The sequence below is a fragment of the Pseudophryne corroboree genome, chromosome 6 (assembly GCF_028390025.1).
Source record: "Pseudophryne corroboree isolate aPseCor3 chromosome 6, aPseCor3.hap2, whole genome shotgun sequence".
Taxonomy (NCBI): Eukaryota; Metazoa; Chordata; class Amphibia; order Anura; family Myobatrachidae; genus Pseudophryne; species Pseudophryne corroboree.
The window spans coordinates 70891587-71035765 of NC_086449.1; the positions used below are offsets into that span (position 1 = coordinate 70891587).

At 50.7% G+C, this 144179-nt stretch overlaps 1 protein-coding gene across 7 annotated transcripts; it reads right to left on the reverse strand.

The window, feature by feature from the left end:
• Nucleotides 1-2557: 2557 nt before the first annotated feature.
• Nucleotides 2558-108948, reverse strand: RFX1 (regulatory factor X1). 7 transcript variants are annotated; one of them, XM_063931120.1, is made up of 22 exons: nucleotides 108840-108948; nucleotides 72070-72267; nucleotides 70346-70452; nucleotides 63839-63922; nucleotides 63477-63572; nucleotides 63327-63392; nucleotides 60629-60724; nucleotides 46227-46475; nucleotides 46005-46099; nucleotides 45604-45916; nucleotides 44639-44820; nucleotides 44151-44270; nucleotides 43759-43874; nucleotides 43188-43306; nucleotides 42882-42982; nucleotides 14861-15012; nucleotides 14477-14574; nucleotides 5800-5949; nucleotides 4845-5053; nucleotides 4560-4713; nucleotides 3750-3795; nucleotides 2558-2863 (listed from the first exon to the last, which is right to left on the reverse strand). In XM_063931120.1, exons 2-22 carry the CDS (start codon nucleotides 72239-72241, stop codon nucleotides 2694-2696), a joined length of 2895 nt encoding a protein of 964 aa, XP_063787190.1. In that variant the 5' UTR covers nucleotides 72242-72267; nucleotides 108840-108948; the 3' UTR covers nucleotides 2558-2693. The 7 variants fall into 7 exon arrangements, with proteins under 7 accessions (XP_063787190.1, XP_063787188.1, XP_063787189.1 ...); XM_063931118.1 differs by lacking the exon at nucleotides 108840-108948 and adding an exon at nucleotides 108457-108794; XM_063931119.1 differs by lacking the exon at nucleotides 108840-108948 and adding an exon at nucleotides 108457-108794 and having other exon boundaries at nucleotides 72070-72277.
• Nucleotides 108949-144179: the final 35231 nt, after the last annotated feature.

A 144179-nucleotide genomic window follows, 5' to 3' on the forward strand; every position in this document is an offset into this window, starting at 1 on the left:
AGACAGAGCAGACACAGGTGAACCGCTGCTCACGTGGAGTCTGTTATTTATTGCTTGGGTGACAGGTGTGTAATTATAAGTATATGTATGTGTGCTTTCCTTTTTTTTTTTTTAAGAGAGGATGTGTAAAGGGCGGCTCTTTATTTTCCTCCCCTGGAGAAAAGGGGCAGGGGATGGTACAGTGGGTGCTGCTGCACGAATACCAATATTAATGTAATTAGTGAGCCGTGAGCCTTGAGCCGTTCAAAAGAACCGTCTCTTTTCCGTGAGCTGAACCGTTCAGAGCCGCTCATGGAAAAGAGCCGAGTTGCCCATCTCTACTTCAATCCATCCACATTGCTGCTGTGTGCCTCATTTCCCCACTCGCAGCTCCTCCTCTGCTACCCCCCCCCCCCCCCCCCCCTGTCAAGACCCCCCTCTGGCTGCCAATACTACACCTAATGAAATTCGAACTCCTCTCACTTACAAAGCCCTTCCCCCCATCTCCACTCACAGTCCCTATCGCTCCACCAATGACAGTCTTCTCTTCTCCTCACTGATCACTTCCTGTCACTCCTCCAGGACTTCTCCCATGCTGCTGCCATCCTCTGGAACGCCCTCCCGATCAGACCTTACGCCTAGCCTGCCTGTCTGCCTTTAAGCATACCCAAACCACCTACACCCCATTGACTCAACCTGTAGACTCTAAGGAGTAACATACCTTTTCTCTGAAGCCTATCACCAGTCTGTCCTCCCTCCCCCATCCATTGCTTGGTCTTGCTCCACTCCTCCTTCTATCCTGCTCTGCCCAGCAGCTGCATACTTAACCATTTCCAGCAGGTCCTCATTCTCTCTGGCTAGGCCAGGCTAGGCTCTGTCCCGTTGCTTGTTGCAGTGGGCGCCGTTCGAGAGAAGCATGTCCCGACGTCCACTGTGCATGCATGTTGGAAATGGGATAGACCTTAATTATATAGAGGTCAATTATGATCCTGTATATTGTTGCCGTTGTATGTCGCTTCAGAACCCTTGTGGCACCTTAGAAAAAACCCAATAATAATCTCTGAGATATTTCTTAGTGGTGCTGGCTTTTAGACACAAGGGACAATGGGAAATCTGGTAACGGTGTCTCCATGTATCCTCAATGTCCACATCTTTACTGTACCCTCGTGATAAACTTTTTACAATACTCTTAAGTGTGTGTATTATTATGTGTAATTTATTTTAGTAGGAACTTCCTGTCCCAATTCAGGTGTCCGGGCATATACAGTACATTGGTCACACAACCATTGGAAATTCCATGGAAAAACAGATATGAGTAAACTGCATTTTTCTAAATTAACGAGTTGACTCCAAACACCATTACAATAAACTCTTGGTTTACAACCAGCAGCTATGTCTATATTCCACTAGAGTGCGCTATAAAGCCAATAAGCAGGTCATCAGATCACGGACTCGGTAAATCATGTGAAATAAACACGTTTTCAGCATACTGTACAGTGATATATATATATATATATATATATATATATAAAAAATATCGCACATGTTCGAATTACCCTATAATGAAAGGCTTTGTAAGTGACTTGCGGAACACAGCAAAAATTTATTGTGTATTTATGAAATACTACAAAAAGATAGAAAATGTTTTTCCCCTTGCCGTTTCCCTCCCCCTCCTCCGTAATTCGCCCCTCAGCTTTCTCATAATATGGACACAAAACTAAGATTTAAAGATATATCATTTGTACAAAATACAACGTCTCCCCTCTCGTACAGACGGTCATATCACAGGTGTTACGAACAGCGACAGGTAAGGCCATAGAAAGGGTGGAGCACGTAGAAGTCCCATTGTGACATTACAATATTCATTATAGTAACGATGAGTCAGTTTATCCAAAGAAAAACAAGCAAGGACGGGAGAGGGGACTCCCAGAGCTGAGAGTACCTCCGGTAGTGATTTGGGTCAGTTTAAGGCAGTAGATTTAAGACATTGAGATTTGGGTGAGAGGTAGGCCACTTACGGCTCTCGGGACATGCTGAGGCTTGTAGTTCCACAGCGGCTTGAGAGCTGCAACGCCCCGATTTAAACCATAGCTATTAAATTTGAAGCCGAACAGCAATGTCTGTGACAGTTTTGGCAGCATAAGTAATATAGATTATATATAGTCATGGCACTGAGAATTAGCTGGCGGGGACTCTTGTTTTCATTCATTAATCTCGTAGATTAATATAAAACGTAGATTTTTTAAAATATTTTGTAGTTTTTTTAAATTCCAAAGTAATAAGGGCAAGATTTTCTGTTTAAAATACACTTATCTATATATAGAACATGTATATATACATATAGACACACACAAAATACAATTTGTATTAGCCTTTTCCAACATGTACACAATTTTCTGTTACCTGCGCCATCTGGGCGCATGCGGCGGTAAAACAATCTATAGAATATGTATATATATATATATATTTATATGTAGGTGTGTAAATATGTAAATGTATACATACACACACATATAAAGTGGTCGCTCATTCGTCATCTGCATATGAGACAGACACAAACTGACATTTACAAAAGCCCTTTTCCTTGTAGACGTTTGTATTTCACTCATAACTAGTGCATTACTGGGGCCGGTAATACAGAGAAGCCCCCGGCAATGTCCCATATGTGCTGCTGCCAGAAAGCTTTGGTGCTTAGCTGGCCAGTCTGGAGCGGATTAGGTGGTTGAGGGCACTTGCACAAAGATACTCTGCGGGTCGGTTCGTGCCAGCTTGCTGGGTGGTTCCAGGGAGTCGGACCCTAGCACATTAGAAGAATCATTGGAGTTCAGGGGCAGCTCATGAGTCAGGTCCTCATCACTCTCATCGTCTTCTTCCTCTTCCTCATCTGGCGGGAAAGAACCATGATACCATGTAAATAATAGGCAGAGAAAACAAAGCTCTCTCTATTTTCCATTCTCCGAGACTCCAGCCATTTGGGTTCTTATAATTAAGGGGACCTCTGTCGATCTTCTGAGAGCTGGAAGATACTCCCAGCTGGATGACATAGTGAAGAGAGGAGTGTCCCTGGTCCCGCTGCAATGGAGCCGAGGCACCGGGTCCCTTCACATGCCTACAAGTGGTGGCTACTATGGACTGCATCGGTTGCAGCCCATAGAAGCCGGACTGGAGTGGCGATCTGGCACAGAGTGGCTTCCTACAGGAAGCCAGCTCTCTGCTAATCACAGCCCGGTCTGGGAGTCCCGGAGGGAGGAAACACCTCCCGGTGGGACTGCCTGTCCTGCAGGTGACTGGCAGGTAGTACTTCCAATAGGAAGTCACTGCCAGTCACAGTGAAGCCACTGAGCCATGCCCATAGATAAAATCTGCCACTGAATCATACACTTCATGATTAAATAAAAAGTAATGTGGATAATGTTCAAGGCAATTTTAATGTCAGTTATTTAATTTTAGACTGCCAGAGTCATCACTGGAAAACTACAAAGAATTTCCGTTACTTAGGGGAATGCAAGCCAATTGCGGAGTCCTCTGAAGCTTATGGCTTCTATGCACTTTCTCTCCTCTGCTTTTAAGCTGCATGATAAAGACTGTCCACCTCCCTTTACACCTTTAGACATGTCTGCTACCATCAAGAGAGAATAATAGTTTGGCTCTTGAATACAGAGGTTTTCATATCTACTAATGTCCAAGAGTGGGTGTAATTATTTTCTAAATAGTTAATGATGTATTTTTGCATGCAGCATGGCATGACCTAACACCCTACTAGCACCTACCCTTGTCTTGGTCCATGGCGTGTAACGAGCTCCCTGCATTGGCAAACTGCAAAATAAGAGGTTGTGTTGATGCCTGTGACTGGAAAATACATCCTTACATCAGTGCTGCCATGTCTTTACATGTAGACACCACATGTGGCATGCTTGCAGGATAAATACTAACACACAAATCACACACCAGCCTGTGCCACATCAGCAGTTATGACCTGAAAATAGATGCCCACCGGAGCAAATGCAACTCATCCGCAATTTGTGTACACATACGCAGCCTATACTCAAAAACATTCGAGTAGGTCTATGGCTACGCAGACCAGATGCGGCAGTAGTCATGTAGGCGTCATATTTTTCTACGCAGGAACTCACAGCTGACATCACATACACGCCATTGAAACTGCCATGGCACACCCGCGTTGTTGTTTTTTTAACCATGTTATCACCCCCAAATAGTAACTTCTTGCCAATCACTTTGCGACTGAATCCTCATTGCGAACTCATTCGCAAAGATACCTTTGTGCATGTGCAGTGCTACTGCAGCAAAACTCTAAATTAGGCCCGAAGTCATGTGATACAGCATGAGAAAGGGGGGACATTACTTTGATTATGACACTGCTGTGTGTTGGGTTGACAGTCACCACGGTGTTGGGATGATGACACTGCTGTGTGTTGTGGTGACATTTCGGGCTGATGATACTCTTGTGTGTTGGAGATGGTAGGTACAAGAATGTCGGATATGAATTCACCCAGTAAACCACCCACTTTACGGTCACAAATACATTATTATTCTCTACCTGTTGTTAACCTGGCACTCACCTCTCCCATGACAGCAATAGGCGTTTCTCCACGGGCCTGAGCCACGCGATGTTCTACTAAGTAGTACATATACTCATCATACAAGAGGCGAATCAGGTGGAAGGAACCAAAGCTGGCCGCACTACGCAGAGTGAGGTCCCGTATTACCATGGAGCTGAGGGAGAAGGAAGAGCCTGTGTCACATGACTGAAAATTTTGGTCACTGTCACATCACTGACCTCTCCTGCATTCTCTGAACTGACGACCATAGGACTTGCTTAATGTCAGTCCTCTCGCATATCCCACCTGTAGAAGGACCACTTTAGTAGGAACAATTTGGCAGCTTTGGAAAAGCCAGGATTCCCCTGATACGGCTTCAGCACCTGGGAGACAACCCCATCCAGCCACACCGCCCACTGTTCCAGGGAGCTCTGCTGCTGTAGTGTCAACTTAAAGTCCTGCTCCAGTCGCTGGACCACGCGGTCAGCACAGCGGCACACCCAGGAGGCCTGCTCCTGAGAAACAAGCAGTGGACACAGTGTGTTGCAGTGCAGGAAACCAGCTAAAGAGAAAGGAACTGATACAAGGAGAAATGTTCCTACCAAAGGCAGAATAGAAGAAGCAGAAGCTAAAAGTTATTAGCATTAGAGGAAACAGAGGAAGCCAGCCCGTGAGAGGGAGATAGGGGGAGGAATAACAGAGGAAGCAAGACCCTGAGAGAGGGAGGAGAAACAAAGTAAGCCAACCCCTGAGAGAGGGAGATAGAGAGAGGAGAAACAGAGGAGGCAAGCCCTTTAGAGAGAGAGATAGGGGGAAGAGAAACAAGGGAGTCCAGCCCCTGAGAGACAGGGGAAATATGGGAGGCCAGTCTGAGAGAGGGATATAGGGGGAGGAGAAAGAGACAGAATGAGGAGAAATAGAAGAGGCAAACCCCAAAGAGAGGGAGATAGAGGCAGGAGAAACACGGGAGGTCAGCCCCAGAGAGGGAGATAGAAGGAGCAGAAACAGAGGAGACAAGCCTTTGAGAGAGAAAGAGAGAGGGAGGAGAAACAGAGGAGACCAGCTCCTGAGAGAGAGAGACAGAGGGAGAAGAAACAGAAGATGCAGCCCCATGAGGGAAGGACAGTAGGAGGGTAAATAAAGAGAGAATAGCTCCTAAGGAAAACATTTGGGATTTTTCCCTGGCAGCAGTGAAGAACTACATCTAATATGTTATGAAGAAAGAGAACATGTACTGCAGAGAGACCATGTGTTTGGCTACCTGTACATTGGTGAAATCTACACGGTTGAGGTCGCTGAGCATCTGGTTGATCTGCGCAGTGTTTTGCAGCACAGCTCGAGCTGCCTGGGCCAGGTGATTCAGTGATGTATAGCGGCGCAAAGTCTGAGCGAAGGCACTTGCAGCACCAACCTGCAGCCACAGGTGAACAGAGATAGATGATGGATTAGAATGTCAGTCCTAGTCACACAACTTAATTTGTAGCCATATATACACATATATGTGTAGATAGATAGATAGATAGACCTATCTGAAGATTTACACTGGGAATTGGCTGTAATGCTCCCTCTTCATCTTACCACTCAAAACTGTACTACACTTAAGCCTGCTGCATTCTTAACTATTGTACATGTACATGCCCAAAGAGCAAAAGATAAGAAGAATAGTGAAATGAATTTGCCTGTTGACTTAATGCCAAATCATGATTATTTATTATTTCTTTAAATGAGAAATTTTCATAAAGACCTGACATTAAGGGTATACCTTTATCAGAAGTAGATCTTACTCTGTACACAGATGGTAGTTGTTCTAGGCAAACAGAGGCTGTAACATTGTGTACAGTACATGCAATTGTAGCAGGTGATGGTATTGTTGAAACACAGCATTTAGGTCCTACTCATTCTGCCCAAATATCTGAGCTGGTGGGTCAGCACAGGGTAAAATAGTAAATAGCTATATAGATCGTTGATATGCATATGGCGTTGTTCGTGGTTTTGCCCTCTATAGTATCATTGAGACTTTTTGCTGGTATCAGGGGGCCGAATTCAGACCTGATGCCAGCAGCAAATTTGTTAGCTAATGGACAAAACCATATGCACTGCAGGAGGAGGGGGGGCAGATATAACATGTGCAGAGAGAATTAGATTTGGGTGGGGTGTGTTCAAACTGAAATCTAAATTGCAGTGTAAAAATAAAGCAGCCAGTATTTACCCTGCACAGAAAATAAGATTTTACTCACCGGTAAATCTATTTCTCGTAGTCCGTAGTGGATGCTGGGAACTCCGTAAGGACCATGGGGAATAGACGGGCTCCGCAGGAGACTGGGCACTCTAAAAGAAAGATTAGGTACTATCTAGTGTGCACTGGCTCCTCCCACTATGACCCTCCTCCAGACCTCCGTTAGGATACTGTGCCCGGAAGAGCTGACACAATAAGGAAGGATTTTGAATCACGGGTAAGACTCATACCAGCCACACCAATCACACCGTATAACTCGTGATACTACACCCAGTTAACAGTATGAAATATAACTGAGCCTCTCAACAGATGGCTCAACAATAACCCTTAGTTAGGCAATAACTACATACAAGTATTGCAGACAATCCGCACTTGGGATGGGCGCCCAGCATCCACTACGGACTACGAGAAATAGATTTACCGGTGAGTAAAATCTTATTTTCTCTGATGTCCTAGTGGATGCTGGGAACTCCGTAAGGACCATGGGGATTATACCAAAGCTCCCAAACGGGCGGGAGAGTGCGGATGACTCTGCAGCACCGAATGAGAGAACTCAAGGTCCTCCTCAGCCAGGGTATCAATTTTGTAGAATTTAGCAAACGTGTTTGCCCCTGACCAAGTTGCAGCTCGGCAAAATTGTAAAGCCGAGACCCCTCGGGCAGCCGCCCAAGATGAGCCCACTTTCCTCGTGGAATGGGCTTTTACTGATTTAGGATGCGGCAATCCAGCCGCAGAATGCTCCAGCTGAATTGTGCTACAAATTCAGCGAGCAATATTCTGCTTAGAAGCAGGAGCACCTATTTTGTTGGGTGCCTACAGGATAAACAGCGAGTCAGTTTTCCTGACTCCAGCCGTCCTGGAAATATAAATTTTTAAGGCCCTGACTACGTCCAGTAACTTGGAATCTTCCAAGTCCCTAGTAGCCGCAGGCACTACAATAGGTTGGTTCAAGTGAAAAGCTGATACCACCTTAGGGAGAAACTGGGGACGAGTCCTCAATTCTGCCCTATCCATATGGAAAATCAGATAAGGGCTTTTACATGACAAAGCCGCCAATTCTGACACACGCCTGGCCGAAGCCAAGGCCAATAACATGACCACTTTCCACGTGAGATATTTCAAATCCACAGTTTTAAGTGGCTCAAACCAATGTGATTTTAAGAAACTCAACACCACGTTGAGATCCCAAGGTGCCACAGGAGGCACAAAAGGGGGCTGAATATGTAGCACTCCCTTTACAAATGTCTGAACTCCAGGCAGTGAAGCCAGTTCTTTCTGGAAGAAAATCGACAGAGCCGAAATCTGGACCTTAATGGAACCCAATTTTAGGCCCATAGTCACCCCTGACTGTAGGAAGTGCAGAAAACGACCCAGCTGAAATTCCTCTGTTGGGGCCTTCCTGGCCTCACACCACGCAACATATTTTCGCCAAATACGGTGATAATGGTTTGCGGTTACTTCTTTCCTGGCTTTTATCAGCGTAGGAATGACTTCTTCCGGAATGCCCTTTTCCTTTAGGATCCGGAATTCAACTGCCATGCCGTCAAACGCAGCCACGGTAAGTCTTGGAACAGACAGGGCCCCTGCTGTAGCAGATCCTGTCTGAGCGGTAGAGGCCATGGGTCCTCTGATATCATTTCTTGAAGTTCTGGGTACCAAGCTCTTCTTGGCCCATCCGGAACCACGAGTATCGTTCTTACTCCTCGTTTTCTTATTATTCTCAGTACCTTTGGTATGAGAGGCAGAGGAGGGAATACATAAACCGACTGGTACACCCACGGTGTCACTAGAGCGTCCACAGCTATTGCCTGAGGGTCCCTTGAGCTGGCACAATATCTAGTTTTTTGTTTAGGCGGGACGCCATCATGTCCACCTGTGGCCTTTCCCAACGGTTTACCAACAGTTGGAAGACTTCTGGATGAAGTCCCCACTCTCCCGGGTGTAGGTCGTGTCTGCTGAGGAAGTCTGCTTCCCAGTTGTCCACTCCCGGAATTAACACTGCTGACAGTGCTAAGACGTGATTTTCCGCCCATCGGAGAATCCTTGTGGCTTCTGCCATCGCCATCCTGCTTCTTGTGCCGCCCTGTCGGTTTACATGGGCGACTGCCGTGATGTTGTCTGATTGGATCAGTACCGGCTGGTTTTGAAGCAGAGGCCTTGCCAGACTTAGGGCATTGTAAATGGCCCTCAGTTCCAGAATATTTATGTGTAGGGACGACTCCTGACTTGACCAAAGTCCTTGGAAATTTCTTCCCTGTGTGACTGCCCCCCAGCCTCGAAGGCTGGCATCCGTGGTTACCAGGACCCAGTCCTGTATGCCGAATCTGCGCCCTCTTGAAGATGAGCACTCTGCAGCCACCACAGTAGAGATACCCTGGTCCTTGGAGACAGGGTTATCAGCCGATGCATCTGAAGATGCGATCCCGACCTCCAAGAGGTCCCACTGAAAGGTTCTTGCATGGAACCGGAATTTTGCTTCGTAAGAAGCTACCATTTTTCCCAGGACTCGTGTGCAGTGATGCACCGATACCTGTTTTGGTTTCAGGAGGTCTCTGACTAGAGATGACAGCTCCTTGGCTTTCTCCTGCGGGAGAAACACTTTTTTCTGTTCTGTGTCCAGAACCATCCCCAGGAACAGTAGGCGTGTGGTAGGAACCAGCTGTGACTTTGGAATGTATAGAATCCATCCGTGCTGTTGTAGCACTTCCCGAGATAGTGCTACTCCGACCAACAACTGCTCCTTGGACCTCGCCTTTATAAGGAGATCGTCCAAGTACGGGATAATTAAAACTCCCTTTTTTCGAAGGAGTATCATCATTTCTGCCATTACCTTGGTAAAGACCCTCGGTGCCGTGGACAGTCCAAACGGCAGTGTTTGGAATTGGTAATGGCAATCCTGTACCACAAATCTGAGGTACTCCTGGTGAGGATGGTAAATGGGGACATGTAGGTAAGCCTCCTTGATGTCCAGGGATATCATGTAATCCCCCTCCTCCAGGCTTGCAATAACCGCCCTGAGCGATTCCATCTTGAACTTGAATTTTTTTATGTATGTGTTCAAGGATTTCAAATTTAAAATGGGTCTCACCGAACCGTCCGGTTTCGGTACCACAAACAGTGTGGAATAGTAACCCATTCCTTGTTGAAGTAGGGGCACCTTGACTATCACCTGCTGGGAATACAGCTTGTGAATTGCCTCTAGCACAGCCTCCCTGCCTGAGGGAGTTGTCGGCAAGGCAGATTTGAGGAAACGGCGGGGGGGAGACGCCTCGAATTCCAGCTTGTACCCCTGAGATACTACTTGAAGGATCCAGGGATCCACCTGTGAGCGAGCCCACTGATCGCTGAAATTTTTGAGGCGGCCCCCCACCGTACCTGGCTACGCCTGTGGAGCCCCCGCGTCATGCGGTGGACTCAGAGGAAGCGGGGGAAGAATTTTGATTCTGGGAACTGGCTGACTGGTGCAGCTTTTTCCCTCTTCCCTCGTCTCTGTGCAGAAAGGAAGCGCCTTTGACCCGCTTGCTTTTCTGAAGCCGAAAGGACTGTACCTGATAATACAGTGCTTTCTTAGGCTGTGAGGAAACCTGAGGTAAAAAATTTTTTTTTTCTCCAGCTGTTGCTGTGGATACGAGGTCCCAGAGACCATCCCCAAACAATTCCTCACCCTTATAAGGCTCTATGTGCCTTTTAAAGTCAGCATCACCTGTCCAGTGTCGGGTCTCTAATACCCTCCTGACAGAATGGACATTGCATTAATTCTGGATGCCAGCCGGCAAAATATCCCTCTGTGCATCCCTCATATATAAGACGACGTCTTATGTTCGCAAAATAGTATCCCTGTTTGACAGGGTTACAGACCACGCTGCAGCAGCACTATCTGCAGGTCTCAGTCTAGTACCTGAGTGTGTAAATACAGACTTCAGAATAGCCTCCTGCTTTTAATCAGCAGGTACCTTCAAAGTGGCCGTATCCTAAGACGGCAGTGCCACCTTTTTTGACAAACGTGTGAGCGCCTTATCCACCCTAGGGGATATCTCCCAGCGTAACTTATCCTCTGGCGGGAAAGGGTACGCCATCAGTAACTTTTTAGAAATTACCAGTTTCTTATCGGGGGAACCCACGCTTTTTCACACTTCATTCACTCATTTGATGGGGGAACAAAACACTGCCTGCTTTTTCTCCCCAAACATAAAACCCTTTTTTAATGGTACTTGGGTTAATGTCAGAAATGTGTAACACATTTTTTATTGCCGGGATCATGTAACGGATGTTCCTAGTGGATTGTGTATATGTCTCAACCTCGTCGACACTGGAGTCAGACTCCGTGTCGACATCTGTGTCTGCCATCTGAGGTAACGGGCGTTTTTTGAGCCCCTGATGGCCTTTGAGACGCCTGGGCAGGCGCGGGCTGAGAAGCCGGCTGTCCCACAGCTGTTACGTCATCCAGCCTTTTATATAAGGAGTTGACACTGTCGGTTTATACCTTCCACCTATCCATCCACTCTGGTGTCGGCCCCACAGGGGGCGACATCACATTTATCGGCATCTGCTCTGCAATAACATAAGCCTCCTCATCAAACGTGTCGACACAGCCGTACCGACACACCGCACACACACACAGGGAATGCTCTGACTGAGGACAGGACCCCACACAGCCCTTTGGGGAGACAGAGAGAGAGTATGCCAGCACACACCAGAGCGCTATATAATTTTGGGAATAACACTATATTGAGTGAATTTTTCCCAATAGCTGCTTGTATATACAATATTGCGCCTAAATTTTGTGCCCTCCCCTCTCTTTTTAACCCTTTGAGCCTGAAAACTACAGGGGAGAGCCTGGGGAGCTGTCTTTCAGCTGCACTGTGAAGAGAAAATGGCTCCAGTGTGCTGAGGGAGAAGCCCCGCCCCTTTTTCAACTGACTTTCTCCCGCTTTTTCTGGAATACTGGCAGGGGTAATTTTACATCTATGTAGCCTCTAGGACTATATATGATGTAGATTTGCCAGCCAAGGTGTCATATATTGCCCTCAGGGCGCCCCCCCCAGCGCCCTGCACCCTCAGTGACCGGAGTGTGAGGTGTACATGAGGAGCAATGGCGCACAGCTGCAGTGCTGTGCGCTACCTTGGTGAAGACCGAAGTCTTCTGCCGCCGATTTTCCGGACCTCTTCTTGCTTCTGGCTCTGTAAGGGGGACGGCGGCGCGGCTCCGGGAACGAACACCAAGGCCAGTTCTATGCGGTCGATCCCTCTGGAGCTAATGGTGTCCAGTAGCCTAAGAAGCCCAAGCTAGCTGCAAGCAGGTAGGTTCGCTTCTTCTCCCCTTAGTCCCTCGATGCAGTGAGCCTGTTGCCAGCAGGTCTCACTGTAAAATAAAAAACCTAAAATAAACTTTCTTTCTAGGAGCTCAGGAGAGCCCCTAGTGTGCATCCAGCTCAGCCGGGCACAGAAATCTAACTGAGGTCTGGAGGAGGGTCATAGTGGGAGGAGCCAGTGCACACCAGATAGTACCTAATCTTTCTTTTAGAGTGCCCAGTCTCCTGCGGAGCCCGTTTATTCCCCATGGTCCTTACGGAGTTCCCAGCATCCACTAGGACGTCAGAGAAACAATATAACCCACCCAGATCTAAGGGCGTGTACACACGGTGAGATCCTTGCTATGCCCGATTTTTACTTGCGATTTCCCTTGAACTCCCTGGAGCCCAGATAGCACAGATTTTGACTAACTTTTCTTGAGATATGGACTATTTGTGCTTACGATTTTGGCTTATGTGAGATTTTGGCTTATGCGAGATATCATTGACATGTGAGATGAACTAGATAGTACACCGATCTAGCAAGGATTGACTTGCCTGCACAGTCTATCTTTTCTTGCGATGCCGACCTGGCAGGACCGCACATCGGGATCGCAAGGTGACTTTCACCTTGCGATCTGCACTAACTTTTCTTGCGATTTTGACTATATAGTCAAAATCGAAAGAAAATATCTCACCGTGTGTACACACCCTAACTCTCTCTGCAAATGTTATATCTGCCACACCTGCAGTGCACATGGTTTTGGCTCTCATTCTGAGTTGATCGCTCGCTAGCTGCTTTTAGCAGCAGTGCAAAGGCTAAGCCGCCGCCCTCTGGGAGTGTATCTTAGCTTAGCAGAAGTGCGAATGAAAGGTTAGCAGAATAGTGCTGAAATTTTTCCAAGCAGTTTCTGAGTAGCTGCAGACCTACTCCTACCTTGCGATCAATTCAGTCTATTAAGTTCCTGTTTTGACGTCACAAACACGCCCTGCGTCCGGCCAGCCACTCCCCCGTTTCCCCAGGCATGCCTGCGTTTTTATCTGGCACGCCTGCGTTTTTTAGCACACTCCCGGAAAACGGTCAGTTACCACCCAGAATCGCCCACTTCCTGTCAATCACTCACCGATCAGCAGAGCGACTGAAAAGCGTCGCTCGATCTTGTGTGAAACTGCATAGTTTTGTGTGAAAGTACGTTGCGCGTGCGCACTGAGGCTCATACGCATGCGCAGAAGTGCCGATTTTTAGCCTGATCGCTGCGCTGCGAACAACGACAGCTAGCGATCAACTCGGAATGACCCTCATTGCCCATTAGCGAACAAGGTTGCTGCTGCGATCAGGTGTGAATTAGGCCCAAAGTACTCTGATGGCGCACTCTCAGAAAGTAAGGAAATTGTTACAGGCTATTCAACTGCCATTGCAAGTAGCAGTGATTAAATGTTAAGTTTATATGAGCAGTAAATACCCAATTGCTATGGCGAATAGAAGAGCAGATGTGGTAGTGAAAGATGTAGCAAGCAGACCATTACTTGCTAACATTTTAATACAGCATGTAAATTTAATGTTGTTTCAGTTAAATACGGACAAGGCATTAATCAATATGCAAAAGGTTTGTACTCCTCAGGAAATGCAAAGGGAATGTGAACAAGATAACACCAATATGAATGGTAGGCCAGTGGCCCCTAAATCTTATTTACCAGCACTGGCAGAAGTAGCACATGAATTGACCCATTTGGACAAGAATGGTATGTATAGCCTCATATGGGCCTACTGGTGTGTGCCTGGCTTCTCTTCTCATCCAGGCAAAAAGGCAGCATCTTGCTTAACATGTTTTAGGAAGAAGGTACATTTCAGGTAGGTCCATACAGGTTGACTTCATTCAATTACCAAAACACTGTAATCTTCAATAAGCCCACACAGTCTGTGACATGTTTTCAAGCTGGGATAAAATACTTTTCTGACCCCTGTTTGGAATCTCTGCTTCGGAATGCCGGTTTCAGTCATAATACTGTTGGCATTTCATCCACCGGGATTCACTATGTATTCTATATACACATATTGTTCTTAGATAGGAAAAAATTATTTTATAGTATAAATTGTTCAACATATAGTCCGCTACATGCAATCTTTAAATAACCACTTAGGATGTCTAGTTAAAAGGACATTTGGAATGAATTTCAGGAGAACAAAAGACATTCCATTCTGGGGAAGAACTTGGGAATTCCATGATGTTTTGAGACTGAAATCAAGCCCATGGATACACCTCAGAAACTGACCTCAGAGACACAGAGCCAATCAACACATCAAGAGTAATATAAATTATAATTTGTCATGTTTGATAAAAAAGAAAAGAAAAGAGAGATCCTACTCTGGGAGCTGCAGTAGAAATTACCCTGAACTTCGATTCGCCCACCTTAATTCTGACCATCTCTTCTGGGATATTCATCATCGCACTTGTTAACCAGCTCTCCAGACTCTTGGCAAAGTTACGGATGGCTTGTGTCAGGGCACCTGAGGAAAAAGTCAGAAGTGCATGGGAGACAACTATCCTGCACACAGGGACACATCCAGAGTATGGGACAGGCTACAGCAAAGATCAGGAACCTGCACCTCTTCAGTTGCTGCAGTGTTAGCACTTTGGTCCCACAGCCATTGGCGAGACACAAGTTGGCTAAGCCTGGCCCTGCAATGCCAGTGTCCCCTGTAATGCACCTATAGCCATGGTGCAGAAGGTGGTCGGCTACTATGACATGGTGTGTAGAGGAGCCCGCATCTAGCAGGTGTACTGGACACTCACTGGGGATAGGGCGCAGCACATCTGGGATAAGCATTTCCACCAGCCCCTGGTACAGCAGGTGATCACAGTCCCGGCTCCATTTCAACAAAGGCTCGTACTTGGATAAGACAACTAGACAGTCCTTAGGCAAGCGTTTCTCTGCTTCATCATCTCTGGATGGAGAGATTGGAAATCAGACAGTGGGTGAGAGAACAACAGGGGGAAAGATAGAGAAGTGCAAAGAAAGTGGTGAGGTTCTGAGAATAGAACAGATAGAAAAAGAGTATAGGTGATATAGGTGAGACTGGGATCAGGATGCACAGGAAGAAGAGGAAACAGACGATATGTGATGAATGAAGAAGACAGATTGGGATGGAGGAGAGGAAACAGAGAAGATGAGCACAGGATATAGAGATAGAAGGAGAGGAGAACAGACAGAAGCGAGACATAGGAGATGGGCACAGGACATAGAGGTAGCAGTGATATGACCAATTCATATAAAGATAGGAGAGGTAATGTGATAGCGGTGAGATGAGTAAGAGGAGCACAGGATATAGAGATAGAAGGAGATGTGATGAGACAACAGTGAGATGAGCACAGGATATAGAGATAGAAGGAGAGGTGATGAGACATCAGTGAGGTGAGCACAGGATATAGAGATACAAGGAGAGGTGATGAGACATCAGTGAGGTGAGCACAGGATATAGAGGTACAAGGAGAGGTGATGAGACAGCAGTGAGATGAGCACAGGATATAGAGATAGAAGGAGAGGTGATGAGACATCAGTGAAGTGAGCACAGGATATAGAGATACAAGGAGAGGTGATGAGACATCAGTGAGGTGAGCACAGGATATAGAGATAGAAGGAGAGGTGATGAGACATCAGTGAGATGAGCACAGGATATAGAGATAGAAGGAGAGGTGATGAGACATCAGTGAGATGAGCACAGGATATAGAGATAGAAGGAGAGGTGATGAGACAGCAGTGAGATGAGCACAGGATATAGAGATAGAAGGAGAGGTGATGAGACATCAGTGAGATGAGCACAGGATATAGAGATAGAAGGAGAGGTGATGAGACATCAGTGAGATGAGCACAGGATATAGAGATAGAAGGAGAGGTGATGAGACATCAGTGAGATGAGCACAGGATATAGAGATAGAAGGAGAGGTGATGTGACAGCAGTGAGGTGAGCACAGGATATAGAGATAGAAGGAGAGGTGATGAGACATCAGTGAGATGAGCACAGGATATAGAGATAGAAGGAGAGGTGATGAGACATCAGTGAGATGAGCACAGGATATAGAGATAGAAGGAGAGGTGATGAGACAGCAGTGAGATGAGCACAGGATATAGAGGTACAAGGAGAGGTGATGAGACAGCAGTGAGATGAGCACAGGATATAGAGATACAAGGAGAGGTGATGAGACAGCAGTGAGGTGAGCACAGAATAGAGAGATACAAGGAGAGGTGATGAGACAGCAGTGAGGTGAGCACAGGATATAGAGATACAAGGAGAGGTGATGAGACATCAGTGAGGTGAGCACAGGATATAGAGATACAAGGAGAGGTGATGAGACAGCAGTGAGGTGAGCACAGGATATAGAGATAGAAGGAGAGGTGATGAGACAGCAGTGAGGTGAGCACAGGATATAGAGATACAAGGAGAGGTGATGAGACAGCAGTGAGGTGAGCACAGGATATAGAGATACAAGGAGAGGTGATGAGACAGCAGTGAGATGAGCACAGGATATAGAGGTACAAGGAGAGGTGATGAGACAGCAGTGAGATGAGCACAGGATATAGAGATACAAGGAGAGGTGATGAGACAGCAGTGAAGTGCGCACAGGATATAGAGATAGAAGGAGAGGTGATGAGACAGCAGTGAGATGAGCACAGGATATAGAGGTACAAGGAGAGGTGATGAGACAGCAGTGAGGTGAGCACAGGATATAGAGATACAAGGAGAGGGGATGAGACAGCAGTGAGGTGAGCACAGGATATAGAGGTACAAGGAGAGGTGATGAGACAGCAGTGAGATGAGCACAGGATATAGAGGTACAAGGAGAGGTGATGAGACAGCAGTGAGATGAGCACAGGATATAGAGATAGAAGGAGAGGTGATGAGACATCAGTGAGGTGAGCACAGGATATAGAGATACAAGGAGAGGTGATGAGACAGCAGTGAGATGAGCACAGGATATAGAGGTACAAGGAGAGGTGATGTGACAGCAGTGAGATGAGCACAGGATATAGAGATACAAGGAGAGGTGATGAGACAGCAGTGAGATGAGCACAGGATATAGAGATAGAAGGAGAGGTGATGAGACAGCAGTGAGATGAGCACAGGATATAGAGATACAAGGAGAGGTGATGAGACAGCAGTGAGATGAGCACAGGATATAGAGATACAAGGAGAGGTGATGAGACAGCAGTGAGATGAGCACAGGATATAGAGGTACAAGGAGAGGTGATGAGACAGCAGTGAGGTGAGCACAGGATATAGAGATACAAGGAGAGGTGATGAGACATCAGTGAAGTGAGCACAGGATATAGAGGTACAAGGAGAGGTGATGAGACAGCAGTGAGATGAGCACAGGATATAGAGATAGAAGGAGAGGTGATGAGACAGCAGTGAGATGAGCACAGGATATAGAGATACAAGGAGAGGTGATGAAACAGCAGTGAGGTGAGCACAGGATATAGAGATACAAGGAGAGGTGATGAGACATCAGTGAAGTGAGCACAGGATATAGAGGTACAAGGAGAGGTGATGAGACAGCAGTGAGATGAGCACAGGATATAGAGATAGAAGGAGAGGTGATGAGACATCAGTGAGGTGAGCACAGGATATAGAGATAGAAGGAGAGGTGATGAGACATCAGTGAGATGAGCACAGGATATAGAGATAGAAGGAGAGGTGATGAGACATCAGTGAGAAGAGCACAGGATATAGAGATACAAGGAGAGGTGATGAGACAGCAGTGAGATGAGCACAGGATATAGAGATAGAAGGAGAGGTGATGAGACAGCAGTGAGATGAGCACAGGATATAGAGATACAAGGAGAGGTGATGAAACAGCAGTGAGGTGAGCACAGGATATAGAGATACAAGGAGAGGTGATGAGACATCAGTGAGGTGAGCACAGGATATAGAGATACAAGGAGAGGTGATGAGACATCAGTGAGAGGAGCACAGGATATAGAGATAGAAGGAGAGGTGATGAGACAGCAGTGAGGTGAGCACAGGATATAGAGATACAAGGAGAGGTGAGGAGACAGCAGTGAGATGAGCACAGGATATAGAGGTACAAGGAGAGGTGATGAAACAGCAGTGAGGTGAGCACAGGATATAGAGATACAAGGAGAGGTGATGAGACATCAGTGAGGTGAGCACAGGATATAGAGATACAAGGAGAGGTGATGAGACAGCAGTGAGATGAGCACAGGATATAGAGGTACAAGGAGAGGTGATGAGACATCAGTGAGATGAGCACAGGATATAGAGATAGAAGGAGAGGTGATGAGACATCAGTGAGATGAGCACAGGATATAGAGGTACAAGGAGAGGTGATGAGACAGCAGTGAGATGAGCACAGGATATAGAGGTACAAGGAGAGGTGATGAGACATCAGTGAGGTGAGCACAGGATATAGAGGTACAAGGAGAGGTGATGAGACAGCAGTGAGATGAGCACAGGATATAGAGATAGAAGGAGAGGTGATGAGACATCAGTGAAGTGAGCACAGGATATAGAGATACAAGGAGAGGTGATGAGACATCAGTGAGGTGAGCACAGGATATAGAGGTACAAGGAGAGGTGATGAGACAGCAGTGAGATGAGCACAGGATATAGAGATACAAGGAGAGGTGATGAGACATCAGTGAGAGGAGCACAGGATATAGAGATAGAAGGAGAGGTGATGAGACATCAGTGAAGTGAGCACAGGATATAGAGATAGAAGGAGAGGTGATGAGACATCAGTGAGGTGAGCACAGGATATAGAGATAGAAGGAGAGGTGATGAGACATCAGTGAGATGAGCACAGGATATAAAGATACAAGGAGAGGTGATGAGACATCAGTGAGATGAGCACAGGATATAGAGATAGAAGGAGAGGTGATGAGACAGCAGTGAGATGAGCACAGGATATAGAGATAGAAGGAGAGGTGATGAGACATCAGTGAAGTGAGCACAGGATATAGAGATACAAGGAGAGGTGATGAGACAGCAGTGAGATGAGTACAGGATATAGAGATACAAGGAGAGGTGATGAAACAGCAGTGAGGTGAGCACAGGATATAGAGATACAAGGAGAGGTGATGAGACAGCAGTGAGATGAGCACAGGATATAGAGGTACAAGGAGAGGTGATGAGACATCAGTGAGGTGAGCACAGGATATAGAGATACAAGGAGAGGTGATGAGACAGCAGTGAGATGAGCACAGGATATAGAGGTACAAGGAGAGGTGATGAGACATCAGTGAGATGAGCACAGGATATAGAGATAGAAGGAGAGGTGATGAGACATCAGTGAGATGAGCACAGGATATAGAGGTACAAGGAGAGGTGATGAGACAGCAGTGAGATGAGCACAGGATATAGAGGTACAAGGAGAGGTGATGAGACATCAGTGAGATGAGCACAGGATATAGAGATAGAAGGAGAGGTGATGAGACATCAGTGAGATGAGCACAGGATATAGAGGTACAAGGAGAGGTGATGAGACAGCAGTGAGATGAGCACAGGATATAGAGGTACAAGGAGAGGTGATGAGACATCAGTGAGGTGAGCACAGGATATAGAGGTACAAGGAGAGGTGATGAGACATCAGTGAGAGGAGCACAGGATATAGAGATAGAAGGAGAGGTGATGAGACATCAGTGAAGTGAGCACAGGATATAGAGATAGAAGGAGAGGTGATGAGACATCAGTGAGGTGAGCACAGGATATAGAGATAGAAGGAGAGGTGATGAGACATCAGTGAGATGAGCACAGGATATAAAGATACAAGGAGAGGTGATGAGACATCAGTGAGGTGAGCACAGGATATAGAGATACAAGGAGAGGTGATGAGACAGCAGTGAGATGAGCACAGGATATAGAGGTAGAAGGAGAGGTGATGAGACATCAGTGAGATGAGCACAGGATATAGAGATAGAAGGAGAGGTGATGAGACATCAGTGAGGTGAGCACAGGATATAGAGATACAAGGAGAGGTGATGAGACAGCAGTGAGATGAGCACAGGATATAGAGATAGAAGGAGAGGTGATGAGACAGCAGTGAGATGAGCAAAGGATATAGAGGTACAAGGAGAGGTGATGAGACAGCAGTGAGATGAGCACAGGATATAGAGATACTAGGAGAGGTGATGAGACAGCAGTGAGATGAGCACAGGATATAGAGGTACAAGGAGAGGTGATGAGACAGCAGTGAGATGAGCAAAGGATATAAAGGTACAAGGAGAGATAACAAGACAGCAGTGAGGTGAGTGAGATGAGCACAGGATACAGAAATACAAGGAGAGGTCACGGGACAGATGTTAGATGAGCGAGATGAGCACAGGATACAGATAGACCAGGAGAGGTGATGAGACAGCAGTGAGATGAGCACAGGATATAGAGGTACAAGGAGAGGTGATGAGACAGCAGTGAGGTGAGTGAGATGAGCACAGGATATAGAGATACAAGGAGAGGTGATGAGAGAGCAGTGAGATGAGCACAGGATATAGAGGTACAAGGAGAGGTGATGAGACATCAGTGAGAGGAGCACAGGATATAGAGATAGAAGGAGAGGTGATGAGACATCAGTGAAGTGAGCACAGGATATAGAGATAGAAGGAGAGGTGATGAGACATCAGTGAGGTGAGCACAGGATATAGAGATAGAAGGAGAGGTGATGAGACATCAGTGAGATGAGCACAGGATATAAAGATACAAGGAGAGGTGATGAGACATCAGTGAGGTGAGCACAGGATATAGAGATACAAGGAGAGGTGATGAGACAGCAGTGAGATGAGCACAGGATATAGAGGTAGAAGGAGAGGTGATGAGACATCAGTGAGGTGAGCACAGGATATAGAGGTACAAGGAGAGGTGATGAGACAGCAGTGAGATGAGCACAGGATATAGAGATAGAAGGAGAGGTGATGAGACATCAGTGAAGTGAGCACAGGATATAGAGATACAAGGAGAGGTGATGAGACAGCAGTGAGATGAGTACAGGATATAGAGATACAAGGAGAGGTGATGAAACAGCAGTGAGGTGAGCACAGGATATAGAGATACAAGGAGAGGTGATGAGACAGCAGTGAGATGAGCACAGGATATAGAGGTACAAGGAGAGGTGATGAGACATCAGTGAGGTGAGCACAGGATATAGAGATACAAGGAGAGGTGATGAGACAGCAGTGAGATGAGCACAGGATATAGAGGTACAAGGAGAGGTGATGAGACATCAGTGAGATGAGCACAGGATATAGAGATAGAAGGAGAGGTGATGAGACATCAGTGAGATGAGCACAGGATATAGAGGTACAAGGAGAGGTGATGAGACAGCAGTGAGATGAGCACAGGATATAGAGGTACAAGGAGAGGTGATGAGACATCAGTGAGATGAGCACAGGATATAGAGATAGAAGGAGAGGTGATGAGACATCAGTGAGATGAGCACAGGATATAGAGGTACAAGGAGAGGTGATGAGACAGCAGTGAGATGAGCACAGGATATAGAGGTACAAGGAGAGGTGATGAGACATCAGTGAGGTGAGCACAGGATATAGAGGTACAAGGAGAGGTGATGAGACATCAGTGAGAGGAGCACAGGATATAGAGATAGAAGGAGAGGTGATGAGACATCAGTGAAGTGAGCACAGGATATAGAGATAGAAGGAGAGGTGATGAGACATCAGTGAGGTGAGCACAGGATATAGAGATAGAAGGAGAGGTGATGAGACATCAGTGAGATGAGCACAGGATATAAAGATACAAGGAGAGGTGATGAGACATCAGTGAGGTGAGCACAGGATATAGAGATACAAGGAGAGGTGATGAGACAGCAGTGAGATGAGCACAGGATATAGAGGTAGAAGGAGAGGTGATGAGACATCAGTGAGATGAGCACAGGATATAGAGATAGAAGGAGAGGTGATGAGACATCAGTGAGGTGAGCACAGGATATAGAGATACAAGGAGAGGTGATGAGACAGCAGTGAGATGAGCACAGGATATAGAGATAGAAGGAGAGGTGATGAGACAGCAGTGAGATGAGCAAAGGATATAGAGGTACAAGGAGAGGTGATGAGACAGCAGTGAGATGAGCACAGGATATAGAGATACTAGGAGAGGTGATGAGACAGCAGTGAGATGAGCACAGGATATAGAGATACTAGGAGAGGTGATGAGACATCAGTGAGGTGAGCACAGGATATAGAGATACAAGGAGAGGTGATGAGACAGCAGTGAGATGAGCACAGGATATAGAGATAGAAGGAGAGGTGATGAGACAGCAGTGAGATGAGCAAAGGATATAGAGGTACAAGGAGAGGTGATGAGACAGCAGTGAGATGAGCACAGGATATAGAGATACTAGGAGAGGTGATGAGACAGCAGTGAGATGAGCACAGGATATAGAGGTACAAGGAGAGGTGATGAGACAGCAGTGAGATGAGCAAAGGATATAAAGGTACAAGGAGAGATAACAAGACAGCAGTGAGGTGAGTGAGATGAGCACAGGATACAGAAATACAAGGAGAGGTCACGGGACAGATGTTAGATGAGCGAGATGAGCACAGGATACAGATAGACCAGGAGAGGTGATGAGACAGCAGTGAGATGAGCACAGGATATAGAGGTACAAGGAGAGGTGATGAGACAGCAGTGAGGTGAGTGAGATGAGCACAGGATATAGAGATACAAGGAGAGGTGATGAGAGAGCAGTGAGATGAGCACAGGATATAGAGGTACAAGGAGAGGTGATGAGACAGCAGTGAGATGAGTGAGATGAGCACAGGATACAGAGATACAAGGAGAGGTGACAAAACAGCAATGAGATGAGCACAGGATATGGAGATAGAAGGAGAGGTGATGAGACAGCAGTGAGATGAGCACAGGATACAGAGATACAAGGAGAGGTAACGAGACAGTAGTGAGGTGAGTGAGATGAGCACAGTATAGGGAGATAAAAAGGAGAAGTAACGAGACAAAAATAATCTGAGCACAGGATATAGAGATACAAGGAGAGGTGACAAGACAGCACTGAGATGAGCACAGGATGATACAAAGACAGGTAATGAGACAGCAGTGAGATGTGCACAGGATACAGTGATGCAAGGAGAGGTGATGAGACAGCAGTGAGATGAGCACAGGATATAGAGATAGAAGGAGAGGTGATGAGACATCAGTGAGGTGAGCACAAGATATAGAGATAGAAGGAGAGGTGATGAGACAGCAGTGAGATGAGCAAAGGATATAGAGATAGAAGGAGAGGTGATGAGACAGCAGTGAGGTGAGCACAGGATATAGAGATACAAGGAGAGGTGATGAGACATCAGTGAGATGAGCACAGGATATAGAGATAGAAGGAGAGGTGATGAGACAGCAGTGAGGTGAGCACAGGATATAGAGATAGAAGGAGAGGTGATGAGACAGCAGTGAGATGAGCAAAGGATATAGAGATAGAAGGAGAGGTGATGAGACATCAGTGAGATGAGCACAGGATATAGAGATAGAAGGAGAGGTGATGAGACAGCAGTGAGATGAGCAAAGGATATAGAGGTACAAGGAGAGGTGATGAGACAGCAGTGAGGTGAGCACAGGATATAGAGATAGAAGGAGAGGTGATGAGACATCAGTGAGGTGAGCACAGGATATAGAGGTACAAGGAGAGGTGATGAGACAGCAGTGAGATGAGCACAGGATATAGAGATAGAAGGAGAGGTGATGAGACAGCAGTGAGATGAGCACAGGATATAGAGGTACAAGGAGAGGTGATGAGACAGCAGTGAGGTGAGCACAGGATATAGAGATACAAGGAGAGGTGATGAGACAGCAGTGAGATGAGCAAAGGATATAGAGGTACAAGGAGAGGTGATGAGACAGCAGTGAGGTGAGCACAGGATATAGAGATAGAAGGAGAGGTGATGAGACAGCAGTGAGGTGAGCACAGGATATAGAGATACAAGGAGAGGTGAGGAGACAGCAGTGAGATGAGCACAGGATATAGAGGTACAAGGAGAGGTGATGAAACAGCAGTGAGGTGAGCACAGGATATAGAGATACAAGGAGAGGTGATGAGACATCAGTGAGGTGAGCACAGGATATAGAGATACAAGGAGAGGTGATGAGACAGCAGTGAGATGAGCACAGGATATAGAGGTACAAGGAGAGGTGATGAGACATCAGTGAGATGAGCACAGGATATAGAGATAGAATGAGAGGTGATGAGACATCAGTGAGATGAGCACAGGATATAGAGGTACAAGGAGAGGTGATGAGACAGCAGTGAGATGAGCACAGGATATAGAGATAGGAGAGGTGATGAGACAGCAGTGAGATGAGCACAGGATATAGAGATACAAGGAGAGGTGAGGAGACAGCAGTGAGGTGAGCACAGGATATAGAGGTACAAGGAGAGGTGATGAGACATCAGTGAGGTGAGCACAGGATATAGAGGTACAAGGAGAGGTGATGAGACATCAGTGAGGTGAGCACAGGATATAGAGATACAAGGAGAGGTGATGAGACAGCAGTGAGATGAGCACAGGATATAGAGATAGAAGGAGAGGTGATGAGACATCAGTGAGATGAGAACAGGATATAGAGGTACAAGGAGAGGTGATGAGACAGCAGTGAGATGAGCACAGGATATAGAGATAGAAGGAGAGGTGATGAGACAGCAGTGAGATGAGCACAGGATATAGAGGTACAAGGAGAGGTGATGAGACATCAGTGAGGTGAGCACAGGATATAGAGGTACAAGGAGAGGTGATGAGACATCAGTGAGGTGAGCACAGGATATAGAGATACAAGGAGAGGTGATGAGACAGCAGTGAGATGAGCACAGGATATAGAGATAGAAGGAGAGGTGATGAGACATCAGTGAAGTGAGCACAGGATATAGAGATACAAGGAGAGGTGATGAGACATCAGTGAGGTGAGCACAGGATATAGAGGTACAAGGAGAGGTGATGAGACAGCAGTGAGATGAGCACAGGATATAGAGATACAAGGAGAGGTGATGAGACATCAGTGAGAGGAGCACAGGATATAGAGATAGAAGGAGAGGTGATGAGACATCAGTGAAGTGAGCACAGGATATAGAGATACAAGGAGAGGTGATGAGACATCAGTGAGGTGAGCACAGGATATAGAGATAGAAGGAGAGGTGATGAGACATCAGTGAGATGAGCACAGGATATAGAGATAGAAGGAGAGGTGATGAGACATCAGTGAGATGAGCACAGGATATAGAGATAGAAGGAGAGGTGATGAGACATCAGTGAAGTGAGCACAGGATATAGAGATACAAGGAGAGGTGATGAGACATCAGTGAGATGAGCACAGGATATAGAGATAAAAGGAGAGGTGATGAGACATCAGTGAGGTGAGCACAAGATATAGAGATAGAAGGAGAGGTGATGAGACATCAGTGAGATGAGCACAGGATATAGAGATACAAGGAGAGGTGATGAGACATCAGTGAGGTGAGCACAGGATATAGAGATACAAGGAGAGGTGATGAGACAGCAGTGAGATGAGCACAGGATATAGAGATAGAAGGAGAGGTGATGAGACATCAGTGAGGTGAGCACAGGATATAGAGATAGAAGGAGAGGTGATGAGACATCAGTGAGGTGAGCACAGGATATAGAGATACAAGGAGAGGTGATGAGACAGCAGTGAGATGAGCACAGGATATAGAGATAGAAGGAGAGGTGATGAGACAGCAGTGAGATGAGCAAAGGATATAGAGGTACAAGGAGAGGTGATGAGACAGCAGTGAGATGAGCACAGGATATAGAGATACTAGGAGAGGTGATGAGACAGCAGTGAGATGAGCACAGGATATAGAGGTACAAGGAGAGGTGATGAGACAGCAGTGAGATGAGCAAAGGATATAAAGGTACAAGGAGAGATAACAAGACAGCAGTGAGGTGAGTGAGATGAGCACAGGATACAGAAATACAAGGAGAGGTCACGGGACAGATGTTAGATGAGCGAGATGAGCACAGGATACAGATAGACCAGGAGAGGTGATGAGACAGCAGTGAGATGAGCACAGGATATAGAGGTACAAGGAGAGGTGATGAGACAGCAGTGAGATGAGCACAGAATATAGAGGTACAAGGAGAGGTGATGAGACATCAGTGAAGTGAGCACAGGATATAGAGATAGAAGGAGAGGTGATGAGACAGCAGTGAGATGAGCACAGGATATAGAGGTACAAGGAGAGGTGATGAGACAGCAGTGAGATGAGCACAGGATATAGAGGTACAAGGAGAGGTGATGAGACATCAGTGAGGTGAGCACAGGATATAGAGGTACAAGGAGAGGTGATGAGACAGCAGTGAGATGAGCACAGGATATAGAGATAGAAGGAGAGGTGATGAGACATCAGTGAAGTGAGCACAGGATATAGAGATACAAGGAGAGGTGATGAGACATCAGTGAGGTGAGCACAGGATATAGAGGTACAAGGAGAGGTGATGAGACAGCAGTGAGATGAGCACAGGATATAGAGATACAAGGAGAGGTGATGAGACATCAGTGAGAGGAGCACAGGATATAGAGATAGAAGGAGAGGTGATGAGACATCAGTGAAGTGAGCACAGGATATAGAGATACAAGGAGAGGTGATGAGACATCAGTGAGGTGAGCACAGGATATAGAGATAGAAGGAGAGGTGATGAGACATCAGTGAGATGAGCACAGGATATAGAGATAGAAGGAGAGGTGATGAGACATCAGTGAGATGAGCACAGGATATAGAGATAGAAGGAGAGGTGATGAGACATCAGTGAGATGAGCACAGGATATAGAGATAGAAGGAGAGGTGATGAGACATCAGTGAAGTGAGCACAGGATATAGAGATACAAGGAGAGGTGATGAGACATCAGTGAGGTGAGCACAGGATATAGAGATAGAAGGAGAGGTGATGAGACATCAGTGAGATGAGCACAGGATATAAAGATACAAGGAGAGGTGATGAGACATCAGTGAGGTGAGCACAGGATATAGAGATACAAGGAGAGGTGATGAGACAGCAGTGAGATGAGCACAGGATATAGAGGTAGAAGGAGAGGTGATGAGACATCAGTGAGATGAGCACAGGATATAGAGATAGAAGGAGAGGTGATGAGACATCAGTGAGGTGAGCACAGGATATAGAGATAGAAGGAGAGGTGATGAGACATCAGTGAGGTGAGCACAGGATATAGAGATACAAGGAGAGGTGATGAGACAGCAGTGAGATGAGCACAGGATATAGATATAGAAGGAGAGGTGATGAGACAGCAGTGAGATGAGCAAAGGATATAGAGGTACAAGGAGAGGTGATGAGACAGCAGTGAGATGAGCACAGGATATAGAGATACTAGGAGAGGTGATGAGACAGCAGTGAGATGAGCACAGGATATAGAGGTACAAGGAGAGGTGATGAGACAGCAGTGAGATGAGCAAAGGATATAAAGGTACAAGGAGAGATAACAAGACAGCAGTGAGGTGAGTGAGATGAGCACAGGATACAGAAATACAAGGAGAGGTCACGGGACAGATGTTAGATGAGCGAGATGAGCACAGGATACAGATAGACCAGGAGAGGTGATGAGACAGCAGTGAGATGAGCACAGGATATAGAGGTACAAGGAGAGGTGATGAGACAGCAGTGAGGTGAGTGAGATGAGCACAGGATATAGAGATACAAGGAGAGGTGATGAGACAGCAGTGAGATGAGCACAGGATATAGAGGTACAAGGAGAGGTGATGAGACAGCAGTGAGATGAGTGAGATGAGCACAGGATACAGAGATACAAGGAGAGGTGACAAAACAGCAATGAGATGAGCACAGGATATGGAGATAGAAGGAGAGGTGATGAGACAGCAGTGAGATGAGCACAGGATACAGAGATACAAGGAGAGGTAACGAGACAGTAGTGAGGTGAGTGAGATGAGCACAGTATAGGGAGATAAAAAGGAGAAGTAACGAGACAAAAATAATCTGAGCACAGGATATAGAGATACAAGGAGAGGTGACAAGACAGCACTGAGATGAGCACAGGATGATACAAAGACAGGTAATGAGACAGCAGTGAGATGTGCACAGGATACAGTGATGCAAGGAGAGGTGATGAGACAGCAGTGAGATGAGCACAGGATATAGAGATAGAAGGAGAGGTGATGAGACATCAGTGAGGTGAGCACAAGATATAGAGATAGAAGGAGAGGTGATGAGACAGCAGTGAGATGAGCAAAGGATATAGAGATAGAAGGAGAGGTGATGAGACAGCAGTGAGGTGAGCACAGGATATAGAGATACAAGGAGAGGTGATGAGACATCAGTGAGATGAGCACAGGATATAGAGATAGAAGGAGAGGTGATGAGACATCAGTGAGATGAGCACAGGATATAGAGATAGAAGGAGAGGTGATGAGACAGCAGTGAGGTGAGCACAGGATATAGAGATAGAAGGAGAGGTGATGAGACAGCAGTGAGATGAGCAAAGGATATAGAGATAGAAGGAGAGGTGATGAGACATCAGTGAGATGAGCACAGGATATAGAGATAGAAGGAGAGGTGATGAGACAGCAGTGAGATGAGCAAAGGATATAGAGGTACAAGGAGAGGTGATGAGACAGCAGTGAGGTGAGCACAGGATATAGAGATAGAAGGAGAGGTGATGAGACATCAGTGAGGTGAGCACAGGATATAGAGGTACAAGGAGAGGTGATGAGACAGCAGTGAGATGAGCACAGGATATAGAGATAGAAGGAGAGGTGATGAGACAGCAGTGAGATGAGCACAGGATATAGAGGTACAAGGAGAGGTGATGAGACAGCAGTGAGGTGAGCACAGGATATAGAGATACAAGGAGAGGTGATGAGACAGCAGTGAGATGAGCAAAGGATATAGAGGTACAAGGAGAGGTGATGAGACAGCAGTGAGGTGAGCACAGGATATAGAGATAGAAGGAGAGGTGATGAGACATCAGTGAGGTGAGCACAGGATATAGAGATAGAAGGAGAGGTGATGAGACAGCAGTGAGGTGAGCACAGGATATAGAGATAGAAGGAGAGGTGATGAGACATCAGTGAAGTGAGCACAGGATATAGAGGTACAAGGAGAGGTGATGAGACAGCAATGAGATGAGCACAGGATATAGAGATAGAAGGAGAGGTGATGAGACATCAGTGAGGTCAGCACAGGATATAGAGGTACAAGGAGAGGTGATGAGACATCAGTGAGGTGAGCACAGGATATAGAGATAGAAGGAGAGGTGATGAGACATCAGTGAGATGAGCACAGGATATAGAGATAGAAGGAGAGGTGATGAGACATCAGTGAGATGAGCACAGGATATAGAGATAGAAGGAGAAGTGATGAGACAGCAGTGAGATGAGCACAGGATATAGAGATAGAAGGAGAGGTGATGAGACATCAGTGAGATGAGCACAGGATATAGAGATAGAAGGAGAGGTGATGAGACATCAGTGAGATGAGCACAGGATATAGAGATAGAAGGAGAGGTGATGTGACAGCAGTGAGGTGAGCACAGGATATAGAGATAGAAGGAGAGGTGATGAGACATCAGTGAGATGAGCACAGGATATAGAGATAGGAGAGGTGATGAGACATCAGTGAGATGAGTACAGGATATAGAGATAGAAGGAGAGGTGATGAGACAGCAGTGAGATGAGCACAGGATATAGAGGTACAAGGAGAGGTGATGAGACAGCAGTGAGATGAGCACAGGATATAGAGATACAAGGAGAGGTGATGAGACAGCAGTGAGGTGAGCACAGAATAGAGAGATTCAAGGAGAGGTGATGAGACAGCAGTGAGGTGAGCACAGGATATAGAGATACAAGGAGAGGTGATGAGACATCAGTGAGGTGAGCACAGGATATAGAGATACAAGGAGAGGTGATGAGACAGCAGTGAGGTGAGCACAGGATATAGAGATAGAAGGAGAGGTGATGAGACAGCAGTGAGGTGAGCACAGGATATAGAGATACAAGGAGAGGTGATGAGACAGCAGTGAGGTGAGCACAGGATATAGAGATACAAGGAGAGGTGATGAGACAGCAGTGAGATGAGCACAGGATATAGAGGTACAAGGAGAGGTGATGAGACAGCAGTGAGATGAGCACAGGATATAGAGATACAAGGAGAGGTGATGAGACAGCAGTGAAGTGCGCACAGGATATAGAGATAGAAGGAGAGGTGATGAGACAGCAGTGAGATGAGCACAGGATATAGAGGTACAAGGAGAGGTGATGAGACAGCAGTGAGGTGATCACAGGATATAGAGATACAAGGAGAGGTGATGAGACAGCAGTGAGGTGAGCACAGGATATAGAGATACAAGGAGAGGTGATGAGACAGCAGTGAGGTGAGCACAGGATATAGAGGTACAAGGAGAGGTGATGAGACAGCAGTGAGATGAGCACAGGATATAGAGGTACAAGGAGAGGTGATGAGACAGCAGTGAGATGAGCACAGGATATAGAGATAGAAGGAGAGGTGATGAGACATCAGTGAGGTGAGCACAGGATATAGAGATACAAGGAGAGGTGATGAGACAGCAGTGAGATGAGCACAGGATATAGAGGTACAAGGAGAGGTGATGTGACAGCAGTGAGATGAGCACAGGATATAGAGATACAAGGAGAGGTGATGAGACAGCAGTGAGATGAGCACAGGATATAGAGATAGAAGGAGAGGTGATGAGACAGCAGTGAGATGAGCACAGGATATAGAGATACAAGGAGAGGTGATGAGACAGCAGTGAGATGAGCACAGGATATAGAGATACAAGGAGAGGTGATGAGACAGCAGTGAGATGAGCACAGGATATAGAGGTACAAGGAGAGGTGATGAGACAGCAGTGAGGTGAGCACAGGATATAGAGATACAAGGAGAGGTGATGAGACATCAGTGAAGTGAGCACAGGATATAGAGGTACAAGGAGAGGTGATGAGACAGCAGTGAGATGAGCACAGGATATAGAGATAGAAGGAGAGGTGATGAGACAGCAGTGAGATGAGCACAGGATATAGAGATACAAGGAGAGGTGATGAAACAGCAGTGAGGTGAGCACAGGATATAGAGATACAAGGAGAGGTGATGAGACATCAGTGAGGTGAGCACAGGATATAGAGATACAAGGAGAGGTGATGAGACATCAGTGAGAGGAGCACAGGATATAGAGATAGAAGGAGAGGTGATGAGACAGCAGTGAGATGAGCACAGGATATAGAGATACAAGGAGAGGTGATGAGACATCAGTGAGAGGAGCACAGGATATAGAGATAGAAGGAGAGGTGATGAGACATCAGTGAAGTGAGCACAGGATATAGAGATACAAGGAGAGGTGATGAGACATCAGTGAGGTGAGCACAGGATATAGAGATAGAAGGAGAGGTGATGAGACATCAGTGAGATGAGCACAGGATATAGAGATAGAAGGAGAGGTGATGAGACATCAGTGAGATGAGCACAGGATATAGAGATACAAGGAGAGGTGATGAGACAGCAGTGAGATGAGCACAGGATATAGAGATAGAAGGAGAGGTGATGAGACAGCAGTGAGATGAGCACAGGATATAGAGATACAAGGAGAGGTGATGAAACAGCAGTGAGGTGAGCACAGGATATAGAGATACAAGGAGAGGTGATGAGACATCAGTGAGGTGAGCACAGGATATAGAGATACAAGGAGAGGTGATGAGACATCAGTGAGAGGAGCACAGGATATAGAGATAGAAGGAGAGGTGATGAGACAGCAGTGAGGTGAGCACAGGATATAGAGATACAAGGAGAGGTGAGGAGACAGCAGTGAGATGAGCACAGGATATAGAGGTACAAGGAGAGGTGATGAAACAGCAGTGAGGTGAGCACAGGATATAGAGATACAAGGAGAGGTGATGAGACATCAGTGAGGTGAGCACAGGATATAGAGATACAAGTAGAGGTGATGAGACAGCAGTGAGATGAGCACAGGATATAGAGGTACAAGGAGAGGTGATGAGACATCAGTGAGATGAGCACAGGATATAGAGATAGAAGGAGAGGTGATGAGACATCAGTGAGATGAGCACAGGATATAGAGGTACAAGGAGAGGTGATGAGACATCAGTGAGGTGAGCACAGGATATAGAGGTACAAGGAGAGGTGATGAGACATCAGTGAGGTGAGCACAGGATATAGAGATACAAGGAGAGGTGATGAGACAGCAGTGAGATGAGCACAGGATATAGAGATAGAAGGAGAGGTGATGAGACATCAGTGAGATGAGCACAGGATATAGAGGTACAAGGAGAGGTGATGAGACAGCAGTGAGATGAGCACAGGATATAGAGATAGAAGGAGAGGTGATGAGACAGCAGTGAGATGAGCACAGGATATAGAGGTACAAGGAGAGGTGATGAGACATCAGTGAGGTGAGCACAGGATATAGAGGTACAAGGAGAGGTGATGAGACATCAGTGAGGTGAGCACAGGATATAGAGATACAAGGAGAGGTGATGAGACAGCAGTGAGATGAGCACAGGATATAGAGATAGAAGGAGAGGTGATGAGACATCAGTGAAGTGAGCACAGGATATAGAGATACAAGGAGAGGTGATGAGACATCAGTGAGGTGAGCACAGGATATAGAGGTTCAAGGAGAGGTGATGAGACAGCAGTGAGATGAGCACAGGATATAGAGATAGAAGGAGAGGTGATGAGACATCAGTGAGATGAGCACAGGATATAGAGATAGAAGGAGAGGTGATGAGACATCAGTGAAGTGAGCACAGGATATAGAGATACAAGGAGAGGTGATGAGACATCAGTGAGGTGAGCACAAGATATAGAGATAGAAGGAGAGGTGATGAGACATCAGTGAGATGAGCACAGGATATAGAGATACAAGGAGAGGTGATGAGACATCAGTGAGGTGAGCACAGGATATAGAGATACAAGGAGAGGTGATGAGACAGCAGTGAGATGAGCACAGGATATAGAGATAGAAGGAGAGGTGATGAGACATCAGTGAGGTGAGCACAGGATATAGAGATAGAAGGAGAGGTGATGAGACATCAGTGAGGTGAGCACAGGATATAGAGATACAAGGAGAGTTGATGAGACAGCAGTGAGATGAGCACAGGATATAGAGATACTAGGAGAGGTGATGAGACAGCAGTGAGAGGAGCACAGGATATAGAGGTACAAGGAGAGGTGATGAGACAGCAGTGAGATGAGCAAAGGATATAAAGGTACAAGGAGAGATAACAAGACAGCAGTGAGGTGAGTGAGATGAGCACAGGATACAGAAATACAAGGAGAGGTCACGGGACAGATGTTAGATGAGCGAGATGAGCACAGGATACAGATAGACCAGGAGAGGTGATGAGATAGCAGTGAGATGAGCACAGGATATAGAGGTACAAGGAGAGGTGATGAGACAGCAGTGAGATGAGCACAGAATATAGAGGTACAAGGAGAGGTGATGAGACAGCAGTGAGGTGAGTGAGATGAGCACAGGATACAGAGATACAAGGAGAGGTGACAAAACAGCAATGAGCTGAGCACAGGATATGGAGGTACAAGGAGAGGTGATGAGACAGCAGTGAGGTGAGCACAGGATATAGAGATACAAGGAGAGGTGATGAGACATCAGTGAGATGAGCACAGGATATAGAGATAGAAGGAGAGGTGATGAGACAGCAGTGAGATGAGCACAGGATATAGAGATACAAGGAGAGGTGATGAGACAGCAGTAAGATGAGCATAGGATATAGAGGTACAAGGAGAGGTGATGAGACAGCAGTGAGATGAGCACAGGATATAGAGATAGAAGGAGAGGTGATGAGACAGCAGTGAGATGAGCACAGGATATAGAGATACAAGGAGAGGTGATGAGACAGCAGTAAGATGAGCACAGGATATAGAGGTACAAGGAGAGGTGATGAGACAGCAGTGAGATGAGCACAGGATATAGAGATAGAAGGAGAGGTGATGAGACAGCAGTGAGATGAGCACAGGATATAGAGATAGAAGGAGAGGTGATGAGACAGCAATGAGATGAGCACAGGATATAGAGATAGAAGGAGAGGTGATGAGACAGCAGTGAGATGAGCACAGGATATAGAGATAGAAGGAGAGGTGATGAGACAGCAGTGAGATGAGCACAGGATATAGAGATACAAGGAGAGGTGATGAGACAGCAGTGAGATGAGCACAGGATATAGAGATAGAAGGAGAGGTGATGAGACAGCAGTGAGATGAGCACAGGATATAGAGATACAAGGAGAGGTGATGAGACAGCAGTGAGATGAGCACAGGATATAGAGATAGAAGGAGAGGTGACAAGACAGCAGTGAGATGAGCACAGGATATAGAGATACAAGGAGAGGTGATGAGACAGCAGTGAGATGAGCACAGGATATAGAGATACAAGGAGAGGTGATGAGACAGCAGTGAGGTGAGCACAGGATATAGAGATACAAGGAGAGGTGATGAGACAGCAGTGAGATGAGCACAGGATATAGAGATACAAGGAGAGGTGATGAGACAGCAGTGAGGTGAGCACAGGATATAGAGATACAAGGAGAGGTGATGAGACAGCAGTGAGATGAGCACAGGATATAGAGATACAAGGAGAGGTGATGAGACAGCAGTGAGGTGAGCACAGGATATAGAGATAGAAGGAGAGGTGATGAGACATCAGTGAGATGAGCACAGGATATAGAGATACAAGGAGAGGTGATGAGACAGCAGTGAGGTGAGCACAGGATATAGAGATAGGAGAGGTGATGAGACAGCAGTGAGGTGAGCACAGGATATAGAGATACAAGGAGAGGTGATGAGACAGCAGTGAGGTGAGCACAGGATATAGAGATACAAGGAGAGGTGACAAGACAGCAGTGAGGTGAGCACAGGATATAGAGGTACAAGGAGAGGTGATGAGACATCAGTGAGATGAGCACAGGATATAGAGATAGAAGGAGAGGTGATGAGACATCAGTGAGATGAGCACAGGATATAGAGATACAAGGGGGTAAATTTACTAAGATTCGTGTTTTCCCGTTTCAGGTCAAAGTTCAATCACGAATGACATCAAAAGTGTAAAACTGCAACTTTTTGAATTTGTTACGATGGATTTACTAAGCTGTCGTATTCGGGTTTTTCTTTTGTTCCGATGTCGATGTCATTCGTGTTTATTTTTTTATTTTTACGGCAGTGATTAGCAAAACACTGCCGACTTTTTTACAATGAATCTCGGCCGGATCTGTGTGATCCGTGCTGGGGTTCATTTTTTTTTTTTTTTTTTAAATTAAACACTGTAAAATCCAAAAAAAATATTGCATGGGGTCCCCCCTCCTAAGCATAACCAGCCTCGGGCTCTTTGAGCCGATCCTGGTTGCAGAAATATGGGGGGAAAAATGACAGGGATTCCCCCATATTTAAGCAACCAGCATCGGGCTCTGCGCCTGGTCCTGGTTCCAAAAATACGGGGGACAAAAAGAGTAGGGGTCCCCCGTATTTTTAAAACCAGCACCGGGCTCCACTAGCTGGACAGATAATGCCACAGCCGGGGGTCACTTTTATATAGTGCCCTGCGGCCGTGGCATCAAATATCCAACTAGTCACCCCTGGCCGGGGTACCCTGGGGGAGTGGGGACCCCTTCAATCAAGGGGTCCCCCCCCCCCAGCCACCCAAGGGCCAGGGGTGAAGCCCGAGGCTGTCCCCCCCCATCCAATGGGCTGCGGATGGGGAGGCTGATAGCCTTTTGTGATAATGAAAATATATTGTTTTTAGTAGCAGTACTACAAGGCCCAGCAAGCCTCCCCCGCATGCTGGTACTTGGAGAACCACAAGTACCAGCATGCGACGGAAAAACGGGCCCGCTGGTACCTGTAGTACTACTTCTAAAAAAATACCCAAAAAAAGACAAGACACACACACCGTGAAAGTAAAGATTTATTACATACATGCACACAAACATACATACATACTTACCTTATGTTCACACGCAGGTCGGTCCTCTTCTCCAGTAGAATCCAAGGGGTACCTGTTGAATAAATTCTACTCACCAGATCGCGGGTCCCAGGGTCCTCGGGGCATCCATTTGTAATCCACGTACTTGCATAAAATAAGAAAACGGAAAGCCGAGCCACGAAATGAAAGGGGCCCCATGTTTTCACATGGGACTCCTTACCCCGAATGCCAGAAACCCACTCTGACTTCTGTCTAAGTGGGTTTCTTCAGCCAATCAGGGAGCGCCACGTTGTAGCACTCTCCTGATCGGCTGTGTGCTCCTGTACTGAGTGACAGGCGGCACACGGCAGTGTTACAATGTAGCGCCTATGCGCTCCATTGTAACCAATGGTGGGAACTTTCTGCTCAGCGGTGACGTCACTTTAGGTCAACCGCAGGGCAGAAAGTTCCCACTATTGGTTACAATGGAGCGCATAGGCGCTACATTGTAACACTGCCGTGTGCCGCCTGTCATACAGTACAGGAGCACACAGCCGATCAGGAGAGTGCTACAACGTGGCGCTCCATGATTGGCTGAAGAAACCCACTTAGACATCAGTCAGAGTGGGTTTCTGGCATTCGGGGAAAGGAGTCCCATGTGAAAACATGGGGCCCCTTTCAGTTCGTGGCTCGGCTTTCCGTTTTCTTATTTTATGCAAGTACGTGGATTACAAATGGATGCCCCGAGGAGCCTGGGACCCGCGATCTGGTGAGTAGAATTTATTCAACAGGTACCCCTTGGATTCTACTGGAGAAGAGGACCGACCTGCGTGTGAACATAAGGTAAGTATGTATGTATGTTTGTGTGCATGTATGTAATAAATCTTTACTTTCACGGTGTGTGTGTCTTGTCTTTTTTTGGGTATTTTTTTAGTAGTAGTACTACAGGTACCAGCGGGCCCGTTTTTCCGTCGCATGCTGGTACTTGTGGTTCTCCAAGTACCAGCATGCGGGGGAGGCTTGCTGGGCCTTGTAGTACTGCTACTAAAAACAATATCTTTTCATTATCACAAAAGGCTATCAGCCTCCCCATCCGCAGCCCATTGGATGGGGGGGGACAGCCTCGGGCTTCACCCCTGGCCCTTGGGTGGCTGGGGGGGGGGGACCCCTTGATTGAAGGGGTCCCCACTCCCCCAGGGTACCCCGGCCAGGGGTGACTAGTTGGATTTTTGATGCCACGGCCGCAGGGCACTATATCAAAGTGACCCCCGGCTGTGGCATTATCTGTCCAGCTAGTGGAGCCCGGTGCTGGTTTTAAAAATACGGGGGACCCCTACTCTTTTTGTCCCCCGTATTTTTGGAACCAGGACCAGGCGCAGAGCCCGATGCTGGTTGCTTAAATATGGGGGAACCCCTGTCAATTTTTTCCCCATATTTCTGCAACCAGGATCGGCTCAAAGAGCCCGAGGCTGGTTATGCTTAGGAGGGGGGACCCCACGCAATTTTTTTTTATAAAATAACAACTTTCCCACCCCTTCCCACTGATATACATGCACGGATCTCATGGATCCCTGCATGCCTATCCAATCACGGAAAAAAAAGCAGGTCTGTTTTTTTTTTGCACTTTTTTACGAGTTGTAATTTTTCACGGCAGTGGTTTTTTTTTTTTTTGCTTTGCACTTCTTAGTAAATTACCGAGATTCATACTTAAACAGCCGCGTTTTGACCGATGGTGTATTCATTCGTAATTTTTTTCTTGGACTTGCAAAAAATTACGAATGCCCTCATCACTGCCGTGATTATTGCTTAGTAAATTACCGAGATGACACTTTGATGAAAAAACGGCATCTCGGTCAAAATCGGGAGCTTAGTAAATTTACCCCAAGGAGAGGTGATGAGACAGCAGTGAGGTGAGCACAGGATATAAAGATAGGAGAGGTGATGAGACAGCAGTGAGGTGAGCACAGGATATAGAGATACAAGGAGAGGTGATGAGACATCAGTGAGGTGAGCACAGGATATAGAGATAGAAGGAGAGGTGATGAGACATCAGTGAGATGAGCACAGGATATAGAGATACAAGGAGAGGTGATGAGACATCAGTGAGGTGAGCACAGGATATAGAGATAGAAGGAGAGGTGATAAGACAGCAGTGAGATGAGCACAGGATATAGAGATAGAAGGAGAGGTGATGAGACAGCAGTGAGATGAGCAAAGGATATAGAGGTACAAGGAGAGGTGATGAGACAGCAGTGAGATGAGCACAGGATATAGAGATACTAGGAGAGGTGATGAGACAGCAGTGAGATGAGCACAGGATATAGAGATACAAGGAGAGGTGATGAGACAGCAGTGAGATGAGCAAAGGATATAAAGGTACAAGGAGAGATAACAAGACAGCAGTGAGGTGAGTGAGATGAGCACAGGATACAGAAATACAAGGAGAGGTGACGGGACAGATGTTAGATGAGCACAGGATACAGATAGACCAGGAGAGGTGATGAGACAGCAGTGAGATGAGCACAGGATATAGAGGTACAAGGAGAGGTGATGAGACAGCAGTGAGGTGAGCACAGGATATAGAGATAGGAGAGGTGATGAGACATCAGTGAGATGAGCACAGGATATAGAGGTACAAGGAGAGGTGATGAGACAGCAGTGAGATGAGCACAGGATATAGAGATACAAGGAGAGGTGATGAGACAGCAGTGAGGTGAGCACAGGATATAGAGATAGGAGAGGTGATGAGACATCAGTGAGATGAGCACAGGATATAGAGGTACAAGGAGAGGTGATGAGACAGCAGTGAGATGAGCACAGGATATAGAGATAGAAGGAGAGGTGATGAGACAGCAGTGAGATGAGCACAGGATATAGAGGTACAAGGAGAGGTGATGAGACAGCAGTGAGATGAGCACAGAATATAGAGGTACAAGGAGAGGTGATGAGACAGCAGTGAGGTGAGCACAGGATATAGAGATAGGAGAGGTGATGAGACATCAGTGAGATGAGTGAGATGAGCACAGGATACAGAGATACAAGGAGAGCTAGTGAGATAGCAGTGAGGTGAGTGAGATGAGCACAGGATACAGAGATACAAGGAGAGGTAACGAGACAAAAATAATCTGAGCACAGGATATAGAGATACAAGGAGAGGTGACAAGACAGCAGTGAGATGAGCACAGGATGATACAAAGACAGGTAATGAGACAGCAGTGAGATAAGCATAGGATACAGAGATACAAGGAGAGGTGATGAGACAGCAGTGAGATGAGCACAGGATATAGAGATAGAAGGAGAGGTGATGAGACAGCAGTGAGATGAGCACAGGATATAGAGATAGAAGGAGAGGTGATGAGACAGCAGTGAGATGAGCACAGGATATAGAGATAGAAGGAGAGGTGATGAGACAGCAGTGAGATGAGCAAAGGATATAGAGGTACAAGGAGAGGTGATGAGACAGCAGTGAGGTGAGCACAGGATATAGAGATAGAAGGAGAGGTGATGAGACATCAGTGAGGTGAGCACAGGATATAGAGATACAAGGAGAGGTGATGAGACAGCAGTGAGGTGAGCATAGGATATAGAGATACAAGGAGAGGTGATGAGACAGCAGTGAGGTGAGCATAGGATATAGAGATAGAAGGAGAGGTGATGAGACATCAGTGAGGTGAGCACAGGATATAGAGGTACAAGGAGAGGTGATGAGACAGCAGTGAGATGAGCACAGGATATAGAGGTACAAGGAGAGGTGATGAGACAGCAGTGAGATGAGCACAGGATATAGAGGTACAAGGAGAGGTGATGAGACAGCAGTGAGATGAGCACAGGATATAGAGGTACAAGGAGAGGTGATGAGACAGCAGTGAGGTGAGCATAGGATATAGAGATACAAGGAGAGGTGATGAGACAGCAGTGAGGTGAGCACAGGATATAGAGATACAAGGAGAGGTGATGAGACAGCAGTGAGGTGAGCATAGGATATAGAGATACAAGGAGAGGTGATGAGACAGCAGTGAGGTGAGCACAGGATATAGAGGTACAAGGAGAGGTGATGAGACAGCAGTGAGATGAGCACAGGATATAGAGGTACAAGGAGAGGTGATGAGACAGCAGTGAGATGAGCACAGGATATAGAGGTACAAGGAGAGGTGATGAGACAGCAGTGAGATGAGCACAGGATATAGAGGTACAAGGAGAGGTGATGAGACAGCAGTGAGGTGAGCATAGGATATAGAGATACAAGGAGAGGTGATGAGACAGCAGTGAGGTGAGCACAGGATATAGAGATACAAGGAGAGGTGATGAGACAGCAGTGAGATGAGCACAGGATACAGAGATACAAGGAGAGGTGATGAGACAGCAGTGAGGTGAGCACAGGATATAGAAATAGAAGGAGAAGTAATGAGACAGCAGTGAGATGAGCACAGGACATAGAGGTACAAGGAGAGGTGATGAGACAGCAGTAAGATGAGCAAAGGATATAGAGGTACAAGGAGAGGTGATGAGACAGCAGTGAGGTGAGCACAGGATATAGAGATACAAGGAGAGGTGATGAGACAGCAGTAAGATGAGCAAAGGATATAGAGATAGAAGGAGAGGTGATGAGACAGCAGTGAGATGAGCACAGGATATAGAGATACAAGGAGAGGTGATGAGACAGCAGTAAGATGAGCACAGGATATAGAGATAGAAGGAGAGGTGACAAGACATCAGTGAGGTGAGCACAGGATATAGAGGTACAAGGAGAGGTGATGAGACAGCAGTGAGAGGAGCACAGGATATAGAGGTACAAGGAGAGGTGATGAGACAGCAGTGAGATGAGCACAGGATATAGAGATAGAAGGAGAGGTGATGAGACATCAGTGAGGTGAGCACAGGATATAGAGATACAAGGAGAGGTAATGAGACAGCAGTGAGGTGAGCACAGGATATAGAGATAGGAGAGGTGATGAGACAGCAGTGAGGTGAGCACAGGATATAGAGATACAAGGAGAGGTGATGAGACAGCAGTGAGATGAGCACAGGATACAGAGATACAAGGAGAGGTGACAAGACAGCAGTGAGGTGAGCACAGGATGATACAAAGACAGGTAATGAGACAGCAGTGAGATGTGCACAGGATATAGAGATACAAGGAGAGGTGATGAGACAGCAGTGAGATGAGCACAGGATACAGAGATACAAGGAGAGGTGACAAGACAGCAGTGAGGTGAGCACAGGATGATACAAAGACAGGTAATGAGACAGCAGTGAGATGAGCACAGGATATAGAGATACAAGGAGAGGTGATGAGACAGCAGTGAGATGAGCACAGGATACAGAGATACAAGGAGAGGTGACGAGACAGCAGTGAGATGTGCACAGGATACAGAGATACAAGGAGAGGTGACGAGACAGCAGTGAGATGTGCACAGGATACAGAGATACAAGGAGGTGACGAGACAGCAGTGAGATGTGCACAGGATACAGAGATACAAGGAGGTGACGAGACAGCAATGAGATGAGTAAGATGACCACAGCATACAGAGGTACAAGGAGAGGTGACGAGACAGCAGTGAGATGAGCACAGCATACAGAGGGGCTAATTCAGACCTGATCGGTGCTGTGAGTTTTCACACAGTAGCGATCAGGCCTGAACTGCGCATGCATCGGCGCCGCAGTGCACCGGCGCATGGCAGACAGCCGTCTGCTGTCTTAGGCCTGCGATCGTCTCTGCCTGATTGACAGGCAGAGGCGGTTGCTGAGCCGGAGGGGGTGGGCCGGCGGCGTTTAGCCGCCGTTTAGGGGGTGCGTCCGGGCAACGCAGGCGTCTCTGGACCGTTGGGGAAGGTGGGGGGGGAGCGCGGCGGCTGCGTGATACCAAAAGCAGCTGCTGCAAGCCGGACTGCAACGAGTAGCTCCCTGCCAGTGCAGCGCTGTGCGATGCTTTTGTACTTGTGCGTCGGGGGTGAAGGGGGGGGGGGGGGGGAGTCGGCCCTGACATGTGGGGCGGACTAGCACTGTGATGGGCGTCCCCCCGCATGTCAGGGAAGCTGATCGTAGATGTGTTAAATTTAGCACATCTACGATCAAGTCTGAATCACCCCCAGAGATACAAGGAGAGGTGACAAGACAGCAGTGAGATGAGCACAGGATATGGAGATGGAAGGAGAGGTGATGAGACAGCAGTGAGGTGAGCACAGGATATAGAGATAGAAGGAGAGGTGACGAGACAGCAGTGAGATGGGCACAGTATATGGAGATAGTAGAGGTGATGAGACAGCAGTGAGATGGGCACAGTATATGGAGATAGTAGAGGTGATGAGACAGCAGTGAGATGAGCACAGGATATGGAGATAGTAGAGGTGATGAGACAGCAGTAAGATGAGCACAGTATATGGAGATGGAAGGAGAGGTGACGAGACAGCAGTGAGATGAGCACAGTATATGGAGATAGTAGAGGTGATGAGACATCAGTGAGATGGGCACAGTATATGGAGATAGTAGAGGTGATGAGACATCAGTGAGATGAGCACAGTATATGGAGATAGTAGAGGTGATGAGACAGCAGTGAGATGAGCACAGTATATGGAGATAGTAAAGGTGATCAGACAGCAGTAAGATGAGCACAGTATATGGAGATGGAAGGAGAGGTGACGAGATAGCAGTGAGATGGGCACAGTATATGGAGATAGTAGAGGTGATGAGACAACAGTGAGATGAGCACAGTATATGGAGATAGAAGAGGTGATCAGACAGCAGTAAGATGAGCACAGTATATGGAGATGGAAGGAGAGGTGACGAGACAGCAGTGGGATGAGCACAGGAGAACAGCAGTAAAGTGGTGTTAGCGAGAGGTACTTGGTACTACTCACACAGTGTTATCACTGTGCTGTGTCTGGCTGAACCTCCAGAAGGTTTTCCACAGAGTCTCTACCAGGGTAAACTGTAGATTCACCACCACATCCACTATAGCCTGTGATAAATAATAAACAATAGTAGGATTGGCCACTAACGCTTAATGATGTGGGTGACAGAACTGTGGATAAAGGGTCAGGTCTAGGAATAAGAATTTGGAGAATAATGAGAACTGGATAACTTAAGGTCTGGCTTCCAGAGCTTGGGGTAAGGTACTGGCCATATAGCGGATAAAGGTTTCTCAGATAAGGATTTGCGATTACCTCACAATGCTCCCGGTACAGCAGCTGGAAGGCCTTAATATTGGTCAAGGTAATACCATCCGGAAGTGGTTTTCCTTGTATGTCTATGTCGGCAAACTCTGGTAATGTCCTTGAGGCATCTGTACAGCAAACAACAGCGAAATAGACAGTAAAGGTGATGATGCACTAAATACAAAACCAATGCGCAAATTAGATTTTGGAACGTAATGTGATTAGCGCAACTGTGCCTAGTTCTGCGGAGAGGAACCAGCTTCTTCTGACCAAAAAACAATGATAGTTAGGATGCAGAACTTCCTATGAGCAGATGGAGGAGATGGGAGCATCTGGGGTGATCTATACGAAAGGCAGATTAGTCCCAGGAGTGCACATAGTTTTACGAAACAAGATTGCGGGATGGAGAGAATTTGTAGGGATTGTGCTGGGATGAACACACTATTATCCCAACCTGGAATGAGCGACACTGACCGTAGGCCCACCGGAGCACATAAAGTAACACTGTGGGTACATGTTGCAGTTTACTCTATATGTATGGACAGGACACGTAATCAGGGGGTAGGGGGCTGCGACTGACCTAAGAACTGCTGGTACTGCTGGACTTGCGAGCTGATATCTGATAGGCCAGAGGAAGGCTGAAGGGCACCTCCCACCCCGTTACTCATCCCCTCCATCTTCTGTATGGGCTTCATCCTGGGAGAAGAAATATTATTAGGTGGGGGAGCACAAGTCACAAACCGGGAATCCTCAGACACACACTCAGGCTGCACTTCCATGCATTACAGTGTTCCGTCAGACGGTCAGAGAACAGGGTATGGGGTAAGGTGACAGTGTGGAGGCACAGAGGATTTAAGCACACCATAGAGTAATGGATGGTGCAATGAGGTGACCGGAACGTGATGCAGGAATTAGGCGACAATGGATCACTGGAGACTACAGGAGAGGGGACGGGGCTCACGGTTCGGGTACCTCTGTTTCTGGGAGAATGGCTGCTGACGCATGGCGAGGTGCTGCTGATCTTCCATCAGGCGCAAAAGGGGAGAGCTGGCTTTTATTCGGAGACCGTAATAGTGATACTTGGAGTTGCCTCTGTAGGAAAGACATAGTTATTGTATAACAGTGCAGGACATCATTCATCCCTATACACATCCCAGTACAGGTCACCGTCCCCTCTGGATGACCATTAGTATGTCTGCATACATCATATGCAGCTTATCAGTGAAAATACAGACCTCCACTCCCCATATACTCTAGGGTTTCTCATACTTGGCCCTCCGGACCCCAAACAGTTCATGTGGCAGTCAGTAATGAATCTAGCTGTGCACCGCTGGTGGTCTGGAAACGTGAACTGTTAGGGGTCCCGAGGGCCATGGTGGAGAAACACTGACCTAGTGAATATTAAGCTCCGCAGAACAATATGCGAACATGCAGAATGGGTTGTGGGTACGAGTCTGTACCTGGTTCCCAACCTACGGGTGCGCAATCCCATGAAGACTGAGCGTATGAGCTTCCCAAAGGAAGCAGCATTCACCGGCTCCAGCTTCTGCTCCTGGCAGTGCAGCAGGTAATGGCAGTAGAGGGTGCTGCGGGGGAGGCTCACTCCTTCTGCTGTCTCGTAATTATCCAGCAGCCACTGCACCTGCAGGAGAGAGTAAGACAGTCACATAGGGCAAAGTTGAGAACATCAGGGTAGAGTAAGACAGTCACATGGAGCAAAGACGCTGATAGGTGCAAAGTCCCATGGTCTGGTAAAAGAACGTCAGGGTAAAGTAAAGACAATCACATGGGGAGAAGACGTGGATAGGTTCAAAATCCCAAGATCTAGTTGAGAACGTCAGGGGAGAGTAAGACAGTCACACAGGGCAAATATGCTGATAGGTGCAGAGTCCCAGGGTCTGGTAGGAGAACGTCAGGGTAACGTAAAGACAATTACATAGGGCAAAGACGCCGATAGATGCAGAATCTCAGGGTCTAGTTGAGAACATCAGGAGAGAGTAAGACAGTCACATAGGGCAAAGGTGCTGATAGGTACAGAGTCCCAGGGTCTGGTAGGAGAACGTCAGGTTAGAGTAAAGACAATCACATGGGGCAAAGACGCTGATAGGTGCAGAATCTCAGGGTCTAGTTGAGAACATCAGGAGAGAGTAAGACAGTCACATAGGGCAAAGGTGCTGATAGGTACAGAGTCCCAGGGTCTGGTAGGAGAACGTCAGGTTAGAGTAAAGACAATCACATGGGGCAAAGACGCTGATAGGTGCAGAATCTCAGGGTCTAGTTGAGAACGTCAGGAGAGAGTAAGACAGTCACATAGGGCAAAGACACTGATAGGTGCAGATTCCCAGGGTCTGGTAGGAGAACGTCACGGGAGAGTGAGAAAAGAATGAATTAGGGAGTTTGCATGGTTGAGTAGAAGAGTGCTTACTGTGGCAGGAGAGGCACGTGTGGTGTGAGAGAAGGACTGAGTAGCGTTGCCCATGATGAATCCACTCTGAATGACGTAGGTCCCAGATCCCGTTCCTCCACCAGCTCCTGCTCCTCCAGCTGGACCTGGTGGGGTGGCGTTGGTGAGGATCTGCCCTCCTGATACATACATAGGAACTGAGGGGCTGCTGGCCAAAGCTGGGGATGAGGTGGGAGAATTGACCTGGCCCGTGGAACTCTGAGACTCGTAGTATGTGGAGCTTGTGGCTTGGCTGTAAAGGGGGCTCTCCGTATAGGGGAAGGACCCAGAGCGGCTGCAGGGACAGAGAGAAATGTAAGAACCGAGGCGTAAGGTCATCGCTCTGGGGATGGTTTTATGGTAAGAGAACACACGGAACTCACATGGTGCTTGCAGTGTAGCTGGTGTCTCCTCCCTCCACATACTGAACCTGTCCAGGATACACATGTTGTACAGGAACCTGCTGCAACTGCTGGACCTGAGATTGGAGAATACATGTCAGGCATACAGCACGTATACAATGTATTCCAGCCTCTGTTCCTCCTCCATGATCTACAGTCACCATCTCCTGACCCTGGTCATGGCCTTGTTTCCCTGGCACCTACTTTCAGAGCGGTGGCGGCTGTGCCAAACATCAGCACTTGTGGCACCCTCTGCACTTTGACTCTCTGCTCTGGGTAGTCTGTGAGTGGGCTGGAGAACAGCAGATGCTGGGGAATGAAGCGGAAGAGCTCCAACCACTCAGGCTGCGTGCAGTGGAAGGCCGGGGCAGGGTGATGGTAGAATACGCTCTCTAACTCTTGCTGCTCTGTCTGATCCTCAGCTGAACTACTTAGGAACTGCCTGTCTCCACTCTGGAGGATAAACAGATGGTTACACAATGATGGCGGTGAGTCAGTTAGTACACTATCACAGACACAATGATACAAAGCGACAGGTCAAAGGCCCATTGGGGATACAGAGTTAATTGGCACCTCTTACACAGTAGTTATTATGTCCGTAGACTGGCAACACTTTGGGCAGGTCCGGCGTTTTGACCAGGCAAACTAATGGCAAAGGCCACAAGTGTTCTAATAACGGGAGCTCACCCAGTGCCAAACACATAGGCAGATGCTGCCATTGGACGATCAGATGTTACATACTGTGTTGAGACCCTACAGCGAGCCGTACCAGTGCGAGCTGATTGTAAATGACAAAACTGAGGACCCAGATCTGCCACACAATCACTCAGCTCACAGTGTGTCCTCAGAGGGGCGTTACGGAGCTCAGCGCAAGACGGCCGCAATTCCATCTGTATTGTATGCACGGAACACACACGGAAAGGACAATTGGTTATTACAGTTTCTACACACACACAGACATACATGACACTCGGGGGGTCATTCCGAGTTGATCGCTCGCTAGCAACTTTTTGCAGCGCTGCAATCAGATGGTCGCCGCCTATGGGGGAGTGTATTTTCGCTTTGCAAGTGTGCGAATGCTTTTGCAGCCGACGGCACAAAAAAAGTTTTTTGCAGTTTCTGAGTAGCTCTGGACTTATTCAGCCGCTGCGATCACTTCAGCCTTTTTGGTCCCAGAATTGACGTCAGACACCCGCCCTGCAAACGCTTGGACACGCCTGCGTTTTTCCAAACACTCCCAGAAAACGTTGAATTGACACCCATAAACGCCCTCTTTCTGTCAATCTCCTTGCGATCGGCTGTGCGAATGGATTCTTCATTAAGTCCATCGCCCAGCACCGATCCTCTTTGTACCCGTATGACGCACCTGCGCATTGCGGTGCATATGCATGCGCAGTTTTGCCAAGATTTAACCTGATCGCAGCGCTGCAAAAAGTTGCTAGCGAGCGATCAATGCAGAATGACCCCCTCAGTCAGTGCAGTCTCTTCTTATACACACACAGAGGGGACACTCAGTCAGTACAGTCTCTCCTCAGACACACAGAGAGGACACTCAGTCAGTACAGCCTCTCCTTATACACACACAGAGGGGACACTCAGACACTACAGTCTCTCCTCAGACACAGAGAGGACACTCAGACACTACAGTCTCTCATCAGACACACAGAGAGGACACTCAGTCAGTACAGTGTCTCCTTATACACACACACACACACACACACAGAGAGAGTACACTCAGTCAGTACAGTCTCTCCTCAGACACTACAGTCTCTCATCAGACACACAGAGAGGACACTCAGACACTACAGTCTCTCATCAGACACACAGAGAGGACACTCAGTCAGTACAGCCTCTCCTTATACACACACAGAGGGGACACTCAGACACTACAGTCTCTCCTCAGACACAGAGAGGACACTCAGACACTACAGTCTCTCATCAGACACACAGAGAGGACACTCAGTCAGTACAGTGTCTCCTTATACACACACACACAGAGAGAGTACACTCAGTCAGTACAGTCTCTCCTCAGACACTACAGTCTCTCATCAGACACACAGAGAGGACACTCAGACACTACAGTCTCTCATCAGACACACAGAGAGGACACTCAGTCAGTACAGTCTCTCCTTATACACACACAGAGAGAGTACACTCAGTCAGTACAGTCTCTCCTCAGACACAGAGAGGACACTCAGACACTACAGTCTCTCATCAGACACACAGAGAGGACACTCAGTCAGTACAGTGTCTCCTTATACACACACAGAGAGAGTACACTCAGTCAGTACAGTCTCTCCTCAGACACAGAGAGGACACTCAGACACTAGTCTCTCATCAGACACACACAGAGAGAACACTCAGTCAGTACAGTCTCTCCTTATACACACACACAGAGAGGACACTCAGTCAGTACAGTCTCTCCTCAGACACACACACACACACACACACACACACACACACACACACACACACACACACACACACACATACACACACACACAGGACACTCAGTCAGTACAGTCTCTCCTCAGACACACACTCAGACACACACACACACACACACACACACACAGAGGACACTCAGTCAGTACAGTCTCTCCTCAGACACACACACACACACACACACACACACACACACACACACACACACAGGACACTCAGTCAGTACAGTCTCTCCTCAGACACACACACACACACACACACACACACACACACACACACACAGAGGACACTCAGTCAGTACAGTCTCTCCTCAGACACACACACAGAGGGACAGTCAGTACAGTGTCTCCTCAGACATACACACAGAGGGACACTCAGACACTACAGTCTCTCGTAAGATGTCTCTGTGATTCATTTTGTGAAGTCCTGTGAGTGGTGCCTGCAATGCTTTACATTATATTGGGCAAAAATAAGAATTTACTTACCGATAATTCTATTTCTCGTAGTCCGTAGTGGATGCTGGGGACTCCGTAAGGACCATGGGGAATAGCGGCTCCGCAGGAGACTAGGCACAAAAGTAAAGCTTTAGGACTACCTGGTGTGCACTGGCTCCTCCCCCCATGACCCTCCTCCAAGCCTCAGTTAGGATACTGTGCCCGGACGAGCGTACACAATAAGGAAGGATTTTGAAACCCGGGTAAGACTCATACCAGCCACACCAATCACACCGTATAACTTGTGATCTAAACCCAGTTAACAGCATGATAACAGAGGAGCCTCTAGAAAAGATGGCTCACTACAGCAATAACCCGATTTTTGGTAACAATAACTATGTACCAGTATTGCAGACAATCCGCACTTGGGATGGGCGCCCAGCATCCACTACGGACTACGAGAAAATAAGATTTTACTTACCGATAAATCTATTTCTCGTAGTCCGTAGTGGATGCTGGGACTCCGTAAGGACCATGGGGAATAGCGGCTCCGCAGGAGACAGGGCACAAAATAAAAGCTTAAGGATCAGGTGGTGTGCACTGGCTCCTCCCCCTATGACCCTCCTCCAAGCCTCAGTTAGGATACTGTGCCCGGACGAGCGTACATAATAAGGAAGGATATTGAATCCCGGGTAAGACTCATACCAGCCACACCAATCACACCGTACAACTTGTGATCTGAACCCAGTTAACAGTATGATAAACGCAAGGGAGCCTCTGAAAAGATGGCTCACAACAATAATAACCCGAATTTTTGTAACAATAACTATATACAAGTATTGCAGACAATCCGCACTAGGGATGGGCGCCCAGCATCCACTACGGACTACGAGAAATAGATTTATCGGTAAGTAAAATCTTATTTTCTCTGACGTCCTAGTGGATGCTGGGACTCCGTAAGGACCATGGGGATTATACCAAAGCTCCCAAACGGGCGGGAGAGTGCGGATGACTCTGCAGCACCGAATGAGAGAACTCCAGGTCCTCCTCAGCCAGGGTATCAAATTTGTAGAATTTAGCAAACGTGTTTGCCCCTGACCAAGTAGCTGCTCGGCAAAGTTGTAAAGCCGAGACCCCTCGGGCAGCCGCCCAAGATGAGCCCACTTTCCTTGTGGAATGGGCTTTTATTGATTTTGGCTGTGGCAGGCCTGCCACAGAATGTGCAAGCTGAATTGTACTACAAATCCAACGAGCAATCGTCTGCTTAGAAGCAGGGGCACCCAGCTTGTTGGGTGCATACAGGATAAACAGCGAGTCAGATTTTCTGACTCCAGCCGTCCTGGAAACATATATTTTTAAGGCCCTGACAACGTCAAGCAACTTAGAGTCCTCTAAGTCCCTGGTAGCCGCAGGTACCACAATAGGTTGGTTCATGTGAAATGCAGAAACCACCTTAGGTAGAAATTGAGGACGAGTCCTCAATTCCGCCCTGTCAGAATGAAAAATTAAGTAAGGGCTTTTATATGATAAAGCCGCCAATTCTGACACACGCCTGGCTGAAGCCAAGGCTAACAGCATCGACACCTTCCATGTGAGATATTTCAAGTCCACAGTGGAAAGTGGTTCAAACCAATGTGACTTTAGAAAACTCAACACCACGTTGAGATCCCAAGGTGCCACTGGAGGCACAAAAGGAGGCTGTATGTGCAGCACCCCTTTTACAAATGTCTGAACTTCAGGTACTGAAGCCAGTTCTTTCTGGAAGAAAATCGACAGGGCCGAAATTTGAACCTTAATGGACCCTAATTTTAGGCCCATAGACAGTCCTGTTTGCAGGAAATGAAGGAAACGACCCAGTTGAAATTCCTCTGTAGGGGCCCTCTTGGCCTCACACCACGCAACATATTTACGCCAAATGCGGTGATAATGTTTTGCGGTTACATCCTTCCTGGCTTTGACCAGAGTAGGAATGACTTCTTCTGGAATGCCTTTTTCCCTCAGGATCCGGCGTTCAACCGCCATGCCGTCAAACGCAGCCGCGGTAAGTCTTGGAACAGACAAGGCCCCTGCAGTAGCAGGTCCTTTCTTAGAGGTAGAGGCCACGGTTCGTCCGTGAGCATCTCTTGAAGTTCCGGGTACCAAGTCCTTCTTGGCCAATCCGGGACCACGAGTATAGTTCTTACTCCTCTCCTTCTTATGATTCTCAGTACTTTTGGTATGAGAGGCAGAGGAGGGAACACATACACTGACTGGTACACCCACGGCGTTACCAGAGCGTCCACTGCTATTGCCTGAGGGTCCCTTGACCTGGCGCAATATCTGTCCAGTTTTTTGTTTAGACGTGACGCCATCATGTCCACCTTTGGTTTTTCCCAACGGTTTACAATCAGGTGGAAGACTTCTGGGTGAAGTCCCCACTCTCCCGGGTGAAGGTCGTGTCTGCTGAGGAAGTCTGCTTCCCAGTTGTCCACTCCCGGAATGAAAACTGCTGACAGTGCTATCACATGATTTTCCGCCCAGCGAAGAATCCTTGCAGCTTCTGCCATTGCCCTCCTGCTTCTCGTGCCGCCCTGTCTGTTTACGTGGGCGACTGACGTGATGTTGTCCGATTGGATCAACACCGCCTGACCCTGAAGCAGAGGTTTTGCTTGACTTAGGGCATTGTAAATGGCCCTTAGTTCCAGAATGTTTATATGAAGAGATGTTTCCATGCTTGACCACAGGCCCTGGAAATTCCTTCCCTGTGTGACTGCTCCCCAGCCTCTCAGGCTGGCATCCGTGGTTACCAGGATCCAATCCTGAATGCCAAATCTGCGGCCCTCTAGTAAATGAGCACTCTGCAGCCACCACAGGAGAGACACCCTTGTCCTTGGCGACAGGGTTATCCGCTGATGCATCTGCAGATGCGATCCGGACCATTTGTCCAGTAGATCCCACTGAAATGTTCTTGCATGGAATCTTCCGAATGGAATCGCTTCGTAAGAAGCCACCATTTTTCCCAGGACCCTCGTGCACTGATGCACTGAGACCTGGCCTGGTTTTAGGAGGTTCCTGACTAGCTCGGATAACTCCCTGGCCTTCTCCTCCGGGAGAAACACCTTCTTCTGGACTGTGTCCAGAATCATTCCTAGGAACAGTAGACGTGTCGTTGGAATCAGCTGCGATTTTGGAATATTTAGAATCCACCCGTGCTGACGTAACACTACCTGAGATAGTGCTACTCCGACTTCTAACTGTTCCCTGGATCTTGCCCTTATCAGGAGATCGTCCAAGTAAGGGATAATTAAAATGCCTTTTCTTCGTAGAAGAATCATCATTTCGGCCATTACCTTGGTAAAGACCCGAGGTGCCGTGGACAATCCAAACGGCAGCGTCTGAAACTGATAATGACAGTTTTGTACTACAAACCTGAGGTACCCTTGGTGAGAAGGGTATATTGGGACGTGGAGATAAGCATCTTTGATGTCCAGAGACACCATATAGTCCCCTTCTTCCAGGTTCGCTATCACTGCTCTGAGTGACTCCATCTTGAATTTGAACCTTTTTATGTAAGTGTTCAAGGATTTCAGATTTAAAATTGGTCTCACCGAGCCGTCCGGCTTCGGTACCACAAACAGCGTGGAATAATACCCCTTTCCTTGTTGCAGGAGGGGTACCTTGATTATCACCTGCTGGGAATACAGCTTGTGAATGGCTTCCAAAACTGCCTCCCTGTCGGAGGGAGACTTTGGTAAAGCAGACTTCAGGAACCGACGAGGGGGAAACGCCTCGAATTCCAGTTTGTACCCCTGCGATACTACCTGTAGAATCCAGGGATCCACTTGCGAGTGAGCCCACTGCGCGTTGAAATTCTTGAGACGGGCCCCCACCATATCTGAGTCTGCTTGTAAAGCCCCAGCGTCATGCTGAAGACTTGGCAGAAGCAGGGGAGGGCTTCTGCTCCTGGGAAGCGGCTGCATGGTGCAGTCTTTTTCCTCTTCCTCTGCCCCGGGGCAGAAAAGAGTGGCCTTTTGCTCGCTTGTACTTATGGGAACGAAAGGACTGAGTTTGAAAAGACGGTGTCTTTTTCTGCTGATGTGGAGTGACCTGGGGTAAAAAGGTGGATTTTCCAGCCGTTGCCGTGGCCACCAGGTCCGATAGACCAGCCCCAAATAACTCCTCCCCTTTATACGGCAATACTTCCATGTGCCGTTTGGAATCCGCATCCCCTGACCACTGTCGCGTCCATAACGCTCTTCTGGCAGAGATGGACATAGCACTTACTCTTGATGCCAGGGTGCAAATATCCCTCTGTGCATCACGCATATATAGTAATGCATCCTTTAAATGTTCTATAGTTAACAAAATATTGTCCCTATCCAGGGTATCAATATTCTCAGTCAGGGAATCCGACCATGCGACTCCAGCACTGCACATCCAGGCTGAGGCGATTGCTGGTCGCAGTATAACACCAGTATGTGTGTATATACTTTTTAGGATATTTTCCAGCCTTCTATCAGCTGGTTCTTTGAGGGTGGCCGTATCAGGAGACGGTAACGCTACTTGTTTAGATAAACGTGTGAGCGCCTTATCTACCCTAGGGGGTGTTTCCCAACGCGCCCTAACCTCTGGCGGGAAAGGATATAATGCTAATAATTTTTTAGAAATTAGCTGTTTTTTATCGGGGGAAACCCACGCTTTTTCACACACCTCATTTATTTCCTCTGACTCAGGAAAAACTATTGGTAGTTTTTTCTCACCCCACATAATACCCTTCTTTGTGGTACTTGTAGTGTCAGAAAGGTTCAATGCCTCTTTCATTGCCGTGATCATGTAACGTGTGGCCCTACTGGACATTACGTTTGTCTCGTCACCGTCGACACTAGACTCAGTATCTGTGTCAGGGTCTGTGTCGACCCACTGAGGGAACGGGCGTTTTAGCGCCCCTGACGGTGTCTGAGACGCCTGGACAGGCACTAATTGATTTGCCGGCTGTCTCATGTCGTCAACAGTTTTTTGCAAATTGCTGACATTATCACTAAATTGTTTAAATACAATCATCCAGTCAGGTGTCGACTCCCTAGGGGGTGACATCACCAACACAGGCAACTGCTCCGCCTCCACATCATTTTCCTCCTCATACATGTCGACACACGCGTACCGACACACAGCACACACACCGGGAATGCTCTGATAGAGGACAGGACCCCACTTAGCCCTTTGGAGAGACAGAGGGAGAGTCTGCCAGCACACACCCAGCGCTATATATATATACAGGGATAACCTTATATAAAAGTGTTACTCCCTTATAGCTGCTGTTAATATATTTATTTGCTGCCAAACGTGCCCCCCCTTCTCTTTTTTACCCTGATTCTGAAGCAGGACTGCAGGGGAGAGTCAGGGAGCCGTCCTTCCAGCGGAGCTGTGAGGGAAAATGGCGCTTGTGTGCTGAGGAGATAGGCTCCGCCCCTTCACGACGTCCTTATCTCCCGCTTTTTCTGTGTAAAATGGCAGGGGTAAAATACATCCATATAGCCCAGGAGCTATATGTGATGTATTCTTTTTAGCCACCTAAGGTATATACTGTAATATTGCGTCTCAGGGCGCTCCCCCCCCAGCGCCCTGCACCCTCAGTGACCGGAGTGTGAAGTGTGCCGAGAGCAATGGCGCACAGCTGCGGTGCTGTGCGCTACCTTAGTCTGAAGACAGGATCGTCTTCTGCCGCCGATTTCACCGGACCTCTTCGTCTCTTCTGGCTCTGTAAGGGGGACGGCGGCGCGGCTCCGGTGACCCATCCAGGCTGAACCTGTGATCGTCCCTCTGGAGCTAATGTCCAGTAGCCTAAGAAACCCGATCCACTCTGCACTCAGGTGAGTCCGTTTCTTCTCCCCTTAGTCCCACGATGCAGTGAGCCTGTTGCCAGCAGGACTCACTGAAAATAAAAAATCCTAAACTAAACTTTTATTCTAAGCAGCTCAGGAGAGCCACCTAGATTGCACCCTTCTCGGCCGGGCACAAAAATCTAACTGAGGCTTGGAGGAGGGTCATAGGGGGAGGAGCCAGTGCACACCACCTGATCCTTAAGCTTTTATTTTGTGCCCTGTCTCCTGCGGAGCCGCTATTCCCCATGGTCCTTACGGAGTCCCAGCATCCACTAGGACGTCAGAGAAATAGAATTATCGGTAAGTAAATTCTTATTTTCTCTGACGTCCTAGTGGATGCTGGGGACTCCGTAAGGACCATGGGGATTATACCAAAGCTCCCAAACGGGCGGGAGAGTGCGGATGACTCTGCAGCACCAAATGAGAGAACTCCAGGTCCTCCTCAGCCAGGGTATCAAATTTGTAGAATTTTACAAACGTATTTGCTCCTGACCAAGTAGCTGCTCGGCAAAGTTGTAAAGCCGAGACCCCTCGGGCAGCCGCCCAAGATGAGCCCACCTTCCTTGTGGAGTGGGCATTTACAGATTTTTGGCTGTGGCAGGCCTGCCACAGAATGTGCAAGCTGAATTGTACTACAAATCCAACGAGCAATAGTCTGCTTAGAAGCAGGAGCACCCAGCTTGTTGGGTGCATACAGGATAAACAGCGAGTCAGATTTTCTGACTCCAGCCGTCCTGGAAACATATATTTTCAGGGCCCTGACAACGTCTAGCAACTTGGAGTCCTCCAAGTCCCTAGTAGCCGCAGGCACCACAATAGGTTGGTTCAGGTGAAACGCTGAAACCACCTTAGGGAGAAAAGTTCCGCCCTGTCCGAATGGAAAGTCAGATAAGGGCTTTTACAGGATAAAGCCGCCAATTCTGACACGCGCCTGGCCCAGGCCAGGGCCAACAGCATGACCACTTTCCATGTGAGATATTTTAACTCCACAGATTTAAGTGGTTCAAACCAATGTGACTTTTGGAACCCAAAAACTACATTGAGATCCCAAGGTGCCACTGGAGGCACAAAAGGAGGCTGTATATACAGTACCCCTTTTACAAACGTCTGAACTTCATGGACTGAAGCTAGTTCTTTTTGGAAGAAAATTGACAGGGCCGAAATTTGAACCTTAATGGACCCCAATTTCAGGCCCATAGACACTCCTGTTTGCAGGAAATGTAGGAATCGACCCAGTTGAAATTCCTCCGTCGGGCCTTACTGGCCTCGCACCACGCAACATATTTTCGCCAAATGCGGTGATAATGTTTTGCGGTTACATCCTTCCTGGCTTTGATCAGGATAGGGATGACTTCATCCGGAATGCCTTTTTCCTTCAGGATCCGGCATTCAACCGCCATGCCGTCAAACGCAGCCGCGGTAAGTCTTGGAACAGACAGGGTCCTTGCTGGAGCAGGTCCCTTCTTAGAGGTAGAGGCCACGGATCCTCCGTGAGCATCTCTTGAAGTTCCGGTTACCAAGTCCTTCTTGGCCAATCCGGAGCCACGAATATAGTGCTTACTCCTCTCCATCTTATAATTCTCAGTACCTTGGGTATGAGAGGCAGAGGATGGAACACATACACTGACCAGTACACCCACGGTGTTACCAGAGCGTCTACAGCTATTGCCTGAGGGTCCCTTGACCTGGCGCAATACCTGTCGAGTTTTTCCCAACGGTTTATACTCATGTGGAAGACTTCTGGGTGAAGTCCCCACTCTCCCGGGTGGAGGTCGTGTCTGCTGAGGAAGTCTGCTTCCCAGTTGTCCACTCCCGGAATGAATACTGCTGACAGTGCTATCACATGATTTTCCGCCCAGCGAAGAATCCTTGCAGCTTCTGCCATTGCCCTCCTGCTTCTTGTGCCACCCTGTCTGTTTACGTGGGTGACTGCCGTGATGTTGTCCGACTGGATCAACACCGGCTGACCTTGAAGCAGAGGTCTTGCTAAGCTTAGAGCATTGTAAATGGCCCTTAGCTTCAGGATATTTATGTGAAGTGATGTCTCCAGGCTTGACCATAAGCCCTGGAAATTCCTTCCCTGTGTGACTGCTCCCCAGCCTCGCAGGCTGGCATCCGTGGTCACCAGGACCCAGTCCTGAATGCCGAATCTGCGGCCCTCTAGAAGATGAGCACTCTGCAACCACCACAGGAGGGACACCCTTGTCCTTGGTGACAGAGTTATCCGCTGATGCATCTGAAAATGCGACCCGGACCATTTGTCCAGCAGGTCCCACTGGAAAGTTCTTGCGTGGAATCTGCCGAATGGGATTGCTTCGTAGGAAGCCACCATTTTTCCCATAACCCTTGTGCATTGATGCACTGAGACTTGGCTCGGTTTTAGGAGGTTCCTGACTAGCTCGGATAACTCCCTGGCTTTCTCCTCCGGGAAAAACACCTTTTTCTGGACTGTGTCCAGGATCATCCCTAGGAACAGAAGACGAGTCGTCGGAACCAGCTGCGATTTTGGAATATTGAGAATCCAACCGTGCTGCCGCAACACTACCTGAGATAGTGCTACACCGACCTCCAACTGTTCTCTGGATCTTACCCTTATCAGGAGATCGTCCAAGTAAGGGATAACTAAAACTCCCTTCCTTCGAAGGAGTATCATCATTTCGGCCATTACCTTGGTAAAGACCCGGGGTGCCGTGGACCATCCAAACGGCAGCGTCTGAAACTGATAGTGACAGTTCTGTACCACAAACCTGAGGTACCCTTGGTGAGAAGGGTAAATTGGGACATGAAGGTAAGCATCCTTGATGTCCAGAGACACCATGTAGTCCCCTTCTTCCAGGTTCGCAATCACTGCTCTGAGTGACTCCATCTTGAATTTGAACTTCTGTATGTAAGTGTTCAAAGATTTTAGATTTAAAATCGGTCTCACCGAGCCGTCCGGCTTCGGTACCACAACAGTGTGGAATAATACCCCTTTCCCTGTTGCAGGAGGGGTACCTTGATTATCACCTGCTGGGAATACAGCTTGTGAATGGCTTCTAAAACTGCCTCCCTGTCGGAGGGAGACGTCGGTAAAGCCGACTTTAGGAAACGGCGAGGGGGAGACGTCTCAAATTCCAATTTGTACCCCTGAGATACCACCTGAAGGATCCAGGGGTCTACTTGCGAGTGAGCCCACTGCGCGCTGAAATTCTTGAGACGGGCCCCCACCGTGCCTGAGTCCGCTTGTAAAGCCCCAGCGTCATGCTGAGGGCTTGGCAGAGGCGGGAGAGGGCTTCTGTTCCTGGGAACTGGCTGATTTCTGCAGCCTTTTTCCTCTTCCTCTGTCACGGGGCAGAAATGAGGAACCTTTCGCCCGCTTGCCCTTATGGGAACGAAAGGACTGCGCCTGATAATACGGCGTCTTCTTATGTTGAGAGGCGACCTGGGGTAAAAACGTGGATTTCCCAGCTGTTGCCGTGGCCACCAGGTCTGAAAGACCGACCCCAAATAACTCCTCCCCTTTATAAGGCAATACTTCCATATGCCGTTTGGAATCCGCATCACCTGACCACTGTCGTGTCCATAACCCTCTTCTGGCAGAAATGGACAACGCACTTACTCTTGATGCCAGTCGGCAAATATTCCGCTGTGCATCACGCATATATAGAAATGCATCTTTTAAATGCTCTATAGGCAATAATATACTGTCCCTATCTAGGGTATCAATATTCTCAGTCAGGGAATCCGACCACGCCAACCCAGCACTGCACATCCAGGCTGAGGCGATTGCTGGTCGCAGTATAACACCAGTATGTGTGTAAATACATTTTAGGATACCCTCCTGCTTTCTATCAGCAGGATCCTTAAGGGCGGCCATCTCAGGAGAGGGTAGAGCCCTTGTTTTTACAAGCGTGTGAGCGCTTTATCCACCCTAGGGGGTGTTTCCCAACGCACCCTAACCTCTGGCGGGAAAGGATATAATGCCAATAACTTTTTAGAAATTATCAGTTTTTATCGGGGGAAACCCACGCTTCATCACACACCTCATTTAATTTCTCAGATTCAGGAAAACTACAGGTAGTTTTTCCTCACCGAACATAATACCCCTTTTGGTGGTACTCGTATTATCAGAAATGTGTAAAACATTTTTCATTGCCTCAATCATGTAACGTGTGGCCCTACTGGAAGTCACATTTGTCTCTTCACCGTCGACACTGGAGTCAGTATCCGTGTCGGCGTCTGTATCTGCCATCTGAGGTAACGGGCGCTTTAGAGCCCCTGACGGCCTATGAGACGTCTGGACAGGCACAAGCTGAGTAGCCGGCTGTCTCATGTCAACCACTATCTTTTGTAAAGAGCTGACACTGTTAATTCCTTCCAACAGTTCACCCACTCAGGTGTCGACCCCCTAGGGGGTGACATCCCTATTACAGGCAATTTGCTCCGCCTCCACATCATTTTCCTCCTCATACATGTCGACACAAACGTACCGACACACAGCACACACACAGGGAATGCTCTGATAGAGGACAGGACCCCACTAGCCCTTTGGGGAGACAGAGGGAGAGTTTGCCAGCACACACCAGAGCGCTATATATATACAGGGATAACCTTATATAAGTGTTTTTCCCCTTATAGCTGCTGTATTGTTAATACTGCGCCTAATTAGTGCCCCCTTCTCTTTTTTAACCCTTTCTGTAGTGTAGTGACTGCAGGGGAGAGCCAGGGAGCTTCCCTCCAACGGAGCTGTGAGGGAAAATGGCGCCAGTGTGCTGAGGAGATAGGCTCCGCCCCTTTTTCGCGGACTTTTCTCCTGCTTTTTTATGGATTCTGGCAGGGGTTAAAATTCATCCATATAGCCCTGGGGGCTATATGTGATGTATTTTCGCCAGCCAAGGTGTTTTTATTGCTGCTCAGGGCGCCCCCCCCTAGCGCCCTGCACCCTCAGTGACCGAAGTGTGAAGTGTGCTGAGGAGCAATGGCGCACAGCTGCAGTGCTGTGCGCTACCTTGGTGAAGACAGGATGTCTTCTGCCGCCGATTTTCCGGACCTCTTCTTGCTTCTGGCTCTGTAAGGGGGCCGGCGGCGCGGCTCTGGGACCGGACTCCATGGCTGGGCCTGTGTTCGATCCCTCTGGAGCTAATGGTGTCCAGTAGCCTAAGAAGCCCAATCCACTCTGCACGCAGGTGAGTTCGCTTCTTCTCCCCTTAGTCCCTCGATGCAGTGAGCCTGTTGCCAGCAGGTCTCACTGAAAATAAAAAACCTAAAACTAAACTTTTCACTAAGCAGCTCAGGAGAGCCACCTAGTGTGCACCCTTCTCGTTCGGGCACAAAAATCTAACTGAGGCTTGGAGGAGGGTCATGGGGGGAGGAGCCAGTGCACACCAGGTAGTCCTAAAGCTTTACTTTTGTGCCCAGTCTCCTGCGGAGCCGCTATTCCCCATGGTCCTTACGGAGTCCCCAGCATCCACTAGGACGTCAGAGAAATATATTTTTTGAGCTATTAGGGTACGGGAGACATCAGGTGCGGCACTCCACGCATAATGTAGAAAGCACTCTTTAGGATATATTTACTAAAGTGTAGATATATTTACTAAAGTGCAGGTTTTCAGAAGTGGAGATGTTGCCCATGGCAACCAATCAGATTGTACTTAGCATTTATCTAGCACCTTCTCGAAGATAGATAGATAGATAGATAGATAGATAGATAGATAGATAGATAGATAGATGTAACCATACACCCTGAATGTGAATACGTGTACTTGCTGAATATAAGTGTAAATCAGAAACCTTTTCATAGGATGCCTTTAGAGCTTTCGTGACCATAGTTTATTTAAGATCTTCTATCATACCCCATGTCTGACCATGCAGCACCCCACATTCATACCTCCGGTGTCCCCTGGACATGCTGCAGCCCCTGGATACTCAGCTGATGCACAGGCGAAGACTTCTGAGGCTGGGGAGTAACCTGTACAACGGAACACTGCGGAAAAGTGAGAGAGGAGTCAGGAGACACACTGCTGCACAGAGGGCAAGTACAGAGGATATGAGGCTGGGGAGTAGCCTGTGCAATGGAGCGCTACAGGAGAGTGAGAGAGGAGTTAGGACACACATTGCTGCACAGAGGGCAAGTACAGAGGATCAGAGGCTGGAGAGTAATCTGTACAGCAGAGCGCTGCGGGAGAGTGAGAGAGGAGTCAGGAGACACACTGCTGCACAGAGGGTAAGTACAGAGGATATGAGGCTGGGGAGTAGCCTGTACAACGGAACACTGCGGAAAAGTGAGAGAGGAGTCAGGAGACACACTGCTGCACAGAGGGCAAGTACAGAGGATTTGAGGCTGGGGAGTAGCCTGTACAACGGAACACTGCGGAAAAGTGAGAGAGGAGTCAGGAGACACACTGCTGCACAGAGGGCAAGTACAGAGGATATGAGGCTGGGGAGTAGTGTGTACAATGGAGCGCTACGGGAGAGTGAGAGAGGAGTCAGAAGACACACTGCTGCACAGAGGGCAAGTACAGAGGATATGAGGCTGGGGAGTAGCCTGTGCAATGGAGCGCTACAGGAGAGTGAGAGAGGAGTTAGGACACACATTGCTGCACAGAGGGCAAGTACAGAGGATCAGAGGCTGGAGAGTAATCTGTACAGCAGAGCACTGTGGGTGAGTGAGAGAGGAGTCAGGAGACACACTGCTGCACAGAGGGCAAGTACAGAGGATCAGAGGCTGGGGAGTAGTCTGTACAGCAGAGCGCTGCGGGAGAGTGAGAGAGGAGTCAGGAGACAACGGAACACTGCGGAAAAGTGAGAGAGGAGTCAGGAGACACACTGCTGCAGAGTGGGCAAGTACAGAGGATCAGAGGCTGGGGAGTAGCCTGTACAGCAGAGTGCTGTGGGAGAGTGTGAGAGGAGTCAGGAGACACATTGTTGCACAGAGGGCAAGTACAGAGGATCAGAGGCTGGGGAGTAGTCTGTACAGCAGAGCACTGCGGGAGAGTGAGAGAGGAGTCAGGAGACAACGGAACACTGCGGAAAAGTGAGAGAGGAGTCAGGAGACACACTGCTGCAGAGTGGGCAAGTACAGAGGATCAGAGGCTGGGGAGTAGCCTGTACAGCAGAGTGCTGTGGGAGAGTGTGAGAGGAGTCAGGAGACACATTGTTGCACAGAGGGCAAGTACAGAGGATCAGAGGCTGAGGAGTAGTCTGTACAGCAGGGCGCTGCGGGAGAGTGAGAGAGGAGTCAGGAGACACACTGCTGCACAGAGGGAAAGTACAGGATCAGAGGCTGGGAAGTGGCCTGTACAATGGAGCGTTGCGGGAGAGTGAGAGAGGAGTCAGGAGACACATTGCTGCACAGAGGGCAAGTAGAGAGGATCAGAGCCTGGGGAGTAGTGTGTACAGCAGAGCGCTGCTGGAGAGTGTGAGAGGAGTCAGGAGACACATTGCTGTCGAGTGGGCATGTGTAGAGGATATGAGGCTGGGAAGTAGTCTGTACAGCAGAGCACTGTGGGAGAGTGAGAGAGGAGTCAAGAGACACACTGCTGCAGAGTGGGCAAGTACAGAGGATCTGAGGCTGGGTAGTAGTCTGTACAGCAGAGCACTGTGAGAGAGTGAGAGAGGAGTTAGGACACACACTGCTGCAGAGAGGGCAAGTACAGAGGATCAGAGGCTGGGGAGTAGTCTGTACAGCAGAGCGCTGCGGGAGAGTGAGAGAGGAGTCAGGAGACACACTGCTGCACAGAGGGCAAGTACAGAGGATATGAGGCTGGGGAGAAGCCTGTACAATGGAGCGCTACGGGAGAGTGAGAGAGGAGATAGGAGACACACTGTTACACAGAGGGCAAGTCCAGGGGATCTGAGGCTGGGGAGTAGTGTGTATAGCAGAACGCTGCGGGAGAGGAGTCAGAAGACACACTGCTGCACAGAGGGCAAGTACAGAGGATCGTAGGCTGTGTGGCATGTGTACAACCAGTTTCTTCCCTGCCAGGGAGACCACAGACATGCAAGCACCCAAAGCAGGAAAGAAGAATAAATACAGGAATACAATTGCTTGTATGTAAAACCAGTAAGAGTTATCTCAGGAGGGACAAGGTCACCAACTGTCCAGCTGTGCACATTACAGCCTATTGCGGTAACTAGCCACCTTCGCTCCTTTCTCTGGGGGGGTGATAAGAATCAGTGAAGATACCTAGTAGCGGTGTGTGCCATGCCAGCAGTATGATTTGGGGTATTGAATCACCTCTTGTGTTACTGAAATGTGTTTTTTCAGTACAGAATCCAGTGGAAAACTGTACAGGTATTGTTATAGCATTAGCAGTATAATACATCAGAATACCAGATATGTATCTGTAAAGCCATTCAGAATATAAACAGATTATTGAAGGTCACAGACTACTGGAAAACATACAGTCTGATCACACAGCCTGTATACGATCTCCGGGTCCATAAAGTGGCATGCCAGTAAATGGGGTCAGTGTGCCCTCTGTCTTACAGTGAGAAGCTCCACTCGATACAAGCTCTGGCTCCCCCTAGTGGCTCATGGAGAATTATGAATCAATAAATGGAAAGGGGCTATGACGTCTGCTGACCTCTTGGGGAGCTCCGTGTACTTGCAGCGACTGGTTTTGTCCTGTCTTCAGGGCCGAGCTGTCACTCTGTAACACAAATGTGGTATTATAGCCCTGTGCACCCAATATTACATAACAATACAGAATATATCCGACATACCCCGTACTTACCTCTGGAGGGGAGTTTACCGGCTGCTGCACTGTGTGCACTGCCAGGGAGACCTGCGCTGCCTTCGTGCCTTGGGGAGTGCTCTGCACCACCAGGCGCTATAGTACAGGAGAGAGAGAGGATGAGGAGTCAGTAAGGGGAAGAACAGTTGTCGGTGACATGAGCAGGTATGAATGGGGGAGTGAAACTATGGAAATGCTACAATCCCAGCGGGGTAGGAAGCACAGCTATATGTCCTGTCTCAGTGATTATTAGTGGATATAAGGACCATGGTGGGATGGAAAAAGAGACTCAGCCCAGCTTTCTGTGATGTAGATGAAATGAGAATGGTGGGTAGGGTCAGTGCCACTTGGTGGGGACGTACTTGCTGGGGTACAGCTGCTCCTGCTAGCTGCAGAGGGGACACTGCAGTTATTTTGGGCTGGACCCTGGCTTGTACCAGCAGCCTCTGTGTGTGGAAATGCAGAGCCAGGGTTAGAGTGAGCAAAGGCAAATATAGGGTGCAGAGGAGGGAGGCAGAGCAGGTAATACAGAGGGCAGAGGAGGGAGGCAGAGCAGGTAATACAGAGGGCAGAGGAGGGAGGCAGAGCAGGTAATACAGAGGGCAGAGGAGGGAGGCAGAGCAGGTAATACAGAGGGCAGAGGAGGGAGCTAGAGCAGGTAATACAGAGGGCAGAGGAGGGAGGCAGAGCAGGTAATACAGAGGGCAGAGGAGGGAGGCAGAGCAGGTAATACAGAGGGCAGAGGAGGGAGGCAGAGCAGGTAATACAGAGGGCAGAGGAGGGAGGCAGAGCAGGTAATACAGAGGGCAGAGGAGGGAGGCAGAGCAGGTAATACAGAGGGCAGAGGAGGGAGGCAGAGCAGGTAATACAGAGGGCAGAGGAGGGAGGCAGAGCAGGTAATACAGAGGGCAGAGGAGGGAGCTAGAGCAGGTACTACAGAGGGCAGAGGAGGGAGGCAGAGCAGGTACTATAGAGGGCAGAGGAGGGAGGCAGAGCAGGTACTACAGGGGGCAGAGGAGGGAGGCAGAGCAGGTAATACAGAGGGCAGAGGAGGGAGGCAGAGCAGGTACTATAGAGGGCAGAGGAGGGAGGCAGAGCAGGTAATACAGAGGGCAGAGGAGGGAGGCAGAGCAGGTAATACAGAGGGCAGAGGAGGGAGGCAGAGCAGGTAATACAGAGGGCAGAGGAGGGAGGCAGAGCAGGTAATACAGAGGGCAGAGGAGGGAGGCAGAGCAGGTAATACAGAGGGCAGAGGAGGGAGGCAGAGCAGGTAATACAGAGGGTAGAGGAGGGAGGCAGAGCAGGTAATACAGAGGGCAGAGGAGGGAGGCAGAGCAGGTAATACAGAGGGCAGAGGAGGGAGGCAGAGCAGGTAATACAGAGGGCAGAGGAGGGAGGCAGAGCAGGTAATACAGAGGGCAGAGGAGGGAGGCAGAGCAGGTAATACAGAGGGCAGAGGAGGGAGCTAGAGCAGGTACTACAGAGGGCAGAGGAGGGAGGCAGAGCAGGTACTATAGAGGGCAGAGGAGGGAGGCAGAGCAGGTACTACAGGGGGCAGAGGAGGGAGGCAGAGCAGGTAATACAGAGGGCAGAGGAGGGAGGCAGAGCAGGTAATACAGAGGGCAGAGGAGGGAGGCAGAGCAGGTAATACAGAGGGCAGAGGAGGGAGGCAGAGCAGGTAATACAGAGGGCAGAGGAGGGAGGCAGAGCAGGTAATACAGAGGGCAGAGGAGGGAGGCAGAGCAGGTAATACAGAGGGCAGAGGAGGGAGCTAGAGCAGGTACTACAGAGGGCAGAGGAGGGAGGCAGAGCAGGTACTATAGAGGGCAGAGGAGGGAGGCAGAGCAGGTACTACAGGGGGCAGAGGAGGGAGGCAGAGCAGGTAATACAGAGGGCAGAGGAGGGAGGCAGAGCAGGTACTATAGAGGGCAGAGGAGGGAGGCAGAGCAGGTAATACAGAGGGCAGAGGAGGGAGGCAGAGGAGGTAATACAGAGGGCAGAGGAGGGAGGCAGAGGAGGTAATACAGAGGGCAGAGGAGGGAGGCAGAGCAGGTACTATAGAGGGCAGAGGAGGGAGGCAGTGCAGGTACTACAGAGGGCAGAGGAGGGAGGCAGAGCAGGTAATACAGAGGGTAGAGGAGGGAGGCAGAGCAGGTAATACAGAGGGCAGAGGAGGGAGGCAGAGCAGGTAATACAGAGGGCAGAGGAGGGAGGCAGAGCAGGTAATACAGAGGGCAGAGGAGGGAGCTAGAGCAGGTACTACAGAGGGCAGAGGAGGGAGGCAGAGCAGGTACTATAGAGGGCAGAGGAGGGAGGCAGAGCAGGTACTACAGGGGGCAGAGGAGGGAGGCAGAGCAGGTAATACAGAGGGCAGAGGAGGGAGGCAGAGCAGGTACTATAGAGGGCAGAGGAGGGAGGCAGAGCAGGTAATACAGAGGGCAGAGGAGGGAGGCAGAGGAGGTAATACAGAGGGCAGAGGAGGGAGGCAGAGGAGGTAATACAGAGGGCAGAGGAGGGAGGCAGAGCAGGTACTATAGAGGGCAGAGGAGGGAGGCAGTGCAGGTACTACAGAGGGCAGAGGAGGGAGGCAGAGCAGGTAATACAGAGGGTAGAGGAGGGAGGCAGAGCAGGTAATACAGAGGGCAGAGGAGGGAGGCAGAGCAGGTAATACAGAGGGCAGAGGAGGGAGCTAGAGCAGGTACTACAGAGGGCAGAGGAGGGAGGCAGAGCAGGTACTATAGAGGGCAGAGGAGGGAGGCAGAGCAGGTAATACAGAGGGCAGAGGAGGGAGGCAGAGCAGGTAATACAGAGGGTAGAGGAGGGAGGCAGAGCAGGTACTATAGAGGGCAGAGGAGGAAGGCAGACCAGGTAATACAGTGAGCAGAGGAGGAAAGCAGTGCAGGTAATACAGAGGGCAGAGGAGGGAGGATGAGCAGGTAATACAGAGGGCAGAGCAGGTAATACAGAGGGCAGAGGAGGGAGGCAGAGGAGGTAATACAGAGGGCAGAGGAGGGAGGCAGAGCAGGTAATACAGAGGGAAGAGGAGGGAGGCAGAGCAGGTAATACAGAGGGCAGAGGAGGGAGGCAGAGCAGGTAATACAGAGGGCAGAGGAGGGAGGCAGAGGAGGTAATACAGAGGGCAGAGGAGGGAGGCAGAGCAGGTAATACAGAGGGCAGAGGAGGGAGGCAGAGCAGGTAATACAGAGGGAAGAGGAGGGAGGCAGAGCAGGTAATACAGAGGGCAGAGGAGGGAGGCAGAGCAGGTAATACAGAGGGCAGAGGAGGGAGCTAGAGCAGGTACTACAGAGGGCAGAGGAGGGAGGCAGAGCAGGTACTATAGAGGGCAGAGGAGGGAGGCAGAGCAGGTAATACAGAGGGCAGAGGAGGGAGGCAGAGCAGGTAATACAGAGGGAAGAGGAGGGAGCTAGAGCAGGTACTACAGAGGGCAGAGGAGGGAGGCAGAGCAGGTACTATAGAGGGCAGAGGAGGGAGGCAGAGCAGGTACTACAGGGGGCAGAGGAGGGAGGCAGAGCAGGTAATACAGAGGGTAGAGGAGGGAGGCAGAGCAGGTAATACAGAGGGTAGAGGAGGGAGGCAGAGCAGGTACTATAGAGGGCAGAGGAGGGAGGCAGAGCAGGTAATACAGAGGGCAGAGGAGGGAGGCAGAGCAGGTAATACAGAGGGAAGAGGAGGGAGGCAGAGCAGGTAATACAGAGGGCAGAGGAGGGAGGCAGAGCAGGTAATACAGAGGGCAGAGGAGGGAGGTAGAGGAGGTACTACAGGGGGCAGAGGAGGGAGGCAGAGCAGGTACTACAGAGGGCAGAGGAGGGAGGCAGAGGAGGGAGCTAGAGCAGGTACTACAGAGGGCAGAGGAGGGAGGCAGAGCAGGTACTACAGAGGGCAGAGGAGGGAGGCTGAGCAGGTAATACAGAGGGCAGAGGAGGGAGGCTGAGCAGGTAATACAGAGGGCAGAGCAGGTAATACAGAGGGAAGAGGAGGGAGGCAGAGCAGGTAATACAGAGGGCAGAGGAGGGAGGTAGAGGAGGTACTACAGGGGGCAGAGGAGGGAGGCAGAGCAGGTACTACAGAGGGCAGAGGAGGGAGGCAGAGGAGGGAGCTAGAGCAGGTACTACAGAGGGCAGAGGAGGGAGGCAGAGCAGGTACTACAGAGGGCAGAGGAGGGAGGCTGAGCAGGTAATACAGAGGGCAGTGGAGGGAGGTAGAGGAGGTACTACAGGGGGCAGAGGAGGGAGGCAGAGCAGGTACTACAGAGGGCAGAGGAGGGAGGCAGAGCAGGTACTACAGAGGGCAGAGGAGGGAGGCTGAGCAGGTAATACAGAGGGCAGAGGAGGGAGGCAGAGGAGGTACTACAGAGGGCAGAGGAGGGAGGAAGTGCAGGTAATACAGAGGGCAGAGGAGGGAGGCAGAGCAGGTACTACAGAGGGCAGAGGAGGGAGGCAGAGCAGGTACTACAGAGGGCAGAGGAGGGAGGCTGAGCAGGTAATACAGAGGGCAGAGCAGGTAATACAGAGGGCAGAGGAGGGAGGCAGAGCAGGTAATACAGAGGGCAGAGGAGGGAGGCAGTGCAGGTAATACAGAGGGCAGAGGAGGGAGGATGAGCAGGTAATACAGTGAGCGGAGGAGGGAGGCAGAGCAGGTAATATAGAGGGCAGAGGAGGAAGGCAGACCAGGTAATACAGTGAGCAGAGGAGGAAAGCAGTGCAGGTAATACAGAGGGCAGAGGAGGGAGGATGAGCAGGTAATACAGAGGGCAGAGCAGGTAATACAGAGGGCAGAGGAGGGAGGCAGAGCAGGTAATACAGAGGGCAGAGGAGGGAGGCAGAGCAGGTAATACAGAGGGCAGAGGAGGGAGGCAGAGCAGGTAATACAGAGGGAAGAGGAGGGAGGCAGAGCAGGTAATACAGAGGGCAGAGGAGGGAGGCAGAGGAGGGAGCTAGAGCAGGTACTACAGAGGGCAGAGGAGGGAGGCAGAGCAGGTACTACAGAGGGCAGAGGAGGGAGGCTGAGCAGGTAATACAGAGGGCAGTGGAGGGAGGTAGAGGAGGTACTACAGGGGGCAGAGGAGGGAGGCAGAGCAGGTACTACAGAGGGCAGAGGAGGGAGGCAGAGCAGGTACTACAGAGGGCAGAGGAGGGAGGCTGAGCAGGTAATACAGAGGGCAGAGGAGGGAGGCAGAGGAGGTACTACAGAGGGCAGAGGAGGGAGGAAGTGCAGGTAATACAGAGGGCAGAGGAGGGAGGCAGAGCAGGTACTACAGAGGGCAGAGGAGGGAGGCAGAGCAGGTACTACAGAGGGCAGAGGAGGGAGGCTGAGCAGGTAATACAGAGGGCAGAGCAGGTAATACAGAGGGCAGAGGAGGGAGGCAGAGCAGGTAATACAGAGGGCAGAGGAGGGAGGCAGTGCAGGTAATACAGAGGGCAGAGGAGGGAGGATGAGCAGGTAATACAGTGAGCGGAGGAGGGAGGCAGAGCAGGTAATATAGAGGGCAGAGGAGGAAGGCAGACCAGGTAATACAGTGAGCAGAGGAGGAAAGCAGTGCAGGTAATACAGAGGGCAGAGGAGGGAGGATGAGCAGGTAATACAGAGGGCAGAGCAGGTAATACAGAGGGTAGAGGAGGGAGGCAGAGCAGGTAATACAGAGGGCAGAGGAGGGAGGCAGAGCAGGTAATACAGAGGGTAGAGGAGGGAGGCAGAGCAGGTAATACAGAGGGCAGAGGAGGGAGGCAGAGCAGGTAATACAGAGGGCAGAGGAGGGAGGCAGAGCAGGTAATACAGAGGGCAGAGGAGGGAGGCAGAGGAGGGAGCTAGAGCAGGTACTACAGAGGGCAGAGGAGGGAGGCAGAGCAGGTACTACAGAGGGCAGAGGAGGGAGGCTGAGCAGGTAATACAGAGGGCAGTGGAGGGAGGTAGAGGAGGTACTACAGGGGGCAGAGGAGGGAGGCAGAGCAGGTACTACAGAGGGCAGAGGAGGGAGGCAGAGCAGGTACTACAGAGGGCAGAGGAGGGAGGCTGAGCAGGTAATACAGAGGGCAGAGGAGGGAGGCAGAGGAGGTACTACAGAGGGCAGAGGAGGGAGGAAGTGCAGGTAATACAGAGGGCAGAGGAGGGAGGCAGAGCAGGTACTACAGAGGGCAGAGGAGGGAGGCAGAGCAGGTACTACAGAGGGCAGAGGAGGGAGGCTGAGCAGGTAATACAGAGGGCAGAGCAGGTAATACAGAGGGCAGAGGAGGGAGGCAGAGCAGGTAATACAGAGGGCAGAGGAGGGAGGCAGTGCAGGTAATACAGAGGGCAGAGGAGGGAGGATGAGCAGGTAATACAGTGAGCGGAGGAGGGAGGCAGAGCAGGTAATATAGAGGGCAGAGGAGGAAGGCAGACCAGGTAATACAGTGAGCAGAGGAGGAAAGCAGTGCAGGTAATACAGAGGGCAGAGGAGGGAGGATGAGCAGGTAATACAGAGGGCAGAGCAGGTAATACAGAGGGTAGAGGAGGGAGGCAGAGCAGGTAATACAGAGGGCAGAGGAGGGAGGCAGAGCAGGTAATACAGAGGGTAGAGGAGGGAGGCAGAGCAGGTAATACAGAGGGCAGAGGAGGGAGGCAGAGCAGGTAATACAGAGGGCAGAGGAGGGAGGCAGAGCAGGTAATACAGAGGGCAGAGGAGGGAGGCAGAGCAGGTAATACAGAGGGCAGAGGAGGGAGGCAGAGCAGGTAATACAGGCACTGTCTTAGCGGACAGAGGAAGAATAACCAAAAACCTCCCATCATAGATATACTCCCAAACCCTAATGCTGTACAGCGCAGGATGTATGAAAACCTTGTACATGATGCACATCTGCTCTTTGCTACTATACCTGCTGTGCTGCCTGCACTTGTTGCACTACTTGGGTGGGCACCGCGGTCTGAGGGGCAGAGGATCCCCCTGGGCTCAGCTCCCCGTCACTGGCTCTCACGGCCCCTTCTGTGGGAGTGTAAAGAGACAGTGTTAAGAGTATCAGTCCTAGTACAGCCTTGAAAAGTGACCTTGCAGATCACATACATCCTACGAGAGGCACAAAAATAGGGAAGGGAGCCTATGGGGGGGAATTCAATTGCAGGCAAAGAATGCAAATTACTGTTGCCGCAGCATGTACACGCTGGCAACGGCACCGCATTTCACAGTCTTCGCTACCCTATGGGGCAGCGAACATTATTGTGAGAGATCGGGCTGCCATACAGCACGGCTATTGTTGCACTGATTGGGCCGGGCAAGGGAATTCGCCAGCAACTGAGTTACTCCCATAGGCTACAAATAAAAACCTTAAGCAGCAGCTCTACTCAAAAACAAATCTAATGCATTTTTTCCAGTTTCCAATGTTTATATAACTTATCATACGCGAATAAGACTGGACTAATTCCAAGCATTGTGTTTGGTACTGTAACTCCCGGTCCTAAGTAAACCTGTTGCTGCCATCTGACAGATAGCTTGTGATTTTTGTTTGGTTTGTTTCCATGGTTACAGTATTGCTACCTGTCGAATGGCAATAACAGTGTGTTTTTTAGTCGTGTGCAGACTATTACAGGCAGATATCCGAAGTCCTTTAAAGCTGTCCTGCCCCCTACGTACAATGGCCCTCATTCCGAGTTGATCGGTCGCAAGGCGAATTTAGCAGAGTTACACACGCTAAGCCGCCGCCTACTGGGAGTGAATCTTAGCTTCTTAAAATTGCGACCGATGTATTCGCAATATTGCGATTACTAACTACTTAGCAGTTTCAGAGTAGCTCCAGACTTACTCTGCCTGTGCGATCATTTCAGTGCTTGTCGTTCCTGGTTGACGTCACAAACACACCCAGCGTTCGCCCAGGCACTCCCACCGTTTCCCCGGCCACTCCTGCGTTTTTTCCGGAAACGGTAGCGTTTTCAGCCACACGCCCCTGAAACGCCGTGTTTCCGCCCAGTAACACCCATTTCCTGTCAATCACATTACGATCGCCGGAGCGAAGAAAAAGCCGTGAGTAAAAATACTTTCTTCATAGTAAAGTTACTTGGCGCAGTCGCAGTGCGAACATTGCGCATGCGTACTAAGCGGATTTTCACTGCGATGCGATGAAAAATACCGAGCGAACAACTCGGAATGAGGGCCCATATTTTACATACATAAGCGCCTTGAGTCCTATTGGAGAAAGCGCTATATAAATAAAATTATTATTATTATTATTATAAGACCGCCCCCTAGCCGGATCGCTGGGGGAATAAACATTGCCTGGTGCTCCGGTAAAGGGGGAGGGGCAGGAAATAAATGCCCCTTTCTTAGACTTTCCTTCTCTTTGGGGACATGAGATACACGTAATGCCTTTCCTGTCTGTTTCATCCAGCTCTGCTTATAGGGAAACAGCTTCCTCCCAACAAAGGGAAACTGATTCCTCCCGACAAAGGGAGGAAGCTGGTCTGCCGGCTATGGGCTACTGAAAACAGCAAAGCAATACACACAAGTGGATTTCCTTCTGGCTAGAATGTGAAACGTTTATGGTACAGAACGACACTATAAACTCACCATTCACACTGTAGTGTTAGTAGATGTGCCATAATAACTTACCGGACACGGTCACCACAATGTACTGCTGTGGGGCTGGGGTCTGAGAACCAGCCGGCTGTGGAGTGGGCGTTGGGGGAGCCACTTGCAGTTCAGCCACATACTGCTGTGGGGTGGCCTGGGCCGCAGCAGGTGGGGTGGCCTGCAGCTCCGTCACATAGGCCTGTGTAGCCATAGTGGGTGGTGAGAGAGTCCCCTTCCCTGCGGGAGACTGCAGAGGTTACTGTCACATTACTTCACAATATTAAAATAACACATATGCATTGAATTCAGCTACAATAAATATATATATTTGCACTGGTGCGTCTACATGAGTACCAAACTAAGTGCACTGACTGGCAGGGCCATAGGGGCTCTTGCAGCGGTGCACACACGTTAGGACCAGTATATTAGTTGCCATGCGGAGTGAGTGCGTTCTGTGCGCAGTACAGGGTAAAGTCACTGATGCGCCATGTGCCGCGGAGCAGTGTACAAAACAAGATACTGAGGAATGAGATGACTAGCGTGAGACAAAGCGGTGAGCAGGGAACAGATCGGGTTGGGATCGGGTGACCAGCGGTGTATACTGACCGGCAGGATCCCGACCGCCGGTCACATGATTACATACCCGCAGATCAGGAGGCCTACGCTTGCTCACAGCTGGCGTATTGTTCTATACTATTAAAAGGACAGTTTGGCGGAGAAGTGCATTTCTACACAAATTAAACAGAATCATTAAACTCACAATAGTGAGACGGGACCTTTATAGAAAATATCCCTGATATCCCATTACTCCCATTATGGGGCCTATTTATTATTAATCACATTTGCAATGCAATCTGGGTGCGATATTAGCGGCCAGGATCGCATTGCAATATGCGATTGTACTGGGCCAATGTATCAATGAGCCCCTGCAGGGACACTGCAATGTGCTCAGTGTGGAAGCAGGAGTACTGTGCGTCTACAGTCCAGCTGACCACACACGCATAGCGCCAATATCTGGGCAAGGTTCTGAGGGAACCCTCTGCCGGCTGCATATGTGGTGTGTAGCCCATAGGCTACTGCGGGGGCCAATATGGTGAATGCGTTACATTCTGGATATTGGTAAATCTAGCAGCATCGCATCTCCCATATAAACCTACGGGGGATACAGCTGCTGGTGGGAATATCGGAGATATCTGCTGCCATTCCTCCTACATACATTCAGGTGATACTAAATATTTGTAACTAATCCCCGAAAACGTGTGTTTCCGAGGAATATTTCTTTATAAATGGGCCCCTATAATTTTATGCCACAAAAGAGGCTGCGCCGAGCACTAGAGGCAAAATATAACAGCCTGCGAAATTCCCGTAAGACTGCCCGTATTTTTAAAGCGGCAATCATTCATGAGGAAAAACAGGCAAGGTTTTGCCTTGTAAACGATTATCGCTTTCAAAATACAGGCAAGGTCATGGGATTATATATATGACGCACACACACACACACACATATAGATAGACACATATAGATAGACACATATAGATATATACACATACACACAGTCAGGTCCATAAATATTGGGACATGGACACAATTCTCATATTTTGGGCTCTATACACCCCCACAATGGATTTGAAATGAAACAAACAAGATGTGCTGTTACTGCAGACTTTCCGCTTTAATTTGAGGGTATTTACATCTACATCAGGTGAAAGGTGTAGGAATTACAACGGCTTCCACTCCGCGTCTCCTGCAGGCCGCCCCCAGCCCCGAGCTCCATAGACACTGTCAGAGCTCTCTGCACTCCGCGTCTCCTGCTGCCCGCCCCCAGCCCCGAGCTCCATAGACACTGTCAGAGCTCTCTCCACTCCGCGTCTCCTGCTGCCCGCCCCCAGCCCCGAGCTCCATAGACACTGTCAGAGCTCTCTCCACTCCGCGTCTCCTGCTGCCCGCCCCCAGGCCCGAGCTCCATAGACACTGCCAGAGCTCTCTGCACTCCGCGTCTCCTGCTGCCCGCCCCCAGCCCCGAGCTCCATAGACACTGTCAGAGCTCTCTGCACTTCGCGTCTCCTGCTGCCCGCCCCCAGGCCCGAGCTCCATAGACACTGTCAGAGATCTCTCCACTCCGCGTCTCCTGCTGCCCGCCCCCAGGCCCAAGCACCATAGACACTGTCAGAGCTCTCTCCACTCCGCGTCTCCTGCTGCCCGCCCCCAGGCCCGAGCTCCATAGACACTGCCAGAGCTCTCTCCACTCCATGTCTCCTGCTGCCCGCCCCCAGCCCGAGCTCCATAGACACTGTCAGAGCTCTCTCCACTCCGCGTCTCCTGCTCCCCGCCCCCAGGCCTGAGCTCCATAGACACTGTCAGAGCTCTCTGCACTCCACGTCTCCTGCTGCCCGCCCCCAGGCCCGAGCTCCATAGACACTGTCAGAGCTCTCTCCACTCCGCGTCTCCTGCTGCCCGCCCCCAGGCCCGAGCTCCATAGACACTGCCAGAGCTCTCTCCACTCCGCGTCTCCTGCTGCCCGCCCCCAGGCCCGAGCTCCATAGACACTGCCAGAGCTCTCTCCACTCCGCGTCTCCTGCTGCCCGCCCCCAGCCCCGAGCTCCATAGACACTGTCAGAGCTCTCTCCACTCCGCGTCTCCTGCTGCCCGCCCCCAGGCCCGAGCTCCATAGACACTGCCAGAGCTCTCTCCACTCTGCGTCTCCTGCTGCCCAGGACCGAGCTCCATAGACACAGTCAGAGATCTCTGCACTCCGCGTCTCCTGCTGCCCGCCCCCAGGCCCGAGCTCCAGTGACACTGTCAGAGATCTCTGCACTCCGCGTCTCCTGCTGCCCGCCCCCAGGCTCGAGCTCCATAGACACTGTCAGAGCTCTCTGCACTCCGCGTCTCCTGCTGCCCGCCCCCAGGCCCGAGCTCCATAGACACTGTCAGAGATCTCTGCACTCCGCGTCTCCTGCTGCCCGCCCCCAGGCCCGAGCTCCAGTGACACTGTCAGAGATCTCTGCACTCCGCGTCTCCTGCTGCCCGCCCCCAGGCTCGAGCTCCATAGACACTGTCAGAGCTCTCTGCACTCCGCGTCTCCTGCTGCCCGCCCCCAGGCCCGAGCTCCATAGACACTGTCAGAGCTCTCTGCACTCTGCGTCTCCTGCTGCCCGCCCCCAGGCCCGAGCTCCATAGACACTGTCAGAGATCTCTGCACTCCGCGTCTCCTGCTGCCCGCCCCCAGGCCCGAGCTCCATAGACACTGTCAGAGCTCTCTGCACTCCGCGTCTCCTGCTGCCCGCCCCCAGGCCCGAGCTCCATAGACACTGTCAGAGATCTCTGCACTCCGCGTCTCCTGCTGCCCGCCCCCAGGCCCGAGCTCCATAGACACTGTCAAAGACCTCTGCACTCCGCGTCTCCTGCTGCCCGCCTCCAGGCCCGAGCTCCAAAAACACTGTCAGAGCTCTCTGCACTCCGCGTCTCCTCCTGCCCGCCCCCAGGCCAGAGCTCCATAGACACTGTCAGAGCTCTCTCCACTCCGCGTCTCCTGCTGCCCGCCCCCAGGCCCGAGCTCCATAGACACTGTCAGAGCTCTCTGCACTCCGCGTCTCCTGCTGCCCGCCCCCAAGCCCGAGCACCATAGACATTGTCAGAGATCTCTCCACTCCGCGTCTCCTGCTGCCCGCCCCCAGCCCCGAGCTCCATAGACACTGTCAGAGCTCTCTCCACTCCGCGTCTCCTGCTGCCCGCCCCCAGGCCCGAGCTCTATAGACACTGTCAGAGCTCTCTCCACTCCGCGTCTCCTGCTGCCCACCCCCAGCCCCGAACTCCATAGACACTGTCAGAGCTCTCTCCACTCCGCGTCTCCTGCTGCCCGCCCCCAGGCCCGAGCTCCATAGACACTGTCAGAGCTCTCTGCACTCCCCGTCTCCTGCTGCCCGCCCCCAGGCCTGAGCTCCATAGACACTGTCAGAGCTCTCTGCACTCCGCATCTCCTGCTGCCCGCCCCCAGCCCCGAGCTCCATAGACACTGTCAGAGCTCTCTGCACTCCGCGTCTCCTGCTGCCCGCCCCCAGGCCTGAGCTCCATAGACACTGTCAGAGCTCTCTCCACTCCGCGTCTCCTGCTGCCCGCCCCCAGGCCCGAGCTCCATAGACACTGTCAGAGCTCTCTCCACTCCGCGTCTCCTGCTGCCCACCCCCAGCCACGAACTCCATAGACACTGTCAGAGCTCTCTCCACTCCGCGTCTCCTGCTGCCCGCCCCCAGGCCCGAGCTCCATAGACACTGTCAGAGCTCTCTGCACTCTGCGTCTCCTGCTGCCCGCCCCCAGCCCCGAGCTCCATAGACACTGTCAGAGCTCTCTGCACTCCGCGTCTCCTGCTGCCCGCCCCCAGGCCCGAGCTCCATAGACACTGCCAGAGCTCTCTCCACTCTGCGTCTCCTGCTACCCGCCCCCAGCCCCGAGCTCCATAGACACTGTCAGAGCTCTCTGCACTCCGCGTCTCCTGCTGCCCGCCCCCAGGCCCGAGCTCCAGTGACACTGCCAGAGCTCTCTGTATTCCGCGTCTCCTGCTGCCCGCCCCCAGCCCCGAGCTCCATAGACACTGTCAGAGCTCTCTGCACTCCGCGTCTCCTGCTGCCCGCCCCCAGGCCCGAGCTCCATAGACACTGCCAGAGCTCTCTCCACTCTGCGTCTCCTGCTACCCGCCCCCAGCCCCGAGCTCCATAGACACTGTCAGAGCTCTCTGCACTCCACGTCTCCTGCTGCCCGTCCCCAGGCCCGAGCTCCATAGACACTGTCAGAGCTCTCTCCACTCCGCGTCTCCTGCTGCCCGCCCCCAGGCCCGAGCTCCATAGACACTGCCAGAGCTCTCTCCACTCCGCGTCTCCTGCTGCCCGCCCCCAGGCCCGAGCTCCATAGACACTGCCAGAGCTCTCTCCACTCCGCGTCTCCTGCTGCCCGCCCCCAGCCCCGAGCTCCATAGACACTGTCAGAGCTCTCTCCACTCCGCGTCTCCTGCTGCCCGCCCCCAGGCCCGAGCTCCATAGACACTGCCAGAGCTCTCTCCACTCTGCGTCTCCTGCTGCCCAGGACCGAGCTCCATAGACACTGTCAGAGCTCTCTCCACTCCGCGTCTCCTGCTGCCCGCCCCCAGGCCCGAGCTCCATAGACACTGCCAGAGCTCTCTGCACTCCGCGTCTCCTGCTGCCCGCCCCCAGCCCCGAGCTCCATAGACACTGTCAGAGCTCTCTGCACTTCGCGTCTCCTGCTGCCCGCCCCCAGGCCCGAGCTCCATAGACACTGTCAGAGATCTCTCCACTCCGCGTCTCCTGCTGCCCGCCCCCAGGCCCAAGCACCATAGACACTGTCAGAGCTCTCTCCACTCCGCGTCTCCTGCTGCCCGCCCCCAGGCCCGAGCTCCATAGACACTGCCAGAGCTCTCTCCACTCCATGTCTCCTGCTGCCCGCCCCCAGCCCGAGCTCCATAGACACTGTCAGAGCTCTCTCCACTCCGCGTCTCCTGCTCCCCGCCCCCAGGCCTGAGCTCCATAGACACTGTCAGAGCTCTCTGCACTCCACGTCTCCTGCTGCCCGCCCCCAGGCCCGAGCTCCATAGACACTGTCAGAGCTCTCTCCACTCCGCGTCTCCTGCTGCCCGCCCCCAGGCCCGAGCTCCATAGACACTGCCAGAGCTCTCTCCACTCCGCGTCTCCTGCTGCCCGCCCCCAGGCCCGAGCTCCATAGACACTGCCAGAGCTCTCTCCACTCCGCGTCTCCTGCTGCCCGCCCCCAGCCCCGAGCTCCATAGACACTGTCAGAGCTCTCTCCACTCCGCGTCTCCTGCTGCCCGCCCCCAGGCCCGAGCTCCATAGACACTGCCAGAGCTCTCTCCACTCTGCGTCTCCTGCTGCCCAGGACCGAGCTCCATAGACACAGTCAGAGATCTCTGCACTCCGCGTCTCCTGCTGCCCGCCCCCAGGCCCGAGCTCCAGTGACACTGTCAGAGATCTCTGCACTCCGCGTCTCCTGCTGCCCGCCCCCAGGCTCGAGCTCCATAGACACTGTCAGAGCTCTCTGCACTCCGCGTCTCCTGCTGCCCGCCCCCAGGCCCGAGCTCCATAGACACTGTCAGAGATCTCTGCACTCCGCGTCTCCTGCTGCCCGCCCCCAGGCCCGAGCTCCAGTGACACTGTCAGAGATCTCTGCACTCCGCGTCTCCTGCTGCCCGCCCCCAGGCTCGAGCTCCATAGACACTGTCAGAGCTCTCTGCACTCCGCGTCTCCTGCTGCCCGCCCCCAGGCCCGAGCTCCATAGACACTGTCAGAGCTCTCTGCACTCTGCGTCTCCTGCTGCCCGCCCCCAGGCCCGAGCTCCATAGACACTGTCAGAGATCTCTGCACTCCGCGTCTCCTGCTGCCCGCCCCCAGGCCCGAGCTCCATAGACACTGTCAGAGCTCTCTGCACTCCGCGTCTCCTGCTGCCCGCCCCCAGGCCCGAGCTCCATAGACACTGTCAGAGATCTCTGCACTCCGCGTCTCCTGCTGCCCGCCCCCAGGCCCGAGCTCCATAGACACTGTCAAAGACCTCTGCACTCCGCGTCTCCTGCTGCCCGCCTCCAGGCCCGAGCTCCAAAAACACTGTCAGAGCTCTCTGCACTCCGCGTCTCCTCCTGCCCGCCCCCAGGCCAGAGCTCCATAGACACTGTCAGAGCTCTCTCCACTCCGCGTCTCCTGCTGCCCGCCCCCAGGCCCGAGCTCCATAGACACTGTCAGAGCTCTCTGCACTCCGCGTCTCCTGCTGCCCGCCCCCAAGCCCGAGCACCATAGACATTGTCAGAGATCTCTCCACTCCGCGTCTCCTGCTGCCCGCCCCCAGCCCCGAGCTCCATAGACACTGTCAGAGCTCTCTCCACTCCGCGTCTCCTGCTGCCCGCCCCCAGGCCCGAGCTCTATAGACACTGTCAGAGCTCTCTCCACTCCGCGTCTCCTGCTGCCCACCCCCAGCCCCGAACTCCATAGACACTGTCAGAGCTCTCTCCACTCCGCGTCTCCTGCTGCCCGCCCCCAGGCCCGAGCTCCATAGACACTGTCAGAGCTCTCTGCACTCCCCGTCTCCTGCTGCCCGCCCCCAGGCCTGAGCTCCATAGACACTGTCAGAGCTCTCTGCACTCCGCATCTCCTGCTGCCCGCCCCCAGCCCCGAGCTCCATAGACACTGTCAGAGCTCTCTGCACTCCGCGTCTCCTGCTGCCCGCCCCCAGGCCTGAGCTCCATAGACACTGTCAGAGCTCTCTCCACTCCGCGTCTCCTGCTGCCCGCCCCCAGGCCCGAGCTCCATAGACACTGTCAGAGCTCTCTCCACTCCGCGTCTCCTGCTGCCCACCCCCAGCCACGAACTCCATAGACACTGTCAGAGCTCTCTCCACTCCGCGTCTCCTGCTGCCCGCCCCCAGGCCCGAGCTCCATAGACACTGTCAGAGCTCTCTGCACTCTGCGTCTCCTGCTGCCCGCCCCCAGCCCCGAGCTCCATAGACACTGTCAGAGCTCTCTGCACTCCGCGTCTCCTGCTGCCCGCCCCCAGGCCCGAGCTCCATAGACACTGCCAGAGCTCTCTCCACTCTGCGTCTCCTGCTACCCGCCCCCAGCCCCGAGCTCCATAGACACTGTCAGAGCTCTCTGCACTCCGCGTCTCCTGCTGCCCGCCCCCAGGCCCGAGCTCCAGGGACACTGCCAGAGCTCTCTGTATTCCGCGTCTCCTGCTGCCCGCCCCCAGCCCCGAGCTCCATAGACACTGTCAGAGCTCTCTCCACTCCGCGTCTCCTGCTCTCCGCCCCCAGGTCCGAGCTCCATAGACACTGTCAGAGCTCTCTCCACTCCGCTTCTCCTGCTGCCCGCCCCCAGCCCCGAGCTCCATAGACACTGTCAGAGCTCTCTCCACTCCGCGTCTCCTGCTGCCCGCCCCCAGGCCCGAGCTCCATAGACACTGTCAGAGCTCTCTGCACTCCGCGTCTCCTGCTGCCCGCCCCTAGCCCCGAGCTCCATAGACACTGTCAGAGCTCTCTGCACTCCGCGTCTCCTGCTGCCCGCCCCCAGGCCCGAGCTCCATAGACACTGCCAGAGCTCTCTCCACTCCGCGTCTCCTGCTGCCCAGGCCCGAGCTCCATAGACACTGTCAGAGCTCTCTGCACTCCGCGTCTCCTGCTGCCCGCCCCCAGGCCCGAGCTCCATAGACACTGTCAGAGCTCTGCACTCCGCGTCTCCTGCTGCCCGCCCCCAGGCCCGAGCTCCATAGACACTGTCAGAGATCTCTGCACTCCGCGTCTCCTGCTGCCCGCCCCCAGGCCCGAGCTCCATAGACACTGTCAGAGCTCTCTGCACTCCGCGTCTCCTGCTGCCCGCCCCCAGGCTCGAGCTCCATAGACACTGTCAGAGCTCTCTGCACTCCGCGTCTCCTGCTGCCCGCCCCCAGGCCCGAGCTCCGTAGACACTGTCAGAGCTCTCTGCACTCCGCGTCTCCTACTGCCCGCCCCCAGGCCCGAGCTCCATAGACACTGTCAGAGATCTCTGCACTCCGCGTCTCCTGCTGCCCGCCCCCAGGCCCGAGCTCCATAGACACTGTCAGAGCTCTCTGCACTCCGCGTCTCCTGCTGCCCGCCCCCAGGCCAGAGCTCCATAGACACTGTCAAAGACCTCTGCACTCCGCGTCTCCTGCTGCCCGCCTCCAGGCCCGAGCTCCAAAAACACTGTCAGAGCTCTCTGCACTCCGCGTCTCCTCCTGCCCGCCCCCAGGCCAGAGCTCCATAGACACGGTCAGAGCTCTCTCCACTCCGCGTCTCCTGCTGCCCGCCCCCAGGCCCGAGCTCCATAGACACTGTCAGAGCTCTCTGCACTCCGCGTCTCCTGCTGCCCGCCCCCAAGCCCGAGCACCATAGACATTGTCAGAGATCTCTCCACTCCGCGTCTCCTGCTGCCCGCCCCCAGCTCCATAGACACTGTCAGAGCTCTCTCCACTCCGCGTCTCCTGCTGCCCGCCCCCAGGCCCGAGCTCAATAGACACTGTCAGAGCTCTCTCCACTCCGCGTCTCCTGCTGCCCACCCCCAGCCCCGAACTCCATAGACACTGTCAGAGCTCTCTCCACTCCGCGTCTCCTGCTGCCCGCCCCCAGGCCCGAGCTCCATAGACACTGTCAGAGCTCTCTGCACTCCCCGTCTCCTGCTGCCCGCCCCCAGGCCTGAGCTCCATAGACACTGTCAGAGCTCTCTGCACTCCGCATCTCCTGCTGCCCGCCCCCAGCCCCGAGCTCCATAGACACTGTCAGAGCTCTCTGCACTCCGCGTCTCCTGCTGCCCGCCCCCAGGCCTGAGCTCCATAGACACTGTCAGAGCTCTCTCCACTCCGCGTCTCCTGCTGCCCGCCCCCAGGCCCGAGCTCCATAGACACTGTCAGAGCTCTCTCCACTCCGCGTCTCCTGCTGCCCACCCCCAGCCACGAACTCCATAGACACTGTCAGAGCTCTCTCCACTCCGCGTCTCCTGCTGCCCGCCCCCAGGCCCGAGCTCCATAGACACTGTCAGAGCTCTCTGCACTCTGCGTCTCCTGCTGCCCGCCCCCAGGCCCGAGCTCCATAGACACTGTCAGAGCTCTCTGCACTCCGCGTCTCCTGCTGCCCGCCCCCAGCCCCGAGCTCCATAGACACTGTCAGAGCTCTCTGCACTCCGCGTCTCCTGCTGCCCGCCCCCAGGCCTGAGCTCCATAGACACTGTCAGAGCTCTCTCCACTCCGCGTCTCCTGCTGCCCGCCCCCAGGCCCGAGCTTCATAGACACTGCCAGAGCTCTCTCCACTCTGCGTCTCCTGCTACCCGCCCCCAACCCCGAGCTCCATAGACACTGTCAGAGCTCTCTGCACTCCGCGTCTCCTGCTGCCCGCCCCCAGGCCCGAGCTCCAGTGACACTGCCAGAGCTCTCTGTACTCCGCGTCTCCTGCTGCCCGCCCCCAGCCCCGAGCTCCATCGACACTGTCAGAGCTCTCTCCACTCCGCGTCTCCTGCTCCCCGCCCCCAGCCCCGAGCTCCATAGACACTGTCAGAGCTCTCTCCACTCCGCTTCTCCTGCTGCCCGCCCCCAGCCCCGAGCTCCATAGACACGGTCAGAGATCTCTCCACTCCGCGTCTCCTGCTGCCCGCCCCCAGGCCCGAGCTCCATAGACACTGTCAGAGCTCTCTGCACTCCGCGTCTCCTGCTGCCCGCCCCTAGCCCCGAGCTCCATAGACACTGTCAGAGCTCTCTCCACTCCGCGTCTCCTGCTGCCCGCCCCCAGGCCCGAGCTCTATAGACACTGTCAGAGCTCTCTCCACTCCGCGTCTCCTGCTGCCCACCCCCAGCCCCGAACTCCATAGACACTGTCAGAGCTCTCTCCACTCCGCGTCTCCTGCTGCCCGCCCCCAGGCCCGAGCTCCATAGACACTGTCAGAGCTCTCTGCACTCCACGTCTCCTGCTGCCCGCCCCCAGGCCTGAGCTCCATAGACACTGTCAGAGCTCTCTGCACTCCGCGTCTCCTGCTGCCCGCCCCAGCCCCGAGCTCCATAGACACTGTCAGAGCTCTCTGCACTCCGCGTCTCCTGCTGCCCGCCCCCAGGCCTGAGCTCCATAGACACTGTCAGAGCTCTCTGCACTCCGCGTCTCCTGCTGCCCGCCCCCAGCCCCGAGCTCCATAGACACTGTCAGAGCTCTCTGCACTCCGCGTCTCCTGCTGCCCGCCCCCAGGCCCGAGCTCCATAGACACTGCCAGAGCTCTCTCCACTCTGCGTCTCCTGCTACCCGCCCCCAGCCCCGAGCTCCATAGACACTGTCAGAGCTCTCTGCACTCCGCGTCTCCTGCTGCCCGCCCCCAGGCCCGAGCTCCAGTGACACTGCCAGAGCTCTCTGTATTCCGCGTCTCCTGCTGCCCGCCCCTAGCCCCGAGCTCCATAGACACTGTCAGAGCTCTCTCCACTCCGCGTCTCCTGCTCCCCGCCCCCAGGTCCGAGCTCCATAGACACTGTCAGAGCTCTCTCCACTCCGCTTCTCCTGCTGCCCGCCCCCAGCCCCGAGCTCCATAGACACTGTCAGAGATCTCTCCACTCCGCGTCTCCTGCTGCCCGCCCCCAGGCCCGAGCTCCATAGACACTGTCAGAGCTCTCTCCACTCCGCGTCTCCTGCTGCCCGCCCCTAGCTCCATAGACACTGTCAGAGCTCTCTGCACTCCGCGTCTCCTGCTGCCCGCCCCCAGGCCCGAGCTCCATAGACACTGCCAGAGCTCTCTCCACTCCGCGTCTCCTGCTGCCCAGGCCCGAGCTCCATAGACACTGTCAGAGCTCTCTGCACTCCGCGTCTCCTGCTGCCCGCCCCCAGGCCCGAGCTCCATAGACACTGTCAGAGCTCTCTGCACTCCGCGTCTCCTGCTGCCCGCCCCCAGGCCCGAGCTCCATAGACACTGTCAGAGATCTCTGCACTCCGCGTCTCCTGCTGCCCGCCCCCAGGCCCGAGCTCCATAGACACTGTCAGAGCTCTCTGCACTCCGCGTCTCCTGCTGCCCGCCCCCAGGCTCGAGCTCCATAGACACTGTCAGAGCTCTCTGCACTCCGCGTCTCCTGCTGCCCGCCCCCAGGCCCGAGCTCCGTAGACACTGTCAGAGCTCTCTGCACTCCGCGTCTCCTACTGCCCGCCCCCAGGCCTGAGCTCCATAGACACTGTCAGAGATCTCTGCACTCCGCGTCTCCTGCTGCCCGCCCCCAGGCCCGAGCTCCATAGACACTGTCAGAGCTCTCTGCACTCCGCGTCTCCTGCTGCCCGCCCCCAGGCCAGAGCTCCATAGACACTGTCAGAGCTCTCTCCACTCCGCGTCTCCTGCTGCCCGCCCCCAGGCCCGAGCTCCATAGACACTGTCAGAGCTCTCTGCACTCCGCGTCTCCTGCTGCCCGCCCCCAGCCCCGAACTCCATAGACACTGTCAGAGCTCTCTCCACTCCGCGTCTCCTGCTGCCCGCCCCCAGGCCCGAGCTCCATAGACACTGTCAGAGCTCTCTGCACTCCCCGTCTCCTGCTGCCCGCCCCCAGGCCTGAGCTCCATAGACACTGTCAGAGCTCTCTGCACTCCGCATCTCCTGCTGCCCGCCCCCAGCCACGAGCTCCATAGACACTGTCAGAGCTCTCTGCACTCCGCGTCTCCTGCTGCCCGCCCCCAGGCCTGAGCTCCATAGACACTGTCAGAGCTCTCTCCACTCCGCGTCTCCTGCTGCCCGCCCCCAGGCCCGAGCTCCATAGACACTGTCAGAGCTCTCTCCACTCCGCGTCTCCTGCTGCCCACCCCCAGCCACGAACTCCATAGACACTGTCAGAGCTCTCTCCACTCCGCGTCTCCTGCTGCCCGCCCCCAGGCCCGAGCTCCATAGACACTGTCAGAGCTCTCTGCACTCTGCGTCTCCTGCTGCCCGCCCCCAGGCCCGAGCTCCATAGACACTGTCAGAGCTCTCTGCACTCCGCGTCTCCTGCTGCCCGCCCCCAGCCCCGAGCTCCATAGACACTGTCAGAGCTCTCTGCACTCCGCGTCTCCTGCTGCCCGCCCCCAGGCCTGAGCTCCATAGACACTGTCAGAGCTCTCTCCACTCCGCGTCTCCTGCTGCCCGCCCCCAGGCCCGAGCTTCATAGACACTGCCAGAGCTCTCTCCACTCTGCGTCTCCTGCTACCCGCCCCCAACCCCGAGCTCCATAGACACTGTCAGCGCTCTCTGCACTCCGCGTCTCCTGCTGCCCGCCCCCCAGGCCCGAGCTCCAGTGACACTGCCAGAGCTCTCTGTACTCCGCGTCTCCTGCTGCCCGCCCCCAGCCCCGAGCTCCATAGACACTGTCAGAGCTCTCTCCACTCCGCGTCTCCTGCTCCCCGCCCCCAGCCCCGAGCTCCATAGACACTGTCAGAGCTCTCTCCACTCCGCTTCTCCTGCTGCCCGCCCCCAGCCCCGAGCTCCATAGACACGGTCAGAGATCTCTCCACTCCGCGTCTCCTGCTGCCCGCCCCCAGGCCCGAGCTCCATAGACACTGTCAGAGCTCTCTGCACTCCGCGTCTCCTGCTGCCCGCCCCTAGCCCCGAGCTCCATAGACACTGTCAGAGCTCTCTCCACTCCGCGTCTCCTGCTGCCCGCCCCCAGGCCCGAGCTCTATAGACACTGTCAGAGCTCTCTCCACTCCGCGTCTCCTGCTGCCCACCCCCAGCCCCGAACTCCATAGACACTGTCAGAGCTCTCTCCACTCCGCGTCTCCTGCTGCCCGCCCCCAGGCCCGAGCTCCATAGACACTGTCAGAGCTCTCTGCACTCCACGTCTCCTGCTGCCCGCCCCCAGGCCTGAGCTCCATAGACACTGTCAGAGCTCTCTCCACTCCGCGTCTCCTGCTGCCCGCCCCCAGGCCCGAGCTCCATAGACACTGTCAGAGCTCTCTCCACTCCGCGTCTCCTGCTGCCCACCCCCAGCCACGAACTCCATAGACACTGTCAGAGCTCTCTCCACTCCGCGTCTCCTGCTGCCCGCCCCCAGGCCCGAGCTCCATAGACACTGTCAGAGCTCTCTGCACTCTGCGTCTCCTGCTGCCCGCCCCCAGGCCCGAGCTCCATAGACACTGTCAGAGCTCTCTGCACTCCGCGTCTCCTGCTGCCCGCCCCCAGCCCCGAGCTCCATAGACACTGTCAGAGCTCTCTGCACTCCGCGTCTCCTGCTGCCCGCCCCCAGGCCTGAGCTCCATAGACACTGTCAGAGCTCTCTCCACTCCGCGTCTCCTGCTGCCCGCCCCCAGGCCCGAGCTTCATAGACACTGCCAGAGCTCTCTCCACTCTGCGTCTCCTGCTACCCGCCCCCAACCCCGAGCTCCATAGACACTGTCAGAGCTCTCTGCACTCCGCGTCTCCTGCTGCCCGCCCCCAGGCCCGAGCTCCAGTGACACTGCCAGAGCTCTCTGTACTCCGCGTCTCCTGCTGCCCGCCCCCAGCCCCGAGCTCCATAGACACTGTCAGAGCTCTCTCCACTCCGCGTCTCCTGCTCCCCGCCCCCAGCCCCGAGCTCCATAGACACTGTCAGAGCTCTCTCCACTCCGCTTCTCCTGCTGCCCGCCCCCAGCCCCGAGCTCCATAGACACGGTCAGAGATCTCTCCACTCCGCGTCTCCTGCTGCCCGCCCCCAGGCCCGAGCTCCATAGACACTGTCAGAGCTCTCTGCACTCCGCGTCTCCTGCTGCCCGCCCCTAGCCCCGAGCTCCATAGACACTGTCAGAGCTCTCTCCACTCCGCGTCTCCTGCTGCCCGCCCCCAGGCCCGAGCTCTATAGACACTGTCAGAGCTCTCTCCACTCCGCGTCTCCTGCTGCCCACCCCCAGCCCCGAACTCCATAGACACTGTCAGAGCTCTCTCCACTCCGCGTCTCCTGCTGCCCGCCCCCAGGCCCGAGCTCCATAGACACTGTCAGAGCTCTCTGCACTCCACGTCTCCTGCTGCCCGCCCCCAGGCCTGAGCTCCATAGACACTGTCAGAGCTCTCTGCACTCCGCGTCTCCTGCTGCCCGCCCCCAGCTCCATAGACACTGTCAGAGCTCTCTGCACTCCGCGTCTCCTGCTGCCCGCCCCCAGGCCTGAGCTCCATAGACACTGTCAGAGCTCTCTGCACTCCGCGTCTCCTGCTGCCCGCCCCCAGCCCCGAGCTCCATAGACACTGTCAGAGCTCTCTGCACTCCGCGTCTCCTGCTGCCCGCCCCCAGGCCCGAGCTCCATAGACACTGCCAGAGCTCTCTCCACTCCGCGTCTCCTGCTACCCGCCCCCAGCCCCGAGCTCCATAGACACTGTCAGAGCTCTCTGCACTCCGCGTCTCCTGCTGCCCGCCCCCAGGCCCGAGCTCCAGTGACACTGCCAGAGCTCTCTGTATTCCGCGTCTCCTGCTGCCCGCCCCTAGCCCCGAGCTCCATAGACACTGTCAGAGCTCTCTCCACTCCGCGTCTCCTGCTCCCCGCCCCCAGGTCCGAGCTCCATAGACACTGTCAGAGCTCTCTCCACTCCGCTTCTCCTGCTGCCCGCCCCCAGCCCCGAGCTCCATAGACACTGTCAGAGATCTCTCCACTCCGCGTCTCCTGCTGCCCGCCCCCAGGCCCGAGCTCCATAGACACTGTCAGAGCTCTCTGCACTCCGCGTCTCCTGCTGCCCGCCCCTAGCTCCATAGACACTGTCAGAGCTCTCTGCACTCCGCGTCTCCTGCTGCCCGCCCCCAGGCCCGAGCTCCATAGACACTGCCAGAGCTCTCTCCACTCCGCTCCGCGTCTCCTGCTGCCCAGGCCCGAGCTCCATAGACACTGTCAGAGCTCTCTGCACTCCGCGTCTCCTGCTGCCCGCCCCCAGGCCCGAGCTCCATAGACACTGTCAGAGCTCTCTGCACTCCGCGTCTCCTGCTGCCCGCCCCCAGGCCCGAGCTCCATAGACACTGTCAGAGATCTCTGCACTCCGCGTCTCCTGCTGCCCGCCCCCAGGCCCGAGCTCCATAGACACTGTCAGAGCTCTCTGCACTCCGCGTCTCCTGCTGCCCGCCCCCAGGCTCGAGCTCCATAGACACTGTCAGAGCTCTCTGCACTCCGCGTCTCCTGCTGCCCGCCCCCAGGCCCGAGCTCCGTAGACACTGTCAGAGCTCTCTGCACTCCGCGTCTCCTACTGCCCGCCCCCAGGCCTGAGCTCCATAGACACTGTCAGAGATCTCTGCACTCCGCGTCTCCTGCTGCCCGCCCCCAGGCCCGAGCTCCATAGACACTGTCAGAGCTCTCTGCACTCCGCGTCTCCTGCTGCCCGCCCCCAGGCCCGAGCTCCATAGACACTGTCAGAGCTCTCTGCACTCCGCGTCTCCTGCTGCCCGCCCCCAAGCCCGAGCACCATAGACATTGTCAGAGATCTTTCCACTCCGCGTCTCCTGCTGCCCGCCCCCAGCCCCGAGCTCCATAGACACTGTCAGAGTTCTCTGCACTCCGCGTCTCCTGCTGCCCGCCCCCAGGCCCGAGCTCCAGTGACACTGTCAGAGCTCTCTGCACTCCGCGTCTCCTGCTGCCCGCCCCCAGGCTCGAGCTCCATAGACACTGTCAGAGCTCTCTGCACTCCGCGTCTCCTGCTGCCCGCCCCCAGGCCCGAGCTCCATAGACACTGTCAGAGCTCTCTGCACTCTGCGTCTCCTGCTGCCCGCCCCCAGGCCCGAGCTCCATAGACACTGTCAGAGATCTCTGCACTCCGCGTCTCCTGCTGCCCGCCCCCAGGCCCGAGCTCCATAGACACTGTCAGAGCTCTCTGCACTCCGCGTCTCCTGCTGCCCGCCCCCAGGCCCGAGCTCCATAGACACTGTCAAAGATCTCTGCACTCTGCGTCTCCTGCTGCCCGCCCCCAGGCCCGAGCTCCATAGACACTGTCAGAGCTCTCTGCACTCCGCGTCTCCTGCTGCCCGCCCCCAGGCCCGAGCTCCATAGACACTGTCAAAGATCTCTGCACTCCGCGTCTCCTGCTGCCCGCCCCCAGGCCCGAGCTCCATAGACACTGTCAAAGATCTCTGCACTCTGCGTCTCCTGCTGCCCGCCCCCAGGCCCGAGCTCCATAGACACTGTCAGAGCTCTCTGCACTCCGCGTCTCCTGCTGCCCGCCCCCAGGCCAGAGCTCCATAGACACTGTCAGAGCTCTCTCCACTCCGCGTCTCCTGCTGCCCGCCCCCAGGCCCGAGCTCCATAGACACTGTCAGAGCTCTCTGCACTCCGCGTCTCCTGCTGCCCGCCCCCAAGCCCGAGCACCATAGACATTGTCAGAGATCTCTCCACTCCGCGTCTCCTGCTGCCCGCCCCCAGCCCCGAGCTCCATAGACACTGTCAGAGTTCTCTGCACTCCGCGTCTCCTGCTACCCGCCCCCAGGCCCGAGCTCCAGTGACACTGCCAGAGCTCTCTGCACTCCGCGTCTCCTGCTGCCCGCCCCCAGCCCCGAGCTCCATAGACACTGTCAGAGCTCTCTCCACTCCACGTCTCCTGCTCCCCGCCCCCAGGCCCGAGCTCCATAGACACTGTCAGAGCTCTCTCCACTCCGCTTCTCCTGCTGCCCGCCCCCAGCCCCATAGACACTGTCAGAGATCTCTCCACTCCGCGTCTACTGCTGCCCGCCCCCAGGCCCGAGCTCCATAGACACTGTCAGAGCTCTCTGCGTCTCCTGCTGCCCGCCCCTAGCCCCGAGCTCCATAGACACTGTCAGAGCTCTCTGCACTCCGCGTCTCCTGCTGCCCGCCCCCAGGCCCGAGCTCCATAGACACTGTCAGAGCTCTCTGCACTCCGCGTCTCCTGCTGCCCGCCCCCAGGCCCGAGCTCCATAGACACTGTCATAGCTCTCTGCACTTTGCGCCTCCTGCTGCCCGCCCCCAGCTCCATAAACACTGTCAGAGCTCTCTCCACTCCGCGTCTCCTGCTGCCCGCCCCCAGGCCCGAGCTACATAGATACTGTCCGAGCTCTCTGCACTCCGCGTCTCCTGCTGCCCGCCCCCAGGCCCGAGCTCCATAGACACTGTCAGAGCTCTCTCCACTCCGCGTCTCCTGCTGCCCGCCCCCAGGCCCGAGCTCCATAGACACTGTCAGAGCTCTCTCCACTCCGCGTCTCCTGCTGCCCGCCCCCAGGCCCGAGCTCCATAGACACTGTCAGAGCTCTCTGCACTCCGCGGCTCCTGCTGCCCTTCCCCAGCCCCGAGCTCCATAGACACTGTCAGAGCTCTCTGCACTCCGCGTCTCCTGCTGCCCGCCCCCAGGCCCGAGCTCCATAGACACTGCCAGAGCTCTCTCCACTCCGCGTCTCCTGCTGCCCGCCCCCAGGCCCGAGCTCCATAGACACTGCCAGAGCTCTCTCCACTCTGCGTCTCCTGCTGCCCGCCCCCAGGCCCGAGCTCCATAGACACTGTCAGAGCTCTCTGCACTCCGCGTCTCCTGCTGCCCTTTCCCAGGCCCGAGCTCCATAGACACTGTCAGAGATCTCTCCACTCCGCGTCTCCTGCTGCCCGACCCCAGGCCCGAGCTCCATAGACACTGTCAGAGCTCTCTCCACTCCGCGTCTCCTGCTGCCCGCCCCCAGGCCCGAGCTCCATAGACACTGTCAGAGCTCTCTGACCTCCGCGTCTCCTGCTGCCCGCCCCCAAGCCCGAGCTCCATAGACACTGTCAGAGCTCTCTGCACTCCGCGTCTCCTGCTGCCCGCCCCCAGGCCCGAGCTCCATAGACACTGCAAGAGCTCTCTGCACTCTGCGTCTCCTGCTGCCCGCCCCCAAGCCCGAGCTCCATAGACACTGTCAGAGATCTCTCCACTCCGCGTCTCCTGCTGCCCGCCCCCAGCCCCGAGCTCCATAGACACTGTCAGAGCTCTCTGCACTCCGCATCTCCTGCTGCCCGCCCCCAGGCCCGAGCTCCATAGACACTGCAAGAGCTCTCTGCACTCCGCGTCTCCTGCTGCCCGCCCCCAGCCCCGAGCTCCATAGACACTGTCAGAGCTCTCTCCACTCCGCATCTCCTGCTGCCCGCCCCCAGGCCCGAGCTCCATAGACACTGTCAGAGCTCTCTGCACTCCGCGTCTCCTGCTGCCCGCCCCCAGGCCCGAGCTCCATAGACACTGTCAGAGCTCTCTGCACTCCGCGTCTCCTGCTGCCCTTCCCCAGGCCTGAGCTCTGTCAAAGTCAGAAAAATATCACGATGCACACTGCCATATTTGCACCTCATATGTGTCCCTGCTGCGCATGCGTGCGCTCTCCCGTGCGTGCGCATACTCGCTGTTGCGGGCACCCGCAGGCGCACGGTATACGCATTTACGGTAGAGATTGTGTGCGTCTAGCGGGCGACTCTTTCGTTACATATTTTCACCATATAATGTATTTTGTAGATTATGGTCCCTTTGATAGAATCTGAAAGTTTGGTTAATGTAGAATGTTCATGTACGGAGAAATCCCTCTTTGTTTGATACGAAGGGTCAGACAGGAGTAATACAGTGGTGTTTAGTATCCATCGGAAGAGTATTTAATTAGCAATATTCCGGTGTTGGTTTGAAGCGAATTAATCGCTCGTGCGAATAGTTATGGACATAAGAAGTTTATGTCCATTTACTATTATTTGCACTTACTTATCCATGCGGCGGGAAACCTAGTTTCCCACCCACCTGAGCAGTTGGAAATTGTCACAGCCCACCTGTATGAATCAACCTATGACCTTTTGTTATAATGCGAGGAGAAATTCCTGTGTCCAATGAACAATGAGATTGTAGGGACCATTGAATTGTATTGTGTGTGGGGCATAAATAGACAAGCCGATCACATCCAGCTCACTCTTCAACGGTTCTCATTGCTGATAATCGGGAGCTGGATGTCCAGAGGCGCATGCGATCGTTCCCCTTTGTGCGTAAGTTTTTCTCCGCAATCATATTGTATTTCTTGTTATTGTGGGCCATTTCTCTCTCTCTCTCTTCTCCCCTTTCTCTCTTAATTTTCCTGCAAACGTAATTGTATTATATTGTATTTCCTGTGTAGTTATCTGGTTAGTTAGTCTATGTTATATTGTAGTGTGTGACTTGTATTGTATTATTCTTTTTGCAAGTAATAACATTCATATAAGGCGTTAGACCCTAAGCACGGTATCGGTGTATTTCATATAGTGTTAAGTATTTTCAGAGCGTCGGTGACGCTCGAACAGCTTTTAAGATAATCAGGCTACACAAGGTTGCATCTACACTCTATCATTACACTAAGGTTTTGCTGCATAATACATTGTTTATGGTTTAGATATAAAGGTTTAACATTGTGAGCGTCAGCGCCGCTGGTGATCTCCTCGTGGTCCCGAGCGTCCGCTACGCTATAGCGAATCATTACGTTAGTCGGCAGCCAATAGCGTGCCTGCCTGTGATCTCTTGGCCGTGAGCGAACGTGACGCTTGAGCGTCTCGACCACGGCTAAGCGATTGTTACGCAACGTGCGTACCCTTACGGTACTCCATACGTAAATAGCGTACAGTGTTCTTAGACCTCATAAAGGGTTTTATATAAGATAAATATTTAGCTTTATCAATTGGGGGCTCGTCCTGTCCTTCACATATCTCTGCTAGGTAATTTCAGCAGACATTATCCATCAGCAAAGGGCGGGAGATCATATTCTTCGCAGTGCTGACGGGATAAGCGTCTGCTTCGCTTAGTAAAGGGTGCTGAGGGAATCCGGAACCGGAGGTAAGAACAACACGCTAGTGTCTTTTAAAACTGTTTATTTCTATCTTGCGTACGCACACACGCATATCTGCATTTCTTTTTCGTGTATTTTCATATATCACTCTCCTGTTTGCCATTTTAAATTGATAAAACGTGCTAAGAGAGATTTGTCGCTATTTCATAGTAAGTGTAAAAGTAATATTAAGGGATAAAGTGTAAAGCACACACGCAGCTCTACCTAAAGGTACAAGGAGAGATTGGTGTGGGGTTCAGTAGAGGATCGAGGATCATCTACATTGATAAACGTGTACATTGTGTTACGGTGGACATTGGCTTTGTGTACACGTGTCTCTAACAAAGGGCTGAGACTCGTGTACGCAAAGGCCGACGCACGCAGCGTAAATTACGCAACGGAGCGTCTGGGTACGCCCACGTAACTCAAGTCACACGATAGTGTTGATTTTTAACAAGGCGATAAATAGCGCAACAGGCGATAAATAGCGCAACAGGCGATAAATAGCGCAACAGGCGATAAGTAGCGCAACAGGCGATAAGTAGCGCAACAGGCGATAAATAGCGCAAGTTTATTTTAGTATTCGAAATTTAAATTAACAGATCCTTCTCCAAATTTACAACACATCTGGTCTAAAGAAAATTTCTGCGCAGAAATAGAAATAGAAACAAAAGTGTATATGTGGTGAGTGAGTGTTTGTTTTTACAATTTTTGGGGATTGAACCACAGAAATCATCGAGTTCTCGTGAAAGTACATACATGTAAGTGACATGCACGGTGGCTAGGGAGGCATCTCTGGTTAAACATAAAATTTGAGCATTAGAGTGTAGCGGACCAGGAGGTATAGCAGACCAGGAGGTCAGACCAGTAGGTCGTATAACAGACCAGGAGGTCTAGGTACAAAGAAGTCCGCTATAGAGACAAGGCACAACACCAAGAAGGGTTGGTGCAACACCCATATAGGACAATAAAGCTCAGGCTGAAGGAATTCGCAGCTGCCGAATGTCGATTCCACTGGTCGCTCCGTACATAAGATTAGTTGCTTATGTACTGAACGATTGTACCGCACGTAATTGTGTGCATTAGTTAGTAACCTGACCAGTACCATTTGTGTACAAACCCGGTCACAAACGCTATTTGTACATTCTAACGTGATTTGTGTAATTTTTTATTTTTTCAAAAAGGGAAGTTCGCTGGTCACTCAGGAATTATCCGACAACCCCACCTTTACTGGAAAGGGTTAATGCTCTTCGGATCACACTCACATGTTCCAGTAAACTAAGGTTAATAGGGGCCCTGGGTCGAGTACGCCAGCACTATATCAGTGTGTGGGCATATTGGTCGGCGTGGGCGAGTGAGTGAGGTGCTCGGTAAACTTCACCGTCAACCTATCTTTGAATACTTTGGTTTTTTGTAAGGGTTTGCTGAAGACCCTGATATAAAGGTCAGAGGTAGAGCAAGCAACACCTGCAAATTATGGGGGCCAGTTGTTCAGGAAGGGGGCGATCAACCTCGGTTCGGGTTGATTCTGTAAACCGACCAGTCGGGTCGGCAAGGTATGTAATGTGTGAAAAATACGGAAGACACACAGAAATTTTATGTGATGAATGGGAGAAAATGACTGTACATGACGGGGAGAAATTCCCAAGAGTAGGCAGCTTCAGCCCAGAAGTGTTGCAAAATTTAAGGAGAAGGATATGTCTCATTAAATCAGCAAAGAGACGAATCAAACATTATGATTATTTGCAGCTATGGCAACAGGAGGGTGAAATACAGAGAGGATTGGCTCAGGCGGCGGGATCTGGCCCTATCAGGAAACTGATAGCCACGGCCCCACCGCCACCATACATATCAGGAGAGAAATTGGTTGCGGAGAATGACGCATCAGGGGGTAACAAACAGGCACTTAGCAACTGTATAAATGTTAAGGATAATGTTAATAAGTTAACCCATGCAAGTATTAACCCGTGCAAGTTGTACCCTGTTTTGAACTTTCCCCAGGAGTGTGATCAAGAGGACGAATCGGCAACAATATCGGCGCTCTCTCTAGCAGCCACTATATCAGAAACGACAGTAGGCACGGCCCAACCCATAAGATTAGTAACAAAGCCCCCTAGCGGAGGGACAGGTGAGGTCGTATCAACGGGTAAGTACGGCACCATACACTATGCTGAAACTATTTCACCACAGGCTGTAGACTCTACACAGAATGATGTTGTTAGAATTAATCCTGTTAAGGTAATAGTAGTGCCAAATGGGAAAACGGACACTTCAGGAGTCACTCCTGTTAGGAACATTGCTATGTACAGCCCGTTTTCCCGAATGGAATTAAGAACCATAGTGTCTGAATTCCCTGATCCTAGAAAAGACTTAGTTGCTAGCCAAAAATACATCAGAGACCTAGGAAACACTTTAGAGCCCAATAACAAAGATTGGCAGATATTGCTGAGGGCTTGTTTACCCTCCAATGTCGACGCAGCTCAATTTTTAGCTGCCTGTGGAGTGGATCAGGATGTACCTCTTACAGATGTGTACAACAAAGATAACGTAAAAAGAATAAATTTACAGTTAAAGGAGTATTTCCCAGCTGTAGCCAAATGGAATAGAATTTTTTCCATTAAACAGAAAGAGTCAGAAACAGCTGCTGATTATTTTCACCGGGCATTATTAGAAATGGCAAAGTACACTGGCATAGAGGACATTAGGACCAATGCAAACCATCAAGAAGTAGCAGTATCTGTGCTAATGGATGGTTTAAAAGAGGCATTAAAGACCAGGGTACAGACCACACAACCATGTTGGCGAGGTCTGTCAGTGGCTACTTTGAGAGAGGCTGCTATTGATCACGACCGGAATATCACCAGACACAGGGAGTCACAAGGTGATAAGTTAATGTCAGTAAGTATACAGGCCCTGACCACAAAACAGCCTGTGTTTATATCACCAAACCCTGTGGGTAAGTCAAATGTGGTAACATGTTATTTTTGTCATAAACAGGGACACATAGCACGAGACTGTAGAGTGAAAAATTCGCAAAGATCATACCAACCCCCTAGACAACGACACGACACACGACATTGGGAGCAAGGTCCGCAGAGACGGAGTTATGAGCCACATACAGGGGAAACAAAAAGATACCCCCCGAACAGAGACTGGCACGCCTCTGGTAGTTCCCAGCTAACTCCCTCACAAGTAGTTGCTGCCAGCGGGATTCAGGGAGGTCACCATACCCAATAGGGGTGTGGCCATACCTGTAATCTCCAGCCAGTAAAATTGATTTGCAAATCTTGGAAGTGAACCCGAGATTGCAATAAATGTAGCTGGTAAAACATTAAACTTTCTTGTAGATACGGGGGCGGCCAAATCAGTGATAAATTCGACAGTGGGCATGAGAACCACTGGTAAGACAATTCCAGCCATAGGAGTAACGGGAGTAGTCCAGCACTACCCTGTTAGCAAACCAGCCGAGATTACAATAGGGCCTTTACATACCAAGCATTCCTTTTTGCTGGCTGCATCGGCACCGACTAATCTCCTGGGAAGAGACTTATTGTGTAAAATGGGGTGCGTCATTTATTGTACTCCTGAAGGTGTATTCTTGGACATACCTGAGAATCACGCTCAGGAAGTGCGAGACATGTTAGACTCCCCATCAAAATTAATGTCACATACCATTATGACAAATAGGACTCCATCCCAAGTAGAAGAAATGACATCCCAGATACCAGAGTCACTTTGGACTAAAGATGGACAGGACACTGGATTAATGGCAAACGTAGCTCCAGTAGTTGTACAAGTAAAAGATGGTAGGATAGCTCCAAAAATCCCACAATACCCTCTGAAGCCAGAGGTGGAGTTAGGAGTGTATCCCGTAATAGAGCGCTTGCTACAACAGGGCATTCTGGTAAGAACGTCCAGCACTGCCAATAGTCTCATCTTCCCTGTGAAAAAGAGTGGGGGGAGGGGTTACCGGCTAGTGCAGGATCTAAGGGGGATTAACAAAATAGTTGAGAGTCAGTTCCCCGTAGTGCCAAATCCAGCTGTCATCCTTATGCAAATCCCTCCCACTGCGAAATTTTTCACTGTTATTGACCTCTGCTCCGCCTTCTTTTCGGTACCTCTGCACCCTGACAGCCAATACTTGTTTGCATTCACATACAGAGGAGTCCAATACACATGGACTCGATTACCACAAGGTTTCATAGACAGTCCAAGTATATTTTCCCAGGCTTTGCATGATTGTTTACAGTCTTTCCAACCAGAGAGTGGATCAGTATTGATACAGTACGTGGATGATCTACTACTGTGTTCTGATTCATTGGAAGCATCCCTGAAGGATACGAAACAGCTCCTGTTTCATCTTTCAGATACAGGACACAAGGTTTCCAAAGACAAGTTGCAATTATGCCAAACTAAGGTAAAATATTTGGGACACTGTCTAACACAAGGACTGAGACACCTGACCGCTGATAGAATTCAAGCAATTAGAGACATGACCCTGCCACAAACCCAGCAACAGATCAGAACATTTTTAGGAATGTGTGGGTATTGCCGTAACTGGATCCCAGGGTTTTCCATTCTAGCGTTACCTTTGCAGGAGATGGTCTCCTCAAACAAACCTGATCGGATTTCGCATACAGACGAGTCCGAGATGGCATTTGAGAGTATTAAACAGTGCCTAACGCAGGCACCAGCATTAGGTATGCCAGACTATGGGAAACCCTTTGACCTGTACGGAACAGAAAGTGCTGGTTGCGCGGCAGGCGTCTTAACCCAAAAGCACGGTGATGCCAGCAGGCCAGTAGCATACTATAGCGCTCAGCTAGATACGGTAGCGCGATCCCTCCCCACATGCTTGCGAAGCGTTGCTGCGATAGCATTGCTAGTAACAAAAAGCGAAGATGTAGTGCTAGGTCACAACCTCACAATTCATACACCACATGCAGTGTCAGCCTTGCTAAATTCTGCCCAAACCAGGCACGTCTCATCAGCGCGGTTTACAAGATGGGAATTGGCACTAATGGCCCCCGTAAACATCACCATAAGGAGATGCAGCGCATTAAATCCTGCAACATATCTCCCAGGTGTGCCTGGACAGGCACAAAGGGTGGAGGATGAGAGTGGTGGGGAAGGAGAATTTAATACAAAGGAGGACACACATGATTGTATGGAATACTTGACCCAAAATTTTACCGCAAGGCCTGACATCAGTGACAACCCACTGGAAGATGTAGATCTAACTTTCTACACGGACGGTAGTTGTCACAGGCAGTCAGACTCGGGAGACTTGTGTACTGGATACGCAGTCGTAGATGACCAAGGCACCATAGAAGCAGAACCGCTAGGCCCACCTCACTCAGCCCAGGTTGCTGAACTGGTCGCCCTAACCAGAGCATGTGAATTGGCTAAGGGCAAATCAGCCAATATCTACACCGACTCTAGATACGCATTCGGGGTAGTCCATGATATCGGAGCCCTATGGCGCCTCAGAAATTTCATGACGGCAGCTGGTACACCGGTAGCGCATGCAGCTCACATCAAAAGGCTTCTAACAGCGATACAGGAACCCGACAGAGTGGCTGTTATCAAGTGTAAAGCACACACATATAGTCAAGATCCAGTATCACTTGGTAACAGCCGAGCAGACGAAGCTGCTAAGTTAGCAGCTGGTACCCCCAGACAGACAGACACCACACAATTGATGGTATTTAATACCATCAACACACAGAAGTTGTGTGAAATGCAAAATTTGTGTTCCACACAGGAAAAGGCAGTCTGGAAGGCAAAGGGATATGGCCAGGAGTCCTCAGGACTCTGGACGGATGGACATGGTAAACCGGTGGCCCCCAGAGCATATCTCCCATGTTTAGCTGAGGCAGCTCACGGGCTGACTCATCTGGGCAAGGAAGGAATGTGCAAGTTGGTAAGAGCATATTGGTGCGCCCCAGGATTTTCATCTCATGCAAGTAAAAGAGCAATGTCATGCCTTACATGCTTGAGAAAGAATATCGGAAAGGCAATACCAACAGAACCATCTCATATCCCACCTGCAGGCGGCCCTTTCCAGGTAATACAGATTGACTTCATTCAATTACCCCCTTGTCGAAATTTGAAATATGTACTTGTTTGTATAGATGTTTTTTCAAATTGGGTCGAAGCATTTCCTGCGGCCACAAATACCGCTATGTTTACCGCTAAGAAAATTGTGCAGGAATTTGTATGTAGATATGGTATCCCTAGAATTATCGAAAGTGATAGGGGTACCCATTTTACAGGTGATGTCTTTCAAGGAATGTGTAAGTTGATGGGAATTGATAGTAAGCTGCACACTCCATACCGTCTACAGGCGAGTGCGAAGGTGGAAAGAGTGAACAGCACTATTAAAAATAAACTGAGCAAAGTTATGGCAGAGACAGGATTGACATGGCCAGAAGCTTTACCCATTGTACTGTACAGCATCAGAACCACTCCCAGGTCCCCTCTTAATCTGTCTCCCTTTGAAATCTTGTTTGGTCGACAACCGCATGTTATGATTAACCCTCAGGATGATTTGAAGTGTAACAATGAAGTGACCGTAAAATACTTGATTAACATGAGTAAACAGCTAAGGAATCAAAATGATAATTTGAAGTTGGTGATTCCTGATTTACCAGATAGTAATTGTCATGACATTGAACCTGGGGATTATGTAATGATACGGAATTTTCTACGCTCAGGTTGCCTTATTGACAGATGGGAAGGACCATACCAAGTCTTATTGACTAGCACTACAGCATTGAAGGTTGCCAAGAGAGAGACTTGGGTTCATTCGTCCCACTGTAAGAAGGTTGCTGATCCAGAGAAGTCCCGTGATAAGGAACAGACGGTAGAGGAAGTTGTATCACTGGAGTGTCTGTTCCAGGAGGACTGAGGCGGCACCTGAGCATTGAAAATCACAAGATCAAAAGCAGTTGTCGATTCCCCGTTCCCTTTTATTGTTTTTCTCCACTTCCCATCCCCTCTCCCTCAATTATTTTTTTTCCCCCTTCTCATTCTTCTCCGTTTCCTCCTATAAGATGGACTTGCCCCAAGAGACTGTGATCCGGATTTTCCTGTTGACCATGATGTTGACCAGAGCAGTCTGTTCCGGCGAGAGTACCATGGAGGTCGAGAAAGGTTCTGGAATGGGTTCTGATGACAAAGATGGAGGCGTAGTTTTCCAAGAGCAACCTAATCAACAAGTAAAGGCGAGTATCAGAAAACGATCCGATAACATTGACAATAGAAGGAATTGTGAAGGATTGTTAGCTGAAGAAAACTGTATCTGTAGGCTCTGTGACAATGTAGTTGAGGATGGGTGCATCAAGAAATGACAATCCAGTTTTAATATCCACATGGACCGGCACCCCTTGAGTGACTATCACTCCTTAGTGGGTAGTGTGTTAAATCAGACACATTGTTGGGTATGCTCTCAAGTACCTCAAGGTCATAGCAAATCAGGACTAGTACCATTTCCTTTAACGATAGGGGAGGTACTTGAGCTAAAGGGTGGGAGACCGGTGGACAGGAGGTTTAATATCTCCAGTCCTCCTAGTTTGAAGCTCCACCAATATCATGTGGATAGATCCCTAATATGTTTTAACATTACCAATCCCCGAAAGCCGGGAAATTGGGAAGTGTCATGGAGTAACCAAACCATGACCTTTTCTTATAGAGCAGATAGAATGCCGACAGATACAGAGCTTATACGCCACATAGCCAGTAGAGAAAAATCTTTCCGGTATAGGTATACCCTAGGAAGTAGGATTACGAGAGTTGGAGAGGTATCACCAGGATACTGCGCACATATCGTACAAACTGATACGTGTACTAAACAGATGGGAGCATTAGGGTTAGGAGATTTCACATGGAAGATGTGTAATATGGTTATGTCCTACTCCGTCCCATATGTTCTCCCCGATGATGCATATTTCATATGCGGGAGGAAAGCGTATAAGTGGCTTGCCCCAAACTCTGAAGGATTGTGTTATATTGGGAAAGTACTGCCTGAGGTAATGACTGTATCACATGCCAAAATGAAAGATATACACCGTGTTGCCCAAGCTCCTTATACTCACACCCACTACGAGCACTTAGTTAAACGGCACCTGATAGAAAGAACAGAGCATCCGGCCTCTGACATGATCCATGAATCCACCGGGATTCAGTTTCTAATCGCGTTAGACATCACTCGCACCGCCAGAGGAGTGTTGAATTATAAATACATATCTGCGCTCGCAAATTTGTTAGACAATATCACAGAAATGTATGATGACACGTTTAGGTATACTGGAAGGGAACTTCAAGCTTATAAAACAGAACTGGTCCAGCATAGAATGGTTCTCAATTATCTCACGGCAGTAACAGGTGGATATTGTGTCACACTGGCAACGCAGTACGGCGTGAAATGCTGCACATATATAACGAATAGTACCGAGGACCCGGTCGAGGTCATAGACCAAAAGATGGACGATATTCTCCAATTGAAGTGGGAATTTCGCAGGAGACACAATCTCACTCTTGCTGCTGTAGGTAATAAGCTGACTGGTTGGGTGTCATGGTTGAACCCGCGAAATTGGTTCTCTGGTTTAGGAGAATGGGCTCAAGGAGTCATAATGGATGTAGGGAAGTTTCTCCTATGTATCTTAGGTGTTGTCATATCGATTGGCTTGATATTTAGATGCGGTCAGGCTTTAATGAAGTGCAAACAAAGTACCAGGGTGATGAGTTTAAGGAGTGAGGAAATTGTAATTCCAATGGATTTGATTTATGACCCAAATGTAGAAACAATGATGTGATGAAAATGCGATTTCTACGGTCCGTTTCTTTCACCTGTTTTTCTGTTTTTTTCCAAGGTAAAAAGACCCACTTTTGACGAGGAATTTGATGATCCTGTATACAGACAACTGATGGATTAAAGAAGAAGTTTTGACAACCTTATACACAGAGATTTGATGAACTTTGCCATAGACCCCCAGTTTCCCTAGAAATTTTAAAATTACGCTAGCCCAACACTTTTGTAAGTCTATGGACATTGACAAAGCTTTTTGCCCACACGCCTTTTGGCAAAAGCACAAAGAAGACTGCATTCAACAGACACCGAACAAGACTTCAACCGACAAATGTTCATTAACCTGACATAGAATACCACTGCATTTACCGTAATTATGTCTTTTCTTCATCTCTACAACCTTCAGGTAATTACACACATAGTCGATAGAGAATACAGGCACAGATATCAGCAATCACATATTCCCCCATTCATGTATCATCAACTAAAATGTGCTCCCCATTTTGTTGCAACCAAAATCCGAAAAGAGCTCGGTAAAGTTTGACAGCCCATCCACAGACCCGTACCACGGGATAAGAAGGAATTCAAATGTATACTTCGCAATACCTCGAAGCTTGATTTAAAACACGTACGGCGCGATGATACATGACCCCCAAACACGGATTCATACACACATGCTTCTGCTATCTCACTAGGTCATACCCTCTTCACACCTTCTCCTCTCTCCTCCCTTACCCAACCATGAAAATGTATTAACCCCTGACATATATTTTTCTCTTTTTGAAATGTTTTAGGAAGTGGCAGTTATTGTTGACTGCCAAAGGGTGGACTGTCAAAGTCAGAAAAATATCACGATGCACACTGCCATATTTGCACCTCATATGTGTCCCTGCTGCGCATGCGTGCGCTCTCCCGTGCGTGCGCATACTCGCTGTTGCGGGCACCCGCAGGCGCACGGTATGCGCATTTACGGTAGAGATTGTGTGCGTCTAGCGGGCGACTCTTTCGTTACATATTTTCACCATATAATGTATTTTGTAGATTATGGTCCCTTTGATAGAATCTGAAAGTTTGGTTAATGTAGAATGTTCATGTACGGAGAAATCCCTCTTTGTTTGATACGAAGGGTCAGACAGGAGTAATACAGTGGTGTTTAGTATCCATCGGAAGAGTATTTAATTAGCAATATTCCGGTGTTGGTTTGAAGCGAATTAATCTCTCGTGCGAATAGTTATGGACATAAGAAGTTTATGTCCATTTACTATTATTTGCACTTACTTATCCATGCGGCGGGAAACCTAGTTTCCCACCCACCTGAGCAGTTGGAAATTGTCACAGCCCACCTGTATGAATCAACCTATGACCTTTTGTTATAATGCGAGGAGAAATTCCTGTGTCCAATGAACAATGAGATTGTACGGACCATTGAATTGTATTGTGTGTGGGGCATAAATAGACAAGCCGATCACATCCAGCTCACTCTTCAACGGTTCTCATTGCTGATAATCGGGAGCTGGATGTCCAGAGGCGCATGCGATCGTTCCCCTTTGTGCGTAAGTTTTTCTCCGCAATCATATTGTATTTCTTGTTATTGTGGGCCATTTCTCTCTCTCTCTCTTCTCCCCTTTCTCTCTTAATTTTCCTGCAAACGTAATTGTATTATATTGTATTTCCTGTGTAGTTATCTGGTTAGTTAGTCTATGTTATATTGTAGTGTGTGACTTGTATTGTATTATTCTTTTTGCAAGTAATAACATTCATATAAGGCGTTAGACCCTAAGCACGGTATCGGTGTATTTCATATAGTGTTAAGTATTTTCAGAGCGTCGGTGACGCTCGAACAGCTTTTAAGATAATCAGGCTACACAAGGTTGCATCTACACTCTATCATTACACTAAGGTTTTGCTGCATAATACATTGTTTATGGTTTAGATATAAAGGTTTAACATTGTGAGCGTCAGCGCCGCTGGTGATCTCCTCGTGGTCCCGAGCGTCCGCTACGCTATAGCGAGTCATTACGTTAGTCGGCAGCCAATAGCGTGCCTGCCTGTGATCTCTTGGCCGTGAGCGAACGTGACGCTTGAGCGTCTCGACCACGGCTAAGCGATTGTTACGCAACGTGCGTACCCTTACGGTACTCCATACGTAAATAGCGTACAGTGTTCTTAGACCTCATAAAGGGTTTTATATAAGATAAATATTTAGCTTTATCAGCTCCATAGACACTGTCAGAGATCTCTCCACTCCGCGTCTTCTGCTGCCCGAGCCCAGGCCCGAGCTCCATAGACACTGTCAGAGCTCTCTCCACTCCGCGTCTCCTGCTGCCCGCCCCCAGGCCCGAGCTCCATAGACACTGTCAGAGCTCTCTGCACTCCGCGTCTCCTGCTGCCCGCCCCCAGCCCCGAGCTCCATAGACACTGCCAGAGCTCTCTCCACTCCGCGTCTCCTGCTGCCCGCCCCCAGCCCCGAGCTCCATAGACACTGTCAGAGCTCTCTGCACTCCGCGTCTCCTGCTGCCCGCCCCCAGGCCCGAGCTCCATAGACACTGTCAGAGCTCTCTCCACTCCGCGTCTCCTGCTGCCCGCCCCCAGCCCCGAGCTCCATAGACACTGTCAGAGCTCTCTGCACTCCACGTCTCCTGCTGCCCGCCCCCAGGCCCGAGCTCCATAGACACTGTCAGAGATCTCTCCACTCCGCGTCTCCTGCTGCCCGCCCCCAGCCCCGAGCTCCATAGACACTGTCAGAGCTCTCTGCACTCCGCGTCTCCTGCTGCCCGCCCCCAGGCCCGAGCTCCATAGACACTGTCAGAGCTCTCTGCACTCCGCGTCTCCTGCTGCCCGCCCCCAGGCCCGAGCTCCATAGACACTGTCAGAGCTCTCTGCACTCCACGTCTCCTGCTGCCCGCCCCCAGGCCGAGCTCCATAGACACTGTCAGAGCTCTCTCCACTCCGCGTCTCCTGCTGCCCGCCCCCAGGCCCGAGCTCCATAGACACTGTCAGAGATCTCTGCACTCCGCATCTCCTGCTGCCCGCCCCCAGGCCCGAGCTCCATATACACTGTCAGAGCTCTCTGCACTCCGCGTCTCCTGCTGCCCGCCCCCAGGCCCGAGCACCATAGACACTGTCAGAGCTCTCTCCACTCCGCGTCTCCTGCTGCCCGCCCCCAGGCCCGAGCTCCATAGACACTGTGCCTGACATGCTGTCCTCCCCAGCCAACAGGTAATCACTGATCCGTTATAACCGCCGCTCTCTCTGCTGTGTCGGGCCGGCTGTAAGTGAAGGGAGGCGGCACCAACCATGCTCCACCCTCCCTGTCTATCAGTAACTTGGGGGGTGAGGAGCTCACGGCTGCACAGCACCAATTGGAAGGGGACGGGGAGGCAGTAGGAGGATTACACTGGTTGCGGTGTGCATCGGTCATCACAGCGCATCCTGTGGGACCCACTGATTTCTGAAAACCGCGTCCCTTAGTGCTTATAGCGCGTAACATACGTGCTATAGCGAGTATTTGTGAACACTGTAACAGTAGTGCTCTACTAAGTGAACAGCTGAAGTATAATTGAAATTGCTAATGATTTTACACACCTAGGGGTAAATTTGATGGGAGTTCTATTTAAAATGGAATGTTGCCCATAGCAACCAATCACATTCCAGATATTATCTTCTAGAAGGTGCTAGATAAATCAGAAGTAGAATCTCCCCAATTACCCCCAAGTGAATGTTTATAGTGCCTGAATAGAGATCTATTACAGACGTGCTGTGTGTGTTTATACTCTCACATTTTGGAGGTCAGAATTGTTCTTATATATAGAAGATATATGATTTTATGTATGTACCAACTTTATCCTTAAAATACTACATAGTTATAAAGAATATATACTGCGCTCTTTTTCTATTCAGTAAGGATTGCAGATTCTGCTTTTTAGCATCCTTTTTTCCAATGCTGGGGGCCGCCCATTGCAGGGCAAGGCCGCCCAGCATGCTACCCACCGCCCACCCACTGCGATCACACTGTAATTATGATCACACCGCAATTACAGCGTGATCGCAGAAACTGTGGATGCCTCCTGACGATCGGCGTGGCTCCGTGTGCCAAAACGCAGCCGCCCGAAAATGCCGCCGACATGCCCTTGTTTCCCCGATGCCGCCCCGAAAGTGCTCGGCCGTCGCACAGGACGGGACCTGAGTGCGCAGTGCTGCCACCGCCGGGGTTATTGCGGTCTCATCAGCTAGCGATGCATCAATTAGACTATGCCCCCATAGTCTTTCTTTTATTTATTTTTTTGCGTATTTCAGAGATACTCATCAGCAGCTGCGGTATACCATACCTCCCAACTGTCCTGATTGTCGTGGAACTGTCCCACCCGTGGGCCGCAGAGTCCTTCAGTAAAAGGGGGAGGGGGGCAGTGGGAGGCTCTTGTCAGTCACTGCTCTGTGGTGTATAGATGCTGTGTCTAGTCACGGGAAACAGAGAGCTGAGCATGAAAATGGGGGCGTGGCTTGCGATCACGATTTTGCCCCAGAGCCAAGACCCCTTTTGCAGAGGTCACACCACTTTTTCGGGAGCGCGCGAGAAGTCCCAAATCCGCCTTTCAACATGTTGGGAGGTATGAGTATACTGTAATAGGAGATCATTAGGTTTGGTAAATGTATTTATTGGTTGTGCCAGAATTTATTCTTTTTATTTATGAATATGCCTGTTTGCCTATGGCCGTGTTTCTCAAACTGTGTGCTGTGGCACCCTAGGGTGTCTCAGGACACTGGCAGGGGTGCCCTGGGTTGGTGGTCCAGGATCAAATGAAATTATTTCTGGTCAATGTAATAGGCCAGAGGTTCCCAAACGCGGTCCCCAAGGCACCCCAACAGTCCAGGATTTAGGTATATCCATGGCTCAGCGCAGATGGTTAAATCAAATTGACTGAGGCGCTAATTAAGTCACCTGTGGCCAAGCATGGATACATTTAAAACCTGGACCGTTGGGGTGCCTTGAGGACTGCGTTTGGGAAGGGTGTGGTATGGAAGGTAGATAGTAACTAGGTCGACAGTGTCTAGGTCGACCACTATTGGTTGACAGTAACTAGGTCGACAGGGTCTTTAGGTCGACAGGTCAAAAGGTCGACATGGGTTTTTTGTTTTTTTGGTGTCGTTTTCTTTGTAGAGTGACAGGGAACCCCAATTAGTGCACTGTGTCCCCTCGCATCGGGCAAGGTGCGCTCGGCACAGATTACCGTTCCAATCGTAGTCCACGTGGATCTTTAAGTATGAAAAGGTTAAAAAAAAAAGAAATTGGGAAAAACTCATGTCGACCTTTTGACCTGTGGATCTAGAACATGTCGACCTAGAGACCCTGTCGACCTAGTTACTGTCGACCAATAGTGGTCGACCTAGACACTGTCGACTTAGAGACCGCAACCCGTTTGGGAACCTATGTAATAGGCAAAACCAGTGCTGGTGGCTTCAAATCATTAAATATGTGGACAAAGAGAAGCAAATCTTGTCCCTCACTACATAACTGAACTTAAGGATGGCAAATAAATACAATTTACTTAATTTAATATTTCTTTCTAAAATTCGCCATAAAAAAAACTTTTGGATTAGGGGTGCCGTGAAAATTTTTTGATGCTCTAGAGAGGTGATTCAGAAAAGTTTGGGAACCACCATGCTATGGTGTGCGCACATATTCCCATCCTTGTTCCATTGTTAGAAAATGCCTCTCAATAGCCAGAATGTCCCATATAAAACCCATATCCTATGGCACTATGTGCCTGACTGAGGGGCGCACCCAGTCTCACGCACAGACGAAATTTCCACTGTACGCACAGGGTACTTGCGAAAATATGCTACTGACTCAGACGCCATCTTGTGCACAGAGACGCCCACTGCTGCTGTCTCACATCTGCTGTTCACGTACATAAGCAGGAACATTGGGAACAAAGACCTACAAGCAACCCTATGCTGTCTCAGACTGAGCGGCTTTCCTAAGGGGCAGAGGCCTCCCCAGCTGGCAAGTTCTGGAGGTTGCATCATCATGGCCTTACCCCCCCCCCCAGCTGCTCAATCATTGGATCATTACACAACAAGGGTCAAGCAATAATGACGCGTTTCGCATTTCCCTATGCACTCCATGCAGACCTTCATTACACTGACCACTCAGAGATAGGAGTTACTACATTAAGTGGAAAGATTTGTAAGGGAGCATTTTGGGGATATGGACATGTTGGCTAGTCTCTGCCCTATGCAACAATGAGTAACATATGGTGTGATCTCTGTAGGCCCATGGATAAGGTGGGAAAACCAGCAGCCCGTGGAAATGGGATAAGCTGTGAGAAGCCCTGCGGTATCTCTGTCTGTGTAATGAGGATACTCCATCTCACTGTCTACAGCAGGCTGTGTACACATGTACACTAGGTCAGTGGTTCTCAACCTCGGTCCTCAAGTACCCCCAACAGTTCATGTTTTCCAGGTCACCTAGCAGTTGAACAGGTGTATTCATTACTCACCGACACATTATAAAAGACCCACAGGTGGTGCAAGTTATTTCACTTGCAATCTTGTGAGGAGACCTGGAAAACATGAACTGTTGGGGGTCCTTGAGGACCGAGGTTGAGAACCACTGCACTAGGTCACTTGTAATGTGATTGCCATATGGCTCATACTTATTCCTCCCAGCAATTCCTCTCTGCCCTCTCTGTGGTGTATGCATACTGTGCCCTGTCCTATCATGGACATGCTCTATATAGGACTCAGCTGCATGGGGGCTGTTGACACTTCTATTTTTATTATTATTACTGTTATCATATATGCATGCTTGCCTACCTGACCCTCTCCATGAGGGAGAAAATGCTCTGTTCCTGGACTTTCCTGGTAATGTATGATTGCCATCACCTGTGGTGAGATAGTTATTTGATAAGAAAGGTGTTTCACCACAGGTGATGGCAATCATACATTACCAGGAAAGTCCAGGAACAGAGCATTTTCCCCCTCATGGAGAGGGTCAGGTAGGCAAGTATGCATATATGTAATAATAACTACAATTGACGGAGTTGGTTCCTCCCAACCACCCCTTCCTTCTGCCGCCACTTGGTATGACCGAGGCGCCGCCCCCTTGCTTCGGCGAGAACAAATCAGGAAGCCCAAATCAGGTCTCCATGGCAACGGTTCCGCCCCTCTCCTCCGGTCTCCATGGCGACGCGCGGCCTGCTCCTCTCTCCCGCTCGCAGTAGGCGCCGCCATTTTGGAAAGGGGAGGGGTAGGAAACCCGTTTGACGTCGTCATAACGACCGAGTACTGCCCGGTCCCCCGAGTAACTCCGAGTGTTGCCAACAGCCCCCAGCGCCCGGTTCCCTGTGACAGCTCCGCCTCCGGGCACTTACCGTGGGGTTCCGGCTTCAGTCCAGTGCTGGGCGGCGGGGAGTGCCCGGTGGGGGAAGAGTCCGGCCCCCACCCTGCTAGGAACGGAAAGACCGTGTAATGTGGCGGCGGTGACGGTGGGGGGGGGGGACGGGGAACTAGCCGCCGGGGGTTGTTGTTGTTGTTGATTGCCGTTGCCGGGGTTCTTGTCGCCACGACTACCGTGGCTATGGCCGCTCCGTCCCTCACCCGGGCAACTGTTGCTACCGACCCTCCCCCTTCCTTCTGTCGTCAACGAAGGCAGAGCAAAGGGGTGCTCTGATTGGTCCGACGATGTGTCAGTCAAGATGTAATTGGAAACGAGTTATGTATGTCAAACGTCTGTCAAAATAAGTTGGGCGTAAACCTTAGGGGTTAGACCTCCTCGGATTGGTCACATCGGTGTCAGTCAGTAAAGCCGGTGTCGTGATTGGGCAGCTGGCTATCCTGCACCCGCCCCTGTGTGCGTTCTTGGAAACCTGTCACAGTGTGACTGGGTGGTGAGGCGCCTGAGGAGAGCCGACGCGCATGCGCCGTGCGCAATGACTCCTGGGAGTTGTAGTTGCGAAAGTCCGCAACACAACTTCATTTTGTTTCCAATGCACACAGTCAGACAGTCCCAGCCAGGAAGCTTATCAAGACTTCTCCCCAATAACCGAAAATGTCCCGCTAATGAGGCTCTGAAATTACCCCAGAGTCTCCACTCTTAATCTTTCGGATGACTGAAAAATGTTCACCCACTGAAAAATGATTTCCCATTTTTTTGCATGTAGATTATTTCTGTTAAGGGCCCCTTACACTAGTGCGATAATTGCACATTTTCATGCAATTGCGACGAGTTCCTGAGATGTATAGCATGAAAAATGTCAAATTGCATGTACTTTTCTTGCGATTGCGCGCTCCCGTGTGTCACCCATTGCAATCACAGATCGCACGTGCTGCACGTGAGATTTATCTCAATTGCATGTAAATAGGTTTAATAACAGATTGCCTGAGATAAATCACATGTAAAATTACACTCAAGTACGAAATCGCAATTGCAGGCCCTCCCGGCCAGATTGCAGGGAAATTGTATGGAAGACGTTGCTGAGATACATCTCCCTAGTATATGGGGCCCTTTACCTCTGATTTCTGCAGCGGGGTACACTGTGTTCCACAGGGAATACATTGGGGTGTAGAGATGGATCTTGATCCAAGCACCAACAGGTTAAAGCTTTAGCTGTCCCAAGATGCATCGGTCACTTAACAGCAATGACGTGCGGTGAGGTCTGTGGCTGGGGAGGCACTGGATAATTCACTAGCGCCCCCATACTATAAAAAAATAAATACAAATGGGGATCCCATGTTTAACAAAAACCAGCACCAGGCTGAACCAGCCAGGGGGATAATGCCATAGCAGGGGAGACACTCGGTATGGGGTCCCCCTGCCATCACATTAAACTCCCCCAAACCAGTCAACCCAGGGCTGGAATTCCTCAGAAAGTGGGGACCCCAGAAAAATTGAATGGGGTCCCCCCTTCCGAGCAACATCCAGTATTGGTGGCGGGGGGTGAGGGGTTCATGCCATGCTAATATTGTTTTTTACAGGCGGCTTACAGGTCCTAGCAAACCTGCCCCATCATGCCGGCACTTGGAGAACCACAAGTGCCAGCATGCCCGGACATAAAGGGCCCACTGGCACCTGTAGTCCTCCTATAAAGAATATATTAAAATAAATACACAACACATTTAAAAAAAAAAAAGTTTATTGTACAGGGTCTTTTGCATGGCCACCGTCTCCCCAATTACTTCTGAAGTATTCTGTCTTCACCTGGGGGGCCGCCGCCTCCCCAGGGCTTCCCAGCGTCTTCTGTCCTCACCTGGGGGGCAGCGGCCTTTGGGCTGCTCTTTTACATGGCCGTCGCCTCCGCAGGGCTTCCAGGAGTCTTCGGTTTTCGGGAGCTCTTGCACGCTCCCTCCCCGCTGGCGGACTGACAGCCGCAACCACCGCTCGCTGGCTTTTATAAGCCAGTCCTGAGGGGCAGGGCGAGGACGCAGTGAGCCGTGATTGGCTCGCGGCGGCCATCCTAGATTTAAAAAATGACGCTAACAGCGCCAATTTTGAAATTGGAACCGCTCTGCTCCGCAACTCTGCAAAATGACAGGCAGGGACTGGATCCAAGAGGATCCAGTCCTGCCGTCATGCCAGCCATCCCCGCCGGGTCCCGCTGCCGCACATCCCGCTGTCCAACCAGTGATGATAGCAGATCCATCACTGGACAGCTGTATCATACTTGCCTACTCTCCCGGAATGGCCGGGATTCCGGGAGACTCCCGAAAATCGGGTGACCCTCCCGGCCCCCCGGAAGAGCAGGCAAGTCTCCCGATTCGTGGGGTCCCCCCTGCCCGTCCGCCCACTTAGTGTGTAGAGTGGGCGGTCCGGGCAGTTGATGACGCGATTCTTACTGAATCGCGTCATCATAGCCACGCCCCATGCAGTGTAATGCCGGTGATCGCGGCATTACAGAGCGGGGTGGGGCTTAAAAGAGGCATCATCATGACCCCACCCTTGCTCCGCCCCCACTCCGCCCTTTCTCCGCCCCGTCCTGCCTCCGGCCCACCCCTCCTCGACGTCACAGCCTCCCCTGCCCGCCCTCTGAGCCGACCTGGCTGCTCTCTCCCGCAGAGAGCAGCCAGAATGTAGGTAAGTATGAGCTGTAGCCAGTGACAGATCCTTTCATGTGCAGTTAAAGCACGCCCCTGTCACGAGGCACTTATACAAGTGCCGCTTTCAATGTTATTTTGAATGGGCTTTTCCTGCCCATGGTTTGGCCCCGCTCTCGCCCGCCCCCTGCTCCAGCGCCTTTCCTATTGTCAGTGGGAGCTATCGGTGCCTCCCAAACCCAATTTTAATTTGAAAATGGCTATTGTAATACAAAGCAGATACTTATGACACAGAATATGTGTCATGAGTATCTTCTTTGTATTATTTTAACCACTAGTGACAGGGGAGTGCCTGCCTCCCCTGACTGCACGTCCCTGCTTAACAGGTGGGCTGCTCTGGGCAGCCCTGAAAAAGCTTTTTCTGACAGAAAATTTCTGCAAAACTGGGCTGTATGTCAGGGTGACACTTCAGCACTGCAGCTTCATCACCTCCTAAGCGGCTTTGCATACTCCCGCTGGCTCAGTTCCCGGGTACGTGCGGCGGAGACGCTCTGGCTTAGGCACACAGTCGCAGACGCTCTACTGGTATGCGTGTGTCACGATCCGGGTATCTGGACGCCATTTCTTACCTATCAGATGCCTCCTAAGGCTGGCTCAGCGCTCCAGGACCGGATCCCATCTGTTATCCTGATGTGCACATTCCCGCATCCTCTCCTGTCTCTCTGGACGCAGTCACAGTAACGCCTTATACATCTGGCATGGCGTCTCCCGCGGCCTCCGCCGCCGTCCCTGAGCTTCTGCATTCAGAGTGGCGATTACGTCAGCCGCGGCCTCCGCTGTGTCCGCGTGGTCGGATGTGCATCTGTCAGCCTGGCGTCTCCTGTCTCCGGTGGCCAGCGCCGCCATTACTGTTTTCCAGACCACATGGATTACAATCCAAACTTCCCTCCAAGTGTCTGCATGGGCGCAGCCATCTTGGATTCTGTCAGCTGATCATTCCTACCAATCCGTTGTCAGTATTATTAATTTGCATAATTGCCTAGCCAATGCCTTCCTTGCTGCAGGTATAAATAGGTTGTGCCTGAGCAAGGAAGGCGTCAGTGCTTTGGTTGTTAAACCTAGTTCCAGTTTGTCTCTCTTCTGTGAATGTCTTCCAGGTTCCAGCTCCTGTCTCCAGACTTCTGCTATAGAGACCCGCACTAGCATTCCATCTGCGGTGTAGCCTGACTCTCCGATCCATTCTGGACTCACCTGTTTCCAGCTACAACATCACCTGCTTCCAGCTTAGCTTCCAGCAGTGTACAGCTTCTCTTAAATGGCCGGTGTCCTTTCTGCAGTTTACCACTCTCCACCGGTATTATTATTTCTCTGACGTCCTAGTGGATGCTGGGACTCCGTCAGGACCATGGGGATTAGCGGCTCCGCAGGAGACAGGGCACAAAAATAAAAGCTTTAGGACTAGGTGGTGTGCACTGGCTCCTCCCCCTATGACCCTCCTCCAAGCCTCAGTTAGGTTTTTGTGCCCGTCCGAGCAGGGTGCAATCTAGGTGGCTCTCCTAAAGAGCTGCTTAGAAAAAGTTATTAGGTTTTTTATTTTCAGTGAGTCCTGCTGGCAACAGGCTCACTGCAACGAGGGACTTAGGGGAGAAGAAGTGAACTCACCTGCGTGCAGGATGGATTGGCTTCTTAGGCTACTGGACACCATTAGCTCCAGAGGGATCGAACACAGGCCCAGCCATGGAGTCCGGTCCCGGAGCCGCGCCGCCGACCCCCTTGCAGATGCCGAAAAGTGAAGAGGTCCAGAAACCGGCGGCAGAAGACTTTTCAGTCTTCATGAGGTAGCGCACAGCACTGCAGCTGTGCGCCATTGTTGTCAGCACACTTCACACCAGCGGTCACTGAGGGTGCAGGGCGCTGGGGGGGGGCGCCCTGGGCAGCAATGATAATACCTTGTTCTGGCTAAAAATACATCACATATAGCCCCTGGGGCGATATGGATGTATTTAACCCCTGCCAGGTCTCACAAACACCGGGAGAAGAGCCCGCCGAAATAGGGGGCGGGGCCTATCTCCTCAGCACACAGCGCCATTTTCCTGCACAGCTCCGCTGCGAGGAAGGCTCCCAGGACTCTCCCCTGCACTGCACTACAGAAACAGGGTAAAAAAACAGAGAGGGGGGGCACTTTTTTGGCGATATTGATATATTAAGCTGCTATAAAGGAAACAACACTTCTGTAGGGTTGTTCCTATATATTTATAGCGCTTGGGTGTGTGCTGGCAAACTCTCCCTCTGTCTCCCCAAAGGGCTAGTGGGGTCCTGTCTTCGATAAGAGCATTCCCTGTGTGTCTGCTGTGTGTCGGTACGTGTGTGTCGACATGTATGAGGACGATGTTGGTGTGGAGGCGGAGCAATTGCCGGTAATGGTGATGTCACCCCCTAGGGAGTCGACACCGGAATGGATGGCTTTGTTTATGGAATTACGTGATAATGTCAGCACGTTACAAAAATCAGTTGACGACATGAGACGGCCGGCAAACCAGTTAGTACCTGTCCAGGCGTCTCAGACACCGTCAGGGGCTGTAAAACGCCCTTTACCTCAGTCGGTCGCCACAGACCCAGACACGGACACCGAATCTAGTGTCGACGGTGAAGAAACAAACGTATTTTCCAGTAGGGCCACACGTTATATGATCACGGCAATGAAGGAGGCTTTGCATATCTCTGATACTGCAAGTACCACAAAAAGGGGTATTATGTGGGGTCTGAAAAAACTACCTGTAGTTTTTCCTGAATCAGAGGAATTGAATGAAGTGTGCGATGAAGCGTGGGTTAACCCCGATAGAAAACTGCTAATTTCAAAGAAGTTATTGGCATTATATCCTTTCCCGCCAGAGGTTAGGGCGCGCTGGGAAACACCCCCTAGGGTGGATAAGGCACTCACACGCTTATCAAAACAAGTGGCGTTACCGTCTCCTGAAACGGCCGCCCTCAAGGATCCAGCTGATAGGAGGCTGGAAACTACCCTGAAAAGTATATACACTCATACTGGTGTTATACTGCGACCAGCCATCGCCTCAGCATGGATGTGCAGTGCTGGGGTGGTTTGGTCGGATTCCCTGACTGAAAATATTGATACCCTGGATAGGGACAGTATTTTATTGACTATAGAGCAATTAAAGGATGCTTTTCTTTATATGCGAGATGCTCAGAGGGATATTTGCACTCTGGCATCGAGAGTAAGTGCGATGTCCATATCTGCCAGAAGAAGTTTATGGACGCGACAGTGGTCAGGTGATGCGGATTCCAAACGGCATATGGAAGTATTGCCGTATAAAGGGGAGGAATTATTTGGGGTCGGTCTATCGGATTTGGTGGCCACGGCAACAGCCGGGAAATCCACCTTTTTACCTCAGGTCCCCTCCCAACAGAAAAAGACACCGTCTTTTCAGCCGCAGTCCTTTCGTTCCTATAAGAACAAGCGGGCAAAAGGACAGTCATATCTGCCCCGAGGCAAAGGAAAGGGTAAGAGAGTGCACCAAGCAGCTCCCACCCAGGAGCAGAAGCCCTCCCCGGCTTCTGCAAAGCCCTCAGCATGACGTTGGGGCTTTACAAGCGGACTCAGGGGCGGTGGGGGGTCGACTCAAGAATTTCAGCGCACAGTGGGCTCACTCACAGGTGGACCCCTGGATCCTGCAGGTAGTATCTCAGGGTTACAGGTTGGAATTCGAGAAGTCTCCCCCTCGCCGGTTCCTAAAGTCTGCTCTGCCAACGTCTCCCTCAGACAGGGCGACGGTATTGGAAGCCATTCACAAGCTGTATTCTCAGCAGGTGATAGTCAAGGTACCCCTCCTACAACAGGGAAAGGGGTATTATTCCACACTATTTGTGGTACCGAAGCCGGACGGCTCGGTAAGACCTATTCTAAATCTGAAATCTTTGAACCTGTACATACAAAAATTCAAGTTCAAGATGGAGTCACTCAGAGCAGTGATAGCGAATCTGGAAGAAGGGGACTTTATGGTGTCCCTGGACATCAAGGATGCTTACCTGCATGTCCCAATTTGCCCTTCACATCAAGGGTACCTCAGGTTCGTGGTGCAAAACTGTCATTATCAGTTTCAGACGCTGCCGTTTGGATTGTCCACGGCACCTCGGGTCTTTACCAAGGTAATGGCCGAAATGATGTTTCTTCTGCGAAGAAAAGGCGTATTAATTATCCCTTACTTGGACGATCTCCTGATAAGGGCAAGGTCCAGAGAACAGCTGGAGGACGTAGTAGCACTAACCCAAGTAGTGCTGCAACAGCACGGGTGGATTCTGAATTTTCCAAAATCTCAATTGACCCCGACGACACGTCTGCTGTTCCTGGGAATGATTCTGGACACAGTTCAGAAAAGGGTGTTTCTTCCGGAGGAGAAAGCCAGGGAGTTATCCGAACTTGTCAGGAACCTCCTAAAACCAGGAAAAGTGTCTGTGCATCAATGCACAAGAGTCCTGGGAAAAATGGTGGCTTCTTACGAAGCGATTCCATTCGGCAGATTCCACGCACGAACTTTTCAGTGGGATCTGCTGGACAAATGGTCCGGATCGCATCTGCAGATGCATCAGCGGATAACTTTGTCTCCACGGACAAGGGTGTCTCTTCTGTGGTGGTTGCAGAGTGCTCATCTGTTAGAGGGCCGCAGATTCGGCATACAGGACTGGGTCCTGGTGACCACGGATGCCAGTCTGAGAGGCTGGGGAGCGGTCACACAGGGAAGAAACTTCCAGGGAGTGTGGTCAAGCCTGGAGATGTCTCTTCACATAAATATACTGGAGCTAAGAGCGATTTACAATGCTCTAAGCCAGGCAAAACCCCTGCTTCAGGGTCAGCCGGTGTTGATCCAGTCGGTCAACATCACGGCAGTCGCCCACGTAAACAGACAGGGCGGCACAAGAAGCAGGAGGGCAATGGCAGAAGCTGCAAGGATTCTTCGCTGGGCGGAAGATCATGTGATAGCACTGTCAGCAGTGTTCATTCCGGGAGTGGACAACTGGGAAGCGGACTTCCTCAGCAGACACGATCTACACCCGGGAGAGTGGGGACTTCATCCAGAAGTCTTCCACATGATTGTGAACCGTTGGGAAAAACCAAAGGTGGATATGATGGCGTCCCGCCTCAACAAAAAACTGGACAGGTATTGCGCCAGGTCAAGAGACCCTCAGGCAATAGCTGTGGACGCTCTGGTAACACCGTGGGTGTTCCAGTCAGTGTATGTGTTTCCTCCTCTGCCTCTCATACCAAAAGTACTGAGAATTATACGGCAAAGGGGAGTAAGAACGATACTCGTGGCTCCGGATTGGCCAAGAAGAACTTGGTACCCGGAACTTCAGGAGATGCTCACGGAAGATCCGTGGCCTCTACCTCTAAGACGGGACCTGCTTCAGCAGGGACCGTGTCTATTCCAAGACTTACCGCGGCTGCGTTTGACGGCATGGCGGTTGAACGCCGAATTCTAAGGGAAAAAGGCATTCCGGAAGAGGTCATCCCTACCCTGGTAAAAGCCAGGAAGGAGGTGACTGCACAACATTATCACCGCATTTGGAGAAAATATGTTGCGTGGTGTGAGGCCAGGAAGGCCCCGACGGAGGAATTTCAACTGGGTCGATTCCTACATTTCCTGCAAACAGGATTGTCTATGGGCCTCAAATTAGGGTCCATTAAGGTTCAAATTTCGGCCCTGTCGATTTTCTTCCAGAAAGAATTGGCTTCAGTTCCTGAAGTCCAGACTTTTGTAAAAGGAGTACTACATATACAGCCCCCGGTTGTGCCCCCAGTGGCTCCGTGGGATCTTAATGTAGTTTTGGATTTTCTCAAATCCCATTGGTTTGAGCCACTCAAATCGGTGGATTTGAAATATCTTACATGGAAAGTAACCATGCTACTGGCCCTGGCTTCAGCCAGGAGAGTGTCAGAATTGGCGGCTTTATCGTATAAAAGCCCATATCTGATTTTCCATTCGGACAGGGCAGAACTGCGGACGCGTCCTCAGTTTCTGCCTAAGGTGGTTTCAGCGTTTCACCTGAACCAGCCTATTGTGGTGCCTGCGGCTACTAGCGATTTGGAGGATTCCAAGTTGCTGGACGTTGTCAGGGCATTGAAAATATATATTTCAAGGACGGCTGGAGTCAGAAAATCTGACTCGCTGTTTATACTGTATGCACCCAACAAGCTGGGTGCTCCTGCTTCTAAGCAGACGATTGCTCGTTGGATTTGTAGCACAATTCAACTTGCACATTCTGTGGCAGGCCTGCCACAGCCTAAATCTATCAAGGCCCATTCCACAAGGAAGGTGGGCTCATCTTGGGCGGCTGCCCGAGGGGTCTCGGCATTACAACTCTGCCGAGCAGCTACGTGGTCGGGGGAGAACACGTTTGTAAAATTCTACAAATTTGATACCCTGGCTAAAGAGGACCTGGAGTTCTCTCATTCGGTGCTGCAGAGTCATCCGCACTCTCCCGCCCGTTTGGGAGCTTTGGTATAATCCCCATGGTCCTGACGGAGTCCCAGCATCCACTAGGACGTCAGAGAAAATAAGATTTTACTTACCGATAAATCTATTTCTCGTAGTCCGTAGTGGATGCTGGGCGCCCATCCCAAGTGCGGATTGTCTGCAATACTTGTACATAGTTATTGTTACAAAAAAATCGGGTTGTTATTGTTGTGAGCCGTCTGTTCAGAGGCTCCTACGTTTGTCATACTGTTAACTGGGTTCAGATCACAGGTTGTACGGTGTGATTGGTGTGGCTGGTATGAGTCTTACCCGGGATTCAAAATCCTTCCTTATTGTGTACGCTCGTCCGGGCACAGTATCCTAACTGAGGCTTGGAGGAGGGTCATAGGGGGAGGAGCCAGTGCACACCACCTAGTCCTAAAGCTTTTATTTTTGTGCCCTGTCTCCTGCGGAGCCGCTAATCCCCATGGTCCTGACGGAGTCCCAGCATCCACTACGGACTACGAGAAATAGATTTATCGGTAAGTAAAATCTTATTTTCTCCGCTCTCAAATTCTACATTTCATCTACATTGCATCGCTCTCAAGCTTTATTTATTATTTAACTGGTTCCAGCCAGTATCCACTCCGTGCCAACACCTGTCTGGTTCTAACCAGTACCCACAGCAGCATTTTATCTACAGCAGTCCAGCTTTCCCTGGAACACCAGCTGGTACGACCCTGGGCTTTCCTCATTGCTACAGTTGAGCCTGGTAAGGACTTTCCAACTTGCAGATAATAAGAACTGTCTCATACCACCAGAGCTCTGTGGCCCCTGCCACCCTGTAGTACCCAGGAACTGTATTATTATTTCTCTGCTGATTTTTATGTTACTTTTTACTGCTTCTGTGATGCATGGAGTTTGTCATAAATAAATATCATTGACTTTTACTCAATTTGTCGTGGTCACGCCTTCGGGCGGTTTCTCTTCATGTTACTTACTTGTCCAGGGGTCTGATACAACCTCCCAGGTTCCGGTACATCTCAGCCCCTACAACTGAGGCTGCCTTCCGTCAGCTCAGGCCCTCAGTTGTGACAGTAAGCACTGACCTAATAAATCCAGCCGGAGACCAGGATCAAGCGGCCAGGCCGATGCAAGAACTGGCAGCCCGACTAGAACATCAGGAGGCTGAACAGGGCCACATCATCCGCTGTCTCCAGGATCTCTCTACTCGGCTGGATGGGATTCAGACAACTCTCCGTGGATCAGGCGCTTCTGGTGCGTCAACCACAGTGACTCCAGTTATAACCCCACCCACCTTACCCATTTCTGCTCCACGTCTTCATCTTCCAACGCCAGCAAAATTTGACGGATCTCCAAGATTCTGCAGGGGATTTCTCAACCAGTGTGAGATTCAGTTTGAGCTACAACCTGGCAATTTTCCCAGTGACCGTACAAAAATTGCCTACATCATCTCACTTCTCAGTGGCTCAGCCCTTGACTGGGCATCACCGTTATGGGAGAGGTCCGACACCCTGCTATCTTCTTACACTGCATTCGTGTCAACATTCAGGCGCATCTTCGACGAGCCAGGCCGGGTAACTTCAGCTTCGTCTGAGATTCTCCGTTTACGCCAGGGATCACATACTGTAGGACAATATCTTATACAGTTCCAGATCCTGGCATCTGAACTGGCATGGAACGACGAGGCCCTGTATGCTGCATTCTGGCATGGTTTATCCGAGCGTATTAAAGATGAGTTAGCTACCAGAGACTTACCCTCCAAGTTAGATGAGCTAATCTCACTTTGTACAAAAGTTGACTTACGTTTCAGAGAGAGAGCAACTGAGCGTGGAAGATCATCTGCTCCAAAATCTTCTGCTCCTCCTCCTCGCCAACTGTCACCAACTAAAGATGAACCCATGCAAATTGGCCGTTCCCGTTTAACTCCTGCTGAGCGCCGAAGACGTCTCTCCGAGTCTCTCTGTCTTTATTGTGCAGCTCCGTCTCACACCATTAATGCCTGTCCCAAACGTCCGGGACTCCAAGTCCTAGCTCGTCAAGGAGAGGGCCGGCTAGGAGTAATGATCTCCTCTCCATCTCCTCAAGATTGTAATCTCCCAGTCTCGCTTCAAGTTGCTCAACGTTATCAGAACGTCATTGCCCTCCTGGATTCCGGAGCAGCTGGGAACTTTATTACCGAAGCCTATGTTAAACGGTGGTCCCTACCCACCGAGAGACTTCCTTCCTCATTTTCCTTAACTGCCGTGGATGGCAGTAAAATTTTTGATACAGTTATTGCTCTAAGGACTCTACCAGTTCGTCTGAGAGTGGGAGTTCTTCATTCCGAACTTATTTCACTTTTAGTGATTCCAAGAGCCACACATCCTGTGGTCCTGGGCCTTCCATGGCTCCGTCTTCACAATCCTACAATTGATTGGACGACTACGCAAATCCTGGCATGGGGTCCCTCCTGTGCTGAGACATGTTTGTTTAAAGTGTTGCCTGTCTGTTCTTCCTCCCCCAGGTCGTCTGATGTTCCACCTCCTCCATATCAAGATTTCACGGATGTGTTCAGTAAAGCTTCTGCTGATATCCTTCCTCCTCATAGAGAATGGGACTGCCCGATTGATCTCGTTCCAGGGAAGGTTCCACCTCGAGGCCGAACTTATCCGTTGTCTCTGCCCGAGACGCATTCTATGGAGGAATACATTAAAGAGAACCTAGCAAAGGGGTTCATTCGACCTTCTTCTTCTCCAGCCGGCGCAGGCTTCTTTTTTGTAAAAAAGAAAGATGGTGGTCTGCGGCCGTGCATCGACTACAGAGGTTTGAACGACATTACCATTAAGAACCGCTATCCTTTACCCCTGATTACTGAGCTCTTTGACAGAGTTAGCGGAGCTACCATCTTTACAAAGCTGGACTTGAGAGGTGCATACAATCTCATCCGGATCCGTGAGGGTGACGAGTGGAAGACCGCATTTAACACCCGTGACGGTCATTATGAGTACCTCGTCATGCCCTTCGGATTGAGCAATGCTCCAACTGTCTTCCAGCATTTCGTCAATGAGATCTTCAGAGACATTCTATACCGTCATGTCGTGGTCTATCTAGACGATATCCTCATTTTTGCCAACAATTTAGAGGAACATCGTTTTTGGGTAAAGGAGGTTCTGTCCCGTCTCCGTGTCAATCATCTCTATTGCAAATTAGAGAAATGCGTCTTTGAAGTCAAGTCCATTCCGTTTCTAGGGTACATTGTGTCCGGTTCCGGACTAGAGATGGATCCTGAGAAACTACAAGCAATCCAGAATTGGCCGGTACCCTTAACCCTCAAAGGGGTCCAGAGGTTCTTAGGGTTCGCCAATTATTACCGAAAGTTTATACGAGACTTTTCCACCATTGTGGCGCCTATTACTGCTTTCACCAAGAAGGGTGCTAACCCGTCCAAGTGGTCTGAAGAAGCCATGCAAGCTTTTCATCTTTTAAAATAGAGGTTCATCTCTGCGCCTGTCCTGAAACAGCCTGACATCGACTCTCCTTTCATCCTAGAGGTGGATGCCTCCTCCATTGGAGTAGGAGCGGTGTTATCTCAGAGGGCTAAAGATGGCCATTTACATCCTTGCAGTTTCTTCTCATGGAAGTTCTCCCCAGCGGAGCGCAACTATGCCATTGGCGACCAGGAGTTGCTAGCCATCAAGCTCGCTCTAGAGGAGTGGAGATATCTGTTGGAGGGAGCTTCTCATTCAATCACCATCCTTACAGACCACAAGAACCTTCTATATCTGAAAGGCGCACAATGTCTCAACCCTCGTCAGGCCAGATGGGCACTTTTCTTTTCCAGGTTCGACTTTAAACTCCAGTTCTGTCCAGGCTCTCAGAATCGCAAGGCCGATGCCCTTTCCCGCTCATGGGAGCAAGAAAATGAGTCAGAGTCTTCAGACAAGCATCCTATTATAAATCCGTTGGCATTCTCCTCGGTAGGGATGGACTCTACGCCCCCATCAGGGAAAAGTTTTGTGAAACCGACACTAAGGAAGAAGCTCATGCATTGGGCCCATGCTTCCCGCTTTGCCGGACATACAGGTATCCAGAAAACCCTGGAGTTTATCTCTAGGTCTTATTGGTGGCCAACTCTGAAAAAGGACGTTTTGGAGTTTATTGCATCTTGCCCAAAGTGTGCTCAACATAAAGTATCCCGCCAGTCGCCTGCGGGGCAACTGGTTCCACTATCTGTTCCCCGTCGACCATGGACCCATTTGTCGATGGATTTTATTACAGATTTGCCCATGTGCAACAAGTTTAATACCATCTGGGTGGTAGTTGACCGGTTCACCAAGATGGCACACTTCATTCCTCTCACCGGTCTTCCGTCAGCTTCCAAGTTGGCTCAAGTATTCATACAAGAGATCTTTCGACTCCACGGTCTTACAGAAGAAATTATCTCAGATCGAGGAGTTCAATTCACAGCCAAATTCTGGCGAAGTTTATGTCAAGCCCTCCAAGTCAAGCTAAAGTTTTCCACGGCTTACCATCCTCAGACCAATGGTCAAACTGAGAGGGTGAATCAGGACTTGGAGTCCTTCCTCCGCATCTATGTGTCCTCCTCTCAAGATGACTGGGTTCAATTACTTCCCTGGGCCGAGTTCTGTCATAACAACCAGTATCATTCTTCATCTTCTTCAACACCATTCTTCACCAACTTTGGATTCCACCCTAAAGTCCCTGAGTTCCAACCGCTTCCAGCAACTTCTGTTCCCGCAGTGGATATCACCTTGCATCAGTTTGCCAATATCTGGAAGAGCGTACGATCAGCTCTGCTCAAGGCATCGTTCAGGTACAAGAAGTTTGCGGATAAGAAGCGTCGAGCAGTTCCTGCTCTCAAGGTGGGTGATCGGGTATGGTTATCCACGAAGAATTTGAGGTTAAGAGTTCCCAGTATGAAGTTTGCACCTCGCTACATCGGTCCTTTTAAAATTGATCAAGTCATCAATCCTGTTGCTTACAGACTCCAGTTGCCTCCCTTCTTAAAGATACCCAGGACATTCCATGTTTCCCTTTTGAAACCGCTAATCTTGAATCGGTTTCATTCCTCACTTCCTCCAACTCCGAAAGTCCAAACTCAACGAGGCGTTGAGTATGAAGTAGCCAAGATCCTGGACTCACGTCACCGTTACGGTCAACTTCAGTATCTTATTGACTGGAAGGGTTATGGCCCTGAGGAACGTTCATGGACCAATGCTTCTGATGTCCATGCTCCTGCCTTGGTCCGGAGATTCCATTCCAAGTTTCCTCAAAAGCCAAAGAAGTGTCCTGGGGCCACTCCTAAAGGGGGGGGTGCTGTCACGATCCGGGTATCTGGACGCCATTTCTTACCTATCAGATGCCTCCTAAGGCTGGCTCAGCGCTCCAGGACCGGATCCCATCTGTTATCCTGATGTGCACATTCCCGCATCCTCTCCTGTCTCTCTGGACGCAGTCACAGTAACGCCTTATACATCTGGCATGGCGTCTCCCGCGGCCTCCGCCGCCGTCCCTGAGCTTCTGCATTCAGAGTGGCGATTACGTCAGCCGCGGCCTTCGCTGTGTCCGCGTGGTCGGATGTGCATCTGTCAGCCTGGCGTCTCCTGTCTCCGGGTGGCCAGCGCCGCCATTACTGTTTTCCAGACCACATGGATTACAATCCAAACTTCCCTCCAAGTGTCTGCATGGGCGCAGCCATCTTGGATTCTGTCAGCTGATCATTCCTACCAATCCGTTGTCAGTATTATTAATTTGCATAATTGCCTAGCCAATGCCTTCCTTGCTGCAGGTATAAATAGGTTGTGCCTGAGCAAGGAAGGCGTCAGTGCTTTGGTTGTCAAACCTAGTTCCAGTTTGTCTCTCTTCTGTGAATGTCTTCCAGGTTCCAGCTCCTGTCTCCAGACTTCTGCTATAGAGACCCGCACCAGCATTCCATCTGCGGTGTAGCCTGACTCTCCGATCCATTCTGGACTCACCTGTTTCCAGCTACAACATCACCTGCTTCCAGCTTAGCTTCCAGCAGTGTACAGCTTCTCTTAAAGGGCCGGTGTCCTTTCTGCAGTTTACCACTCTCCACCGGTATTATTATTTCTCCGCTCTCAAATTCTACATTTCATCTTCATTGCATCGCTCTCAAGCTTTATTTATTATTTAACTGGTTCCAGCCAGTATCCACTCCGTGCCAACACCTGTCTGGTTCTAACCAGTACCCACAGCAGCATTTTATCTACAGCAGTCCAGCTTTCCCTGGAACACCAGCTGGTACGACCCTGGGCTTTCCTCATTGCTACAGTTGAGCCTGGTAAGGACTTTCCAACTTGCAGATAATAAGAACTGTCTCATACCACCAGAGCTCTGTGGCCCCTGCCACCCTGTAGTACCCAGGAACTGTATTATTATTTCTCTGCTGATTTTTATGTTACTTTTTACTGCTTCTGTGATGCATGGAGTTTGTCATAAATAAATATCATTGACTTTTACTCAAGTTGTCGTGGTCACGCCTTCGGGCGGTTTCTCTTCATGTTACTTACATGTCCAGGGGTCTGATACAACCTCCCAGGTTCCGGTACATCTCAGCCCCTACAACTGAGGCTGCCTTCCGTCAGCTCAGGCCCTCAGTTGTGACAGCGTGGCTGCTACGGGGAGGAGGTAAGAGGGTCCCCCAGGCGGGACCCGCCATTAAATCGCGTTCCGATCGCAGTCTAGGGAGACGGACTGCCACGCTGGTGTGGACACTGTAACCGAGCAGGGACCCCACTATATACACCAGGGCATAGGAGTACAGGTCGGATATACTAATGTTCACTTTTAATAAGACTCCACAGTACCAGGTGGTGAAGTCCAGCATTGGGGAGCCGGCGCTTGACCTGTAGCCCATCCCCCGGCCCAGGGCGCCATCTACTGCTGGTGTTCCCGCCCTGGAGCCGCCTCACACTCTCCCTCACTCCCTGACTGAGACGCTGGGCGCGTAGCGTCTAGTTCCCTTCGTGGAGAGGACCTTTGCTGTGCGGTGCGCGATGACATCATCGCGCACCGCACAGTAAAGGACCTCTCCACGAAGGGAAACTAGATGCGTACGCGTCTAGTTTCCCTTCACAGCGGCAGCGGGGGGGGGGGGGGGCAGTGGCCAGCGGCAGCAGGGGGGCAGCAGGTAGCGGGGGGCACACAGCAGCAGCGGATCTTGCCCTGGTGCGGCGCCCTCCGGATGGCGCCCTGCGCCATCCGGAAGGCGGCGCCCCGGGCAAAAGTCCTGCTTGCCCGTGGCAAGATCCGCTACTGGGGATCATGCTGTCCTGTCAGTCCCTATATTAGGTGTTTCTGACAAGGATTTTTCATTGCTAAATGATACCACTGCCCTTGTGGTTACTGGGAAACAAATCCTACAAATCACTGATGATAAGAGGATTCCCCTACTATGGTTAAACAAACTATGTTCACACATCAGAGGGTAAATAAAACTCTGTTACCACAATCTGACCATAAAGTGTACATCAGTCAAGACCCCTGGTCTAATCCAGGGAAGACATTCCCCCTGTCTACAACGGGCATTAGCTCGATATCTTCCCCCTGCAGAGTTATATAACAAGTAGGTAATTCACTGCCAGTGGACTAATGTGTCACCCATCGGGTGTCGTCCACTCTGCCTCTCACCACTGTCCTCTCACTGTAGGAACCGACAGATAAGCGTGTGTGGGGATGCCTGAAATCTATTACTCCCTTACGTGTGTTGTACATAGACCACGATTGCGTCCTCTTGGGGCTGCAAAATAGATTGATGACTGGATCAGGCATTAGAGGAAGAGCTGCCTGAGGATATATCTGACAATGCCAGACATTTTCTGTCTCACAATACCACCGCCACCTTTTTGTACACCAAGAGGCGTCCCCTGAGGTGGATGTGTTGGCTGCCAAGGCGCCGAATACGTCTGTCCTGGCTCGTCATATTCTGTGTTTGAGGTCATGGATGGTGGATCTGGACTCCAAAAGTCCTTGGAGGTATCCCATTTGCTGGGTACATCTTACTTGGGGAAGATCTAATTAAAAATTGGGTCTGAATCGGCGGCTACTATGACTGCCTTTCTCCCAAATGCTACTCCTTCTGGACAGAAGGCATAAGGTACCACTTTTCCCTGCTTTCGGCCTTAAGGGAAAGCAAAGGTCAGGCATACCCGAGATTGTCTCGTGCTCCCAACAACCACTAAGCCCAAGGCCTAACTATCATGGGCTGCTCGTCAGCCTGCTTCCCATGACGAGCCTGCTGCATGTCCTCGCTTGTCCCTGCTCGGAGCATGGTGCACCTGGGGGCACTACCAGACACACACAGTCAACGGCTGTTTCTGTCTCCAGAGAAGGTCCTGAAACTTCAGAACAGAATCAGATACTTCCTTTCTCGCCCAAGAGTGTCGATATCTCAGCAATGCAAGTACTAGGCCTCATGGTGTCAGCTTTCGACATGGTAGAGTATGCTCAGTTCCATTCCCGCCCTCTACAGAGGTTAATCCTTTCCAAGTGGGATGGACTGCCTCATCGGATCAGGTCTCACATGATCTCCTTGACTCCGGAAGTTCGTCTGTCGCTGACCTGGTGGCTACAGGATCCCCACCTGGGTCCTACTGACTACGGATGCCAGTCTGAGGGGTTGGGGCGCGGTGTTTGAGCAACACTCTCTCCAGGGTCGGTGGACCAAGGAGGAATGACTCCTCCCTATAAACATTCTGAAATTGTGGGCATTGTTCAATGCTTTGTCTCTCGCCCTGCCTCTGATACAGAACAGGCCTGTTCAAGTACGGTCAGACAACGCCACCATGGTGGTGTACATAAACCATCAAGGCGGCACTCGAAGCCACCTGGCAATGATGGAAGTGTCAAAAATCCTTCGTTGGGCGGAACGCCTTCTGCCGGCAATATCGGCAGTGTTCATTCCGGGAGTCCTCAACTGGGAAGGTGATTTCCTCAGTCGTCAGGATGTGCACGCCAAAGAGTGGAGTCTTCATCAGGAAATCTTTCAACTCCTAGTGAACAAGTGGGGCCTACCAGATGTAAACCTGATAGCGTCTCGACACAATCACAAAGTTCCGGTCTTCGGATCAAGAACTTGGGATCCTCAAGCAGCGTTCGTGGACGCACTGGCAATTCCATGGAACTTTCGGCTGCCCTACATGTTCCCTCCAGTGTCACTCCTGCCCAGGGTACTACGGAAGTTCAAACAAGTAGGAGGAATACTACTTCTAATCGCTCCACCATGGCCCAGGCGGCATTGGTTCCCAGACCTGCAGGGTCTATTGATAGAGCGTCCTATTCTACTTCTTCAACACCCAGACCTCCTCGGTCAGGGCCCTTGTGTCTATCCAGACCTGGCCAGACTGGCTTTGACGGCGTGGCTCTTGAAGCTTTACTCCTGAGGGCCAAGGGATTCTCCGAAGCGGTCATCCAAACTATGCTGCAGGCCCGCAAACCTGCATCTGCGCGGATTTATTATAGGGTCTGGAATTCTTAGTTCACCTGGTGTGCTGCTAAGAATTACGAGGCTTACAAATTCAGTACTTCCAGACTTCTGGCTTTTCTGCAACAAGGCATGGACTTAGGCCTTCGTCTAGCCTCCCTCAAGGTTCATATCCCTGCCTTGTTGGTATGGTTTCAGAGAAAAATTGTGTCTATTCCTGATGTTCATACTTTCACTGAGGGTGTTTTACGGATTCAGCCTCCCTATGTCCCTCCTGTGGCTCCATAGGATCTGTCTGTTGTTCTGATTGCCATCCAAGAGTCTCCATTTGAACCTCTTGAGTCAGTGGACCTTAAATGGCTCAAGGTCCTGTTCCTACTGGCTATTGCCTCTGCTAGGTGGGTGTCGGACCTAGGCGCTTTGTCCTGTCGTCCACCCTTTTTGATATTTCACCGTGACCGGGCAGTTCTTAGAACTCGCCCTGGTTATTTGCCTAAGGTGGTGTTATCTTTTCACCTTAACAAAGAGATTGTGGTTCCGGCCTTCATCTCTTCTGGTTTGTCCTACAAAGAGCGGTCTTTGGATGTCATACGGGCTCTCCGTATATACATGGAGAGGACTGCCTCTATCAGGAGGTCAGATTCCCTTTTTGTACTTTTTGGTTTTCACAAACGTACCTGGCCTGCGACTAAGCAAACCTTGGCCAAATCGATTAGAATGGTGATTGCACAAGCTTATGCACAGGCTGGACCTCCAGCTCCTGCTGCTATTAAAGCCCATTCTACTCGGTCTGTTGGACGTTCTTGGGCGGCCCACCGTGGCGCATCCGCAGAACATTTGTGCAAGGTGGCTATGTGGTCCTCAGTGAACACATTCATTAGGTTCTATGCCTTTGATACTTCCGCCTCCTAGGATGCTTCCATTGGACGCCGGGTTCTCATACCCGCAAAGGCGCGTCCCCTCCCTTGAGGAACTGCTTTGGGACATCCCCAATGTATTCCCTGTGGAACACAGTGTACCCCGCTGCAGAAAAGGAGATTTATGGTAGACTTACCATTGTCAAATCTGTTTCTGCAGAGGTACACTGGGTTCCACAGGGGGCGCTCGCCCTGACACACCTAGCTTCTTTGGGTTTGTATGGCATTAGTCGCTGGTCCCTTCTCCTGTCGGAAGAATGTGGTTCTATGTGACTAACATCTGCCTTCTCTTTTACCTGCTCCTGCATTGGACTGGTTAACGAAACTGAGCTCACAGTGCCTGGAGGCGGAGTTATAGAGGAGGCCCCAGTGCATCTTGGGACAGCTAAAGCTTTAACCTGTTGGTGCCTGGTTCAAGATCCATCGCTACACCCCAATGTATTCTCTGCGGAACCCAGTGTACCTCGCAGAAAGAGATTTAACAATGGTAAGTCTACCAAAAATCTCCTTATTCCTAGCACTGGCCCAAGGAGCATACTTTTTTTTCTTATTACTTCGTGTGACCATGCTATGTAATAGAATAAATGTTTGCTCACAAGCTGAAAGTTAAATAGATGATCCACTCTGCACTATAAAGAGAATTTCCATTTCTCTTCCATGAAAAATAATATTTTCTTTCTTTTTTTTGTACTATTAGAAGATGTTACATAACTCAAAACCTTTCAGAATTTTAAATCCTGAACTAGGGTCTTGCCTGATAAAAGCACTGTCCTTAAAGTGACTTCACCTTATTTATGGTTACTGAATTCTGAAATAATTAATGACAAACTATCTTTGTTAATAAACAAGAGGTGAGATATATCAATTTGCCTAAAGAGTGGAGAAGCTTTGATGTAGCATTCATCAAGTACATAGCAAGAAACCCTGGGATTGGATGGTCCACTTTATTACATGAATTGTTTCTTAAAGACTAGGACAATTTCCGTCTTAAAGATGAGAGGAATCCCCAAGTGCATCATAATTACGGGTGATTTCAGTGTGAAATAATAATTATTGTTTATTTATGTGGCACCACAAGGGTTCCATAGCGCCTAACTGCATGACGTTTCTTCCAAGAAAATTTGAGCAGGGATAACAGAAGTGGCTCCATTTTGTTGACCGATGTGACGAATACAGTGCAATCCACAATTCTTGTTTTAAGTTCAGATGCCGAAACGGTTCTTGACCATTTCGGTCAATTGGTCACGGGCTCTCAGAGAATGAAGCTTAAGGGACCATTTTCGAGCAACTAAGTTTTTATACTTGTACCCGTTCTCATTGGAGCAAGGAAGTATTTTTCCGATTACGAATGGCACTTTTGATGGATTGCTATTATTCTAGCTACTTTTTATGTAATGCATCATACTGTCGGCCAGTAGGGTCAGAAAAGGTGTTATGGTGGGTGACCATCAATTTATATTCTTGCTTTTACACATAATGCTTGCAACAGGTTGTTTTTTTTTTCAGTCTCACCAAAGTAATCGACGATTCCACCCCACATACAGTAGTTCGCTCTTCCAGTCTATCTATAGTACCATCTAGCATACTATTGTTTTCACTCCTGTGTGCTGTAATTTCTACTATCTTTCTGAGAGATCTTCATGTAGCTCCTCGTAACGCGGTCTGTCTCATATGTGTTGGCTTTACACGATAGAAGTGTGGTTTCTGTTTTTTTCAATAAATGTTGGTTACAGGAGGTAATTCTGGACATGTAGAGCGATATTATATTGGTACATGGACATATACCTGTGAAGGAGTACTTTCTTCTCGATCATGGTTTATGTCCTATAGCTTGTTTCTATTGAATCTTTAAGTTTTATTACATTTCCCCTGCCACCTCCCTTGATTATGAAAAGAATTGTATTTTCACATAAAATAATAAAAACGTTAATTACATATTTGCTTCGATTTTTCATGATTTGAAATCACTTTCATTGTGGGACTTGGTGTTATGAGCGGTTGAGAGCATTGCAAATGTTTAATCCCACTTCCTGTATCTGTGGGCAAACCATATCTTGTCATAGTGCTGTGACTACTGGGCTTTGTAACCTGGAAATGGTATCCCCATGATAGACATTAAACCCAACACCTATACATCTCATGTTGCTTGGAGACCCCACACATCAGCCACACTTCCTGTCACAAGGGCAGAACTTGAAGTGACAAAACCAGAAGTAGGGTTCCAGCAGGCTATTTAACCCAAACTGTAAGACACTGACATTGTTGCCTGGAAAAATAGGCTCACAACTCAGTGTATTTGTGAACTGTCTACATATAACAAAACTAGGGGCCAATACTTTGACCAGACCTTGAGGATCTAGAGCAGTGATTTTCAACCTTTTTTTTACTCGTGGCACACCGAACAATATTTTAAAATTGCCAAGGCACACCATAAGTTCCCCACAGAAAAAAACAAAACACACACATTGGCCCTCACAGTAAAACAAAAATCCACACATACATTGGCCTACACAGAAAAAAACAATCACATTGCTCCCCACATAAATCATGTTGCTCCCTACATAAATCCTATTTCTCCACACATAAATCAATTACATTTCTCCCCACATAAATCCTATTGCTCCCCACATGAATTATTCACATTGTTCCCCCAATACATCCATAAATTCTTATTCTCCCAACATAAATCCTATTGAAATCCTATTGTTCCCCACAGGAGAAATAAAATAACAAATATTATTTTCAGCTGTCCTCCTCCCTGTCCCTCAACTGCGGGGGTTGTTCATAGTGGAGTTCTGCGAATAATGAGCAGCGGGCGGGCGGGCAGGTGTGGATGTGGATTGGCAAGCCAAACCGTGTATGCAGGCGGGAACTGGAAGATGTGTATGCAGGCAGGTGGGCTGGCTGGGTGGTGAGACGTGGCAGCCGTGACCTATGATATCACACTGTTTTCAAGGCATAGGTCACGGCCGGAGTATGACTGATCCTCTAAGAAGAGCCTGGGCCTACAGTTCACTCTGAAGGTGCAGGAAGCTGCTCTGGCTCCGCGTTCCTCCATTTTCAATCACTCCTCTCCCACCATGGTACTGCTATCCCATCACTAATCCTTGCACATTCCCACCTTCTCTCCTAGTCACCACTGCCCTAGACTTTGCCATTCTCTTCACATCTAAATTTAACTCCCTATGTCAGGTCATCACATACCACCAGACTCTCAGCAACCCATACCCTCCTTCAACCTCCCCCTCCCCATCCATTTGACCGACTCTGACTTCTTTATCCCCTGTATTTTGAGATGAACTAATGGCCCTCATCCATTTCTCTCACCCCTCCACCTCCCCACTTGACCCAATCCCATCCCAGCTCTTCCGCTTCCTCTATTCCACAGGTTCTCAAACTCGGTCCTCAGGACCCCACACGGTTCATGTTTTGCAGGTCACCTGCAGATTTTTAAAATGTGACAGTTGGTGATACACAGTGCAGTTGCTGGGTGACATGGAAAACGCGAACCGTGTGGGGTCCTGAGGATAGAGTTTGAGAACCACTGCTCTATTCTGTTTCCTGTTCCCATTTTGTCAAACTCTTCAAATTCTCCTTCTCATCAGGCACTGTCCCTTCTGCATCCAAGCATGCCCTTATCTCCCTCATTCTTAAAAAAAACACCCTTGATCCTGACATTATCTCTAATTACTGATCTATCTCTCCCCTACCCGTTGCCTCCAAACTTCCAAATGGATTGTCTACAACTGCCTCACTGTCTTTCTTTCCTCCGCCTTCCCGGCTTGATCCATTTCAGTCTGACTTTTGTCCTCTCCACTCTACAAATACTGCCCTCACTAAAGTCAGCAATGATCACATCGCGATCCGGCGCGGTCAGTGGGAGGCGGGCCACGCGCGCTGGCGGTGGACACTGTGGCAGTACAGGCAATCCCACTAGATCACCAGGGCATGGGTGCAGGTCAGGCTTTATCTCTAAACCATTTTCAGTAGCCCACAGTACCTGGTGGTTTTGCCAGCAGGGGGATAAGGCTTAGACCTGAAGCCCCTCCCCCAGTCCCTGGGCGCCATTTCCCGCAAATGTTCCAGCCCTGGAGCTGCATATCTGTCTCTTCCTCACTCCCTGTCAGTGTCTGCGGCGCCATTATCTCTCAGCTTCACTGTTCCTGGGACTGCTTGGGCAAATCCTTCTATGTAAAGCCACCTGGTTGTCAGTGCTGTGACTTTACATGACACTTAAGTATTCTACCTGCCTTTTTAGACAGTGATAGTTAAGAAAGAGTGCACTTAGTCAGGGTTTTCTAGTACAATTACCCTGTGATATACATCCAGTTCTTACTGTGTAGTGTTATATCTATTGACTATATAGCTATATCATACCTCCCAACTGTCCCGAGTCCCGTTTTTTGGGGACTGTCCCGCTGTCCCACCCGCGGGCCGCAGTGTCCCGCGGTGGGGGGGGCAGTTGGGAGGCTCTGTAACTCGCTGCCCTGCTTAGCAGAGCAGCGGTGAACAGACACTGTGCGCATGCGCACAGCGTCTATTCAGTGAAGACAGAGGGAGAGGGGGCATGCCAGCAGCTCACAGAGCGCTAGCATGCCCCCTCAGTGACGAAAATAGGGGCGTGGCCCGAGATCGTGGTCCTCCCGTGAAGCCACGCCCTCTTTTCTTAGGCCATGCCCCCTTTTCCGGAGCGCGCGTATGTCCCTCTTTCAAAACATCAAAAGTTGGGAGGTATGCTATATATATATATATATATATATATATATAAACTAGTCCAGTGCAGTATTATTGTTAGTAATAACCTCTGTCCATTTCCTGTCTTTCACTCAACTTGCTATCCCTATATTCTATAACCTGAGGGGGCTTGGTGCGTCAGGTTTTATATTGATATAGGATTTTCACAAAGATATACTTTAATACGTATTTTTCTCTGTGATTTTAGTCACCATATCTCTCCTTTATCTCTGCTAGTGCTGACTACACTGCGCAGGGGTTTGGGTAAGAGGTATTGTGCTGCTGCCAATTGTACTGTGTTACCTGATACTGCCAGTTATATCATGTCTGCTTCTGAGGGTAACGGTTCTGGGGCTGAACACACTGCCGCTGTTGCTGAAGCCACAGATCCCTATGAGTAGAATATAGCAGCTGTGGGCTCTGGTTCTGGGGGCTCCTTGCCCCCAGTGGGACTGTGGCAACGGAGGTACATAATGACCCACCGTGGGCTGCTTTTTCCACGCTTCTACATACGCTAGTTAATAAACTAACACCCCCTATGGGACCCCCTATGCCGGTACAACCGTATGTGGTCCCTGCAGCTAACCCACCGTGGGCGGACGGTTTATCTGCCCAATTGAAGTTGAATCAGTCCCTGACTACTAAAAAGTCTGACCATCGCTCGCCTAAGTCCAAGGGGTCCTCTAAGCGAGCGCTTGTCTCCTCACAATCCACTGCTGTCACTGACACCTCTTCTGACGAAGACGGCACTTACACTGACCCCACAGGTTCTAATTCAGATACGGCTGATGGGGAGGGTAGTTCACATGTGAATGTTCCTGATCTTTTGGAGGCGATTAACTTAATTCTACAGATTACGGATGATCCCGAGCCATCCGTCCCTCCTAAGAAACCACATAGGTTCAAGCGTCAGAAGGTGGTTAATCAAGTTTTATCTCAATCTGACCACCTAGTGGATATACGTCAGGAACCCTGGGAAAACCCGGTTACGAAGTTTGTGCCTCAAAAGAAGATGCTGGCTCGCTATCCCCCCCACCAGAGCTGTCTAAGAATTGGGAAACACCTCCTCCAGTAGACTCACATGTGGCTAGGATGGTGGTTTCCTCTGCTCTACCTGTCACTACCGTCACGTCTCTAAAGGAGCCTACGGATAAACGTGTGGAGGGTTGTCTGAAAGCGATTTACACCCTCACGGGTGCTGCACAAAGGCCCACTATTGCAGCAACATGGGCTGCAGAGGCTATTGAAGCATGGGCCTTGGAATTAGAAGCTGAAATCTCTCCTGACCATGCTAGACAATGCTTGTCATTTATTGTCACAGCTTCTCGCTATATTAAAGAGGCGGCTTCTGATGCCGGTATCCTAGCAGCCAAGGCCTCTACTACGTCAGTCCTGGCTCACCGGATATTGTGGCTGAGATCCCGGTCTGTGGATCTGGACTCTAGAAAAACCCTGGAGGTACTCCCTTTCAAGGGAGAAATTCTGTTTGGGGAGGACTTAAATAAGATAGTGGCTGACTTGGCTACTGCCAAAGCTGTCTGTTTGCCATGTACCGCTCCTTCTGTGTCGAAGGCTAAAGGTACTTCCTTTTGCCCCTTTTGTCCTTCAGGTAAAGCAAAAGGACAGGCGTACAACAAGCAGGCCCGCACTTCCAAACCTGGTAAGCCAAAGCCCAAAAGAGCCTGGGCGGCCCGTCGGCCAGCTTCCAAGGCCGATAAGCCTGCCGCATGACGGGGCGGGCCTCCCCCTGTGGGATCCCAGGGTGGGGGGCCGGCTTCTAGGGTATACCCAGGAATGGCCACTTCAGATGCCTGGGTACGGGAAGTCGTCACTCGAGGTTACGCCATAGCCTTCAAAAACCGACCCCCTCATCGATTTTGCCTGACAGACGTCCCGTTGGACCAGACAAAGGCAAACACTCTGCATTCGGTGGTACAGACCCTCTTGGATACAGGAGTCGTAGTACAGGTGCCTCTTGCGCAGAGGGACCGGGGGTATTATTTTCCGCTGTTTCTAGTGCCGAAACTGAATGGGTCCTCCCGGCCCATTCTCAACCTCAAGGCATTGAACAGGTTTGTGAAGGTTTCCAAGTTCTGTATGGAAACCCTTCGCTCTATAGTTCTGGCCTTGGAACCTGGGGACTACATGGTCTCCCTGGACATACAGGATGCTTACCTGCATATTCCTATAGCAGTGTCACATCAGCAATACCTGAGGTTTGCTATTGGCAACCTCCATTACCAGTTTCGGGCGTTACCTTTTGGTTTAACAACGGCTCCGCGAGTCTTCACCAAAGTCATGGCGGTGATGACGGTGGTACTCCGCCGTCAAGGGGTCAGGATACTGCCGTATCTGGATGACTTGTTAATCCTGGCAAATTCCCCAGAACTTCTTCTACGTCATCAAGATATGACGGTCCGGTTTCTACAAGCCCACGGGTGGCTCATCAACTGGAAGAAATCCTCCCTGATCCCTGCTCAGAGCATGGTGCATCTGGGAGCGCTATTGGACACTCACAACCAGGGGTTGTTCTTGTGTCAGGAGAAAGTCCTGAAACTTCAGGACAGGATTCGTTGCTTCCTTTCTCGTCCGCAAGTTTCGATACATTCGGCGATGCAGGTGCTGGGCCTCATGGTATCAGCATTCGACATGGTGGAGTATGCTCAATTCCATTCTCGCCCCCTCCAGAAGCTGATTCTAGCCAAGTGGGACAGCCTACCTCACCGGATCAGGTCTCAAATCATCTCATTGACTCCGCAGGTCCGTCTGTCGCTGCTCTGGTGGCTCCAGGACCAACGATTGTGCAGGGGCCGTCCCTTCTGGATATCCAACTGGGTCCTGTTGACGACAGATGCCAGTCTAAGAGGTTGGGGCACGGTGCTGGAGCAACACTCCCTTCAGGGTCGGTGGACCAAGGAGGAGTCCCTCCTCTCAATCAACATTCTGGAATTGCGGGCGGTCTTCAATGCATTGAATCTAGCCCAGCATTTAATTCAGAACCGTCCTGTTCAAGTGCAGTCGGACAACGCCACCACAGTGTCATACATAAATCATCAAGGCGGCACTCGAAGCTGTCTGGCAATGAAGGAAGTCTCACGGATTCTACAATGGGCGGAACGCCATCTACCGGCCATATCGGCAATCTTCATTCCGGGAGTCCTGAATTGGGAAGCGGACTTTCTCAGTCGTCAGGACGTACATGCCGGCGAGTGGGGCCTCCATCCAGAAGTGTTTCAACTCCTAGTGGAAAAGTGGGGTCTTCCAGACGTAGATCTGATGGCGTCTCAACACAATCACAAGGTTCCGGTCTTCGGAGCAAGTACAAGGGATCCTCAAGCAGCATTCGTGGATGCGCTGGCGGTTCCGTGGAGGATTCGGCTGCCGTACGTGTTCCCTCCGGTGTCACTCCTGCCCAGGGTACTTCGGAAGTTCAAGCAAGACAAAGGAATTCTGCTTCTCATAGCTCCAGCGTGGCCCAGACAGCACTGGTTCTCAGACCTGCAAGGCGTCCAATTCTACTTCCACAACACCCAGACCTCCTCGTTCAGGGCCCCTGTGTCTACCAGGACCTAGCCCGGCTGTCTTTCACGGCGTGGCTCTTGAAGCTTCCGTCTTGAGGGCTAAAGGGTTTTCAGAGGCGGTCATTCAAACTATGTTGCGGGCCCGGAAACCGGCTTCTGCTCGGATTTACTATAGGGTCTGGCATTCTTACTTTGTTTGGTGCGCATCTAACGATTATGACGCTTCCAAGTTTAGTATAGCCAAGTTGTTGGCTTTCCTTCAGCAGGGTCTGGACTTAGGCCTGCGTCTGGCCTCCCTCAAGGTTCATATTTCTGCCTTGTCGGTGTGGTTTCAGAGAAAAATTGCGACCTTACCTGATGTGCATACCTTTACTCAGGGTGTGTTGCGTATCCAACCTCCGTATGTCCCGCCTGTGGCTCCTTGGGACTTGTCGGTGTTTTTGGAGGCGTTACAAGAGTCTCCGTTTGAACCTCTTGGTTCAGCTGATCTTAAGTGGCTTTCCCTTAAGGTGGTGTTTTGCTGGCTATTGCTTCAGCTAGAAGAGTGTCTGATTTGGGAGCCTTGTCCTGTAGTTCCCCATATCTAATATTTCGGTTCTGAGGACTCGTCCCGGATATTGACCTAAGGTGGTTTCCTCTTTCCAGCTTAACCAGGAGATTGTAGTTCCGGCACTTGTTTCTCCTGATCTGTCTCCCAAAGAGCGGTCTTTGGATGTGGTACGGGCTCTCCGTATCTATGTGAAGAGAACTGCTTCCATTAGGAAATCTGATTCTCTCTTTGTACTGTTTGGATTTAACAAACGGGGCTGGCCTGCTCACAAGCAGACTTTGGCCAGATGGATTAGAATGGTGATTGCACATGCTTATGTGAGGGCTGGTCGGTCGGCTCCTGCTCACATTACGAACCATTCTACTCGGTCTGATGGACCTTCTTGGGCGGCCCGCCGTGGTGCGACCCTTGAACAATTGTGGAAGGCGACTACGTGGTGCTCTGTGAACACGTTCATAAGGTTCTATGCCTTCGATGCTGCCGCTTCCCAGGATGCTTCCTTTGGACGCCGGGTTCTTGTGCCCGCTACAGTGTGTCCCCTCCCGTAAGGAACTGCTTTAGGACATCTCCTATGTCTATTCCTTGTGGATTCCAGTGTACCCCGCTGTTATGATTCCAGCACTCTGGTCTGAGGAGATCTTATTGCGAGGACCGGAGCACTGGAACGTAATGCTGGGGAAGGGAGCGGGAATGGAAAATAGCCCCTGGCACCCTAACTCCATTGTCTCGCCCGTGCTGTCAGAAATCCCCTGCGAGACTATGGTTGCTTGAGCCCATGGCAGCCGCGTTTGAAGGGCGGATTATGTCTGCCCAACTCCGATGCCCCCTCAGGTCTTAATGGGAGACAAAGGGAAATCCGAGACAGGGTGATAACAAGGGGCCCTCTGACTAAACAACCAGGCCAGGGGCTACAAGAAACTAAAAACTAGAATATGTGCGGAAAAACCGCCAGGGAAAAGGACAACCAAAATATCCACTTGTCCACTCTCCTACCCGGCACCGCCGAGTTCCGGAGAGGACCTGTGGAAGCGGAACCCTCCGCAAATGCTCCGAAACAGAATATAAAGATAAAGCAGCTGAGCCGCAACATACGGCAGAGCCGTAACTCACGAACACCACACGATATTCTCTGGTGATCGTTGAGGACAACAGGGGACCAAACGACTTCTTGGGATGAGATGACAACTCCAAGATACAGAACTTCTGAGGACAGGAATGACCGGATACAGCAGGACAGGAACAGACGTTCAGCAAACCAAAGCAGCATGCAGGAAGCTATTACCGGCGTCTGTGTGCAGCACTGAGCAGGTATTTAGCAGGGAGTCCTCCAATCAGAAGCTTGGAGCCTGATTAACAAGATGCCGTGCAGCTGGCTTGCTGCACGAGCAGAAGACAAATGTGAAAGTTTCAACTGATTAGATTGACCCTGCAACGGGGAGCGCGGTCCGCCCGTGGCGTCCCCGTTGCTAGGGTCCAGGCGGCTCAGTGTTACTAGGGAGCCGGCGGCTAAGCGCGCACGGTGTCCCAGCGTTGCTAGGGACCCGGCGGCTCGCACGCCTGGCGTCACTAGTTGCTAGGCGCCGGGCCGCAAGGACGTCGTGGACCACGGCTCCTAACAGTACCCCCCCCCTTGAGGAGGGGTCAACGAACCCCTAGAGCCAGGTTTCTGAGGAAATTCTCGAAAAAATGCTTTCTTGAGTCTCGGGGCATGAAGATCTTTGTCCAGGACCCAAGACCTTTCCTCCGGACCATAGCCTCTCCAATGAACCAAAAAATAAAGCCGGCCCCGGGATATTCTTGAATCAAGAACTTTCTCTACCAAGAACTCCTGTTGTCCCTGCACATCCACTGGAGATCCACCCTGAGAGATTTTCCGAGGAAATCTACTGGAAGAAACAAATAGTTTCAACAGGGAACAGTGAAAAGTATTTCCAATCTTAAGGGATCTCGGTAAACGTAGCCGAAAGGCAACTGGGTTGACCTTCTTAATAATAAGAAACGGTCCAATAAATTTGGGTCCCAGTCTAGCCGAGGATTGTCTAAGCCTGATGTTGCGAGTTGACAACCACACCTTATCTCCCACCTTAAAAGTGCAAGGACGTCGGAGCCTGTCAGAAAATTTCTTCTCTCGGAAGGCCGCTTTTCTGAGAGCAAGGTGCACTTTTTTCCAAATTGCTCTGAGATGGGAGGTTAAGGTTAGCGAGGAGACTGGAGAATGATGAAAAAAAGAATTGGCTCTGGGGTAAAAACCAAAAACTGAAAAGAATGGAGACTCTTTAGTGGAGGAATGACAAGAATTATTGTAAGCAAATTCAGCCAAAGGGAGAAACTCGGACTAATCATTCTGGAGTTTGGCTGAATACAAGCGCAAATATTGTTTTAATGACTGGTTGACTCGTTCGGTTTGCCCGTTGGATTGTGGGTGGTAACCGGATGTTAACGACAGTTTCATCTTTAATGAGGCACAAAAACATTTCCAGAATTGTGCGATGAATTGTGGACCCCGATCAGAAACAATATCAGTGGGCAACCCATGAAGCCTGAACACATGGCGGAGGAACAAAACTGCCAACCCTTGAGCAGAAGGCAATCGAGGAACAGCAATAAAATGAGCCATTTTACTAAAACGGTCCACTACCACCCATATGACTCGGAATCCGGCTGAAAGGGGAAGGTCAACCACAAAATCCATGGAAATATGAGACCATGGCCTGAGAGGAACAGTTAACGGCATAAGTTGCCCGATAGGCAAGGAACGGGGAACCTTATGCTGTGCACAAACCTGACATGAATAAACAAATTCCTTAACGTCTTTAGAAAGACTAGGCCACCATACTGAGCGAGAGACTAACTCCAATGTCTTAGTGATTCCCGGATGCCCTGAAACTTTGTTGTCATGAAATTCAGTTAAAACAGTGGCTCTCAAAAATTCAGGGACGTAAAGACGACCAGCAGGAGTAAATCTAGGAGCTTGGTGTTGAAGCTGGTTTAACTGGGTAAATAAATCCTGTGTGAGGCCTGCCCGGATGACCGAAGATGGAAGTATGGGGGTGACAACAGGATTGCTATTGTGAACCGGAAGAAAGCTACGTGACAGGGCATCAGCTTTAGTATTCTTGGAACCAGGCCTGAAAGTGATTATAAATTTGAAACGAGTAAAAAATAATGCCCAACGTGCCTGCCGGGCATTAAGCCGTTTAGCTGATTCAATGTATTGCAGGTTCTTATGGTCAGTCAAAACCGAATTAGTATGTTTTGCTCCCTCCAGCCAATGCCTCCACTCCTCGAAAGCCCACTTTACCGCCAGTAACTCCCGATTACCAACGTCATAGTTGGATTCAGCGGAGGAGAATTTCCTGGACATAAAGGCACAAGGATGTAACTCCAGAGACTCCAGATCCTTTTGAGAAAGGACAGCCCCCACTCCAACCTCTGAGGCATCAACCTCCACAACAAAGGGCAACTCCGGATTAGGATGTCTGAGGACTGGAGCCGAGACAAAGGCTTGTTTCAACTGGCCCGGAAGGACAACTCAGCTTCATGCGACCATTTGGTAGGATCCGCTCCTTTCTTTGTCAGAGCTACTATAGGAGCAACCAGGTCAGAAAAAGAATGAATGAACCTCCTATAATAATTCGCAAACCCTAAAAAGCGCTGAATTGCTTTTAAATTGGTGGGTTGCGCCCAATTAAGGATGGCCTGGAGCTTCTTTGGTTCCATGGAAAATCCCTGAGGGGAAATTATGTACCCTAAAAAAGATACTTCCGTGACGTGAAAATCACACTTCTCCAGCTTGGCATATAAATGATTCTCACGTAACTTTTGAAGAACCAGACGAACCTGGGTAACATGTTGTTCCATTGATTCAGAATAAATCAAGATGTCGTCTAAATAAACGACCACGAATTTCCCTAGGAAGTCACGGAGCACATCGTTAATGAGGTCTTGAAAAACTGCTGGAGCATAAGACAGGCTGAACGGCATCACCAGGTATTCGTAGTGACCCGACTGAGTGCTGAAAGCCGTCTTCCACTCATCTCCAGATTTAATTCGGATGAGGTTGTAAGCTCCTCTAAGGTCAATTTTAGAAAAAATCACAGCAGAACGTAACTGATCAAAAAGTACAGAAATTAACGGCAAAGGATAGGTGTTTTTTAGAGATGAGCGCCTGAAATTTTTCGGGTTTTGTGTTTTGGTTTTGGGTTCGGTTCCGCGGCCGTGTTTTGGGTTCGAACGCGTTTTGGCAAAACCTCACCGAATTATTTTTGTCGGATTCGGGTGTGTTTTGGATTCGGGTGTTTTTTTCCAAAAACACTAAAAAACAGCTTAAATCATAGAATTTGGGGGTCATTTTGATCCCAAAGTATTATTAACCTCAAAAACCATAATTTACACTCATTTTCAGTCTATTCTGAATACCTCACACCTCACAATATTATTTTTAGTCCTAAAATTTGCACCGAGGTCGCTGTGTGAGTAAGATAAGCGACCCTAGTGGCCGACACAAACACCGGGCCCATCTAGGAGTGGCACTGCAGTGTCACGCAGGATGTCCCTTCCAAAAAACCCTCCCCAAACAGCACATGACGCAAAGAAAAAAAGAGGCGCAATGAGGTAGCTGTGTGAGTAAGATTAGCGACCCTAGTGGCCGACACAAACACCGGGCCCATCTAGGAGTGGCACTGCAGTGTCACGCAGGATGGCCCTTCCAAAAAACCCTCCCCAAACAGCACATGACGCAAAGAAAAAAAGAGGCGCAATGAGGTAGCTGTGTGAGTAAGATTAGCGACCCTAGTGGCCGACACAAACACCGGGCCCATCTAGGAGTGGCACTGCAGTGTCACGCAGGATGGCCCTTCCAAAAAACCCTCCCCAAACAGCACATGACGCAAAGAAAAAAAGAGGCGCAATGAGGTAGCTGACTGTGTGAGTAAGATTAGCGACCCTAGTGGCCGACACAAACACCGGGCCCATCTAGGAGTGGCACTGCAGTGTCACGCAGGATGTCCCTTCCAAAAAACCCTCCCCAAACAGCACATGACGCAAAGAAAAAAAGAGGCGCAATGAGGTAGCTGTGTGAGTAAGATTAGCGACCCTAGTGGCCGACACAAACACCGGGCACATCTAGGAGTGGCACTGCAGTGTCACGCAGGATGTCCCTTCCAAAAAACCCTCCCCAAACAGCACATGACGCAAAGAAAAAAAGAGGCGCAATGAGGTAGCTGTGTGAGTAAGATTAGCGACCCTAGTGGCCGACACAAACACCGGGCCCATCTAGGAGTGGCACTGCAGTGTCACGCAGGATGTCCCTTCCAAAAAACCCTCCCCAATCAGCACATGATGCAAAGAAAAAGAAAAGAAAAAAGAGGTGCAAGATGGAATTATCCTTGGGCCCTCCCACCCACCCTTATGTTGTATAAACAAAACAGGACATGCACACTTTAACCAACCCATCATTTCAGTGACAGGGTCTGCCACACGACTGTGACTGATATGACGGGTTGGTTTGGACCCCCCCCAAAAAAGAAGCAATTAATCTCTCCTTGCACAAACTGGCTCTACAGAGGCAAGATGTCCACCTCATCTTCACCCTCCGATATATCACCGTGTACATCCCCCTCCTCACAGATTATCAATTCGTCCCCACTGGAATCCACCATCTCAGCTCCCTGTGTACTTTGTGGAGGCAATTGCTGCTGGTCAATGTCTCCGCGGAGGAATTGATTATAATTCATTTTAATGAACATCATCTTCTCCACATTTTCTGGATGTAACCTCGTACGCCGATTGCTGACAAGGTGAGCGGCGGCACTAAACACTCTTTCGGAGTACACACTTGTGGGAGGGCAACTTAGGTAGAATAAAGCCAGTTTGTGCAAGGGCCTCCAAATTGCCTCTTTTTCCTGCCAGTATAAGTACGGACTGTGTGACGTGCCTACTTGGATGCGGTCACTCATATAATCCTCCACCATTCTATCAATGTTGAGAGAATCATATGCAGTGACAGTAGACGACATGTCCGTAATCGTTGTCAGGTCCTTCAGTCCGGACCAGATGTCAGCATCAGCAGTCGCTCCAGACTGCCCTGCATCACCGCCAGCGGGTGGGCTCGGAATTCTGAGCCTTTTCCTCGCACCCCCAGTTGCGGGAGAATGTGAAGGAGGAGATGTTGACAGGTCGCGTTCCGCTTGACTTGACAATTTTGTCACCAGCAGGTCTTTCAACCCCAGCAGACCTGTGTCTGCCGGAAAGAGAGATCCAAGGTAGGCTTTAAATCTAGGATCGAGCACGGTGGCCAAAATGTAGTGCTCTGATTTCAACAGATTGACCACCCGTGAATCCTTGTTAAGCGAATTAAGGGCTGCATCCACAAGTCCCACATGCCTAGCGGAATCGCTCCGTGTTAGCTCCTCCTTCAATGCCTCCAGCTTCTTCTGCAAAAGCCTGATGAGGGGAATGACCTGACTCAGGCTGGCAGTGTCTGAACTGACTTCACGTGTGGCAAGTTCAAAGGGCATCAGAACCTTGCACAACGTTGAAATCATTCTCCACTGCACTTGAGACAGGTGCATTCCACCTACTATATCGTGCTCAGTTGTATAGGCTTGAATGGCCTTTTGCTGCTCCTCCAACCTCTGAAGCATATAGAGGGTTGAATTCCACCTCGTTACCACTTCTTGCTTCAGATGATGGCAGGGCAGGTTCAGTAGTTTTTGGTGGTGCTCCAGTTTTCTGTACGTGGTGCCTGTACGCCGAAAGTGTCCCGCAATTCTTCTGGCCACCGACAGCATCTCTTGCACGCCTCTGTCGTTTTTTAAAAAATTCTGCACCACCAAATTCAAGGTATGTGCAAAACATGGGACGTGCTGGAATTGGCCCAGATTTAATGCACACACAATATTGCTGGCGTTGTCCGATGCCACAAATCCACAGGAGAGTCCAATTGGGGTAAGCCATTCCGCGATGATCTTCCTCAGTTGCCGTAAGAGGTTTTCAGCTGTGTGCGTATTCTGGAAAGCGGTGATACAAAGCGTAGCCTGCCTAGGAAAGAGTTGGCGTTTGCGAGATGCTGCTACTGGTGCCGCCGCTGCTGTTCTTGCGGCGGGAGTCCATACATCTACCCAGTGGGCTGTCACAGTCATATAGTCCTGACCCTGCCCTGCTCCACTTGTCCACATGTCCGTGGTTAAGTGGACATTGGGTACAGCTGCATTTTTTAGGACACTGGTGACTCTTTTTCTGAGGTCTGTGTACATTTTCGGTATCGCCTGCCTAGAGAAATGGAACCTAGATGGTATTTGGTACCGGGGACACAGTACCTCCAACAAGTCTCTAGTTGGCTCTGCAGTAATGATGGATACCGGAACCACGTTTCTCACCACCCAGGATGCCAAGGCCTCAGT

Coding starts and splice junctions, on each gene's coding strand:
- RFX1 (XM_063931120.1), bottom strand. CDS start 72,241: ATGGCTACACAGGCCTATGTGACGGAGCTGCAGGCCACCCCACCTGCT. Junction 70,453..72,069: donor CATTGTGGTGACCGTGTCCG/GTAAGTTATTAT, acceptor ACACTCCCACAG/AAGGGGCCGTGAGAGCCAGT. Junction 44,271..44,638: donor ACCCGTAGGTTGGGAACCAG/GTACAGACTCGT, acceptor TCTTTCCTACAG/AGGCAACTCCAAGTATCACT.